Source organism: Phyllobates terribilis, unplaced genomic scaffold (assembly GCF_046119375.1).
Source record: "Phyllobates terribilis strain yellow unplaced genomic scaffold, ASM4611937v1 Scaffold_4__5_contigs__length_816908805, whole genome shotgun sequence".
NCBI classification, from domain to species: domain Eukaryota; kingdom Metazoa; phylum Chordata; class Amphibia; order Anura; family Dendrobatidae; genus Phyllobates; species Phyllobates terribilis.
Genome location: NW_027362764.1, coordinates 65120128 through 65264306, shown reverse-complemented (window position 1 = coordinate 65264306; position 144179 = coordinate 65120128). Strand labels below are relative to the sequence as shown.

Genomic DNA, 144179 nt, shown 5'->3' with positions numbered 1-144179 from the left:
ATCAAAACTACAGCAAGCAGCCCAGTAATTGACACATCGCTGGAATCAGGGTCTCTGTCTCTACATCATGCTTTTGTATAAGGTGGCAAAATCCTTTTGACAGATTCCCTATAAATGCTCGCATATACCTAGCGGTGCCAATGCTGTCCTTTGCCAACATAATTTTCCTAAGCTTCACGTCATTCCAGACACATATCGTCTTGCTGTTTCCCTCGGGCACTTTGGATGACGTTCCTCTGTTAATAAACATCAATGTTCTGGATTTGCACATAATAATGAGACCAGATGACATGGGTGTAGCTTGGGAAAGGTCACAGGAAGTGCCCCGGGTGTTAAATTCAATGGGGGTGCAAAATTTCACTTCCCCTTCCCCATCCCACACTGTCAAATGATCCCGGCCTACACAGCACTGAGCAGTGTCTTCTTGGATCGGCACTCCGGCGCAGCGAGTACACCATAAAGCTCTCAGTATAATGACGTGAGTTTTGTCATCTCATTTGCTGCCTATGCAGAAAGCAGCCGCTGATGACAAACATATCTCACCTCCTGCACTCTGCATAGGCAGAAACAGTATTAGATCACTTACACTGCAGATGTGCAGCATAGTGCTCTCCTTTATCTCTCTGCCTCTCTTTTCACTTGTAATTCTGCAAGAGAAAAGACAAAGACCTGTATAAAGAAAAAAAAAACATTTAATTACAATAATTTTTTACAAACTTTTTCTTACAATAGCAACTGTTAGGGTAAGGGCTAGGCCTAAGGTTAGAGCTAGGGCAAAAGGCAATAGAGATAATTTACATACAAAATGTAACTATAAAAAGTAAAAATATTAAAAAACAAATATATTTGATGAATCACAAAGTCACTACCTGAGAAGTATTTGAAAGCGAATGACTAGATGCCACGGCGGAGGCACCAGGTGAAAACAACAATTCATTTCTTGGATTAACAATATGAAATGGAAGCAGTGATACTGAAATTGACAAATCACTAAAGGACAATATATACAGAATATTTGACATGCAATTGTACAGTATAATAGGGGTATATGGGTTAGTATACAATAAGGAACTCCGGAATCAGCTCCGAGTCTACAGTCCAACCTATTTCTAATGAAAGAGGGGAGAGTATGTGGTGGGAACAGTCTCTAGAAGTTTCTCCAGCTTTCTGGACCTTGGCGAGGGCTGCTCCGTCTCACTAGTTTCACGTATTCCTTACAAAGTCTATCAACACTCTCTGGGGTGCTCTAGCGTCAGCCGGACCACAACTGGTCTGCAGTCCTCCCCCTGCCCACGCCTGGTACCAAAAGTCCATACTGGAAGTGACGACCCATCTCACACATCTCCTTCTATCACTGGCCCAGACTGGAGTCTCTGGCCGAGTGTCCTCAGTGCCTCTTCAGTGCTTGACCGACGTTGAGCGTCTCCTTGGTCTGTATCGGTGGGGGCTAGACCTAGACTGTTGACCGGCGTAGTTGAGGTCTTTGGTGCTGGACCGTAGACAAGTGCAGTCTGGGCCTTGACCTGCGCAGTTCTCTTCTTCGGTGCTTGACCGTCGTCTAGGTCCGGGCCTGACTGGTACCCGTGGTTGCGGTCTACTATCTCAGCTGCTGGAGCTGCAGCCTCCTGTTTTGGACCTTTTATATCGAAAGCTGGTTTCTTCACTGTCACTAGATCTGGGGTACTGTCTAATTCTGTCCCCTCTGCAACTCTTCTCCTTGATTTTTGCAGGGTTTTGTTCAAGTCTGGAGGCCGCACGGCTTTGCAACACTTTGTCTCCTATGCGCCGTTCTCCTACATATTCTCGCCCCTCTCAAAAAATGGTGGAAATGCAATGAAGAATTTGTCCCAATATTTTTTAAGTTTAAATAAGACTTTTTGAATTTGTCTAAAATTCTTACAATTTTGCTTTCATTTTTTTTTTCCTTTGTGTTTTTTATAGAATATGAATTTACAGCTGAACAATAACAACTGTGATCCTGATAACCTTGAAGAATCAGATTATTATGATGTTTTTGACTGGGACCCTGTCAACCTCGCCCACAAAAAAATGGAACTTTTTCCGAAATGGCGACTTCCGGCCACAGTAGCATTTTCCTTGTCGCTGCTCTTCTTTATATACACATTTCTCAGGGAGGTTCTGCACCCATTTCTGATACATAAGAGAAATGAATTCTACCGGATTCCAATTCTGGTGGTTAATAAAGTTTTGCCGGATGTTGCCATCACACTTCTGACTTTGGCATATATGCCAGGAGTATTAGCTACAATTCTCCAACTTCACCGTGGCACAAAGTACCAAAGATTTCCACAATGGCTGAACACATGGATGCTTAGAAGGAAACAGTTTGGACTATTGGGCTTCTTCTCGGGCACAATGCATGCTGTCTACAGCCTGTCTTACCCTATGAGAAGGTCCTATAGATATAAACTGCTCAACTGGGCGTATGAACAGGTATTTCCTACTATTATCCTACGAATTGGTCATCGACATGACAGTCCCAGACAACCCCTTTATCTCTGAATTTCCTAATAGAGTATTTGAAAATTGTTTTTTTTAAACCGGACACTTCCTAAAATATTAATTTCATTATTCATTTTTACTGGTACAGGTTCAACAACAACGAGAAAACAGTTGGATTGAGCATGACGTGTGGAGGATGGAGATTTACGTGTGTCTGGGAATTATAGCACTGGCTATATTAGGTATATTGGCTGTGGCATCAATCCCTTCCATTGGAAACTCTTTGTCATGGCGAGAATATACCTTCATCCAGGTACGGAAAATAGAAGATTTCATGATGCGATCACTGAATCATCTGAAGATGTAGTTTACTTTGGACAACCCTTTTCCATTATAGAAAGAACCTGGTTCATTATGCTGACAAAATGAGTGACCATCAATGTAGTAGATGTAGGCTAGCAGTCAGTGTCTGACCCTGTCACCATGAACTCTCACATCTACTACCATAGCCTTCTCACTCCATGAAGAGACGCTTTCGCCTTAGTGTTCTATCTCTTCTTTTTCCATGTAATGTCTCTTCTCCCCTTTCTTGATGCATCTTGTCTCTGCTACCTCACTTTTTTGTCTCTCTCTTTCTCTCATGCTATGAAACTTCCCTATCACTGTCCCTTCTTTCTCCTGTCTTTCACCTTGGCTATACAGTATCTGCTCCTGATCTGCACTTTCCCTATTTTCTCCCTGTCCCACCTGTACTCCCTCCCTGCTCTAGCACTGTGTTCCTTCTCTGTTATTTCCCTGGCATTGTTGCCGCTTGTTCTTTTCTCTGTTCCTTCTTTTTCTGTCTCTGCTTTCGTTCCTTATCTGGTCTACCCTTCTCTTCTTATCATGTCCTTTCTCCTCTGCATCTATATCCCTTCTCTTATTCCCCCATTTTTATTCCCCTTTGACCCAAAGGCCCTTCTCTTCTCCCTCTGTCTGGTCCCTTCTCCCTCTATGTCTGGTCCCTTCTCCCTCTATGTCTGGTCCCTTCTCCCTCTATGTCTGGTCCCTTCTCCCTCTATGTCTGGTCCCTTCTCCCTCTATGTCTGGTCCCTTCTCCCTCTATGTCTGGTCCCTTCTCCCTCTATGTCTGGTCCCTTCTCCCTCTATGTCTGGTCCCTTCTCCCTCTATGTCTGGTCTCTTCTCCCTCTATGTCTGGTCTCTTCTCACTCTATGTCTGTCACGCAAGGTGTAGGAAAGACTTAGGGCAACACAAAGGGAAGAGGGAAAGGAAGCCCAGACTCTAGGGAAAGGGGGAAGTGGAGACCTCCTGGCTGATAGAATATCACCCTGTCTCCCCTAACGTCCCTATATTGGCTCTTCACCAATCGTCGCATGCGCTCCTCGCTCTGTCTTTTCCTGGATTTTGGCTAAGGCTAGGGAAGGAAAGAGATGAGCACTAGTCAATCCCCACTGAACACTAAAGACAACAAGGAAGGACAAACAGGGGAAAATTGCTTAACTCTAGACGACTCCAGACAAATGGGCACACGTCCTCAAGCTCCAGAGAGAAAGTAGTACTGCTCTTGCTAAGCCTTCACAAGGAGTAATGAATATCGCCGGCACCTCCTTCTGATACACAACAGGTATATATACACCCCTGCCAGGGTGTTAATTAGCCAGAGGAAGGTAGCTGCTGGGTCCTAGAGACAGCTTCTAAGAAGAAGATGTCTGCAATGCCAAACTTAGAGATCTCCTGCAACCAACTGCAGAGCGACTGTCTTGTTACTTCTGACACATCCGTGACAATGTCTGGTCTGTTATCCTTCTACGTGTGGTATCTTCTCCTTCTATATCTGGTCTCTTCTCCTTCTATATCTGGTCTCTTCTCCCTCTATGTCTGGTCTGTTGTGCCTCTATGTCTGGCCTGTTATACCTCTATATCTGGTCTCTTCTCCCTCTATGTCTGGTCTCTTATCACTCTATGTCTGGTCTGTTATCCTTCTATGTGTGGTCTCTTCTCCTTCTATGTGTGGTCTCTTCTCCTTCTATATCTGGTCTCTTCTCCCTCTATGTCTGGTCTCTTCTCCCTCTATGTCTGGTCGGTTATGCCTCTATGTCTGGTCTCTTCTCCCTCTATGTCTGGTCTCTTCTCCCTCTATGTCTGGTCTGTTATGCCTCTATGTCTGGTCTCTTCTCCTTCTTTATCTGGTCTCTTCTCACTCTGTCTGGTCTGTTATCCTTCTATGTGTGGTCTCTTCTCCTTCTATATTTGGTCTCTTCTCCCTCTATGTCTGGTCTCTTCTCCTTCTATATCTGGTCTCTTCTCACTCTGTCTGGTCTCTTGTCTCTCTATATCTGGTCTGTTATGCCTCTATGTCTGGTCTCTTCTCCTTCTATATCTGGTCTCTTCTCCCTCTATGTCTGGTCTCTTGTCTCTCTATGTCTGGTCTGTTATGCCTCTATGTCTGGTCTCTTCTCCTTCTATATCTGGTCTCTTGTCTCTCTATGTCTGGTCTCTTGTCTCTCTATGTCTGGTCTCTTGTCTCTCTATGTCTGGTCTCTTGTCTCTCTATATCTGGTCTCTTCTCCCTCTATGTCTGGTCTCTTCTCCCTCTATGTCTGGTCTCTTCTCCCTCTATGTCTGGTCTCTTCTCCCTCTATGTCTGGTCTCTTCTCCCTCTATGTCTGGTCTCTTCTCCCTCTATGTCTGGTCTCTTCTCCCTCTATGTCTGGTCTCTTCTCCCTCTATGTCTGGTCTCTTGTCTCTCTATGTCTGGTCTGTTATGCCTCTATGTCTGGTCTCTTCTCCTTCTATATCTGGTCTCTTCTCACTCTATGTCTGGTCTCTTCTCACTCTATGTCTGGTCTGTTATCCTTCTATGTGTGGTCTCTTCTCCTTCTATATCTGGTCTCTTCTCCCTCTATGTCTGGTCTCCTCTCCCTCTATGTCTGGTCTCTTCTCACTCTATGTCTGGTCTGTTATCCTTCTATGTGTGGTTTCTTCTTCTATATCTGGTCTCTTCTTCTATATCTGGTCTCTTCTCCCTCTATGTCTGGTCTCTTCTCCCTCTATGTCTGGTCTCTTCTCCCTCTATGTCTGGTCTCTTCTCCCTCTATGTCTGGTCTCTTCTCCTTCTATATCTGGTCTCTTCTCTCTCTATGTTTGGTCTCTTCTCACTCTATCTGATCTCTTCTAACTCTGTGTCCTGTCTCTTCTCTTTCCAAGTCTCGTCTTTTCTTCTATCTCTATTTACAGTCTCTCCTTCTTTCATGTCCATTCGGCCCATGTCTTTCCTTCTAGGTTGTGTCTCTTCTTACTCCATGTCCCTTCTCTTCACTTTCAATGTCATCTATTTTTCCTTCATGTCCCTTTCTCTTCTTTTCATGTCCTATCTTTCCTCTCTCCAAACTAACTCTTCTCTGTCCTATCTCCTTTTCCACTATGCCCTGTCTCCTCTCTGCCTATGTAATTTCTCTTCTCCTCTGTTCTTGACTCTTCTCTCTTTTATCTGTCTCTGTTTCTTCTTCATGCTGTCTATACAACTTCGCTGTCCCTTCTATCTTCTCTCTACCTGCCTTTAGCTACCTTCCTGCCCTATCATTGTGTTCTTTCTTTGACATTGTTGCCTCTCATTCATGTCTCTTTTCTGTCTCTGTTTTTATTCTCTATTTCCCTTTCTTTTGGTCCATCCATCGCATTTATCTTATAAAACATTTGTAGCTGAACCTGTAAGCAAAGGCTTTAGCAAAGTTATATAGTATATTCCCTGCAGTTATCTGGTAGACTGCACAGCTGTAGACATTCAGCCGCAGAATGGTAATGTCAGCTGTCTAGGGAGACCGTGTCACTGAATTGTATCTACACATACAAAGCCAGACAGTTTTATACAGGCTGAGCCAAAAAGTTGTAAAGCTGTTGAAAATCCCATGTGACGACGGCTGGATCTGTCTCACTAATCCAGTGACTCGGTAATGAAACTATGTAATAAAAAATGCCCCTAAAACAGCAGGAAAAAAATATCTCTACGTGATATCATGTAACATAATAATCATTTACAAATGAAGAATAATAAACTATAAATCATGAGATGAGACGCCATTTATAAGCTTAAAGAGCGATTCAAAGAATCATTGAGAGAACTTAACCTTGGGGAGTTTTTCTTTTTCTGAAAAGGTTTTGGAAGAGTTTTTTTTTTAACCTGAAGCTTTTTTTGCAGCATTTTGATTGGACATTGCCTAGTTCAGAGAGGTTATCCTCAGGGACCACTTCAGAGTAGTGACATGAACTTTTTTTCACCAGGCATTTTTCAAAACTTCTTCAGGGGAAAAAAAAAGCTCAGAAAAATCCTCATATGAACAGCAAAGTGGACTTCCCATGGAAATACATTGGAAAGGTTTTCCAAGTGTTTTGAAGAGGATCAGCTTAAAAAAAACTCCATGTGAACATAGCCTAAGAGAACCATTTAGTGACTTATATTTACTGTTTTTCTACATCTTTAGGCCTTCTTCACATGTCCGTGTTTCTAGTACGTGTGGCATCCGTGTTTTTTTTTTTCGCAGATACTACATGTCCTCATTATAACCTATGCTGCTGTGCACGTCAGTTTTTTTCTGCAGCAAGGATGACAAGGGACAATACAAGTCTATGGGTCCGTCAAAAATAGATGGGTCCGTGATGGCATCCGTGTGCTGTACGTGTTTAACACTGCAGTGTATTGCAATGGAGAAGCTTTGTAATTTAATTCTTCTTTTACCCATACCGGAAAAACACTGATGACACAATGATGGTAAAAACGGACACACTGATCACACACTGACACACGGATGACACACTGATGACATACTGATGGCACAAGTACCAGTTTTTCACGTACACGTGAAGGAGGCCTTAGTGAAATATTCAAGTTCAATGGTTTTACGTCTTGGTGACTTATCCTTCTCACACCTCACTGTTTGGCAGTATTAGGGTGTGGTAGAAGTGAAGCCATGTAGATGGATTCTTTTAGTTTTATATAATGATGAAATACTATCCTTGAAGTTCTGTGATCAGACATTTCCACATAGAGACTTTCAGGCTTCAGAGCCTTGTAAATTCCAGTTATTACCTTCAAAGTTGGAGGCAACGTTATTGTCACACTTCACTGCCTCCGCTCTAATCCCTGCACTCTGTATACGCTGTAGAAAGTGAATAAATGAGAAAAACAATTATTCTGATATAAAGTGAAGACGTAGTATACTTTGTGGGGTTTTTTGTTTGTTTGGCGCCCCAACTACAGTATGTAGCCAGAAGGTACGATGTTAAGCACTGATGCCACCTACAATTGTAGAGCCACATATTGCCAGTGTTTAAGATGTATTATCCTTTATTACTGCAAAACATGACACATATAAATGCAAATTATATTTTTATTACTCATGTATACAGCACAATGAATTCAACAGCGCTTTACAGACATTATCATCACTGTCCCCATTGGGGCTCACAATCCCAAATATCGCGAGAATGAATGTTAGCCCTATACAGTGCTCTAATCAACCCAGACAGGGCAAGACATTACTTAAAAGTGGCTGACATCACATGTCTAAATATAATATCACCCTGTAGGGCTCAAAAAACACCGCCATAGACCACTTCATACAGTATTCACATTGTTCTTATAATTGGATGGTTTTTCCACCAATTTAAGTTATAAATTTGGTCATTATGACTAAAACGGAGCATATTTACATACTGTAGGCCTCATATCAAAACTGTGTTTGTTGCCCATAGCAACAAATCACAAGGCAGCTTTCAATGTAGCAGAGCAATTTTAAAAATGAAAGCTGAGCTCTGATAGGTTGCCATGAGCAACAAAGACAGATTCTGCTTTTAGATAGTTTTGATACTTGAGGCCTGATGTTTACATGCTGTATACACACACCTATCCATCTATATGAACCCATGTTCTTCTATTAAAGCTAATTTATACTAAATCTTTCCTATATTGCTTTTATCTTCACAGAGTAAGCTGGGCCATATCGCCTTATTCCTCTCCACAGTCCATACGCTGGTATTTGCCTGGAATAAATGGGCGGATACGAAGCAGTATATTTGGTACACTCCCCCCACATTCATGCTGGTGGTCTTCCTTCCTTCGTTTGTTCTTCTCTGTAAAACTGTATTAATATTACCCTGCTTCAATAAGAGACTCCAGAAGATCCGGTGTGGATGGGAGTCCAGAAAAGGAATGGCCCAAAAATGTGTCCTTAGCCACATGTAGTATTTATTATTTCCAATAAACTATTTGTACAATGGCGTCTAATTGTCATGTTGTATTAGTCGCCATATTACACATGCACAGAAAACCGAACCTTCCGCAGAACCGGGGATTTGTGAATGCAGCAGCAGGTCATCGCCATTCAAGGCTCTGACGCGGACGATCGGGTATCTTCAATGTCATGAACTTGAATGGAGAACAGAGAAATGCAAGTGGTCCCTGCATTGGGACCCACATTGATGCAGTGACTAGATGATAACTTATTTAGGTGGGGTTACCCCTTTAGATTTCTTGCCAAATTTTATTATGGGACGTGGTCCTAAATACTCCACATCTTACCGAGTCTGTCAGAGACAAGTCTTAAAAATAATTGAGGAAATTTACTAAGATAAGTCGTTCATACGTCAGTCTTTAAAAGCGTTTTATAAGCACAAAGTGACTGTCCAAACCAAGCACAGGTGCTCGGTGCACCCTTGGTGTGGCCGAACATTTCACGGCACCTTCCCACCTACTTGTTTTCCATCCATCACTGCCCTCCTTTTTCCTTGATTGGCAGCTCTGACTTTACCAGAGACGGAGGAGGACAGAGAAAGATGGAAAACAAGAAGGTGGGAGGTGCTCTGAAATTTTTGGCCATGTCTAGAGTGCACCGAGTGCCTTTGCTTGGTTTGAACAGTCATCGTGTGCTGATATTCTCCTTTAAAATACTGATCTTACTACATTTCCCCCATTATTTAGAATACTTGTAATGGCCGTAGGTCCGAGAGAGATCCAGTGAGTCACAAACTGAGACAGAGACAGAAATAAACAACACTTTCTTTACTAAAACAGGGATTAGACTAAAACTCAGTATTGCATGAATCCGTCTCAGGTTCTGCCTGGGACACTGTCTCTACTAAATACACACAATCAGCAAAAGCTGAAATCAATGTGCCAATCTCAAGGTTTCCAGCTTATGTGAATTATTCTAAAGATCTGGAACAATTTTACCTAAACACAGTGTCAGTCTAGTGAGGGTGTTCCATAGGGACCCCCTGAGATGGCACACTGAATACAATCCTACCACTATTAACAATAACAATGCATGAAACTATACCAATTGCTCTTATACCCCTATTATAAGGATACACGGGTATCTTAAAGTTACGGTACCGTTAACCTCAGATGTGGCCTATCACAGGCCTGTGAATCGCGGTGGCTGCAGCTAGTCCCGGAAAACTTTGGCGCCAAAACAAAAGCAACGTTCAAAAAAACAGCAAAGGTTCCTTGTCTTGTCGGCCGATGCCGAGCCCACACGCCGGGGACTTTAGTCCTGTAGCCTCAGGTTAAGGTCTGGGAAGATCTCTTTACAAGGCTTGTCAGTATCCTCTCAATGTGGATGGCACCGGACCCCTTCTCTCCTCTCGCAGTCACTCACTCTTTTCCAGACCACCGACCATGTGCTCCGTCACAAAGATGGATTCCTCAGTCTCTTTCCCTCTCACACGACACTTGGCTCCTTCAGCACAAAGTCTCTAGTCCACTCAGCATGGACTTCCACAAAACTCCAAAGAGCCACACAGCTTTCCCCAGCTCAGCACTTGTTCTTAAGCAGGGACACAGCTTCACCAGGGACAGGGGTTAACAATCTCCACAGGGAAGCTTGTAGAGACAGTGTCTTGTTGCCGCTCAGTTCACACAGACTTCCTGTCTAGCCTCTCACACAGCAGACACCCTCAGAACACACTCAGCCAGGCAAAAGTCACAGGGTCCTAATGCTCTCCTGCTGCTATCACAATTCACACTCTCACATGCCACCCCACTAGACGTTGGCATCCTCGACACACCTCCCCACTCAAAGTCATCTTGTGCATAGCGCTGTGGAGGTATACCTGCCGTAGCTCGAGTAGTTCTCCTGGGACCCACCCCAACAGGCTCGGCTCCCGAGGGGGCAGAAGTCTCTTTAACGGGAGCCAATGAGGCTGCTCCCTCCTGAGGTGTGGCGCCCTGTGCCACATCATACGGGTCAGGTAACTGACCTGATTCCCCGTTCTCTGAAGGACATACCACATTCTCAATACTCTCTCCACACGGGGACAGATTGATCGCAGGGGGCAAGTAAGCAGGCGTGGAGGCAGACCCACCATCAAATTCAAGAGCATTAGGGATGCCCACCCCTCGGGACACGGCCTGTGGTTCCGTGGAAACGGGGACGGCATCTTTAAACCAGCACCGTTGTAGCATGTTACGATGAAGATTACGGGATGGTCCCCCTGTCCCCACTGGCTCGACCCGTTTTTTTTACCAGGTACGGAGTCGCCTCCCACCGTTCACTCAGCTTTCCGAACCGTCGTTTGATTCTCACCAACACTCTATCCCCCGGGGCTCAGTTTGCACGGGACGCGTGTCCCTATGGGTCACCTGACTGAGTCGATCACCCACTACCTGATACACCACCCTCAATCGCCGCCGATGTTCCCGAACCCATTCTGATGCGGTCCGAGGGGGATTGGAGGAGGGATCTGGCATGCTCAAATCCTCAATGCCCTGCCCTGGCCTCCCGAACATCAACATGTGTGGTGAGTAGCCAGTAGTTCTGTGTACTCTATTATTGTAGGCCCACATCAATTCAGGGAGATACTCAGGCCAGCGTACCTGTTGTTTAGCCTCTAACGTCCTCAACATCTGCAACAGAGTCCGATTAAAGCGCTCACAAGCTCCGTTACCTTGGGGATGGTAAGGTGTCGTTCTCGACTGTGCGACACCATACAAGCTGGTACAGCTCCTTCATCAATGCCCCCTGAAAACATGCCCCCTGATCCGAGTGTATTCTTTGCGGACACCCAAACACCTGGATGTAATGTCGACACACGGCTTCAGCCGCCGACTCCGCCATCTGATCTCTTGTCGGCACTGCTACAGCATACTTGGTGAAGTGGTCTGTCATTACCAAGCAATAGGAATACCCAGACGTTGAGTATCCTATCAAGACATAGCCAATCATGAGCAGCTCTAAAGGAGCGGAAGTCTTAATAGATTGCGTGGGCGCCCGCTGCTCAGGGCTCTTACTGAGCCCACAGACCCGACACTGCCGACACGCCTCTGTCACCATCCCCCCCAATTCAGGACAATAGAGGACTCGCTGTAGCCACTGGAGTGTCTTTTCATTCACAAAGTGGGCCCCCTTCTCATGCGCCTCGCGAGCGACCACCGGACCCATCCCCATAGAGATTACTAGCTGGTACCGGTGCTGCAGCTCAGATGGCAGGTACACCTTACAGTACAAGAGGCCCTGTTCCACACACAACTTATCCCACTGTCGCAGTAGTTTCATTCCTTCCACGGACAGCTGGGCCTTTTCCTCTGCACGCGGCCAGACCCCTTTTTGTACCCAATTGCGCACTAGTGCAATGTCAGGGCAATCGTTCTGGTCCTTCGCCCAATCCGAGGGTGTTTTTCCCAGAACACACGGCATCCCTGACGCCACCCCACTTGAATGTACCATACTTCGGAAGATAGGTACCTGCCCCAAGTCAGGGGTTTCAGTGTCCTCAAGCTGGTCATCAACATTTTCCCCCGAGGACCCAAGGGGCACCCTTGAGAGTGCATCCGCATTTCCGTTTTCCCGCCCAGAGCGAAACTTAATTCGATAGTTAAACTTAGCAAGGCGAGCGACCCACCGCTGCTCCAACGCTCCCAGCTTTGCGTTTTCTAGGTGAGCCAGAGGGTTATTATCAGTCATGACTAGCACCTCAGCTCCTGTTAAATACTCGGCAAAGCATTCTGTCATTGCCCACACCAGGGCCAGTAGCTCTAGGCGAAACGAGCTGTAGTTAGCTGGGTTGCGTTCAGTGTCTCTTAAAGACCTGCTGCCATAAGCGATGACTCGCTCCTGACCATCCTGCACTTGTGCTAGTACCACCCCCAGCCCATGCAGACTGCCATCGGTGTATAACAGGAAAGGGGAATCAAACCGGGCATACGCTAACAACGGAGCACTCGTTAGGGCGGCCTTCACCTCCTCAAATGCCTTTTGCTGCTGGGGTCCCCATGGGATGGGGCGATTTTGGGGGCCTTGTGCCGTCCCTCTTAAGAGCTCATTCAGGGGACTCACTACTTGTGAAAACTTAGGTACAAATCGCCGATAGTACCCCGCTAAACCTAAGAAGGCCCGAACCTCTCGCAGGGTACGGGGGGGTGGCCACTCCTGCACAACCATGACCTTACTGGTCGCGGGCAGAACCCCGTCCGGAGTCACCACGTGACCTAAATACTCAATCTGACTCGGTAACAGTTGGCACTTCTTTGGTTTTATTTTTAGGCCATAACAACTGAGCCGCCGGAGAACTTGACGTAACTTCTCAAGATGGTCTTCAAATGAGGTCCCGAACACCACAATGTCATCTAGGTATATCAGGACTGATTCAAAATTCAGATCGCCTAAGCAATGTTCCATCAGGCGTTGAAAAGTTCCCGGGGCGTTAGTGGGCCCAAAGGGCATCCGGTTGAATTCATAGAGCTCCATTGGTAGGACAAACGCCGTCTTGGCCCGATCTTTTTCGGCCATTGGTACCTGCCAATAGCCACTTGCTAAATCCAACGTTGACCCAATGCCGACAGAGACTCTTCTATGTGAGGTAATGGATATGCGTCCCTCACCGTGTGAGCATTCAATTTGCGATAGTCCACACAAAACCGAAGGGTCCCATCCTTGTTCCGTACCAAGACCACAGGGGCCGCCCAGGGGCTCTTGCTCTCTTGGATCACTTGGTTGTCAAGGATACTGGCCACCATGCGCTTCACCTCTTGATAGAGCGTTGGGCGGATTTGACGATAACGTTCCCTAATAGGAGGAGTATCCCCTGTGGGAATCTCATGCTCAATCGTCCGGGAACAACCGAAATTCTCCGTATGTCGCGAAAAGGTCTCTTGATGTTCCCACAAGACCTTCTCCAGCTGCTCCAATTGCACGGGGGTCAGTTCCTCCCGATCCAATCCCATCTGGTCCATGATCACATGACCATTCCATTCTTCGGTAGGAGGTTCGGTCCGGCCTACTTCGACCGCGAATGTCCAGGAAGACTGTTCATCTGGGTGAAGTTCGAACACTTGTCAGGCACCTTCCCTGCTGGCACGAACAGTTCAGCCAGAATGGTCCCAGCAGGAATTGTAACAGCCTCATCTAAAACGTTGATACATCTGACTGGCACCCGTCCATTCTTCACAATCGCCAGAGACCGGGCCACATGCGCCTTGGCGAACGAGGACTTCTCTGGGGCTGGCTCGATGAGTACTTCAAGCCCATTCAGTCTCTGCGCCGCCCCCACCGGTAGCATTAAGAGTTCTTCATGTCGGGGCGCTAGCGAGATCGTGGTCCGCGATGGCACTCGGACCAGGCCCACCCGACCCCCGGGGACCGCACTCTTCATGAGATCGCAACTCAGCACTAGACAGTGTAACATTCTCTGGGTGGGTCGATGGTGGGTAGCATGCGCCCAGTATCGGGGTCCCTCACTGGCATACATCTGATGATTTAAATCTCGCAGAACGTTCATTCCGAGCGTCACTTCCATCCCTCTTCTAGGAGGGTGGTCCACCAGCACTATCCCTTTCTGACCCAGCTCTTGACCAAACATTTTCAGTTGCATCCACACGATCCCCTTCACCGTCAGTTGGCCATTGTTAGCGGCTGTAAGTGACGCACCCCTGGGCCTGTGTCGCGCTGCGTTGCGCACGCGGGAGCTTACCCGGAGCCGGATCTCTTGAGGGTTGTAGTCTCGTGGCGGTGATCCGGTCCGTGCCCAGGGAGTCAGACTAAGTGGCGCTGTATTAGCGGTAGATGTTGGACGACTACGCCACCCGTTGAGTACAGCTAAGGAGCTGCTGCTGCAGGGCAGACCGCTGAGGCCGGTGGTAGGATTGTGCAGCGTGATAGTATAACCCCCAACGGGAGGGGTATGGCCTCAGGGCAGCCGACGTGGATGATGGGGGTAGCAGTAACCACTCGGAGACGGTACGGTGTAGTTCAGGGTCTTTACTGGTGACAACGATAGACCCTCCCGGAGTACTGGCTAGCGATTGGGGCCTGGTCAGTCCTTGAGCAGATGGGATCTCCCCTGGCCAGGCGGAGTTGTAGGCCTCCCAAACTAACGATACTCTTCTGGCTACCTTGCTAGAAGCGGGTATAAGTAGCCCACGTCCCTGAGTGTACCGTGTGGTGCTCACCCGTATGGCCGGTGACTCGGGGCCTTCTAGTAGCTTCCGCTCCACGACGGCGGTGCTGGTCCCACGCGTGTGACCGTGCCTTCGGGTTTCTGGGCCAGAGGACCTGCAATCCCCTGCCGGTCGGTTTCTGCTGCTGGATAGGAGTTAGTCCCCACAGCCTCGGACTCCGGGTCCGGTGATAACTTTTCAGTCAGGGCGAGCTCTGCAGCTGCCAGCCCCTGACTCCTTGTAGTACTGCTCCCACAGAGCTCCTGATGTTCTTTTCCTATATCTGCTTCTCTGTCTCTACTTCTTCTCTACTCACTAACCCTGCCTCAGCCCTAGGTTTATATAGGGGAAGTTCTTCCCCTCCAAGGACTGGGCAGGAGGTGTGGCATGCATAGGATCCCTGACCAAGAGACCTCCCACCTGCTCTCAGACATAACATTGCCGTTACTGTGGAAACCAGACACCTGGGGTGCCACATTCCCCCCTAGTGAAATTTAGTACTCCGGGACTAAACATATTTTTAGAAAAACATAACAAGGTATAAACAATAATAATACAATAAGAAAAACACATAAAGATGGTTACGGCGTGTCCGCAACCGGGTGCAGTCTTTGAAGAAAAGCAAGGTGTCCATTTCACCAAAACAGGGAGACATAACCAGGTAGGGGTCTGTCCTGCCCCGAGTCCTTAACAGTCTTTAGTCCGTCCTGGGTTACGCTCCAACTATACACAAAGGATTCCCGGTAAATCCACCAAGGACTCCTATAAATAACTAGAAACACATAATTATACACAAGCAACAAGAAAAACAGGTAACCACAAATAAAACAATTTATACACTTCAAATCCTCCAACGTGCGGGTAACTGGCCTCTAGTGGCCCTAGTGGACCTACGGAGCTGACTGTCTAGCCCTGAACTACAGGGTGTAGGAGCTGTCAAGGGTAAACTGGGCAGCTGTCTACCGGCTCTTTGGCTCACTAGGGGTACGGCAGGCTCACTATAAGCAGAGGGTTGATCCTCCTGTTCTGCTTGTGTGGAGTCTTCTGCCTCCTGGACCGGCTGCTCTTCCAGCTCTACCTGTTGCTCCGTAGGCACTTGGGATGCTGGTTGGAGGAACGTGAGGACGGGTACCACAACTGCACCATTGACTTGAGTCCAGGACCGAGGGAAGTCTCCGAGCACAGTACTAACCATATCCTCCCTTTCCTCTACGGGTCGATGGTCTTCTTGTTCCTCTTCAGGGTTCCGTAGCTGTTCAGGACACTTCTTCAGGTGATCCCGGGATACAATGGCTATGGTCTCCCCTCCGTCTTTACTGATGGTACAGACTTTCGGGTTCTCGTGGCTTGAGGGCAGCACGGTGTACGGGTCCTTCTCCCACTGGTCGTCCAACTTGTGGAGCCGTCTTTTCCTCTTCAAGACCTGCTCTCCGGGTACCAGGGGAACAGCGGGAGCATACTGGTTATAAGTTTTCTCTTGTCTTTCCCTAGCCTGACAGAGACTTCGCTCCACGCTCTCCTGTACTTTCCGGTACTGCTGCTGCCTCTCTGTGTCCCAGTCTGCTTCTGGTGAAGTGTCCTCGGGTGTCAGGACTCCCATTTCCAGGTCAACAGGTAACTTACCAGGTCTCGCCCTCATTAGGTAAGCCGGGGTACAGTTGGTGGAACCTACCGGGATGTGGTTGTATAGGTCCACCAGATCGGGCAGCTTCTCAGGCCACAGACTGCGTTCTTCCAGGGGCAACGTTTTCAGGAGATCCATTACCACCTGGTTCATTTTCTCACAAAGTCCATTAGTTTGCGGATGATAGGGTGTCGTCCTTATCTTCCGGCAGCCATACAGATTGCAGAATTCCTGGAAGACCTCCGCTTCAAAGGCAGGTCCCTGGTCCGTCAGCACTTGGTCCGGGTACCCGTGTGGACGGCAGAAGTGCTGCTGGAAGGCTCTAGCTGCTGTTTGAGCCGTTAAGTCCTTGACGGGGACGACAACCAAGAACCGGGAGTAATGATCCACAATGGTTAACGCGTAGACGTAGCCACTTCTGCTTGGGGTCAGTTTTACATGATCCAAGGCTACCAGTTCCAATGGCTGCCGGGTGACGATGGACTGCAGGGGAGTCTTCTGGCTGGCACGGTCCTTCCTTCTTAGGTTGCACGGGCCACAGTCTCTGCACCACCTCTCGATGGTTCCCCTCATGCCTACCCAGTGGAACCGCCCACGCAGCAGGAACTCCAGCTTCTTCCATCCGAAGTGTCCAGCCCCGTCGTGGTATGCCTCCATCACCATGGCTGCGTCTCTCCGTGGCACCACTACTTGCCAGATTAGTTCATGCGTCCGGGAGTTAACCATTCTGCGGCACAACTTCCCCTTGTAAAGGAACAGTCGACTCTTCTCAGCCCACAGTTGCTTGGCTTCCTCCGGAGCGTCTGGGTCAAGGCGAGCCTCTGGCCGAGTCAGCATCTCTTTTACCAGCCGGACGGCAGGGTCACTGTCTTGCGTTTCCTCCCAGTCGTAGTGAGGCAAGGGGTTAAACGTAGCGGCTTGCTTACTCCTTACCCGATGGGAATACTGGATAGTCCCATGACGGTGGAACGCGGGGAGTTCGACTTCTTCCAGTCCCTCTGGATCTTCTCCTACGTCCGGTAGGTTTGGCATCCTGGACAGGGCGTCCGCGTTGGTATTGGAGCGTCCTGCCCGGTATTTGATTGTGAACTCGTAGTTGGACAGACGGGCCATCCATCTCTGCTCTAGGGCACCGAGTCTTGCCGTGTCCAGGTGTGTCAACGGGTTGTTATCCGTGTACACGGTGAACCGGGAAGAAGCGAGGTAGTGCTTAAAGCGTTCGGTGACTGCCCACACCACTGCCAGGAACTCTAGCTTAAATGAGCTGTAATTCTCAGGGTTTCTTTCGGTGGGTCGCAGTTTTCGGCTAGCGTAAGCGATTACTCGTTCTTTCCCCTGCTGGATCTGGGACAGTACGGCTCCTAGCCCGATGTTACTTGCGTCGGTGTAGAGGATAAAGGGCTGGCTGTAATCAGGGTACGCCAGGATTTCATCCCCCGTGAGGGCCATCTTCAGCTGGCGGAAGGACTCTTCTTCTAACTTCTCCCATTTGAAGGGCGGCTTCTGGTTCTTGGCCTTCCGGGACTGGCCTATCAGGAGGTCCTGCATAGGAGCTGCCTTTTTGGTGAAACCGGGGATGAATCTGCGGTAATAGCCTACCAACTCGAGGAACTGCCGCACTTCCTTTACACTGGAGGGACTTGGCCATTCCTTAATTGCGGTGATCTTATCAGGGTCGGGAGCCACTCCATCAGCGCTCACCACGTGTCCCAGGTACTGCACCTTTGGTTTCAGGAGGTGACACTTGGAGGGTTTCACCTTTAGGCCGTAGCTTGCCAGAGCTTCGAACACTTCCGCCAGGTGTTTCAGGTGGTCCTCATACGTCTTGGAATATACGATGACATCGTCCAGGTACAGCAGGACTGTCTCGAAGTTTCTGTGGCCCAGACAGCACTCCATTAATCGTTGGAAGGTTCCTGGTGCGTTGCAGAGTCCGAACGGCATGCAGGTAAACTCGCTAAGTCCCATCGGGGTGGTGAATGCGGTCTTCTCCCGGTCCGCCTCTGCTACAGGAACCTGCCAGTACCCACTAGTGAGATCCAAGGTAGAGAAGAAGTTAGCAGATCTTAAAGCAGCCAAAGACTCCTCTATCCTTGGTAAGGGGTACGCATCCTTGTGTGTGATACGGTTGATTTTCCGGTAATCTACACACATCCTCATGGTGTTGTCTTTCTTTTTGACTAAGACTAGTGGAGCTGCCCAGGGGCTACAGCTATCCCTGATCACCCCAGCCTCCTTCATGTCTCTAAGCATCCCCTTGGCGTGTTGGTAGTGTGCAGGGGGTACGGGTCGATACCTCTCTTTTATGGGAGGATGGTCTCCCGTGGGGATGTGGTGTTCTACCCCCTTGACTCGCCCGAAGTCTAACGGGTGTTTACTAAACACTCTCTCGTACTCTTGAACCACCCGATAGACTCCCTGTTTCTGGTGTGAGGGAGTGGAGTCAGTACCCAAATGTAGTTGCTGACACCAGTCCTCCAATGTTTTCTGAGAGCCGTTACCTTCCTCCGGGGAAGATGGAGGCAAGGGTTCTACGGACTGTATGGAATCTTGATTGATGGTATACAATTTGGCTAGCGTGGCATACCGGGGCAGGTACACTTCCCTCTTCCCGATATTTATTATGCGAACGGGCACCCTCCCATGGCGTACATTGACCACCCCCCGTGCTGTCAAAATGGTGGGCCTACTGTCTGAGTAAACTGGTTCTACCATTGCCTGGTAATCTCTACCTCTCAGACCAATAGCTGCCCGGCACCAAATCATCATTTCACTTTTCGGGGGCATGGCAATAGGGAAAGGGTCACACATTCGCACGCTACCAATCTAACCACCGGAGAGTTCTAGCTGTTGCCGTCGCATCAGTGCCCGGATCTCTTTCTGGAGCACTCGCTGCTGGCCGGAGCTGGCGTTCTTGGCAACCTGCTGTAAAAGGAAAATCACCTCTGCAAGACAATTTTCAATTACATTAGTTCCTAGAGTTATCTTTGGGTGACTCTCGTGTTTGTCAATGTCTACAATGATCAGTCCCTGTGCTGCCAGTTCGACTCTACCGATTTTAATGGTCACCTCTTTAAATCCAATCTGTGCCACGGGCTGACCATTGCTGGCGATGATACTCAAGTCGTCGTCAGGGTAGCGGGTGATATCCGAGTCATTCCAGTACTGCTTGAAGAGCACGTACGGGATGGTGGTGACCTGTGACCCGGTGTCCAGTAGGGCACTCATAGGAATGCCATCCAGTACCACGGGTAAGACTGGACGTCCTCCCACATATTTGTCGCGCCAGTTCGATGGGCCTGGTGATCTTTTTCCTGGGGGTTGGCCCTCTACCCCAGGTTGTGCCAGTTTAAAGGACAGTACCTTGCCATATGTCCGGGTTGATTGCAGCGGCAGAAGATGGGTTGTCCGTCCTCGTTGTATCGGTCGCTGGGTCTTCCTCTGGCCGGTGGGGTCCTCCTTGGTCGACGCCACGGGATGTCCTCCGGTCCGGATGCCAGCTGGATCTTCCCTGGAGTGGAAACCTGTAAAGACTGCACAGTTCGGGTTAGCGCAGCAACGCTTTTAGCTAGCTCTTGGACCTGATGGTGCAGGTCTGGAGCCGGGTCATTGTTCAAAGCCTGCGCATCAGCCCCCACAGGCCCTGCCGACAAGGGCGCCGCCTCCTGGTGGTAAGTGGCAGTGGGGCGTCTGGGGGTCACAACGCCACCTGGTGCCGGTTCTCGAAGCACCCGGGTGGCTCTGTCCTTGAACTGTGCAAATCCCAGATGAGGGTCCTGTAAGGCCATTGCCCGCAACTGGGTTCGGTGGGCATTGCAATATAAACCCTCTATAAATTGTTCAGTCAACAGCCTGTCCTCGTCTCCCACGCCGTCAGGGTCGGTCTGCTTAATGGCTCTCAGGGCCTCTTGTAGGTTCAGGGCATAGTCCCTTATACTCTCATGTGCCCGCTGTTTGCACCCGTAGAATCTAAGCTTGATCTCGGCTGAGGTGCGGGAATCAAAGGTGTCCCTCAGCCGGGTTAGTATCCCTGCGACAGTCCTCCCCCCAGGTGGCCAGGACTTTACCTCCCTTTGGGCTGCCCCGGTTAATTGGGCCACCAGGATGCTCACTTTTTGCTCCTCTGTGAGGGGGTACACCTGGAAGAGGCTATCCAGCTTTTCTCTAAAGTCATGCAGGGTATGTGACTCCCCTGAGTACTGGGGTAGCCAGGCTGCCCCCGGGATATAGGGCATGGTGAAAGGCATGACCGCAACGGCGGTGGCGCTGGCGGGGGTTGAAGCGGTGAAGCTCTCCTCCGTATCCGACATCCTTCTCCCCCCTAGTGGACCGTGGCCTACCTTGCGATGATCCTCTTCCGTAGGCCGCGGCTCCGCAGTGGATCGTCAGGGTTGAGGACCTTCCGTCGCGCTCCTGTGACGTCGGCGTCTGCTGGGCTCCTTCCAGGACCTTACGCAACGTCCGGACGTGAGGCGGGGCTTCAGTTCTCGCGCGCTTTCGGAGTCCACGCCCCTCTTCTTCCCGCGCGGCGTCTTCAAGATGGCGTCCAACGGCGGGAAAACTCCACGGAAGGCGGGAAGAAGGCTGAAAATGGCGCCGGATGGCGGGAATCTTCACCGATGGTAAGTTTAAAAGTCTCTTTTTTCAGGCACGCAGTACCCGGTGGTTGCAGGCACGGAATCCTGCCGACTACGCCAAAAGTTGACGCACCCCTGGGCCTGTGTCGCGCTGCGTTGCGCACGCGGGAGCTTACCCGGAGCCGGATCTCTTGAGGGTTGTAGTCTCGTGGCGGTGATCCGGTCCGTGCCCAGGGAGTCAGACTAAGTGGCGCTGTATTAGCGGTAGATGTTGGACGACTACGCCACCCGTTGAGTACAGCTAAGGAGCTGCTGCTGCAGGGCAGACCGCTGAGGCCGGTGGTAGGATTGTGCAGCGTGATAGTATAACCCCCAACGGGAGGGGTATGGCCTCAGGGCAGCCGACGTGGATGATGGGGGTAGCAGGAACCACTCGGAGACGGTACGGTGTAGTTCAGGGTCTTTACTGGTGACAACGATAGACCCTCCCGGAGTACTGGCTAGCAATTGGGGCCTGGTCAGTCCTTGAGCAGATGGGATCTCCCCTGGCCAGGCGGAGTTGTAGGCCTCCCAAACTAACGATACTCTTCTGGCTACCTTGCTAGAAGCGGGTATAAGTAGCCCACGTCCCTGAGTGTACCGTGTGGTGCTCACCCGTATGGCCGGTGACTCGGGGCCTTCTAGTAGCTTCCGCTCCACGACGGCGGTGCTGGTCCCACGCGTGTGACCGTGCCTTCGGGTTTCTGGGCCAGAGGACCTGCAATCCCCTGCCGGTCGGTTTCTGCTGCTGGATAGGAGTTAGTCCCCACAGCCTCGGACTCCGGGTCCGGTGATAACTTTTCAGTCAGGGCGAGCTCTGCAGCTGCCAGCCCCTGACTCCTTGTAGTACTGCTCCCACAGAGCTCCTGATGTTCTTTTCCTATATCTGCTTCTCTGTCTCTACTTCTTCTCTACTCACTAACCCTGCCTCAGCCCTAGGTTTATATAGGGGAAGTTCTTCCCCTCCCAGGACTGGGCAGGAGGTGTGGCATGCATAGGATCCCTGACCAAGAGACCTCCCACCTGCTCTCAGACATAACATTGCCGTTACTGTGGAAACCAGACACCTGGGGTGCCACATTAGCCTTATCACTCGGCCGTCCTTGGGAACCACGAGTTGACTGAAGTGCCTTTCGTACACCTCTAAGGGCATTATGGTACATTCGGATCCTGTGTCAACCAAGCATCTCATCTTCTGCCCTTCAAACTCTACTTCCAGCACTGGACTGCATGTGAACAAATCTTGTTCTTCCCATCGAGGGCTTTGTGGGGGGTGGGGCGCTGCTGCTCGCCCTCTCAAGGCAGCGGCTGGGAGTTTAACGCCGGCGAAGAGGCTCCGGGGCTGCAGACATCCGGCAGTACCGGGAGATGTGTCCCCGACGCCCACACCTCCAGCAGGTGACTGCTCCTCGTGGACGAGAACTTGGATCATTCGAGGAGGGCGACCTAGCAGACTGTGGAACCACCATTCCAGAGGATGGGGCGGGTGGCCCTTCCGTAGGAGTAGGGACCGGCCCAGCTCTGAGTTTAGACACCTCCAGCTTTAGCTCCTTCAGTTCGGCACGCAGAGCCTGTACAACGTTTACCAGTCCTCCCCCTCCTGAAACTGGCGCTGGACCTCCCTCCAGCTGTGCTGTGCACTGTCAACTACCCCCTCGGCCACCAGCTCCAAGATTTTCTCTAACGTGCTCCTCTCTGACTCTGGACGTACCATCACCATCCGCCTAGCGTCGCCCTCTAGTGCATTTAATGCCAACTCTGCTCGTAATGCGGGGGCCAGATTACACATCCGCAGAACACTCCGGACCCTCTCAGCCCAATCCTGCAACGGCATGTTACGCCCTTCGTATTTCGGCATGTGCTGGAGTAAAGCTCCTACCGGCACATATCCTCCCAAAGTAGCCGCGGCTGCCAAGGGTTCTGCTACTAGCGGGGGGGCTGCTGGTGCGGCAGAGTCATTTCTTCCCTCGCCTCCGTCCATGACAAGCACTGGATCCTGCCGACTACGCCAAAAATGTAATTGTGGCACCCCAGGGGTCCGGTTGCCACAGTGGCATTGCCTCCCTCAAAAGAGGTAATGCCATGCCAGGAAGCAAGCAGGGGTCCCCTAGTCAGGTTTACTAAGCATGCAACACTTTCCTGGCTCCAAACCAGCAAGGGAAGCACCTCCCCTTGGCAACTGGGAACTGGGGGCAGGGTTAGTTAGTCTTAGTGTGAGGAGTTGAAGAGAGGACGTCGAGGAGAGAGGAGCTGGGGACTGGAGCTGCGCGGCAGCTCACCCCAGAAGTACCGCACAGAAGAACCGGACACCGGAGTCTGAGACTGTGGGGCACCGAAAGGCCCAGCAGTAGAAACCGGAGGGCAGGAGATTGCAGGTCTTCTGGCCCCATCAGACGCCCGGAGGCTCAGCAGCACCGCAGGGTCCAGCACCGCCACGAGGGAGCGACGCAACAGCAAGGCCCGAGCTGCCTGCCATACGGGTGAGCACAGACACGCCGCACTCAGGGACGAGGGCCACCGCACAGCTACAAGCAGCAGGGCCAAAGTGTTTAGTGGAAATGGAAGGCCTCCAACTTCACCTGGCAAGGAGGATTCTTTACTTGCTTCCAGGCTGCCCAGACTTCCACTTCTAGCCAGTACCCTAGTCCCGGCTTGTCTAATCAGCACCAGTAAAGACCCTGGGACTGCACTTCATTGTCTCTGTGATTCTTGCTGCACCATCAACCCCTGCACTACAATGCCCAGCACAACCTGCAACATCTTCTACACTGCACTGCCCTGGAGCTAGCTCTTCCTGTGGAGAGCCACACCATCCCTGCTGCAGTAACATCAGCTTCAGAGGACTGCTCCACAGCGGCGGCTCCCTTTAGTCGCATTCCACATGTGGCGTCACGAACTCTATAAACATTATAAATCCCCTATCCATAACCCCTTTTATTGACCGCCCTGGGTCACGGACCGGGTCACCGCCACTGTGACATTCCCCAGCAACCACTGGCCCGGTACTGGGTACCCCACGGCCCAGGGGGCGCGTCATAATGACCAGAGGTCCGAGAGAGATCCAGCGAGTCACAAACTGAGACAGAGACAGAAATAAACAACACTTTCTTTACTAAAACGGGGATTAGACTAAAACTCAGTATTGCATGAATCAGTCTCCGGTTCTGCCTGGGACACTGTCTCTACTAAATACACACAATCAGCAAAAGCTGAAATCAATGTGCCAATCTCAAGGTTTCCAGCTTATGTGAATTATTCTAAAGATCTGGAAAATTTTTACCTAAACACAGTGTCAGTCTAGTGAGGGCGGTCTATAGGGACCCCCTGAGATGGCACACTGAGTACAATCCTACCACTATTAACAATAACAATGCATGAAACTATACCAATTGCTCTTATACCCCTATTATAAGGATACCCGGGTATCTTAAAGTTACGGTACCGTTAACCTCAGATGTGGTCTATCACAGGCCTGTGAATCGCGGTGGCTGCAGCTAGTCCCGGAAAACTTTGGCGCCAAAACAAAAGCAACGTTCAAAAAAACAGCAAAGGTTCCTTGTCTTGTCGGCCGATGCCGAGCCCACACGCCGGGGACTTTAGTCCTGTAGCCTCAGGTTAAGGTCTGGGAAGATCTCTTCACAAGGCTTGTCAGTATCCTCTCAATGTGAATGGCACCGGACCCGGTCTCTCCTCTCACAGTCACTCACTCTTTTCCAGACCACCGACCATGTGCTCCGTCACAGAGATGGATTCCTCAGTCTCTTTCCCTCTCACTCGACACTTGGCTCCTTCAGCACAAAGTCTCTAGTCCACTCAGCATGGACTTCCACAAAACTCCAAAGAGCCACACAGCTTTCCCCAGCTCAGCACTGGTTCTTAAGCAGGGACACTGCTTCACCAGGGATAGGGGTTAACAATCTCCACAGGGAAGCTTGTAGAGACAGCGTCTTGTTGCAGCTCACTTCTCACAGACTTCCTGTCTCGCCTCTCACACAGCAGACACCCTCAGAACACACAGGCTCTCCAGCTCTGCCCCTGCTCTGAGCTCAGCCAGGCAAAAGTCACAGGGTCCTAATGCTCTCCTACTGCTATTACAGTTCAATAATCCACATCTTACCGAGTCTGTCAGAGACGAGTCTTAAAAATAATTGAGGAAATTTATTAAGATAAGTCGTTCGTACGTCAGTCCTTAAAGCATTTTATCAGCACAAAGTGACTGTCCAAACCAAACACAGGTGCTCAATGCACCCTTAGTGTGGCCGAACATTTCACTGCACCTTCCCACCTACTTGTTTTCCATCCATCACTGCCCTCCTTTTTCCTTGATTGGCAGCTCTGACTTTACCAGAGGCAGAGGAGGACAGAGAAAGATGGAAAACAAGAAGGTGGGAGGTGCTCTGAAATTTTTGGCCATGTCTAGAGTGCACCGAGTGCCTTTGCTTGGTTTGAACAGTCATCGTGTGCTGATATTCTCCTTTAAAATACTGATCTTACTACATTTCCCCCATTATTTAGAAGACTCATCAAAAAAGAAATAGACCCCTGTGCTAACAGGAGTTGGACCTTTGCAGTCGGGGGCCCACAGGAGAATTGTAGCACCCCGAGGACTCGGCTGCTACAGGGGTATTGCACCTCGAACCAGAGGTGTGGTATTCCACTCCCGGGTAAGGATGGAGTGTGGACCAGGGCTCAGTAGGCTGCATGCACCACATACACCCCATTTCCGAGGAACAGACCAACGGTGCTCCCACTAGACAGAGTGCAGGCACGACAGCTTCTGTTCCTGGCTGGAGTGGGGAGGGGGAGGAAAACCCAGTGGTGTAGGAGCAGATAGGGGTGGGTTTCTGGGCATAGGTAGGAGCCCATTGGTTGCTAGTCACCTGGGCTCGGGTGTCAGAAGGAGCTATTAAAGGTGGGCACCATCTTAGGTCAGTGGTCAGTTCAGAGAGGAGCTCAGCCAGAGAGGGCTGACAGGGAGCTGTGGCTCAGTCTGGGCCCAGCTCCAGAGCCAGGCCTGGAGTAGAGGCCTGAGACAGCAGAGAGGGAGAGAAGAGAAGGAACAGCAAGGAGAGTAAGAAAGGAACTGAAACAGAGGAGAAAGGAGGCGAGGAACACAGAGAAAGGCCCAGAGACACGAAGGCAGAAGGAACCCCATATTCACAGAAGAGATACTGGGTGAAGGGTTGGCAGAGCAGGGTACCGGAACCCGAATTGGTGGAGGCGACTAATCCTCAGCCAAAACCGGAGGTTGTCACCACATCTTGGTGCGACCCCTCACTACATCCACCAGAAAAGCATACCGCATAGGGTCAGGGAAACCGGAGAGAGGTTTCACCAACAGAAGGCCCGAGGAAGCTGGACAAAGGTGGGTCACTGGTGAGGACGGCCAGTAGAAAGGAAGAGAGGGGAGCTCTGAACCGCACTCTGGAATTGCCTGGGAGTTGACCGAGTCCCTCACCTGGTGGACGCAGCACGGCTCGGGCGGTCACTGCTGGCCGAAGTGATCTGAACAACAACAGTGAGTAAAGCTTTGGAAACTGCACCACAAGTCTCTGTGTTTCATCGCCCCACCAGCACCATCAGTACTGGGACACTCGCACCATCACTCCCATCATTATCCACACTAGCTGCCCTGAGGCAATACTCCTCCCGTGGGGAGTCATCCCATACTCAGCTGCACAAACAACATCAGCCTCAGCGGTCTGCAGTGCAGCGGCGGTCCCCACTGACCACAATCCACGGGTGGCGTAGTCGGACACTTATTACAATACAAATAGACTGCCACTGGTTTGACCACCCTGGGCACGGACCGGGTCACCGCCACGGAGAACTACAACCCCCAGCGATCCGGATCCGGGTATTCCCCCTGCACAGCAGCAGCAGCACAGGCCCAGGGGGCGCGTCAGAATCCTCTGATACTGATGTGCCAGTCTGACCCCAATCTAACAGTAAAAGCATGGGACTAGACATGACCTTAAGGCTACGTTCCCATGATGAGCTTTTGGTGAGTTTTTGACGCTGCGTATTTTTGCTGTGTCAAAAACGCAGCATCTTACAGTTCCCTCAAAGTGGATGGGATTTACAGAAATCTCCTGCCCACTGTAATTTTTGTTACGGAGCGTAAACTGACCTGCGGTGCATGTTTCAAATCTGCGGCATGTCACTTTCTCTTACGGGTACGCTAAGTTTTCAGTGCGGATTTTCCCCATAGACTTGCATTAGATGTGGAGAATCTGCAGGTAAAAAAAGAACATGCGTTTTTAGTGCATTTCTGCTCCGGAAACACATAAAAGAATGCATGTACTCAACATCTAATTATATCATCAAAGTTTTGTCAAAGCCAAATATCAGGAAGTATCAAAAACAAACGTAACTCCATTCATTCTCTATGGGACTGCTGGAGATCCTGTAGCTTTACACTGTGATTTTTCTGAAGAGTCCATTCTTGGGATCACAACGGCTCGGGACACCCAGTCATTTAAAAGTTGGATAGGGGATAACTTTTAAATAGTGGCACAAAACCTTTCATCATTGTATTCTATTCTATTGCTGAAGTTTTTACTCATTGACCTCACTGGAAAACAAAATGAAAAAGCAAACACATATACTGTATTTATCATATACAGCGACCCTTATGGTTGTTCCAGAAATAGTCGTGAAGACATTTTCCATATTGGAAAGGTGATGTATATAGAGCTTTTTGCTCAATGGGTTGATTCACATGGTGGAATTTTCTTTCTTCTATGTGTGTGTAGAATACATTTAGCAAAAATGCAACATGCTCTATTAGTGGAAATACTCTCCACATTGAATATAAAGATACAGATCTGTATTTTACAGGGTGCAGACAGGAATTAGAGGGGGTCTATCATTGATCCACTTTCACTTTTTGCCAAAAATTATACAATTTCGGCAACCAGAAGCCACCACTAGTGGGAGCTCACAGTTATGCTGCTATACATCAATATGTATGAAGTTATATTTTGTAGCGGTGGCTCAGAAATGTTTGTTAAGTCACAAAAAACAAGCACCCCTATACAGATAACCTTACTTTAGCTCTTGGCTCAACATATCCTGAGACTAGTGGAGTAAAATTAAATGCTTTGGGGAAAAAAATCTGATTTTGCAATATACTGTGGGGAGGTGTTTATTCTATGTGTGACGTCCCAGTGGTGGTGATATGGATCGCAGCCTGTGGAAGGTTTTGCTAGCATGTACAATGAATCGTCAAGCAGCATTGGATCTTTTCATGCTGTGGTTAGCCAAAGTAAGAAAAACAGACCTTCATAGAACTTATACGTCCATGCTCCTTTAATTAATAATGCCATGATGCAAAATTAATCTAATACTGCCATATATCATATAGTGCAAAAGAAAACAGAAAACACATTGGACTTTTTCAATATTCCATTTATTAAAAATCAATTTTAATTTCCAAAATTTTCCATGGAAGTAATTATATATTGTAATCAATCACCATATTCATCACAGTTAGAAAGATCCAAAAAATCAGTTTTAAACAATCCATACACTCCAAGGAGCAAGGGCCAAGGCAGAGATGCTGCTTGACGATTAAAAGGTGCACCTATGGTGACCTTTTGGGGATCCCTTTAGAGTGTATGGATTGTCTACACTTTTTTTTATCTTTCTCACCATGGTGAATATTGTGATTGATTACGATCTATAATTACTTCCATGGAAAATGTTGGAAATGAAAATTGTTTTTTATAAATAAATGGAACATTGAAAAAACCCAAAGTATTTTATGGTGTTTTTTTACATCATGCTGTGGTTTGCATCATATAGACTGGAGGTGGTGAGCAAATCTCACATGGGCACAGATAGTAAGCCATAATTACCAACTTTTCAAAACTGTCTTCTGTCAGATTGTTGCATTCAAGAGCAGCTGCTGTGATTTGTGTACATAACCATATCATAGAGAAAAAATAAAATCCATAAGACATTTCCAGAGAGGGAACATATCATCATCACATTGAACATATGGGATTAATTATAGCTGGGGAAGAGAGAAACTAATTATAACTAGGGAAGTGACAGAGAGCTAACAATTCACCCTCCATTGAAGTAGGGACCTTGTGCAATGACCAGGTAATTACAGCATGATCTGCTCTGCGATCCAGATACTAAGATTGGGATCTGATTACGCAGAGGTGGGCAAGTATGCTTCCCAGGGATATAGCTTCCTCTGATCAAAGCACAGTGGTCAGTTATAAATATTGAGGTTTGCATCAATCCAACATTTATGGGAGATACAGTACAGACCAAAAGTTTGGACACACCTTCTCATTTAAAGATTTTTCTGTATTTTCATGACTTTGAAAATTGTGCATTCACACTGAAGGCATCAAAACTATGAATTAACACATGTGGAATTATATACTTAACCAAAAAGTGTGAAACAACTGAAAATATGTCTTATATTCTAGGTTCTTCAAAGTAGCCACCTTTTGCTTTGATGACTGCTTTGTACACTCTTGGCATTCTCTTGATGAGCTTCAAGAGGTAGTCACCGGAAATGGTTTTCACTTCACAGGTGTGCCCTGTCAGGTTTAATAAGTGGGATTTCTTGCCTTATAAATGGGGTTGGGACCATCAGTTGTGCTGTGCAGAAGTCTGGTGGATACACAGCTGATAGTCCTACTGAATAGACTGTTAGAATTTGTATTATGGCAAGAAAAAAGCAGCTAAGTAAAGAAAAACGAGTGGCCATCATTACTTTAAGAAATGAAGGTCAGTCAGTCTGAAAAATTGGGAAAACTTTGAAAGTGTCCCCAAGTGCAGTTGCAAAAACCATCAAGCGCTACAAAGAAACTGGTTCACATGAGGACTGCCCCAGGAAAGGAAGACCAAGAGTCACCTCTGCTTCTGAGGATAAGTTTATCCGAGTCACCAGCCTCAGAAATCGCAGGTTAACAGCAGCTCAGATTAGAGACCAGGTCAATGCCACACAGAGTTCTAGCAGCAGACACATCTCTTCAACAACTGTTAAGAGGAGACTTTGTGCAGCAGGCCTTCATGGTAAAATAGCTGCTAGGAAACCACTGCTAAGGACAGGCAACAAGCAGAAGAGACTTGTTTGGGCTAAAGAACACAAGGAATGGACATTAGACCAGTGGAAATCTGTGCTTTGGTCTGATGAGTCCAAATTTGAGATCTTTGGCTCCAACCACCGTGTCTTTGTGCGACACAGAAAAGGTGAACAGATGGACTCTGCATGCCTGGTTCCCACCGTGAAGCATGGAGGAGGAGGTGTGATGGTGTGGGGGTGCTTTGCTGGTGACACTGTTGGGGATTTATTCAAAATTGAAGGCATACTGAACCAGCATGGCTACCACAGCATCTTGCAGCGGCATGCTATTCGATCCGGTTTGCGTTTAGTTGGACCATCATTTATTTTTCAACAGGACAATGACCCCAAACACACCTCCAGGCTATGTAAGGGTTATTTGACCAAGAAGGAGAGTGATGGGGTGCTACGCCAGATGACCTGGCCTCCACAGTCACCAGACCTGAACCCAATCGAGATGGTTTGGGGTGAGCTGGACGGCAGAGTGAAGGCAAAAGGGCCAACAAGTGCTAAGCATCTCTGGGAACTCCTTCAAGATTGTTGGAAGACCATTTCCGGTGACTACCTCTTGAAGCTCATCAAGAGAATGCCAAGAGTGTGCAAAGCAGTCATCAAAGCAAAAGGTGGCTACTTTGAAGAACCTAGAATATAAGACATATTTTCAGTTGTTTCACACTTTTTTGTTAAGTATATAATTCCACATGTGTTAGTTCATAGTTTTGATGCCTTCAGTGTGAATGTACAATTTTCAAAGTCATGAAAATACAGAAAAATCTTTAAATGAGAAGGTGTGTCCAAACTTTTGGTCTGTACTGTATATTATCATAGCAAACGGACGAACATAATGCACTCATTCACATCACCGTAAGGCCAGCAGAACCCCTATAACTTAATATTGGTCCAATGGATGGTGCTATCCATGCATGTTTCATTTCTATAGACAGGTAAAATCGCAATAAGAAACATGACAACAACATCTACTGCCTGGGAGCTCCAGGGGCGAAGATATCCTGTAAGTTAGGGATCTCATAAAATTCTAACAGACCTAGCACATCCCACAACCAGCCCCCACATAAGTTCACCAAGGGGAGGTATGTGGGCGTAACCTTGATCTAATAAAAAGCAGAATTTGGGTTTGGTCATTTGTCAGTCCTGGAAGGTGCAGCTTGCTGTGGGTCCTGTCTATTCTCGTATCTCCCTCCGCTAAGCTCTGAGCCATTTTCGTGACATCAAGTTTAGTCATTTTCTTTTGTTATCCCTTTTATTTTATATAATTGTATATACTGTATTGTTTTGTTCCCATTTTGTATCATCTTTGTATATTCTTTATAAATACTGCCTACCGGATTAAATAAATAAAATTTAATAGCTCTGTTCCTCTTGCTCTGTAAACCGCACCGCTGAAGCCATACACTACCTGTAATACCCTGTAACGGGGTATATATACAGTGGGGAAAACAAGTATTTGATACACTGCCAATTTTGCTAGTTTTCCCACCTACAAAGAATGGAGAGGTCTGTAATTTTTATCGTAGGTACACTTCAACTGTGCGAGACAGAATCTTAAAAAAAATTCCAGAAAATCACATTGTATGATTTTTAAATAATTAAATTGCATTTTATTGAATGAAATAAGTATTTGACACACACCTGTCTATATAAGACCTCACAGCTCACAGTGCATGTTAGACCAAATGAGAATCATGAGCTCAAATGAACTGCCCAAGGAGCTCAGAGACAGAATTGTGGCAAGGTACAGATCTGGCCAAGGTTACAAAAGAATTTATGCATTACTCTGGTCTGATGAGACTGATGAGACAAAGATAGAACTTTTTGGTGATAATTCTAAGCGGTATGTGTGGAGAAAACCAGGCACTGCTCATCACCTGCCCAATACAATCCCAACAGTGAAACATGGTGGTGGCAGCATCATGCTATGGGGATGTTTTTCAGCTGCAGGGACACCACATGGAGTAAAGATGATCCTGAGAAAGATCAGGAATCATCCCAGAACTACACGGGAGGACCTAGTCAATGACCTGAAGAGAGCTGGAACCACAGTTTCAAACATTACCATTAGTAACACACTACGCCGTCATGGAATAAAATCCTGCAGGGCACGCAAGGTCCCCCTGCTAATGCCAACACATGTACAGGCCCATTTGAAGTTCGCCAATGACCATCTGGATGATCCAGAGGAGGCATGTTTGAAGGTCATGTGGTCAGATGAGACCAAAATAGAATTTTTGGTATTAATTCCACTCGCCATGTTTGGAGAAAGAAGAAGGATGAGTAGAACCCCAAGAACACCATACCAACTGTGAAGCATGGTGGGAGACATCATACTTTGGGGGTGATTTTCTGCAAAGGGGACATGACGACTGCACCATATCTAAGGGAGGAAGGATGGGGTCATGTATCGTGAGATTTTAGACAACAAGCATGACAATGACCTGAAACACACAGCCAGGGCAACTAAGGAGTGGGTCCGTAAGAAGCATTTCAAGATCCTGGAGTGGCCTAGCTAGTCTTCAGACCTGAACCCAATAGAAAATCTTTGGAGGTAGCTGAAACCAGGGCTGTGGAGTCGATAAGCCAAACCTCCGACTCCTCAATTTCCATGACTCCGACTCCAGGACTCCGACTCCCTCATTCATGGCTCATGTTTAAGTGATAAATTTACTGTAGCACAGATTCATCTCAGCTAAAAGTCTAGACCTTTAGATCAGGAATAGGACAGACATTTATATGACATTTCATAACTTTCCCAAATTCTTAGGAAAAAATATTCCCCACAAACTGCATTGAACTACTGTACCCAATTTATTATATATTTTAGGAGTCAGAGTCGGTCCATTTTATACAGACTCTGACTCCACCAAAATGGGCTCTGACTCTGACTCCACAACTCCACAGCCCTAGCTGAAACTTAATGTTGCCCAGTGACAGCCTTGAAACCTGAAAGATCTGAAGATCTGTATGGAGGAGTGGGCCAAAATCCCTGATGCGGTGTGGGCAAACCTGGTCAAGAACTACAGGAAACGTCTGACCTCTGTAATTGCAAACAAAGGTTTCTGTACCAAATATTAAGTTCTGTTTTTCTATTGTATCAAATACTTATTTCATGCAATATAATGCAAATTAATTATTTAAAAATCACACAATGTGATTTTCTGTATTTTTTTTTAGATTCTCTCACAGTTGAAGTGTACCTACGATAAAAATTACAGACCTCTCTATTCTTTGTAGGTGGGAAAACCTGCAAAATCGACAGTGTATCAAATACTTATTTTCCCCATTGTATATTTCATGCGTTGGAATTGGAGGTGTATATACCATACGCTCACTGTGAGTTCCCCAATAACCGGCGTAGTAATGGAAGTAGCCACAGCCTCGTCCATCACTCGTCAGTCAATTGCGTAATTATCCTGACGATTGGAGGCAGCAGAGTTGAGTTCCCCTGACAAACTGGTGGCAGAGGTGGGATCTGTGTAACCCCTCCGGCTGCTATCCTTGACACCTTGCCTCTTCTGCGCCAACCTTGCACTACTCCTACCACTTCCTCTGGATGACACAGCAAAGAAAAAAGTTTTGTGTGCGCTTTTTTCCAAGAGGTTCTAGGTTGCTTCCAGAAAATTTGCCTCCATTTCCAGGAGCTTCCTAAAAGTTCTAGGAGAGTGGGCAAAGTATGAAATAAAGGGCTAATTGCCACCTTCAAAGCTACTTTTTAGTGTTTTTTTAGATAAAATATACCAGACTGATTTAAAAAAAGTCAAGGCTGAGAGTTTTTTGTGGATTGTAAGAAAGACACCGATCTCCTATATAAAGACCAAATTATACGGGAAGGTGCACAGTACCGTATACCTGGTCTACACAGTAGTTGTGCCTTGTACTTTCCTCCTCACTAAGCACATAAATCCTTCCTCTATAAATCAAGAACAAGTGACATTAACCAGGAAGATTTCATTTACTGGGAAAAATATTTACCTAAACACAGAGCAGTCATCAGGAAATGCCTCATAGTAAGCAGATGTCATGGACATCTTCACAAAACTAGTGACCCGTTTTCCAAAACTTGCACTTTGCAGAGCACAGCTTCTTCCACTTGTTTGTTCTGTCATAGTTACCGTAATTGATTATCCATCGTGGTTGTTATTTAAAGGGACTCATTAATTATTAATAGGTATCAATGAACAGTGCAGTATGTAGTTGGAATAACAACGGCAGCAGCACATTATAGGAAAGGATGCTCCAGAATTATTACAATTGTTCAGTAAAACATACATCTCCTTCTATCTACCATTTATAATACTGTGTCTTATCTGACCAGAGGCGCTATTTTCTGGACCACACTTTTAGAAACAGTGCCACCTTTGGCCATAGGCAGCAGGTGGTATTGCATCTCAGCTATAGCAAAAATCACTGACTGAGGTGGAATAGCAATAGTTAAAAAACAATACTTTATTATAAATCTTAAAATCCCATAAACAAAACCACCGTACTGTATGCAGTCTATCCTGTATGCCCAACTATTTCGTCACAAGGGTCATACTCAGGATACTAATATTCCCTGCAGTGTGTGCAAACTTGGTCAAGAACTACAGGAAATGTCTGACCTCTGTAATTGCAAACAAAGGTTTCTGTACCAAATATTAAGTTCTGTTTTTCTATTGTATCAAATACTTATTTCATGCAATAAAATGCAAATTAATTATTTAAAAATCATACAATGTGATTTTCTGGATTTTCTTTTTAGATTTTGTCTCTCACAGTAGAAGTGTACCTACGATAAATATTACAGACCTCCCCATTCTTTGTAGGTGGGAAAACTTGCAAAATAGGCAGTGGATCAAATACTTATCATTCCCACTGTATATTTCATGCGTTGGAATTGGACGTGTATATACCATACGCTCACTGTGAGTTCCCCAATAACCGGCCTAGTAATGGAAGTAGCCACGGCCTGGTCCATCACTCGTCAGTCAATTGCGTAATTATCCTGACGATTGGAGGCAGCAGAGTTGAGTTCCCCTGACAAACTGGTGGCAGAGGTGGGATCTTTGTGACCCCTCCGGCTGCTATCCTTGACACCTTGCCTCTTCTGCGCCGACCTTGCACTACTCCTACTGCTTCAATGTGCCTCTGGATGACACAGCAAAGAAAAAAGTTTTGTATGCGCTTCTTTCCATGAAGTTCTGGGTTGCTTCCAGAAAATGTGCCTCCATTTCCACCGTCACAAGGGTCATACTCAGGATATTAATATTCCCTAAAACCAATCACCCAATATGTCATACCCGGTGCTTAGATACTACTCTTAATACATCTGTATCCTCAATTACCAACTCTTGAGCAGATATAAATTATTCCCACAGAAGGAGCATATAATTATTATTGCACTTTGCCCTCTGTAAAATATCAGACTATGGACCCCTTTTAATATACAGTCGGAGCTATAAAAAAAAGAAAGATCCCCCCACCTCCTTTTCTATAAACTCCAGTCCACTACTAGGGGATACAGATAGCACAGTACTACCTATGTTATACTCCTATCCAATCTTAAAGCAATTGGTATGTGATATAAATTTACTGCCTGTTAATTCCTGCTGAATCACAGATGGCTCAATGGCAGCGCTTCATCTACATAGGACACAGCTCTTATTGTATCACGTACAGGCCCAATAAATCGTCTGTCATTACGCTGTTCCTTTAAAAATTGCTGCCCCTTTATTTATAACTCAGGATATCAGAGCAGCATCTTGGCATGTGCATCCCTATATCAATATACATGCCCAAAACATACATATACGCAGGGGTGGATTAAGAGTAGCAAGGGCCCCGGGCAGTTTAGAAGGCGCGGGCCCCCCACCCCACACACCTGATGTATTACGTGACATGTCACATGATCCCCTGTGATAGATCATGTGATAGTTCACGTGAAATTAATTTTGCACAATATTAATTATAATAATTTTTTTTAGGTTGTGTGCCCACTACGCGTTTTTTAAGCGTTTCCGCAGCGGCAATTCCGCTGCAGAAACGCTTAAAAAACGCTTGGTAGAAGGCCTGCCATGTTCCCCAATGATAATCCGCATGTGCTGTGCACATGCTGCGAAAGTTTCCGCTGCAGATTATCATTGCGGAAAAATCCGCAGCACTAACAATTATTTTGCGGAAGCGCTGTGTTTTCGCCGCCATTGACTTGCATTGGAACGCATGTAATCCGCATCACTGCATCTGTACATGCAGAATCCATGCGTTTCAATGTGCGGATGGTACCCGGGTTTGGAGTAGAGGAGACTCTCCTCCGGACCCAGGTACCATAGAACCTGTAAAAAAAAGAATAAAATAAAAAATAAATATTATACTTACCTTCTGATGGCCCCCGGTGTCTTTATCCGATGCGTCCTGGCTTGCCGGCAGCTCGCGATGGTCTGAAAAGGACCTGCCGTGACGTCATTTAGTCATGTGATGGGTCACGCGACCGCTGACGTCGGCAGGCCATCAGAAGGTAAGTTTATATTTATTTTTTACCATTCTTTTACGGTCACACTATATAAATCCATGCCGGTTGCATGGATTTATATAGTGTGACCAAGTTGTCAAGCACTTTCCAAGTGATGCTAAAATCGCTTGGAAAGCGCTTGTCAACCCGCATGCGGAAATGCATGTGAAGAACGCTTCACATCCGCATGTCCCTGGCAGGAAAAACGCATGTAAAATCCGCATGTACAATCCGCATGCGTTTTTTCTGCCAGGGAGATGCAGAAACGCTCAACAAAAAATCCGGAGCATTTCTGCATCGTGGGCACATAGCCTTACATTAATTGTATGACTCAATATTGAGCACACGTAGCCATCTATACACAGCAGGAGGCCGCACGTAGCCATCTATACACAGCAGGAGGCCGCACGTAGCCATCTATACACGGCAGGAGGCCGCACGAAGCCATCTATACACGTCAGGAGGCCGCACGTAGCCATCTATACACGGCAGGAGGCCGCACGTAGCCATCTATACACGGCAGGAGGCCGCACGTAGCCATATATACACGGCAGGAGGCCGCACGTAGCCATCTATACACGACAGGAGGCCGCACGTAGCCATCTATACACGGCAGGAGGCCGCACGGAGCCATCTATACAAAGCGGGAGGCTGCATGGAGCCATCTATACACAGCGGGAGGCCGCACGTAGCCATCTATACACAGCGGGAGGCCGCACGTAGCCATCTATACACAGCGGGAGGCCGCACGTAGCCATCTATACACAGCGGGAGGCCGCACGGCGCCATCTATACACAGCGGGAGGCCGCACGTAGCCATCTGTACACAGCGGGAGGCCGCACGGAGCCATCTATACACAGCGGGAGGCCGCACGGCGCCATCTATACACAGCAGGAGGCCGCATGGCGCCATCTATACACAGCGGGAGGCCGCACGGAGCCATCTATACACAGCGGGAGGCCGCACGGAGCCATCTATACACAGCGGGAGGCCGCACGGAGCCATCTATACACAGTGGGAGGCGGCACGGAGCCATCTATACACAGCGGGAGGCCGCACGGAGACATCTATACACAGCAGGGAGCCGCATGGTGCCATCTATACACAGCGGGAGGCCGCATGGCGCCCCCCCCAGAGACAGCGAGAGGCCGCCCGTAGCCATCTATACACAGCAGGGAGCCGCACGATGCCATCTATACACAGCGGGAGGCCGCACGGAGCCATCTATACACAGCGGGAGGCCGCACGGAGCCATCTATACACAGCAGGAGGCCGCACAGAGCCATCTATACACAGCAGGAGGCCGCACGGAGCCATCTATACACAGCGGGAGGCCGCACGGCGCCATCTATACACAGCAGGAGGCCGCACGCAGTCACGAACACAAACATATACAGACATATACATACACGCATAAACACATTTGAAACACAAAAATACATATAAACAGACATCACACAATGATATCTGCCTGCACACACATACATACATACACATACACACACACACTCACTCTCACACATACACACTTTCTCACACACACACACACATTCACCATCCCCCGGCTCGGCGTAAGTAGCAGTGCAGGCCGGGCGCGCACTGCGTGACGTCACAGCTAGGAGACACGGCCGCGCACAGGGCCGTGTCTCCTAGCAGTGACGCGGCCGGGCCAGCACACAGGGAAGTTAACTGCTGCAGTGCTGGCCCGGCCTAAGAAGAAGCAGCGGCCGTGCACCGCTGCTGGGGGAGTGGTCCGGGGGCCCCCCCCCGCCACTGTCTGCCGGTATGTGCCGCGGGGCCACACATATAATGAGGGCAATCCAGCCATAGCCCCCCCGGAGCCCCGGGCCACCTGGAGACCCGAGGCCCCGGGCGGTAGCCCGGATTGCCCTCATTATAATCCGCCTATGCATATACGGCTCTACGCGTTTCACCCATATGATATTTTTATGGGCACATCAGGAGGCTAAAGCGCTATGTTTTATATTTATAATAAAGTATTGTTTTTTAGCTATTGCTATTCCACCTCAGTCAGTGATTTTTGCTTATTTTGGTGGTTTAAATACATTTTTGAGTTGTTGGTCCTCAGTCAGTGAATATCTCAGCTATAGCCCATGGACAAGAGTTAGCCTATTACTTTACTATGCTCTTTTAAATAGCTTCTTCTTTGAGAAGAGATGATTAAAGTAGTATTCTGGCAATCATCGACAGCTTTTCCATGACATTATTTATTAACTCTAATGGAAGGTGCCATGCAAGGATGACTTTCCCCGGATTCTCCTTCCAGGTTGTTCCAATATCAAAGGTTAAACAAAAGAAACAGTTCTACACTGTGTTCCAAATTATTATGCAAATAATATTTTCTCAAATTTTCCCAAATTACCTATATGAATTGCAGTCATTGTAATTTTCCAGTCAAATAACTATTAGAGTACAATTGAAAGGTTTTTGTACAAACTGCCTATGATAACAGTATATTTTTTAAAAAATAAAAAACTCAAACTGCACTCAAAATGCATGTTCCAAATTATTATGCACAGCAGAGTTTTCAACCTTTTCATTTTAATAAAGATCAAAAAAATTGTCATTTTTGAAATTATAAGCATTAGCAGGTTATTACAAACTGAAATCAAACAGTTTTCAACTCAAAACTTTATTCTAGGTGATGTTACATTTGCACATAGGACCCCTTGTTCGAAAGGAGCTTCTGAACTCTCTCGTCCATTGAATTTGTCAGGTTTTGGATGGTTTTTGCTTCAATTGTTTTGCATGAGGACAGAATACCCTCCCAGAGCTGTTGCTTAGATGTGAACTGCCTCCCGCCATCATAGACACTCCTTTTGATGATGCTCCAGAGGTTCTCAATGGGGTTGAGGTCAGGGGAGCATGGGTGCCACACCATAAGTTTGTCCCCTTTTATGCCCATAGCAGCCAGAGATGCAGATGTGTTATGTGCAGCATGAGACAGGGCATTATCATGCATGAAAATGATTTGGCTGCGGAATGCACGGTTCTTCTTCTTGAACCATGGAAGGAAGTGCTGTTTGAGAAACTCAACATACATTATGGAGTTCATCTTTACCCCTTCAGGGATCCTAAAAGGGCCGATAATCTCTCTCCCCATGATTCCAGCACAAAACATTACTCCACTTCCTCCTTGTTAGCGCCGTAGCCGTGTTTGCATGGGGTGTCCATCAACCAGCCATCCTCCACTCCATCCATCTGGACCATTGAGATCATTTCATGCATGATAATGCCCCGTCTCATGCTGCACATAACACATCTGCATCTCTGGCTGCTGTGGGCATAAAAGGGGACAAACTTATGGTGTGGCACCCATGCTCCTCTGACCTCAACCCCATTGAGAACCTCTGGAGCATCATCAAAAGGAGTGTCTATGATGGCGGGAGGCAGTTCACATCTAAGCAACAGCTCTGGGAGGGTATTCTGTCCTCATGCAAAACAATTAAAGCAGAAACCATCCAAAACCTGACAAATTCAATGGACGAGAAAGTTCAGAAGCTCCTTTCGAAACAAGCGGTCCTATGTGCAAATGTAACATCACCTAGAATAAAGTTTTGAGGTGAAAACTGTTTGATTTCAGTTTGTAATAACCTGCTAATGCTTATCATTTCAAAAATGACAATTTTTTTGTTCTTTATTAAAATGAAAAGGTTGAAAACTCTGCTGTGCATAATAATTTGGAACATGCATTTTGAGTGCAGTTTGAGTTTTTTATTTTTAAAAAAATATCCTGTTATCATAGGCAGTTTGTACAAAACCCTTTCAATTGTACTCTAATAGTTATTTGACTGGAAAATTACAATGACTGCAATTCATATAGGTAATTTGGGAAAATCTGAGAAAATATTATTTGCATAATAATTTGGAACACAGTGTAGTTTCTCAAAATTGGGAAGGACCAATAGATTAAAGAATTGTAATGTAAGCAATTGCCTAATATCCATCAACTATATCACTTTATTAATCAACTTGAATATATTAAGTTATTCTCATATGAATTAAATCATTTATGCAGAAGAGCTTTTTCCATCCGTGGTCTAGAAGCAGCGGCCACATGAATAGGATCATACACTTGCTGGATGAACCACATTTGCAGACAGTGTATCTACTGGCTAACAAGGTATTACAAAGGGCAGAGCTATAAAACATCATATAATACAGCAATGCAATGCCCAATATTACCTCTATACAACCTTCTCAAATAGCGCCACACAGTGCTCATACACTACAGTAATTCCATGCCAGAATAGTACTGCCATACAGCACCAGAATACTATGTGAGCTGCTATTCCTGATCATGGGCACGCAGTACAGGTGAGCTGCTATTCCTGATCGTCGGCACGCAGCGCAGGTGAGCAGCTATTCCTGATCGTGGGCACGCAGCGCAGGTGAGCAGCTATTCCTGATCGTGGGCACGCAGCGCAGGTGAGCTGCTATTCCTGATCGTGGGCACACAGCGCAGGCGAGTTGCTATTCCTGATCGTGGGCACGCAGCGCAGGTGAGCTGCTATTCCTGATCATGGGCACGCAGCGCAGGTGAGCTGCTATTCCTAATCGTGGGCACGCAGCACAGGTGAGCTGCTATTCCTGATCGTGGGCACGCAGCACAGGTGAGCTGCTATTCCTGATCGTGGGCACGCAGCACAGGTGAGCTGCTATTCCTGATCGCGGGCACGCAGCGCAGGTGAGTTGCTATTCCTGAACGTAGGTACGCAGCGCAGGTGAGCTGCTATTCCTGATCGTGGGCACGCAGCGCAGGTGAGCTGGTATTCCTGATCGTGGGCACGCAGCGCAGGTAAGCTGCTATGCCTGATCGTGGGCACACAGCTCAGGTGAGCTGCTATTCCTGATCGTGGGCACGCAGCGCAGGTGAGCTGCTATTCCTGATCGTGGGCACGCAGCGCAGGTGAGCTGCTATTCCTAATCGTTGGCACGCAGCGCAGGTGAGCTGCTATTCCTGATCGTGGGCACGCAGCACAGGTGAGCTGCTATTCCTCATCGTAGGTACGCAGCGCAGGTGAGCTGCTATTCCTGTTCGCAGGCACGCAGCGCAGGTGAGCTGCTATTCCTGATCGTGGGCACGCAGCGCAGGTGAGCTGCTATTCCTGATTGTAGGTACGCAGCGCAGGTGAGCCGCTATTCCTGATCGTGGGCACGCAGCGCAGGTGAGCTGCTATTCCTGATCGCAGGTACGCAGCGCAGGTGAGCTGCTATTCCTAATCGTTGGCACGCAGCGCAGGTGAGCTGCTATTCCTGATCGCAGGTACGCAGCGCAGGTGAGCTGCTATTCCTAATCGTGGGCATGCAGCACAGGTGAGCTGCTATTCCTAATCGTAGGTATGCAGCGCAGGTGAGCTGCTATTCCTGATTGCAGGTACGCAGCGCAGGTGAGCTGCTATTCCTAATCGTGGGCACGCAGCACAGGTGAAAGGCTATTCCTAATCGTGGGCACGCAGCACAGGTGAGCTGCTATTCCTGATCGTAGGTACGCAGCCTTATAAGTGCAGATAATCCGCCCCAGATGTGCAGAATTGGAGACAGGCAGCGATTTGTCTTGATTTTTACAAACTCAGCAAAAATTATGATTTTTTTTTCTTCAATTTCGAAAAATTTGCAGCAAAAAACGCAAGGCGAAGTAAGTCTATAAATGCCATCATCCCTTTCTGGACAGACTGCTGGGACCTGTAGTTCCTACATTTAGGAATATGAGCTAGAATATGCCCCAGTTTGGGACAATAAGGTGCAAGACACAGCAATAAGGAAGAAGCAGCTTCCAGCCCCGGTGCCTCCTCCGGTCGGTGCTTCCCTCCTCCCTTCTCCTTCTCAGCGGCGATGTCAGCCAATCACCGGGCGCCTCTCATGCTCCGGGTCTCCGCTAGAGCCGACCACGAATTAGCTGCGGCCGCCGCTGCTGGAGAGCCTGGGACACCGGCTCCGGTCCTGAGAGGAGGTCACCATGTCCCCGCACCGCCCCGGGAGCCTGCGGCCGCGCTGACCGCATCCGTCCAGGTGAGCTGACAGCTAGTGCGGCGCCGGCGGCCAGTGACGTCATCACTGGTGACATCATCACTGGCGGTGGGAAATTACACTCACCCTGCAATGTGATAAATAGCAGGAGAGGGGGAAAACCGCGCAGTGACCGGTGATTACCGGAGACGTGATTGGTGACAGCTCCGGGGATGATGAGGGGCTTCTACAGCGGCTCCGGAGGGTGAGACTGAGTGCTGGCTCAGCAGTGTGATGTAGTGAGTGCAGTATATATATATGTGTGTGTGTGCACAAGCTGTATATACCCCATATTGTCTGTAGATCTATGGTTCTATCTAGGAAAAAGAAAACCACCCGGCAGCAGCAATAATCCAGCAATACAGGTGCAGATCCACTGACAGATCCCAGAATACAAGGAGCAAAAATGGAGGCAGCAGCAGATCCTGCTACACAATTTACAGCCTGATGTATTCCTTACACCCAAAGTGTGAACGACGCAGCTCTGACACCGAAACATCCCACAGCCGGGCTGCTAAATATAATTTATTGAAGGATGTGTGGCCTCCATTGTTACTATCTGTCCCTCTATCTGTCCCTCTATCTGTCCCTCTATCTGTCCCTCTATCTGTCCCTCTATCTGTCCCTCTATCTGTCCCTCTATCTGTCCCTCTATCTGTCCCTCTATCTGTCCCTCTATCTGTCCCTCTATCTATCATCACTAGCCAGGGATTTAGTACAGGTATATCCCCCATCTTCCCCTTCTCTGAGTACCTGTAGGTCTCCTAACACATGCATGTCAAACTTTGGCTTGTTGGACAAATCTAGCCCACAGGGTGGTTTTATTTGGCCCTCGACACCAGAACCACAACCCCCATGTGGGGCCATTATTCTGTATTGTATGGAGGACTATGTGGGGCTATTATACTGTATGGGGGACTATGTGGGGCCCTTTATTCTGTAGGGGGACTGTGTGGGGTCATTATACTGTATGGAGGACTATGTGGGGTCATTATACTGTATGGAGGACTATGTGGGGTCAGTATACCGTATGGAGGACTATGTGGGGTCAGTATACTGAATGGAGGACTATGTGGGGCCATTATTCTGTATTGTATGGAGGACTATGTGGGGCTATTATACTGTATGGGGGGACTACAGTACAGACCAAAAGTTTGGACACACCTCATTTAATGATTTTTCTGTATTTTCATGACTATGAAAATTGTACATTCACACTGAAGGCATCAACACTATGAATTAACACATGTGGAATTATATACTTAACAAAAAAGTGTGAAACAACTGAAAATATGTCTTATATTCTAGGTTCTTCAAAGTAGCCACCTTTTGCTTTGATGACTGCTTTGCACACTCTTGGCATTCTCTTGATGAGCTTCAAGAGGTAGTTACCGGAAATGGTTTTCACTTCACAGGTGTGCCCTGTCAGGTTTAATAAGTGGGATTTCTTGCTTTATAAATGGGGTTGGGACCATCAGTTGTGTTGTGCAGAAGTCAGGTGGATACACAGCTGATAGTCCTACTGAATAGACTGTTAGAATTTGTATTATGGCAAGAAAAAAGCAGCTAAGTAAAGAAAAACGAGTGCCCATCATTACTTTAAGAAATGAAGGTCAGTCAGTGTGAAAAATTGGGAAAACTTTGAAAGTGCAGTTGCAAAAACCATCAAGCGCTACAAAGAAACTGGCTCACATGAGGACCGCCCTAGGAAAGGAAGACAAAGAGTCACCTCTGCTTCTGAGGATAAGTTTATCCGAGTCACCAGCCTCAGAAATCGCAGGTTAACAGCAGCTCAGATTAGAGACCAGGTCAATGCCACACAGAGTTCTAGCAACAGACACATCTCTACAACAACTGTTAAGAGGAGACTTTGTGCAGCAGGCCTTCATGGTAAAATAGCTGCTAGGAAACCATTGCTAAGGACAGGCAACAAGCAGAAGAGACTTGTTTGGGCTAAAGAACACAAGAAATGGACATTAGACCAGTGGAAATCTGTGCTTTGGTCTGATGAGTCCAAATTTAAGATCTTTGGTTCCAACCACCGTGCCTTTGTGCGACGCAGAAAAGGTGAACGGATGGACTCTACATGCCTGGTTCCCACCGTGAAGCTTGGAGGAGGAGGTGTGATGGTTTGGGGGTGATTTGCTGTTGACACTATTGGGGATTTATTCAAAATTTAAGGCATACTGAACCAGCATGGCTACCACAGCATCTTGCAGCGGCATGCTATTCCATCCGGTTTGCGTTTAGTTGGACCATCATTTATTTTTCAACAGGACAATGACCCCAAACACACCTCCAGGCTATGTAAGGGCTATTTGACCAAGACGGAGAGTGATGGGGTGCTACGCCAGATGACCTGGCCTCCACAGTCACCAGACCTGAACCCAATCGAGATGGTTTGGGGTGAGCTGGACCGCAGAGTGAAGGCAAAAGGGCCAACAAGTGCTAAGCATCTCTGGGAACTCCTTCAAGATTGTTGGAAGACAATTTCCGGTGACTACCTCTTGAAGCACATCAAGAGAATGCCAAGAGTGCGCAAAGCAGTCATCAAAGCAAAAGGTGGCTACTTTGAAGAACCTAGAATATAAGACATATTTTCAGTTGTTTCACACTTTTTTGTTAAGTATATAATTCCACATGTGTTAATTCATAGTTTTGATGCCTTCAGTGTGAATGTACAATTTTCATAGTCATGAAAATACAGAAAAATCTTTAAATGAGAAGGTGTGTCCAAACTTTTGGTCTGTACTGTATGTGGGGCCCATTATACTGTATGGAGGACTGTGTGTGGCCCATTATACTGTATGGAGGACTGTGTGGGGCCCATTATTCTGTATGGGGCCCATAATATTGTATGGAGGACTGTGTGGGGCCCATTATACTGTATGGAGGACTGTGTGGGGCCCATTATCCTGTATGGGGGACTGTGGGGCCCATTATTCTGTATGGAGGACTTTGTGGGGCCCATTATACTGTATACTGGTTGGCCCTCGACTTTGAAGATTTTCATTTTGGCCCTCGGTGATGTCATTTGTATTACACCCGTCATGTCACCTCGCTGTGTCTCCTAGTCTGTGTACTGTACAGTATGGCTCGTAGGCCCTTTAATTGGACAGTGTATGGAGTTTCTGGTCCATACTCTGTTAAAGAAATTGTCCTCTACTTTCACATTGATGCCCTATCCTTAGGATAGGGCATCAATATATGATCGGCCGGGGTCCAGCACTTAGCACCCCCATGATCAGCTGTTACCAGCGGTGGCCGCAGCCAGGAAATCCTTACCTGCGGTGCTTGCCCGTCCATCTGTAATGGCCGCCTCGGGGTACTGCACATCCGCCTGCCATTTAATTGAATGGGAAATGGATGTGCAGTAACAAGCGCCAGCCACTACAACTTGACGGCCAAGCACCGCAGGTAAGGACTTCCGGCTGGCGACCACCGCTGCCGGCACCGATAACGGCTGATCGGTGGGAGTGGCATGGTCAGCCGGGGAACAGTCTGGATGTTTTCCTGTCGCTGTAAGCCCCTCCGGGGAGGTGTGGCACAGAAATACCAGAATAACGGATCGCAACTATGCCATGTGTAGTCTCTACGGAAAGGTAAATTCATAATAAAAAATACTGTATCACTTTTGGGCTTCTGCAATCAACCAGTGAGGAGTTATCAAAGAAGTTAGAGTTTTTAATAAAAACATGAAGGGTGGAGCCCAGCCCACATGATGTCAGCACAAGGAGCATGTGAGTAGGTCCCCTCTTCAGCATAAAAGATCCAGCTGAAGATTGATCCATATTCATTGCCAGGGGGGTATAGAGACTATAAGCAACGGATCCTGTTCGATAACAGTCAAGTCAATAAGTGGGGTGCCCCCTCCAGCTAAACGGAATAGTCTCTGAGATCTGTCTAGTACGTAAGTCTGCTTTAATCCTGTTTATTTTGTGTAACTATATATTCTGTACTGTATTGTCCCCTTTTTCTAAAATCTTGTATATTTTTCATAAGACTACCTCCCTTTTGGATTAAATATAAAATGTAATAGTCTTGTTTCTTTTGCTCTGTAAACGTTCCCTCCCCGAAGCCATATACGCTTACCAGAACGCAGGCGTCCGACCAGGCCTGTATTATAGTTCAAACTCGGCCGGTGGTGGCAGCGAATAATATTAATTGGGCTATCGTGAAGCTGACAGTGACCGTTCGGAGGCATATACACATATTCCATGCGTTGGAACCTGGAGGTGTGACGCCATACGCTCACTGGTCGCTTGCCGATACTTACATAGTAAGTAGTCGGGATCGTGTGCTCGTGAATCCCTGACGAAATCCTGACAGAGTGACGGCAACGGTGAGATATTGTGTGATTTCCCCGGTGTCGCCTCTGTGAAACCCCTGACACCCTATCCGATGGATAGGGCATCAATGTGAAAGTAGTGGATAACCCCTTTAATTTCCAGCGGTCGTGGTACCAGATGATCTGCAGAAGTTTGTTTTTTCATCAAAGGATCATTCCAATCTTTTCAAATGTAAAAGCAGATGAGTCAGATCTCCCATACTACCCTTCCTGAGAGCAGTACAGGGTAAGGTGGCAGACCCAGAATCTCAGGCGGTTTACTTTTCTGTAATATGATTCAGTATATTGAGTCCTGCTTCCCCCACCTACTGATAGAGAAAGCCTGTGAGCCCCGCTTCCCCACCCACTGACAGAAGAAGCCTGTGAGCCCCGCTTCCCCACCCACTGACAGAAGAAGCCTGTGAGCCCCGCTTCCCCACCCACTGACAGAAGAAGCCTGTGAGCCCCGCTTCCCCACCCACTGACAGAAGAAGCCTGTGAGCCCCGCTTCCCCACCCACTGACAGAGGAAGCCTGTGAGCCCCGCTTCCCCACCCACTGACAGAAGAAGCCTGTGAGCCCCGCTTCCCCACCCACTGACAGAGCCCTGTTTCCTTCTCCCACTGACAGAGGAAGCCTGTGAGCCCTGTTTCCTTCACCCACTGACAGGAAGCCTGTGAGACCTGCTTCCCCATCCTCTGACAGAAGAAGCCTGTGAGCCCCGCTTCCCCACCCACTGACAGAAGAAGCCTGTGAGCCCCGCTTCCCCACCCACTGACAGAAGAAGCCTGTGAGCCCCGCTTCCCCACCCACTGACAGAAGAAGCCTGTGAGCCCCGCTTCCCCACCCACTGACAGAGGAAGCCTGTGAGCCCCGCTTCCCCACCCACTGACAGAAGAAGCCTGTGAGCCCCGCTTCCCCACCCACTGACAGAGCCCTGTTTCCTTCTCCCACTGACAGAGGAAGCCTGTGAGCCCTGTTTCCTTCACCCACTGACAGGAAGCCTGTGAGACCTGCTTCCCCATCCTCTGACAGAAGAAGCCAGTGAGCCCCGCTTCCCCACCCACTGACAGAAGAAGCCTGTGAGCCCCGCTTCCCCACCCTCTGACAGAGGAAGCCTGTGAGCCCCTCTTCCCCACCCTCTGACAGAGGAAGCCTGTGAGTCCCGCTTCCCCACCCTCTGACAGAGGAAGCCTGTGAGTCCCGCTTCCCCACCCTCTGACAGAGGAAGCCTGTGAGCCCCGCTTCCCCACCCTCTGACAGAGGAAGCCTGTGAGCCCTGTTTCCTTCACCCTCTGACAGAGGAAGCCTGTGAGCCCTGTTTCCTTCACCCACTGACAGAGGAAGCCTGTGAGCCCCGCTTCCCCACCCCCTGACAGAGGAAGCCTGTGAGCCCCGCTTCCCCACCTACTGATAGAGAAAGCCTGTGATCCCAGCTTCCCCATCCTCTGACAGAAGAAGCCTGTGAGCCCCGCTTCCCCACCCACTGACAGAAGAAGCCTGTGAGCCCCGCTTCCCCACCCACTGACAGAGGAAGCCTGTGAGCCCCGCTTCCCCACCCTCTGACAGAGGAAGCCTGTGAGCCCCCGCTTCCCCACCCTCTGACAGAGGAAGCCTGTGAGCCCCCGCTTCCCCACCCTCTGACAGAGGAAGCCTGTGAGCCCCCGCTTCCCCACCCTCTGACAGAGGAAGCCTGTGAGCCCTGTTTCCTTCACCCACTGACAGAGGAAGCCTGTGAGCCCTGTTTCCTTCACCCACTGACAGAGGAAGCCTGTGAGCCCTGTTTCCTTCACCCACTGACAGAGGAAGCCTGTGAGCCCCCGCTTCCCCACCCTCTGACAGAGGAAGCCTGTGAGCCCCCGCTTCCCCACCCTCTGACAGAGGAAGCCTGTGAGCCCCCGCTTCCCCACCCTCTGACAGAGGAAGCCTGTGAGCCCCCGCTTCCCCACCCTCTGACAGAGGAAGCCTGTGAGCCCCCGCTTCCCCACCCTCTGACAGAGGAAGCCTGTGAGCCCCCGCTTCCCCACCCTCTGACAGAGGAAGCCTGTGAGCCCCCGCTTCCCCACCCTCTGACAGAGGAAGCCTGTGAGCCCCCGCTTCCCCACCCTCTGACAGAGGAAGCCTGTGAGCCCTGTTTCCTTCACCCACTGACAGAAGAAGCCTGTGAGCCCCGCTTCCCCACCCACTGACAGAGGAAGCCTGTGAGCCCTGTTTCCTTCACCCACTGACAGGAAGCCTGTGAGACCTGCTTCCCCATCCTCTGACAGAAGAAGCCAGTGAGCCCCGCTTCCCCACCCACTGACAGAAGAAGCCTGTGAGCCCCGCTTCCCCACCCTCTGACAGAGGAAGCCTGTGAGCCCCGCTTCCCCACCCTCTGACAGAGGAAGCCTGTGAGTCCCGCTTCCCCACCCTCTGACAGAGGAAGCCTGTGAGTCCCGCTTCCCCACCCTCTGACAGAGGAAGCCTGTGAGTCCCGCTTCCCCACCCTCTGACAGAGGAAGCCTGTGAGTCCCGCTTCCCCACCCTCTGACAGAGGAAGCCTGTGAGCCCCGCTTCCCCACCCTCTGACAGAGGAAGCCTGTGAGCCCTGTTTCCTTCACCCTCTGACAGAGGAAGCCTGTGAGCCCTGTTTCCTTCACCCACTGACAGAAGAAGCCTGTGAGCCCCGCTTCCCCACCCCCTGACAGAGGAAGCCTGTGAGCCCCGCTTCCCCACCTACTGATAGAGAAAGCCTGTGATCCCAGCTTCCCCATCCTCTGACAGAAGAAGCCTGTGAGCCCCGCTTCCCCACCCACTGACAGAAGAAGCCTGTGAGCCCCGCTTCCCCACCCACTGACAGAGGAAGCCTGTGAGCCCCCGCTTCCCCACCCTCTGACAGAGGAAGCCTGTGAGCCCCCGCTTCCCCACCCTCTGACAGAGGAAGCCTGTGAGCCCCCGCTTCCCCACCCTCTGACAGAGGAAGCCTGTGAGCCCTGTTTCCTTCACCCACTGACAGAGGAAGCCTGTGAGCCCCCGCTTCCCCACCCTCTGACAGAGGAAGCCTGTGAGTCCCCGCTTCCCCACCCTCTGACAGAGGAAGCCTGTGAGCCCCCGCTTCCCCACCCTCTGACAGAGGTAGCCTGTGAGCCCCCGCTTCCCCACCCTCTGACAGAGGAAGCCTGTGAGCCCCCGCTTCCCCACCCTCTGACAGAGGAAGCCTGTGAGCCCCCGCTTCCCCACCCTCTGACAGAGGAAGCCTGTGAGCCACCGCTTCCCCACCCTCTGACAGAGGAAGCCTGTGAGCCCCCGCTTCCCCACCCTCTGACAGAGGAAGCCTGTGAGCCCCGCTTCCCCACCCTCTGACAGAGGAAGCCTGTGAGCCCCGCTTCCCCACCCTCTGACAGAGGAAGCCTGTGAGCCCCCGCTTCCCCACCCTCTGACAGAGGAAGCCTGTGAGCCCCCGCTTCCCCACCCTCTGACAGAGGAAGCCTGTGAGCCCTGTTTCCTTCACCCACTGACAGAGGAAGCCTGTGAGCCCCCGCTTCCCCACCCTCTGACAGAGGAAGCCTGTGAGTCCCCGCTTCCCCACCCTCTGACAGAGGAAGCCTGTGAGCCCCCGCTTCCCCACCCTCTGACAGAGGTAGCCTGTGAGCCCCCGCTTCCCCACCCTCTGACAGAGGAAGCCTGTGAGCCCCCGCTTCCCCACCCTCTGACAGAGGAAGCCTGTGAGCCCCCGCTTCCCCACCCTCTGACAGAGGAAGCCTGTGAGCCCCCGCTTCCCCACCCTCTGACAGAGGAAGCCTGTGAGCCCCCGCTTCCCCACCCTCTGACAGAGGAAGCCTGTGAGCCCCCGCTTCCCCACCCTCTGACAGAGGAAGCCTGTGAGCCCCGCTTCCCCACCCTCTGACAGAGGAAGCCTGTGAGCCCTGTTTCCTTCACCCACTGACAGAAGAAGCCTGTGAGCCCCGCTTCCCCACCCACTGACAGAGGAAGCCTGTGAGCCCCGCTTCCCCACCCACTGACCGAGGAAGCCTGTGAGCCCCCGTTTCCTTCACCCACTGACAGAGGAAGCCTGTGAGCCCCCGCTTCCTTCACCCACTGACAGAGGAAGCCTGTGAGCCCCGCTTCCCCACCCCCTGACAGAGGAAGCCTGTGAGCCCCGCTTCCCCACCTACTGATAGAGGAAGCCTGTGAGCCCCGCTTCCCCACCTACTGATAGAGAAAGCCTGTGATCCCAGCTTCCCCATCCTCTGACAGAAGAAACCTGTGAGCCCCGCTTCCCCACCCTCTGACAGAGGAAGCCTGTGAGCCCTGTTTCCTTCACCCACTGACAGAAGAAGCCTGTGAGCCCCGCTTCCCCACCCACTGACAGAGGAAGCCTGTGAGCCCCGCTTCCCCACCCACTGACAGAGGAAGCCTGTGAGCCCCCGTTTCCTTCACCCACTGACAGAGGAAGCCTGTGAGCCCCCGTTTCCTTCACCCACTGACAGAGGAAGCCTGTGAGCCCCCGCTTCCCCACCCTCTGACAGAGGAAGCCTGTGAGCCCCCGCTTCCCCACCCTCTGACAGAGGAAGCCTGTGAGCCCCCGCTTCCCCACCCACTGACAGAGGAAGCCTGTGAGCCCCGCTTCCCCACCCTCTGACAGAGGAAGCCTGTGAGCCCCGCTTCCTTCACCCACTGACAGAGGAAGCCTGTGAGCCCTGTTTCCTTCACCCACTGACAGAGGAAGCCTGTGAGCCCTGTTTCCTTCACCCACTGACAGAGGAAGCCTGTGAGCCCTGTTTCCTTCACCCACTGACAGAGGAAGCCTGTGAGCCCTGTTTCCTTCACCCACTGACAGAGGAAGCCTGTGAGCCCTGTTTCCTTCACCCACTCATAGAAAAAAATAGTTTTGTTAGATTTTGTATTTCAGACATATTTTTGCTTTTTCAGTTGTGAACACATACGAGACATTTTCTGAATAATGGAATCCATCACCATGATGGGAAGTCCTAAGAACATGAACGAGTCCTTCTTACCAAATGGTACAAACTGCATAAAAGAAGACAAAACCACCATAGGGATCCTGGGAAGCGGAGACTTTGCTAAATCACTGACCATACGACTTATAAGATGCGGCTATCATGTGGTGATCGGAAGCCGAGAACCCAAGTGCGCTGCTGACTTCTTCCCACACGTGGTGGATGTGACTCACCATGAAGATGCCATTCTGAAAGCAAACATTATATTCGTAGCAATACACAGAGAACATTATCCTTCCTTGTGGGACCTGAAACATTTGCTCACTGGAAAGATCTTGGTGGACGTCAGCAATAACATGAGAGCAGATCAGTACCCGGAATCCAATGCCGAGTATTTATCATCGCTCTTCCCAGACTGCTATGTGGTCAAAGGATTCAACGTGCTCTCGGCCTGGGCATTGCAGCTAGGACCGAAAGATGCCAGCAGCCAAGTAAGTTCTACGTTTGCTTCTTTCGATGCCAGGTCAGATCCACGGCTGGTGAAAGGCTTTGTTGAAGTTTTCATAGTTGTGATGACATCATTACCCATGTCATCGAAATGCTGATGTCATCCATATAAAGATCAGCAAAGGCCTCCAACCGTCAGGGTCCACGACAACAGCACTTACTGATTTCTTTTTATTAAATTTTTTTTTTTTTTTATAATTCATTTATTTTTTATTTGTTTGTTTTTTATTTATTATGTTTTATTTATTTGTTTCTACTATTCTTTTTTGTTTGATATTATTATTGAGGAATGAACATTCACAAAAACTGTTAGGCTATGTTCACACGTTGCGTTTTTTGCTGTGTTTTTTTTTTCATGCAAATTTGAAACTGCGTTTTACAGTACCAGCAAAAGCCATGTGATCTCAGAAATTTCATGCACACGCTTGTTTTTTTTTTTTTCCTGACTGAATTGGCAAAATGCTGTGTTTTGGCAGCGGTTTTTCACCCATAGAAAGCAATGAGTAAGTGCAAAAACGCAGCAAAAAATTCAGGTATAAGGTTTTGCTGTTTTTTTGGTGCAGAAAACTCAGGAAGTTGCATCATGTTTTTTTGGCAGGGCCCTAAACTTTATCATCAGCATGCACAAGAGACCAATGTACCTGACAAAAACGCAGAAAAAAAATGCAGCAAAACCTGCTTTTTGTAAGCTGCTTCTTTACTGCCAAGAGAGCAGGTTTTGCCTGTAGAGAAAAACACACTCTTAGGCGATGTTCACACATTGTGTTTTTGCTATGTTCACATGTTAGGTTTTTGCAATATTTTTCCGCTTTTTTCCTTGTAAAAATGTAGTGTTTTACAATACCAGCAAAGCGAATGAGATTTCTGAAATCTCATGGACACCTTGTGTATGTTTTTTCCTTGCAGATTTGAAGCAGTCTCACATCTGTAGCATGCCAATTCTTTCAGCGTTTTTACAGCGTTTTTCACCCATTCAAATAAATGGGGGGGGGAAACGCATTAGAAACATGCGCAAAAATGTGTATTTTATGTAACGTTTTTCCTACCAATACTCCGTGTGCACAAACCCTTAGTGAAAACCAGATCACAACGCTGCTGTCAGAGATTAACAGTGGCATCTACAGTATAAGGGTTGTCCAGTTGATTTATCCACAGAACGGGTGATAATTTGCTGATCAGTGGGGGTCCGACCACTTGGAATCACTCCGATCGTCAGAAAAGGGAATTTCTTTCCCCCCTTACAATAGCGCGATATTGTGCATTCTCGACCTTAAGTCCATCATTCTCTATGGAGCTGTCTGAAAAAGCTGTTAATGGGTTTTTTAAATTATTTTTTCAATGTTTTTAAAACTTTGTTTTACTTTTTATTTTTAGTTTCCTTTTGGGGGACTCTAACCTGCGATCATCTGATTGCTTGTTCTATATACGACCATAAAATCATAGACTCCTATACCAACATGGCAGCCATAGAGAACTTCAGCCGGCCAACTATTGGCGACCTCCAATCATGGATGGACAATGATTTTTTTTTTTTCTTGCTTTCCTCGCAGGTCTACATCTGCAGCAATAATGTTCAGGCTCGGCATCACGTCATCGAACTCGCCCGCCAGATGAATTTCATTCCGATCGACATGGGGACACTATCGTCATCCAGAGAGATCGAGAACCTGCCTCTGCGCCTCTTCACTCCCTGGAAGGGCCCCGTGGTGATCGCCATCAGCCTGGCCACTTTCTTCTTCGTATATTCTTTCATTCGAGACATTATCCATCCGTACTTTAAAAATCAGCAGAGCGATTTCTACAAGATCCCCATCGAGATCGTCAACAAGACTTTGCCCGTCGTCGCCATCACTTTGCTGTCCTTAGTGTACTTGGCCGGACTCCTGGCAGCCGCTCACCAGCTGTATTACGGCACAAAGTATCGACGGTTTCCCATCTGGCTGGAAAACTGGCTCCAGTGTAGGAAACAGCTGGGTCTCCTCAGCTTCTTCTTCGCAGTCGTTCATGTTGTATACAGCATGTGTTTGCCCATGAGGAGGTCGGAGCGCTACTCGTTTCTCAATGCTGCTTATCAGCAGGTAAGGTGGCGACGCCAGGCATCTTCACTCATGCCAAGGCAAGATATTGGTTAAATGGAAATTGGAATGGATCCCAGCAGGAGGTAGAAGGAACGTCGTCCCTTAGGTTTTCCTTCCTTCTCCTGCTGGGACCTATTCCAATATCAGGTACAAAAACACAAAAGGGAACATAGATCCAACCCTGAGGTTTATATAGACACCTAAAATGGATTTCTGACTTGAGTATATCATTAAGACAATGTTATTGGAGTTCAGCCACTCGGACTCCTTTCCATCATGATGTGCAAGTGTCCACAGCGTTTACAAACTTTTTTTTGTACATGAGGAGAAGTTCAGCTCCTTTCATATTAGAACTAGCTATTGAACCCGTTCTACGCCCGGGTGGCGTGCATTTTTATTGGTATATGGTCTCCCATGCTGGTATGTGCTGCCCCCCTCCTGGTATTTGTGCTGCCACCATCCTGTCCCCACCATCCTATACTGGTATGCGTGGTACCCCTCACCCCAATCCTGGTATGTGTGGTACCCCTCACCCCAATCCCGGTATGTGTGGCACACCTCATCCCCCCCCCCCCCAATCCCGTTATGCGTTGCACCCCTCATCCCCCCCCCAATCCCGGTATGCGTCGCACACCTCACCCCCCCCCCAATCCCGGTATGCGTGGTACCCCATACCTCATCCCTATCCTGGTATGGATGGTACCCCATCCCTATCCTGGTATGTATGGTATTCCTCACTCTGGTATGCATGGCCCCCCTCATCTGAATCCCGGTGTGCGTGGGCCCCCCTCATCTGAATCCCGGTATGCGTGGCACCCCTCATCCCCCCCCCCAATCCTGGTATGTGTGGTACCCCTCATCCCAATCCTGGTATGTGTAGCCCCTGCATCCCTTTCAGGCTGTACACACATCTAAAAAAAATAAACACTTATACTCACCTTTCTTCCCTGTGCTCCAGCGCTGCTGCGTCCTGTTCTGCCAGAGGCCGGGGAGCAGCGCTGCGCCAGAGAACTGCGCTGTCCGGCGCCATTTTGCTGAAGACACTGCAAATGTGTCTTCAGTAAAATGGCGCCGGATAGCGCTATGCGCATGCGCCGATCCGACGCCTCACTCCTGCCCCGGTCTCCGGCGAAGAGAGAGGCGCCGCGGCAACGCTGCTCCCGGTCAGGTAAGTATGTAAGTATGGCGCCGGAGATCGCGGTATGCGTTCAGTGTCTACACATACCACGATCTCCGGTGCCAAACACTCCTCTTACCTGTAACGGCTCCAAGCGTTCCTCTGTCTGGAGCCAGACTGTGTGTCACGCATGCGCAGTCTATAAAGGCTTCAGACAGAGGGACGCTTGCAGCGTTCTATTATAGATAATGGTGTCCATCAATGACTGCCATGCTGGAAGAAGCTGTTAACCCGTTGATAACCACATGCTGATAAGGTCAGAGCATGTGCACAAACAACATATATAGACTGTAAGGTGGCTAATGGTCGCATAGTCGATGGGAGGTATGTGTCACAGAGATGGCTGTCCTCTGTGATGTAACCCGGAGTGTTGCTCTAGTGCATGTAAGCACTAAGAGGACTGATTGGTGCACATGGGACCGGGTTACGGGTAGTTTGGAGAGTTGGGCTGGTCCAGCTACCCACATAAGTCACCTCTGGGTGTGGTTAACAACCTATAAAATGGAGGCCGTTTGTTTGCCACATGGTCTGTGGTGTTTGGAGGGAGAAGGCCTCCTGTGTGTTGTTGTCTCCAGACCGAGCCAGGATACTGGATGCTACCCAGCCTGTGTGCCTACAGGACTGGCTAAGCAGAGAATTGTATAAAGGACACTTTACTTTGTTTGCCTTAACTAAAGGTTTTTTTTTGGGTTTATGAAGTAATAAACCAACATGGACTTTTAAAGGAACATGCTTCCTGTTTGCCTCCCATCTCACCCAAGTGAGTAAAACCCCTACAAGACTTATAAATCAGCTGCATTTTACAGTTACCAGCATCGTGGGGGAGATTTTACAAAATCTAATTTTCACGCTGAGGATGAAATGTGCAGCGGAAACTGTGCGGAGCTGCGGATTTGAAGTCCAAACTATATAAGTTTTTACTGTTGATTTTGACCTCGGGTTAAACTTGACACGGACGTGTGAATGGAGCCTTTAGCAATTCACATATCCGTTTTTTTTCTCAGATAGCGCACAGATCTATAGAGTTTCATTGATCCATAGACACATCACTTATAAAAATGGATCCGTGTCTCCGGTCTGTGAGGCTCGGAGCAGGTCCTATTCTCATCTGTCTTGCGGATCAGACTCCGTTATTAAAGTCTATGGGGATCCGTATAAAACAGATGACACTCAGAATATGGACTTCGTACTTCTGTTTTCTCTCTGTGTTTCATCCGGTTTTCAGTGATTAATTATTAAGAGAAGATGGATAAATAAAAGCTCAAACACTATCTGATTCAGTTTTGAAAAACGGATGATATAAAAAAAAAAGAATGCGAAATAGGAGCAAAACTGATACTACAAGAAGTAAAAAATGGATAATTTCTCACATATATATAAGTGCTCATGTAGACATCTGTACAGCACTGTCTGTCAAGTACGGACTGGCCACGGGTCTCCTGACCTGGGAATGTCAGGTCCATGCATGGCGGTCCGTTCTCTGATCGTGTTGCATGGAGTTTTGCATGAGCCCTAAAACTTTACAACGAGGTGAGAATGTAGCTTTACCTTTAGCAATGCAGAAGCTGAAACCTGGAGGTAAATATTTTGCAAAAGAAAATCTGGTGTGGATTTTGCAACAGAATTTTTGCTATGGAAAGTCCAGACCAGTCCTGTATAGACACTGTTCCATCTAAGCTGTGCGCTCTGAAAATGAAAAAGCACCTGTCACGCAAGGTGTGGGAAAGACTAAGTGCAACACGAAGGAAGAGGAGGAGGAAGCCCAAACCCTAGTGAAAGGGGGAATGGAGACCCCTAGGCAGATTTAGTAACACCCTGCCTACCCTACCGTCCCTATATAGGTTCCGCACCTATCGCCGAGCAGGAACCTAAACCCTGTATGTCCCTTGAGCTTTGCCCTAGATAGGGAGGAGGAGGGGTGAGCACTGGTCAGGCCCCACTGCAAACTAAAGACAACCAGGTAGACAAACAAAAGGGATAACTTGGCTTGAGCAGACACCAGTGGAGTAACGCCAACTGTCCTCCAAGGGCACCAGAGAAGAAGCCATCCAACAGTTAGTTCTCCAAGCATGCACAAAGGTACATAGATGTATCACCAGCAATTGCCAAGAGTAAACTGAGGGTTTTTAACTCCGATGCAAGGGTGTGTCAATTAGCAGCAGGAGGGAGGTCGCCGCTGGGTCTTAAAGGAAGAAGGATTAAGAAGGTGTCTGCAATGCTATGCGCAGTGACCTTCTACAGCCAGATCTCGAGCGACTGTCTATTACATCTGACACACCCATGACAGCACCACACTCTGCAGACTGTTTTATCTATGGTTGGGGCGTGATAGCCTCATTAATATTTTATTTTAAGGCTGTAATCACACACCAAAAATCGCAGCAGCGTGACATTGCTTTACACGGCTGCTCCCATTCAAAATCTCTTAATTTTGCAGGAAAACAGTTGATTCATCCTGCATGTGAACGCAACCATAGACCTTATTCACATATCAACATTTTTCAAAAATGGTGCCGGTGTCATCAGTGTTCTGGATCAGCGTTTCATCTGTGCTTTATTTTTTTATCTGTGTGTCCATTTTTACCATAATACAATACATTCCTATAAATTATTTTTCTTTCATAATCGTGTGTTTCTGCCCCCCTGTTCCTAGGTGCACGGTAATGTAGGGAACTCCTGGAATGAAGAAGAAGTGTGGAGAGTGGAAATGTACATCTCCTTTGGTATAATGAGCCTCGGACTCCTCTCCTTGCTGGCAGTCACTTCTATCCCATCGGTCAATAGTGCCTTAAACTGGCGGGAATTCAGCTTCATTCAGGTACTAAAATAAATGTGGAGCAAGCCGCCGACCCTATAGGTCATGAGATATCCAGCATATGGCTTCTATAGATTTTTTTAAGGATTTGCAAAAGGTGAAATCCACAGCGAAAATCTGCAGCGTAAATTGACATTGTACAAGTTTAAAATCAGGATTGTAGGTCAATTTCACTGCAGATTTTCTACCTGTATCTCCCAACGAAAAATTTGTTGTGCGCGAACATACCCAGTATGGACCATCGTGTGCGTCCAGTCCTTACATAAATGAGACTTCCGATTCCCTACGGTCTAAAATAACAAGTGACCCCCAACCTCTCACAATCATGGCACATCCAGGTATTATTTTAATGATGGTACCTTTTTAATATTTAGCCTAAAATATCTCGGTGGTAATGTCCCTTTAATATCAATGATGTTTATTAACCCCTTCATGACCGGAGCATTTTCCGTTTTTGAGTTTTCGTTTTTTGCTCCCCTTCTTCCCAGAGCCATAGCCTTTTTATTTTTTCTGTCAATATGGCCATGTGAGGGCTTATTTTTTGCGGGACGAGTTGTACTTTTAAACGCCATCACTGGTTTTACCATATTGTGTACTGGAAAACGGGGGGAAAAATTCCAAGTGCCGTGAAATTGCAAAAAAAAAATGCAATTCCACAATTTTTTTTTTTCTTTCCACATTCAATGAATGCTAAAACTGACCTGCCATTCTTATTCTCCAGGTCATTACGAGTTCATAGACACCAAACATGTATAGGTTCTTTTTTATTTAAGTGGTGAAAAAAAATTCCGAAGTTTGCTAAACAAAAAAAAATAAAAAATTTCCGAGACCTGTAGTGTCTCCATTTTTCGGGATCTGGGGCCGGGTGAGGGCTCATTTTTTGCGCGCCGAGCTGACGCTTTTATTGATAGTATTTTTGAGGTAGATCCGATGTTATTGCATTTTATTGCAGTGTTGCGGCGACCAAAAAAAACGTAATTCTGGCATTTTTTTCTCATTACGCTGTTTGCCAATTAGATTAATTCTTTTTTTTATATTGATAGATCGGGCGATTCTGAACGCGACGATACCAAATATGTGTATGTGTGTGGGTTTTTTATTATCTTATTTTGAATGGGGCAAAAGGGGGTGATTTAAACTTTCATATTTTTTTTTTTATATTTTTAAAAACATATATATATATTTTTACACTTTTTGCTTGCTTCTATAGTCTCCATAGGAGACTAAAAGCAGCACTTGTCTGATCGCCTCTGCTACATAGAGGTGATGAGCAGATCACCTCTATGTAGCAGAAATGCTCCTGTGCTATGAGCGCCGACCACTAGGTGGCGCTCATAGCAATCAGTACATGACAACCACTGGGGTCTGCTGGAGACCCCGGGTTACCATGCCCACCCATCAGTGACCCGCGATCACGTGACGGGTCACCGATGGGCGGGGTAAGGGACGCGCTTCCAGCGCGGCTCTGTTAAATGCCGCTGTCAGATCGCAATGCCACCCGTGGCTGTTGTGGGCACGTGTCAGCTGTAAGAATCAGCTGACATGTGCCCGGTTCAGTGCGGGCTCAGCGCCGGAGCCCGCGCTGAACCGGCCTTTCTGATGTGGTGCGTACTATTACTGATCTCGTCGGAAAAGGGTTTTAACTATTTCCCACTACATGACTTACTAAAGAAATATAAAAAATATAATTAAAAAGTATAATTGGTATGGCCTCGTCTTTTAAAAGTCTGATCTTTCAAAATATAAAGTTCTTTAACACATAAGATAAACGCCATAAAAAAAAAAAAAAATCAACGTTCCCGGAAATGACATTTTTCAGGCGTCGCACCTCCCGCCAAAAATTAAATAAAAAGCAGTTGAAATGTCCTATGTACAGTTATATGAAAAAGTTTGGGCACCCCTATTAATCTTAAGCTTAATGTTTTATAAAAATTGGTGTTTTTGCAGCAGCTATTTCAGTTTGATATATGTAATAACTGTTAGACACAGTAATGTTTCTGCCATGAAATGAGGTTTATTGTACTAACAGAAAATGTGCAATCTGCATTCAAACAAAATTTGACAGGTGCATAAGTATGGGCACCTCACCAGAAAAGTGACATTAATATTTAGTAGGTCCGCCTTTTGCAAAAATAACAGCCTCTAGTCGCTTCCTGTAGATTTTAATGAGTTCCTGGATCCTGGATGAAGGTATTTTTGACCATTCCTCTTTACAAAACAATTCCAGTTCAGCTAAGTTTGATGGTCGCCGAGCATGGACAGCCCTCTTCAAATGATCCCACAGATGTTCAATGATATTCAGGTCTGGGGACTGGGATGGCCATTCCAGAACATTGTATAATTGTTCCTCTGCATGAATGCCTGAGTAGATTTGAAGCGGTGTTTTGGATCATTGTCTTGCTGAAAGATCCATCCCCTGCGTAACTTCAACTTTATCACTGATTCTTGAACATTATTGTCAAGAATCTGCTGATACTGAGTGGAATCCATGCGTCCCTCAACTTTAACAAGATTCCCGGTGCCGGCATTGGCCACACAGCCCCAAAGCATGATGGAACCTCCACCAAATTTTACTGTGGTTAGCAAGTGTTTTTCTTGGAATGCTGTGTTTTTTTGCCGCCATGCATAACGCCTTTTTGTATGACCAAACAACTCAATCTTGGTTTCATCAGTCCACAGGACCTTCTTCCAAAAAGAAATTGGCTTCTCCAAATGTGCTTTTGCATACCTCAGCCGACTGTTTGTGGCGTGCTTACAGAAACGGCTTCTTTCGCATCACTCTCCCATACAGCTTCTCCTTGAGCAAAAAGTGCATTGTATAGTTGACCGATGCACAGTGACACCATCTGCAGCAAGTTGATGCTGCAGCTCTCTGGAGGTGGTCTGAGGATTGTCCTTGACTGATCTCACCATTCTTCTTCTCTGCCTTTCTGATGTTTTTCTTGGCCTGCCACTTCTGGCCTTAAGAAGAACTGTCCCTGTGTTCTTCCATTTCCTTACTATGTTCCTCACAGTGGAAACTGACAGGTTAAATCTCTGAGACAGCTTTTTGTATCCTTCCCCTGAACAACTATGTTGAATAATCTTTGTTTTCAGATCATTTGACAGTTGTTTTGAGGAGCCCATGATGCCACTCTTCAGAGGAGATTCAAACAGGAGAACAACTTGCAAGTGGCCACTTTAAGTAGCTTTTCTCATGATTGCATACACCTGGCTATGAAGTTCAAAGCTCAATGAGGTTACAAAACCAAAAAAAGTGTTTTAGTAAGTCAGTAAAAAGTAGATAGGAGTATTTAAAACAAGAAAATGATAAGGGTGCCCATACTTATGCACCTGTCAAATTTTGTTTGAATGCAGATTGCACATTTTCTGTTAGTACAATAAACCTCATTTCAAGGCAGAAACATTACTGTGTCCAACAGTTATTACATATATCAAACTGAAATAGCTGTTGCAAAAACACCAATTTTTATAAAACATTAAGCTTCAGATTAATAGGGGTGCCCAAACTTTTTCATATAACTGTATCACCAAATGGTCTCAACAAAAACTACAGCTTAAAAGGCAAAAAAAAAGCTCCAAAGACAGAAAAAAAGAAAATAGTTATGGTCTCGGAAAATAGCGACACAATTTTTTTTTTTTTTACTAAGTTCAGAATATTTTAAAGTCATTAAAGTATTAAAAAATGATACTTGTTTGGTATCACCGTAATCGTACCGACTTGGAAAATCATGATACCTGGTCATTTTTACCGCACAATGAACAATGTAAAAAAGGAAACCCAGAAAACAATGGAAGAATTGCAGTTTATTTTTTTACCATTTCATCCCACTTGGAATTTTTTTCCAATTTTTTTTTCAGTATAGGGTAAAATGAATGAAAACTACAACACAATGGCTCTTGGAAGAGGAGAAGGGAAAATTGACTGCATCCAAACACAATGTTAGTTAATTTAAAGGTGTTTTCTGGACCTTTACATTGATGACCTGTTCCTAGGATGGGTCATCAATATCAGATCGGTGTATAGCAAATTGTCCCGCTGCTCACTAGAACTATGTGTAGTGGCCATAAATTACCCTGCAGCTCTCTCCCATTCACAAATGCTTGCAGTACCATTTATGGCCACTACATGATGTACGGCACTCTGACACTTCTGCTGCACCACCGTCCTGTCAATCAGCTGATCGGCGATGGGGTGCTGAGAGTCTGACTCCCGCCATTCTTATATTGATGATGTATCTTAACCCCTTCACTACGCGGCCAATTTCCGTTTTTTCCTCCCCTTCTTCCCATAGCCATAACTCGTTTATTTTTCTATCCACATAGACATACGAGGGCTTGTTTTTTTGCAGGACGAGTTGTACTTTTGAATCACACCATTCATTTTACCAGATAGTGTACTGGAAAAAGGGAAAAAAAAATCCAAGGGCGGTGAAATTGTGAAAAAAAAAAAAAAAACAACAACCACAATTCGGACATTTTTTGGGGGGGATTTGATTTTACGGAGTACATTTTGTGGTAAAAATTACCCAGTAATATGATTCTCCTCATCAGTCCAATTACAGCGATACCAAACATGTCCAGTTTTTTTATTATTTTAGCAGTGAAAAAAAATCAGACGTTTCCCCAAAAAATTTTGTAGTTGTGTCGCCATTTCCGAGACCCGTAACATTTTTATTTTTCGTCTGATGGGGCTGTGTGAGTGCCTATTTTTTGCAGGGCGAGACGATTTTTTTATTAGTACTATTTTGGGATAGATGTGAGTTTTTGATCGCTTGTTACCGCATTTTTTGTGGCACTTCGGCGACCAAAAATCATAATTTTAGGGTTCTTGAATTTTTTTCCGTTTACGGGGTTTACAGATCGGGTTAATTGTTTTTATATTTTGATAGATTGGATGGACTTTTCTGAACTCGGCGATAATACATATGTGTATTTTTTTTATTACATTTATTTTCAATGGGGTGAAAAGTGGTGGTGATTTTAACTTTTATTTATCTTTTTTTTTTCATATTTTTTTAAAACCTTCTTTTTTTTTTCTTTTTTTTTTTACTTTTTTCCTGTTCTTGTTGGCCCCCTTAGGGGTCTTGAAGATGCGATCGTCCGAGCGCTTATGCTATGTGCAGCATATAGCAGAAATCACGGTCTCCTTTTAAACCCGGCAACAGGCGGATGTCGTATACAGCGAATGTCGTGAAGGGGTTCTCCACCTTTGGGGACTATTTTTTTTTTTTTTTCTTATTTAAATGCATGCAATTGGGACAAAAATAATTTTTGCAATTGGGTTTCATTAAAACTTTTGCACCGTTTGCCTTCTATAGCCGCTGTATTATGCTATTGCTGACTTTTTTTGCAAAATGATTTTTAGTCCCAATAGTATGCATTTAAGTGACAAAAAAAAACAAATTGTCCCCAAAGGTGAACAACCTCTGTAAAGATATTAAAGTACCGGGAAATCCCTTTAATCCACATTTCCTATCAGTTTTCGGAATAAATCAGTGTATTTCTCAACCCTTGGCTTTGTAAATCCTTAGATCAACACGTCACGTTCCCTTGGCACGACATTTATTTACTGTAAGGTTTGCATTTCATTTCTCGGTTTCCTCCTAAATTCCCAGTTTAGCAAATAAAGCATAAGTATTATGGTCTTTACAAGGGGGTGTGGCTTACATAATTCAGAGCAGCCTAAAGACACGCCCCAGAGAATCCTGTGAGCCGCGCCCCTTTGTAAAGACCATAAAAATTAGCATATTGTCAGCATAAAAAAAAAAAGGCCCACGTTACTGGATTTATAAAAAAAAAAAATAAAAAAAAATACTCGGGAGCAGCGGGAATAAAATAAGAGCAAAAACTGGTCCATTTTGCCCTGGTAACGGGTGCACTTTAAGACGTTAAACAGCAGTGACTGGAGCTGGCTGTTGGCTGCGAGTTCTGGCTGCATAACACAACTTGCGCCCACCATTATGTTTGCTTCATACACCCATAGGATGTATTAATATGTTGTAACGATACTGGTGTAGCACTTTTGGAAACCAGTGGCTGAAGGAGCACGAGCAGAACAGCAAGCGGTAGTAGAAGTTCTTGTAGTTAGCAAAAGGAGTTGTAGGAAACAATCCGTAGATAGGTGAGAACAAACAAGGTAAGAATGTTCAGGAGCTTGGAGACTGGAAACTAGGCTAACAGCTAGACAGAATACTCAAGCAATGAGTGAGAGATCCATGCAGCTTTAAGTAGGCCCAAACAGGAAACAAGATGGATCCCACAGGTTCAGAATCTGCCTTCTTAGTAAAGGGCAATTGCAGAACGCAACAGCAGTCTCCGGTGGTAAGGAGTGGCATTGCAGCACAAATAAGGTGAGCAATAGCGGCCACTAGTGGTCAAACTGTAGAAGGACAACTGGAATTCTGACATATCTCTTATGTAGGGAAGGGGATAAGCCATAAAATAGCCGCTCATGTGATGTGTTCAGTTCTTCCAGCACATCCGTAATGCACACTTCTGCCAGGACACACGATCTGGACCTCTCTACAATACATCATTCATTTCCTCCGATGTTTGCAGCGTGCCAGAGAAACTGGAGAGGACGGACGTAAAGCCTTTCTGTAGTTAAGACCCACAGAGAATGTGGAGCAGGAAAATGGCACTAGTGATAAAGAGCGATAAACCTGCAATCCGAGCTGCCGGGATAATTGACTGACACCTGCGGAAAGCTACTACTCACAGCTTCTTAACCCCTTTACGCACCTTGACGTGCACTTATGGGCAGGTGGGAGAGCGCATGACACCCGGGATGGGAGATAATTCTGAACCTGGACATTTAAAGGGAGCCTGTGACCCTCCTCCCCGAAAAAAAAATAACAGTAACCCACTTGTATAGGTATGTAAGGGTCTTAGCCCCTATAAAAATCATCCCTGTAGTACAGATTTTAGTGGTTTAGCTGCAATGAAAAGTTATTTATTTTGCTTGGAAATGAGGGGGGACTTCTGTGCCCCCTTTGGCTAAAGCCATATCTTGATTGACAGCTGAGCTCACATAGTGCCATTGCCGGCTGTCATCGCTGGCTCCTGTCTGCAGTACAGTACTGAGCGGGAGCTGCAGACAGGAGCTACAGTCATTTATATCACAAGCACATAGGGTTGTCATAGGGGTTTAGAAGGTGCACTTACTATCCACTCCATGTAATAACATTTTGTATTAGAAATTTAAAAAAAAAGACCATAAAAAAGCAAAGTTGCGTTAGGTAGAGGCATCATAATGACTACATGACCAAAATAATACATAATGAGGCCAAAGTGCCGCCAAGTTATATATGCAAAATAACTTGCATATAAGTTGGCGGCACTTTGACCTCATTATGTATTATTTAACTTTTTGGTCATGTAGTCATTATGATGCTTCTACCTAGTGAATTCCTTTAAGCAATCTTGATTTTTATTGTCTGTTTTTTAATATTTCTAATAATAAAAAAGGTTTTTACATGGAGCGGATAGTAATTGCACCTTCTAAACCGCTATGACAACCGTCTATGGTTTTTTTTGTGCTTGTATCGTAGTGAGTGTATTCCCATACTGTATCTATAGGTCAATCTAAGGATTGTAATAAGCAGTGTTTTACATCAGTATTTATAAGCCAAAACTAGAGGTGGGTGAAAAATACAGAAACCAGAGGTGGGTGAAAAATACAGAAGTGGTGACGTGTTTCTATTGACATTGATAGACGCAGTCCAAAAATATTGCAGCATATTGGACTAGTGATCCCCCTAGTGGTCATTTTATATATATATATATATATAATGACCACTAGGGGGATCACTAGTCCAATAAAAATTTATGGCTCTCATAATAGGGTGGTACCAAAGAAAACAATTGATTTTTTTAAAGTGATTTTATTGTACCTGCTTATACAGAACAATAGTTTAACATTCTAAATTGTTTTATTGTTCCAACTTTGCAAATAGTTTTTGGTAAAAATATTTTTTCTGCCGATATGTATCCACAGCGTTTCTACAAATGATGTGTCTCCTTGGTCACAGACAACAAATAAATGTGTGTAGTCGGATACTGCGGTCAAATTCTTCTTCCCAACACATGGCGGGAATATCAGCAGGAAGTGTGGGTCCACAGGGTTTTGGGGTCCACAGGGTTTTGGTGCCCACTGACAATGATGTCCGGCAGAGCACAATGTGACTCTTTCTGCATCATCCATGCGTCATTGCATATGTCTGAATAACGATTTTCAGGGCTTCATTCAGACGCATAACGACTATAGGAAATGGAAAGAATTTTGAAATATACCCAAAACCCTTTAAAGTTGGCTGATTGCGTCACCAGAACAGCCAATCAACAAGCCCTAAAACAGGCCCTACATCAGCATCATGGTGACATCATCATGATTATGATGACCTCATCAATTTCTACCAGTAACCACCATAAAGAGTAGGGTTAGCTCAGAGCGCTACCGTTACGTCGTCTTATACCTGTACGATCCTTCGTGATTTACATTTCTGACCTTCTTACTTTTTTTTTTGTTTCCTCCAAGTCCACCCTTGGATATGTCGCCCTCCTGATCAGCACCTTCCACGTCTTGATATACGGCTGGAAAAGGGCCTTCGAAGAAGAGTATTACCGGTTCTACACCCCTCCAAACTTTGTCTTAGCGCTGATCCTGCCCACCATAGTAATCCTCGGAAAGATCGTGCTGCTCTGCCCGTGCGTCAGCAAAAAGCTACGGCGGATCAAAAGAGGCTGGGAGAAGAGTCACTTCAAGGAAAATCCGAGCAGCACCGCCGCACACGTTTCTCCGGAGAGAGTCACCGTGATGTGACCAGTCCCATCCTTCTCATTCTGTACTTCATTTAGCTGCCTTGCCAGCAGGGGGCATCAAAAGCTCATGTGGCAGCAAGATAGTAGTAAATAGTATGGCGAATAGTGCCACCGCTCCCTCATCATCCAGACAAGCTACAATTAAGGAGTGCCTGTCGCCCGTGTACAATGAAGGCAGCGATTTTATGGGATGCTTAAAGGGATTGTTCAGAATGGGTTAAAAAACTAGAGAAGCAAAAATCATTGACAGCCCACTGCTGCTGATCCAAATCTACAGGGTCACCGCCGGTCTATCAGCACATCCGAAATCTCTGCTCAGAGCAGACTCTACATCCTGCTCTCTCCTAACACACAGGAAGTCACCTCAGCCAATCACTGGCCCCAACTCTGACCCGCCCCAACCAGTGATTGGCTGAGAGATCATTTCCTGTGTTTTGGGAGGGACCAGGAAATTGAGACCGGTGAGAATACAGAAGTGTTTAAAATGGGAGCAAAAGGTGATTGCCAAGAAATATTACTTTTTTTAAACTATCGTAAAACCTTTGTATAACATTTTTTGTTCTTATTCTTTATTTTACATGCAATGTTATTGCAATACCATTTTTATGGTTTCTTTTTTAATGATGCCACTATAGTGCCGTCAGAGCTCCCATTGCTTATCAGGGGTGCATAGAGGAAGACAGTCTAGGGCCCATTGTGAGTGGGGACCCATTACTGAACTTTCTTTCCTTCTTTTCCTGCAGACACCACTAGAGGGAGCTCAATGTATAGAGATTTCTACATCTAGTTCAACGCTATCAATTCAAATCCATGTCTTGTGAGCTCCCCCTAGTGGTGACTGCAGGCGGACAGAGTTTTATCATATCACATTATAGGGTGATTTATACTATGGGATTTTTTATTTTTAATGGTAATATGCCAAGGATTACACACGACCCACAGAGTGGCTGCCCCCATTGTATGCCAGTAACAGATAAATCTTTATTAACACTTAAATATCTGGAAATATTTAGTACATTCCAACATCTATATGCACAAGAATTTCTGTAATGATAATTCTGGAGAATTTATTAAGATTTTCATATATTGAATTGAAAAACTGGATAACCAGAAACAATGTGCAAACTAAAGTGGAGCCCTCTAGTGCCAGGGCTGATACTGTGTATCAATGTGCAATGCACAGCAGTGCCCTCTCGTGGCGACGCTCATAGTGCACATCATGTACAAAGCACCCGAGAGCCCTCTAGTACCATAGCTGATACCATAGAACAATATACAATGCACAGTGGTGCCTTCCATTGACAGGGTTGATACTTTACATCAATCTTCAATGCATTAGAGAGCCCTCTTGTGGTAGAGCTGATACTGTATAACAATATACACTGCATAGTGGTGCCCTCTAATAGCAGGGATGATACTGTACATTAATGTGCAGTGCACAGCGGTGCCCTCTGATGGCAGAACTGATACTGTACATTAATGTGCAGTGCACAGCGGTGCCCTCTGGTGGCAGGGATGATACTACACATCATGTACAATACCCTGAAGAGCCCACTAGTGCCAGGGCTGATACTATACAACAATGCACAGTGGTGCCCTCTGGTGGCAAGACTGATACTGTACATTAATATGCAGTGCACAGTGGTGCCCTCTGGTGGCAGGGCTGGTATTATGCATTGCACAGGGCTGATACTGTACATCTGAATCTGCAGATCTAAAGCCAAGATGTGTTACACCGATCCTGTGTAGTATAGACATTCTATAACCACGTCATCATGTGGCAATAACATATTAACCTATTTCCTCCTAAAATTGAAAATTCACCACTAAATGTTCCTCACTGTCAGACAGAACATCACTTCAGCCCCTAGTTATATCTGGTAGTGCATAGAGTGAACACTAATATATTTTGTGACCACGCCCCTTTTCATACCGCACCCATTAAGTTGGCCCCTTAACCGCCTCCCCTCTACTTGGACATCAGTGCTCTGTCTTATGTAGAAGCATCCCAGCGTTGTGCACAAAGCGTCATGGACACCTTCAAGGAGTCTCCATTTTTCCAGGAGCCTCCTCAACTTTCCAGGAGGGTTGGCAAGTATGTAGTGTACAGATATCTGCCCTTGCACGTTGTGCCTAACTGCCCCTGCGTGTGGGCTGTCATGTGGGCATTCCTTTCAGAGGCAACTCTTGAGCCGTTACTTGGAGAAGGTTCAGCCCACATTGACCAAATCTAAGTTCTGGCTCCTGCTTGGACCCACGATGTGTATCCAAAACTGGAAGACCGCGGCATGAGCCCCAATGTAAAATCTCAATCAGGGCCCCGATTATACAGGTCTTTAGTAGTATTGTTCTTATATGGGCCAAAAGGGACCTCTTCGGACCCCCTATGTTACATTAGAAGTTCATCCATTCATTGGAATGGGCACCATGTCAAACTACATTTCCCCTGCCAGGCAGGTCCTACAGCATTGGGTTTTTGGAGAGTTTATTGATGGATTTCTTGTATAGAAATGGTTGGGGGGGGGGAGGGGAGCACCAAGACCTCCTGCCCCAGATGGTCATGGGTCCCGTAGCCCCAGAATGGAAACCCATTTCAGTGTTGGTTATGGAAGAGCCCACCTCTGTTCATGTTTGTGCCAGTCGTCAGTAGCCCTGGAGGACCCACCACTGTATTTATGGGTGGGTTTTTTATATATATTTCGGGGGTAATGCCCATTCAGGGTGATCGCACTTCTCTGTGTCTTTCTTTGTGCAGTGTTAAACCTCTTCTATGGTGTTACAGGGATTTCGATATCATGGTGGACAGTGTTTTGTATTTGCAGTAATTCATCGGCACATCGGCTTTCTAGTGACGTTGGGTTTTTCTTTTTTTTTTTTTTTAGAAGAGATTCGTATATTTGATTCTCAATAGGGACGTCATGTGAAATGCAGATCATGAGCAAAAATAAAATGTTGTGAAAGGGGTTTTGCTACCATAGACATTGATCTGTAGCCACAGGATTAGCCAAAAATATCAGATAGGTTGTATTGGAGTCCGAACTCTGGGAGAGCCATCTGGTAGGTTGTGGTTGCATCGGGACTACGAACCAGGGGGTGGTACAGGAGTCATCAGACCCCCAAATCTCAAAATATGTCAGGGTCCCAGAAGTGAGACCCTCACTTATCAGAAACAGTATGCTAGAAATGTCTAAGGTGTTAACCCCTTGTATTCTCTCACTCCATCACATACTCATCGTGCATTTGTGCCAACAGTTTCTATTGATGTAGAGAAATCAATGCAATCTGACTTTTAGAGATGTGGAAATCAGGCGTCGGCCGACCTCCTATTTGTATTGGTTTCTATAATAAAATAATTTGTGATTTCTTCATTTATTGTGTTTTCTGCATGCTGCTTAGGGGCTTGGGACTGGTTCACCTTAACAGACAGGAATGGAGAGATGCCATGCCTGCTCCCTCCACTCACCTCTACGGTATCATAATTCTGAAAAGTGCAATTCCCATGCAAATTATATGCATGACCACTGATCCACTGACAGGGCCCGATTCAAGCTGCACTCTATGGGCAAAAGTATGTGCCCCCCACCTACAGGAGCTTTTATGACCTCCCATTGTACAGTTATAGACATTAATATGGAGTGGATCCCTTTGCAGCTATTCAACTTTTTCCTAAAAGGTTTTCTACAAGATCTTGGAGGTATCTGTGGGAAATTTGCCCCTTCATCCAGAAGAGCATTTGTGAGGTCAGACCCTGATGTTGGAGGAGAGGTCGGGCTCACAGTCTCCGGTCTACTTCATCCCAAAAGCGTTGGACGGGGCTGAGGTCTGGGCTCTGTGCGGCCGCTCATGTTCTTCCACCCCAAACTCCCCCAACCATTTCTGTATGGACCTTATGCACTGGGCACAGTCATGGGGAACAGAAAAGAGACTTCTCCAATCTGTTCCCATAAAGTTGGAAGCTACAATTATCCAAAGCGTCTTGGTATGATGAAGTATAAAAGGGGGTATAATAAAAAATAAAAGGGGTATGATGAATAAAAGGGGGGGGGGGTAAAAAAATGGGTATGAATATAAGGGGCATATAAAAGGTATGATGAAGAATTAAAGGGGTATGATGAATAAAGAGGGCATCAAGGGTATGATGAAGAATAAAAGGGGCATATAAAAGGAGTATGATGAAGAATAAAAGGGGGATAAAAATGGGTATAATGAATAAAATGGGGTATAAAAGGGGTATGATGAAGAATAAAAGGGGTTTACCACTTTCAGCATTTCGCATACCATCAGCTTTTCCTAGACCACTGCTCTAGTCATTGCTTACCAGCTGCAGTGGTGACATCTTGTCTGACCCGAACCTCTGCACCCACTGATTGGCCACAGTGTGGTAGATGTGAAATCACCGCTGCAACCAGTATACGATCAAAGTGCTGAAACTGGAGGGGAGTACTGTCTGATTTTATTTTTTTTAATACAGGCACACCAATGACATGCAAAATTCTGAAAGATTATTTAAGACTAAGAGGTGTGGTCCAATCCTTAAAAAACATCCCCATAGAATTATCCCTCTTCCATTAAACTTTACAGTTGGTCCAGACTAATTAATCAGACGCCAGATAGAGCATAGTGATCCGTCACTGCACAGAACACGTCTCCCCCAGAGACCAGTGGTGGCGGCTTTACACCACTCCATCCGACGCTCAGCATTGTGCTTGGTGATGTACGGCTGCTCGGCCATAAAGCTCCTAGTGCACAGTTTTTATGCTCATGTTAATAACTGCAAAGTCCACATTTCCTCTAGCATTTGCGTAGCTTGCTTTGCTATGCGGTTTTAGTATCACCCATTCATTTCAATGGGAGTTACCCAAAGAGTGTGGGGCAGCTGAGCTCTGCTGCTTTCATAACCTCGCCTTTAGTAGCCGCCAGCATCTAAAAGCCGTCACTATTCCCATCTTGGCCATGGAGGAGATGGGAATAAGTCTTTAAGCTCATCTATATATCCTGCTGAAATGTCAGGTCCTGACATCTTTTTTGTGTATTGTCAGCGTTAGAGCTAAGACTGTGGTCACAGCTGATATTTTTTCTGTTAATAAGCCGGATACCATCACGGAAACCCAACTGACCCTATTACCAACAATAGGGTTTATTGGGTGCCGTTGGTGTCAGTCAGATGAATCCGGCACTGCTTCTGTATGGTCAAAGTATTATTTATTCCCTTTATCCCTCTCCTTTTTTTTTTTTCCTAGTTCCTCCCCTAATAAATATCCCTTTAACCCCATTCCTAAATTTTTCTCCCCCCCGTTCCTTACTCATGTATATATGGTTATAAAGAAAAATACAAAATTGTTCAAAACAATATTATTTATTATGCATTGCTAATATAGCACCATTAATTCTGCAGCGCTTTACATACATTATCGGCATTGTCCCCATTGGGGCTCACAATCTACATTCCCTATCAGGATGTCTTTGGAGTGTGGGAGGGAATAAGAAAATAATGCCACCCAGCGCATGACGTAAAAAATAATAATTAAAAAAAACGCCAAAAATGTCGCTTTTTCATCATACTGAATGAAAGTGAATAAAAAGCGATCAAAAAGTCATATGTAAAAAAAAAAATGGTGTAAATGAAAACTCCAAACCATCCCGCAAAAGGCAAACCCTAATATGGCTCATTCGGCAAAAAAATAAAAAAGTTACAGCTCTCAGAATATGACGATGCAAAAACAAATTCATTTTTGTACAATATTGTTTTTAGTCTGTAAAAATAGCAAAACCTAAAAAAGCAATATAAATCTGGTAACCCTGTAATCGTACTGACCCGACGGAAAAATTGGACTTTTACCGCACAGTGAACGGTGCAAAAAATAAAAACAATAACTGAATTACTGTTTTTTGTTCATTCTGTGTCTGAAAAATCTGAATGAAAAGCAATCAAAAAATATTATGCGCCCCAAAATAGCACCAAAAAAATCTGCAACTTGTTCCGCAAAAAATAAGCCCTCATACCGCTCTGTTCGTCAAAAAATAAAAGTTACAGCTCTCAGAATATGGCGATGGAAAAAAAAAACTTTTTTATGAAAAAGCATTTTTACTCCAGCAAAGCCTAAAAAAAAAACAAATACTGTAAATCTGGTATCACTTTAATCGCACTGACCCAAAGAATAAATCCGCCTTATCACTTGTACCGCACGGAAAACAGCGCAAAAATAAAAATAAGAACTATTCTGGTACTCCTTTCCATATCCTTCTATTCTACCTCCCAAAAATCGGAATAAGACTCGGCTCACATTTATCCTCCGCTGAGCGCTTACGTCGGGGTTTCGGTGTAAATTCCCTAAAACAGTGCATCAGACAAAACCCCAGATGGAAACACTCACTTATGAGGCAGATGGAGTCACTTTGGACTGGTCTCCAGCGGTGTCCCATCATTTTAGACATTTTTTTAGCACTCAAGTGTGGACGACCACAGATCTGTGTGTGCCTAAAAAGATGGATACCACCGAAGTAGACATCAAACGGACTCCAAAGTGTCTCAATTTGCCTCATTATGGTGGGTGGTTCCGTCGGGGGTTTCGTCTGAATCGCATTTTTGTGGAATTTACACGGAAACCCCAACGTAAGTGCTTAGCGTAGAACACACGAAGGTGATCCAGCCTTATCCTGGAAGCGATCGAAAAATATGTCCCCAAAATGTTACCAATAAAAACCCCTAATTTATCCCCACAAAACCTGCCCCCACTCGGGTTCGTCATCGGCCACTAAAACTATAGGGGGTTTCACGCTACTGGTAGAACAAAGACTCTGGAATAGTGACATGACTCTCGCCCCCTCAAATAAAATCCAGTGAATTGGGCCCCCAAATTCAAATGCCCCCCTCCTTCTGAGCCTCACTGTGCCTAAACCACAGTAAGCGGCCACATGTTTGGCATTATTGTAGCGGGGAGAGGTCACTTAACAATTTACGGGTTGAGTAGCGCCAGAAGCACAAGCTGGGTACAATGTATAGGGGCGCTACAATATATGGGGACACAATGTATGGGCACTAAACTGGCATATTTGCAATTCACCAGAATAAAGCCTCACATTGATGTTACAAAATTGTCAATGCAGCCGTAGATGAATTCATTGAGAGATGCAATTTCTACAGTGGGGTCACTTTTGTGGGTTTTCTGCTGTTCTGGCACCTTCGGGGCTCCGCAAATGTCGCCTGCAAACTATTCTACCAAAATATGTGCTCCAAAAGCCAAATAGCGCTCCTTCCTTCCCAGCCTTGACGAGTGGTAAACAGTAATTTCTGATTACATATGGGGCATCACCGCATTCGGGAGAAATTGCGCAATAAATGATGGGATCCAGTTTCATCTATTACCCTTGTGTACCTGAAAAATTTGCAGTAAATACAAAAATTACATTTTTGCCACTAAAACAGTATTTTTGTGAAAAACTTTTATTTTTTATTCTCACATCTAAATGTTTCAAAGTTCCGTGAATCACCTGTAGGTTAAAAATGTTCAGTACACTCCTAGGTGAATTTCTTGATGGGTCTAGGTTCCAAAATGGGATCGCTTGTGGGGGATTTCTGCTGTTTTTGCATGTCAGGAGTATCCAAATGCGACTTGGCATTCACAATCTATTCCAAATAGCTCTCTTTCCTTTCCTAGCCGTGACATGTGCCCAAACCGAAGTTTTGGACCACATATGGGGTATCATCGCATTCGGGAGAAATTGCGTAACAAATTATGGGGTCCATTTTCACCTGTTATCCATTGTGAAAATTACAAATTTGGGGCTAAAACAACATTTTTGTGAAAAAAATTAAAAATTTCCATATGACGACCTAATGTTATCAAATTCTCTATAGTACCTGTGGGTTCAAAATGCTCACTATACACCTAAATAAAATCCTTGAGGGATATAGTTTCCAAAATTGGGTCAATTGTGGGGGGTTTCCACTGTTTAGGCACATCAGGGGCTCTACAAACACGACATGGCGTCCGCTCTCAATTTCAGCCATTTCTGCGTTCAAAAAGTCAAATGGTACTCCTTCCCTTCCGAACCCTGCAGAGCGCCCAAACAGTAGTTTTCTCAAACATATGGAGTATCAGTGTACTCAGGAGAAATTGCACCACAAATTTTAGGGTCCATTTTCTCCTGCTACCCTTTGTGAAAATAAAAAACGTGGGGCTAAAAGTAAATTTTTGTTGGAAAAATTTGATTCTTATTTTCACGGCTCTACGTTATAAATTTCTGTGAAGCACCTGGGGGTTCAAGGTGCTCACCACACATTTAGATACATTTCTTGAGGGTGGTTTCCACTGTTTAGGCACATCAGAGGCTCTCCAAACCCGACATGGCATCTGCTCTCAATTCCAGACAATTTTGCGTTCAAAGAGTCAAAAGGTGCACCTTCCCTTCCGAGTTCTGCCGTGTGCCCAAACAGTGGTTTTCCCCAACATATGGGGTATCGGCGTACTCAGGAGAAATTGCACAACAAATTTGGTGGTCCATTTTCTCTTGTTACCCTTGTAAAAATAAAAAAAAATTGGGTCTGAAGTACAATTTTTGCGAAAAAAAAGTTAAATGTTCATTTTTTCCTTCCATGTTGCTTCAGTTCCTGTGACGCTTGTGAAGGGTTAATAAACTTCTTGAATGTGGTTTTGAGCACCTTGGGGGGTGCAGTTTTTAGAATGGTGTCACTTTTGGGTATTTTCTGTCATATAGACCCTTCAAAGTCACTTCAAATGTGATGTGGTCCCTATAAAAAAAATGTTTTTGTAAATGTTGGAAAAATGAGAAATCGCTGATCAACTTTTATTCCTTATAACTTCCTAACAAAAAAAAGTTTTGTTTAAAAAATTGTGCTGATGTAAAGTAGACATGTGGGAAATGTTATTTATTAACTATTTTATATGACATATCTCTCTGATTTAAGGGCATAAGAATTCAAAGTTTGAAAACTGCAACATTTTCAAAATTTTTGCCAAATTTCCATATTTTTTTTTACAAATAAATGCAAGTTATAGCGAATAAATTTTACCACTATCATGAAGTACAGTATGTCACGAAAAAACAATCTCAGAATCAGTGGGATCCACTGAAGCGTTCCAGAGTTATTACCACATAAAGTGACGCTGGTCAGAACTGTAAAATTTGGCTTGGTCATTAAGGTCAAAATTGGCTCCATCACCAAGAGGCTAAAGGGGGTGAATATTAACTCTAGCAAGGTGGGGGGCCCAGGTCCAAAGTTTGCTCTGAGGCCCATAGGACTCTGGTGAACCCTATGCATGGGATAGGATTGGGCAAGTAATGATTTCATGCTTAGTGCATAGTGTTTCTTACTTTGTTACTATGCTCTGATCAGAATATATTGTTTCCAAATCAGCTCCATTGCACAAAACTGGGATTATTTTACACTAATATTGCACCATTTTCCAGTAACTTCTACTCCAAGAGGATATTGCACATCTGGAAGCCAAATAAAAGGCTGACATATCTATGGGGCCATACATTACTGGAAACAAATACCCACGATGACCTTCAGCCTCAGGGTTATACATCCGGTTCCACTCCATTATGCAGATGGTCTATTTTTGGTCTAGTTTTCACGTAAATGGCTGGTGACAGTCCTCTGAACTCTACTTAAGCTTATCTATTGGCAAATATCCTTGGCACAGATAAGCCGAGTCAGCTTGGTTGGCCAAAGTTTAATGCACTCCCTGCAAATAGAAAAAGGGGCTTCACATGTCAACATTTACTGATCAGCAACCGCAGAGAAAATCTGATGACTGCAGAGCAAAACTCATAGCCCAAATTATCCTTTTATATAGATTCTTTACTTATGTATTTATTTTGCAAAAGAAGAGTGGTCCAAAATTCCAGTTCAGAGATGTAAGAAGCTTGTTGATGGTTATAGGAAGCAACTGATTGCAGTTATTTATTATTATAGCACCATTTATTCCATGGTGCTTTACATGTGAAAAAGGGGGTATACATACAAGAACAATTACAATAATCTTAACAAAACGAGTCGGCGACTGGTACAGGAGGAGAGAGGACCTTGCCCGCGAGGGCTCACAGTCTACAAGGGATGGGTGAGGATACAGTAGGTGGGGGTAGAGTTGGTCGTGCAGCGGTATGGTGGAGTGGTGGTTACTGCAGGTTGTAGGCTTGTCGGAAGAGGTGGGTCTTAAGGTTCCTTTTGAAGGTTTCCACGGTAGGCGAGAGTCTGATGTGTTGGGTTAGAGAGTTCCAGAGTAGGGGGGATGCACGGGAGAAATCTTGTATACGATTGTGGGAAGAGGAGATGAGAGGGGAGTAGAGCAGGAGATCTTGTGAGGATCGGAGGTTGCGTGCAGGTATGTAGCGGGAGACTAGGTCACAGAAGTATGGGAGAGACAGGTTGTGGATGGCTTTGTATGGCAGGGTTAGGGTTTTGAACTGGAGTCTTTAACAAAATGTGTAATTGCAATCATTTTCTGGGACAAATACTTCATTTTCTGAAAAAATGTCAAGGGTGCCAACACATTTGGCCATGACTGTAGAACAAGTGATCAAAAAGCAGGCACAGATTCTCCAAAGGGAATGAAAAAGAAACGTTTTTAAAACTATAAAAGAAAATAAAAACATGAAAGTTTGAATCCCCTCTCTTCCCCCATAAAAAAAATACTTAGAAAAATAAGCATATTTGATATTGTCGTGTCCATAAAAGTCTGACCTACAAAAATATAAAATAAATTAACACAGACAGCAAACGCCTAAAGAGAAATAAAAAAAAAACAATTCTGATGTCATCAGTGTTTTTCACAAATGGATAAATAAAATACATAAAATACAAACTTCTCCTATTCTTTTTGCAATGTTAAGTACAGACAGCACACAGATGCCATTTGTGTGCTGTACAGGTTTTTCATGGACCCATAGACTTATATTGGCCCTTTTTATCAGAGCTGCCGAAAAAAAATGGAACTTGTCTCTGTTTTACACAAGCACATGGTACGTGAAAATACACAGACATGTGAACAGCCCTATAGACTATATTGGGTATGTGCTGTATCCATTAAAAACAGTTCAGGAGTCATAAAGTCTATTTCACGGATGTGTGTTTCTTCCAAATTATTGTTTTTTCCAAAAATGATGCAACTAGTATGAACCATCTTATGCAGTCTTTTATGCCACAAAAACCCCTATAAAAAAGAAAAAAAGATGGGTGCTTACAATAACAAATCAGACTCTGTAACACAACCTTTTCTTCACCAGGGTCCAGCGTCTTCCAGGGCCCCTTCCCCCATAGGGATCATTCCTGCAGCTCTGTCTGCCACTCGGCTACTTCATCAGACCACCCTGTCCCATCCAGATAATTTTCCAGCCTCACAAGATCGTCCTTGCAAGGATGGGGCGCCCTATACTGAGCACTACAGGGGGCCGCTCATCAATAGCTGTTCCCAGAGTTTATCCATTTCCCATTGTTCTTCTCAGGTCACTTCTGCTAGAAGAGTCAAATCCTTTCTGTCCTGACGCCACAAATGTCATCCGCATGTTCTCCCATCGATCTGTCGGTCTGTTTTTGAAATTCTTTTTTACATATCAACAATTAAAAAAATATTACAAAGCGAAAAACATTCTTATGTTATTAATAGCAATGGATCTGTCTGTATGCGCTATAAGTTTAAAGGGAACCTATGATATAATTAATGCAGCATGAATGGTAGCCTGGCAGCACGATCATAGTGAGGTATATTTTTCATTGAAAAAATAGTTTTTAAGGATCTGGCCGGGGACCATAGCTGGAGACAAGAATAGTCTATTGGTTTCCCTGGCTGGCTCTTCCCAGTGATGCCCCTGGCAGGCTCTTCCCAGTACAGCTCCCAGCCAGCTCTTTCCAGTGCAGCCCCTGGCCGGCTCTTCCCAGTACAGCTCCCAGCCGGCTCTTCCCAGTGCTGCCCCTGGCCGGCTCTTCCCATTACAGCTCCCAGCCGGCTCTTCCCACTGCTGCCCCTGGCCGGCTCTTCCCAGTGCAGCCCCTGGCCAGCTCTTCCCAATTCAGCCCCTGGCTGGCTCTTCCCAATGCAGCCCCTGGCCCCCTCTTCCCAGTGCAGCCCCTGGCCCCCTCTTCCCAGTGCAGCCCCTGGCCGGCTCTTCCCAGTGCAGCCCCTGGCCGGCTCTTTCCAGTGCAGCCCCTGGCCGGCTCTTTCCAGTGCAGCCCCTGGCCGGCTCTTTCCAGTGCAGCCCCTGGCCGGCTCTTTCCAGTGCAGCCCCTGGCCGGCTCTTTCCAGTGCAGCCCCTGGCCGGCTCTTCCCAGTGCAGCCCCTGGCCGGCTCTTCCCAGTGCAGCCCCTGGCTGGCTCTTCCCAGTGCAGCACCTGGCTGGCTCTTCCCAGTGCAGCACCTGGCTGGCTCTTCCCAGTGCAGCCCCTGGCCGGCTCTTCCCAAAGCAGCCCCTGGTCGGCTCTTCCCAATGCAACCGTTGGCCCCTTTTCCAGTGCAGCCCCTGGCTGGCTCTTTTCAGTGCTGTCCCTGGCTGACTCTTCCCAGTGCAGCACCTGGCTGGCTCTTCCCAATGCAGCACCTGGCCGGCTCTTCCCAGTGCAGCACCTGGCCGGCTCTTCCTGGTGCTGCCCCTGGCCCGCTCTTCCCGGTGCTGTCCCTGGAACCTTCTTCCCAGTGCAGCCCCTGGCCGGCTCTTCCCAGTGCCGTCCCTGGCCCGCTCTTCCCTGTGCCGTCCCTGGCCCGCTCTTCCCAATGCCGTCGTAGCCGGCTCGTCCCAATGCCGTCGTAGCCGACTCTTCCCAGTACCATTCCCGGCCCGCTCTGCCCGATGCCGTCCCTGGCCGACCTCTTCCCTGGGCCGCCCCCTGGCTGGCATCTTCCCAGTACTGCTTGTGGTAATTGACCAGTCTATCCCATATCAAGAGACCTATCAATCACCTGCAGTGGCGCTGGGGGGCTGTGGACTAGTCTTGTCTCCGGCTTTGGCCCTCGCCCGGATCTTTAGAGTATATATATACTTGGCGGCAGTCGTACAGCCAGGCTGCAATTAACGCCTCCACATTAATGCTGCCTGTGGTTTGTGCAGCATGAATCAGGTGACAGGTTCCCTTTATTTGCCGCGTCTGATCTGAAATACGGATCAAAGTAGTGCACGCTGCCAATTTTTACAAACGGACCATCAGTCCGCGTGCGACAATCGTTTATCTGAGCCGGCCAACTTGGCCAAGACACTTGCATTGGTCCTGGCGCGGTCTGTTTGACACACATCGAAATTTCATCCATCCATCTTTCATGCCAAGGTCCAAAATTTCACCTTTCACGGCTTGAGTGACTACCATAATAAGTTTGTTGCGTTCGGGGCCTCATTCCTTGCGCCAATTTTTTATGACGCTGAGGAATAAGTGTATAGCGCCCCCCAGCAAGCGAAAATCCTGGAGGGGGGTGACAGCTGTATAGGACAGCTGACGCCCAACAGCATCGGGACCCACTTAAATGCTGCTGACAATCTCAACAATGGTATCTAAGGGGTTAAACCTCCCCCTTTAACGCTATCGGCTCTCCCGCCATCGCCATGGCAGGTGCCACTAGTCGCCATCGCACCCCGAAGACCAAAATAATTGAGTATCAAGCAGACTATTAGGGTTTCTCCAAAGTTAGCTGCATCTATAACATCCAAATATTCTTTACACAATAATGAAGCATTAAAAATAAATAATAATTCCCTTTTTCTCTCCCTCATTTCGTCCATGATGGCACAATGACGTCACAGCCCGGGAAAGCCCGGAGCTAATGTAGGTCTATGAGGAGCCGCCGCTCTCTGCAGACACGGCCTGTCGCCATGGCAACCGTTGTTGTTTGTGTTACCGAGCAGGGAGAGAGCCGCGCTGTCCTCACTCCACAGCCCGCCATGCCGGCAGCTCAGGAGGTGGCCCGGTACAAGCCAACAACATGGCCCTGACACAAGCACCGAAGTCAGGAAACAACAAACCAAACGGGCGGCCGGTGGTGAGACTGCTGGTGACGGATACGGACCTGGTGCAGAGAGAGGTAAGTGTCCTGACACCTCCCAGCCGAGGGCGGCGCTGTGAGATTACACACAACTTCTATGCTCCTAATAATGCTGTGTACAGACCATACAACCGCTACGCTGTAACCGTAGAAACCGCCGCCAATTTTCTTTCTTTGTGCTTTCGTTTATTCCTCTCCTTCTTCCAAGCGCTTGTTGTTTTTTTGTGTCGCCATTCGCTTTACTTTAAAGCGAGGAAAAAATTCCAAGCGGGGTGAAATGGTAAAAAAAAAAAAATCGCATTTCCGCCATTTTTTTTTTCTTTTTACGGCGTTCGTGTGGTACAAATGACCGGGTAACGTGATTCCCCAGGTCGGTACTTGTATCGTTTTTATTTTTTCTCATGTAAACGGTTAAAAAAAAAATCCGAAATATGTAAAAAAAAAATGAAAAAAAGTTTTTTTGTCTCCATTTTTGGGACCCGTAACCTGGTTTGTGTGTTTTTTTTTTTTGTGTGACGATCTGACTTTTTATTATTGATGGCGTTTTGGTCGCTTTTTATGGCATTTTTTCGGGAAGATGAAATGAAAAACGGCAACTTGCAGATATCAAAGATGTTTATTTTCTTTTATTTCTTTTAAAAAGGGGGGAGGGGAGTTGTTTGATTTTTTTTAATTTTAAATATATTTATTTATTTAATGGGACTATCTATTTTTTTAGTCCCCTTAGGGGACTCAATTCTGCGATGTTTTGATCACTTGTTCTATATACAGTGAAAATTAGGTTCTGCTATGAAACCCCAGGCAGCTGCAGACCAAGGATGGCGGCAACAGGTTCCTTCACAAGGTCCTTGGCAGCAGTAGCAACCCAATGGCGCCTCCCGATTGTGTGGTGGGGGGGATCGATGAGAACAGGGGCACATACGCATCAGCAACTGAGCCATGTAAACGACTGACCGCTGCATAGAAATGGTTAAACAGCGATGATCGAAGCTTGTTCCCGATCGCTATTGTTGCAGGCATATGCCGGCTGTATAACACAGCCGACATCTGCCTTGTATGGAGCAGGCTCAGGTCTAGACAATCACACCTGACGCCACTTTTTCCCCTATATGATCATACAGTGAGGAGGAGGGATTGATTCATGCACACCCCTGAAGTGCTGCTAGGTTTATCTGGCTTTCAGTTGTAGCGCCACCAACAGGTGGTTTCTCCTCCAGCATTAACAAACATGTGGCCCCCTCTCTCCCATGCCAGAAATAGGTGGACTGATGCTGCGGACACCACCTGGAGTGTTTTCTCCACTTCTGTGACTGACGGCATCCCTAAATGTTTTCCACTGTATCTTTCCACCCATTAATTTAGGGATGAATGTGATGTCCACTTAATTACCAGATTGTTCACACATTTCCCTCATTAATGTAGGGATGGCAGGGTATCCTGATCCACGCAAAGCCGCACCGGCTTCAGGTTTATGTGAGCCATTGGGCCACAGAGTCCCGGAGTTTGTATACAGGTGCTTCTCACAAAATTAGAATTATGAAAAAGTTAATTTATTTCAGTTCTTCAATACAAAAAGTGAAATTCATATATTATATAGAGTCATTACACACAGAGTGATCTATTTCAAGTGTTTATTTCTGTTAATGTTGATGATTATGGCTTACAGCCAATGAAAACACAAAAGTCATTATCTCAGTAAATTAGAATACAAGCTTGAAAAATGTATTTAAAATCCGAAATGTTTTCCTACTGAAATGTATGTTCAGTAAATGCACTCAATACTTGTAGGGGTTTGTACTTTGTATTTTTTTGTATTACTGTGTAATAAAAATGTATTTAATAAGAAAAAAATCATCCTCCTGACTGCATTTGGGTTTTAGTCACGGGGGTGGTGCCGGCGCTGGTTCAGTCACCGGTCTGTCTATAGAGAGTGGCGTCTGTAACCGTGCCCCCAGCACTGACTGACAGCCGGCCCTACTGCTGAGCTGCGGACAGTCAGTATTCTGGGTCTGGCAGTGGAAACCAACAGCAATAAAAGCTAGCACTCCATAGGAATTGTAGTGGTACGCTGAAAGTGAAAGTATTCAGTTACATGAGTGACCATATAATACATGATCATGCTGAGACCACCAGGGCAGGAGCCCTTACTGCAGAGTGTCCCCCTTTAACGAGTTTTTAACCTTAATTTAGTTGGTGGATGTACCCAAACATACAAGACTTAAATCTCACGTGCCTCAAATGATATGTAGGGGCAGTATAGTACCTGTGTACAGGCGAGTAGGGGCAGCATAGCACCTGTGTACAGGTGAGTAGGAGCGGTATAGCACATGTGTACAGGCGAGTAGGGGCGGTATAGCACCTCTGTACAGGCGAGTAGGGGCGGTATAGCACCTCTGTACAGGTGATTAGGGGCGGTATAGCACCTCTGTACAGGTGATTAGTGGCGGTATAGCACCTCTGTACAGGAGAGTAGGGGCGGTATAGCACCTGTGTACAGGCGAGTAGGGGCGGTATAGCACCTCTGTACAGGTGAGTAGGGGCGGTATAGCACCTCTGTAGAGGTGAGTAGGGGCGGTATAGCACCTCTGTACAGGCGAGTAGGGGCGGTATAGCACCTCTGTACAGGTGATCAGGGGCGGTATAGCACCTCTGTACAGGTGATTAGTGGCGGTATATTACCTCTGTACAGGTGAGTAGGGGCGGTATAGCACCTCTGTACAGGTGAGTAGGGGCGGTATAGCACCTCTGTACAGGAGAGTAGGGGCGGTATAGCACCTGTGTACAGGCGAGTAGGGGCGGTATAGCACCTCTGTACAGGTGAGTAGGGGCGGTATAGCACCTCTGTACAGGTGAGTAGGGGCGGTATAGCACCTCTGTACAGGTGAGTAGGGGCGGTATAGCACCTCTGTACAGGTGAGTAGGGGCAGTATAGCACCTCTGTACAGGTGAGTAGGGGCGGTATAGCACCTCTGTACAGGTGAGTAGGGGCGGTATAGTACCTGTGCACAGGCGACTAGGGGCGGTATAGCACCTCTGTACAGGTGAGTAGGAGCGGTATAGTACCTGTGTACAGGCGACTAGGGGCAGTATAGCACCAGTGTACAGGTGAGTAGGGGCGGTATAGTACCTGTGTACAGGCGACTAGGGGCAGTATAGCACCAGTGTACAGGTGAGTAGGGGCGGTATAGTACCTGTGTACAGGCGAGTAGGGGCGGTATAGCACAAGTGTACAGGTGAGTAGGGGCGGTATATCACCTGTGTACAGGTGAGTAGGAGCGGTATAGCACCAGTGTACAGGCGAGTAGGGGCGGTATAGCACCTGTGTACAGGCGAGTAGGGGCGGTATAGCACCTCTGTACAGGCGAGTAGGGGCGGTATAGCACCTCTGTACAGGTGAGTAGGGGCGGTATAGCACCTGTGTACAGGTGAGTAGGGGCGGTATAGTACCTGTGTACAGGCGAGTAGGGGCGGTATAGCACAAGTGTACAGGTGAGTAGGGGCGGTATATCACCTCTGTACAGGTGAGTAGGGGCGGTATAGCACCTCTGTACAGGTGAGTAGGGGCGGTATAGTACCTCTGTACAGGCGAATAGGGGCAGTATAGCACCTGTGTACAGACGAGTAGGTTGTCGAATGTTTCTAATACCTCTGGAGCTTATTGGTGGTTTTAAGGTTCAACTCAATATCTTTGGTGAAGGACATAGGCTGTCATTCTGATGCATTTTTTCATAATAAGAATAATTTATTTGCAAGTTTTTACATAAGGAAGTAGTAGTATGGCTGTGTTGGGTCGTTGTCCGCCCAATGTAAAGGATACCATTTTTGTGGGGATCCAATGTGCCAGTCATGAGAAGTAAGGTGTAAAAGCCATATGCAAATTAGGACAGAAGTGCACTAAAGGCGTGTCAATGCACATGGACTGTTTTTTCCTAGCACACTGACACGCCCTCAATGCACTTACCGTGTCTTCAACACTAGATCGCTCATGTGTGGGACATCGGATCGCTAGTAAAAAAAAAAAATAATAATTTTTATAAGAGGACAAGCCCATACCCAGTCATACCGCTACTTCCATATGCAATAAGCTGCTGACAGGTTCCCTTCAGAGGGAACCTGTCATCTGATTTATGCTTCCAAAACTGAGCAGAACAGCTGAGAAGATTAATTTCTATAGTTTTGTGGTAAAAGAGTCAGTAAAACTTGTATTTTACTAATTGAAATCTCTGCCCTTTCTCTGTTCAGAAGTCCAGGGGGCGGGCCTTCTTCACTAAGAGACCACCCCCTGGACTCCTAAGCGTAATAACATGCAGCTCTATACCATGCTGCCAGCAGATCAGACACCATATTCAATGTGATACCTTCCCTTAAAATTGAAAAAATAAGTTTTTGTTTTTTTTTTGTTTCTATGTTTGATTGTTGTTCCTTTCTTTCTTTTTTTACAGGCCATTCAGTTTAAACCCATGGATCTAGATCGCGTGGTTAAATTGTTTGAAGGTCCATTCTCCGTAAGTCACAGGGTGATTGTACTTTCTTTCTTCTTTCTTTCTGCACCACTTCTTCCTACACCTACAAATAGTGAGCGAACTTCAGAGTCACGCCAAATCCAGCTTCGTTTAATTAAAGGGGCCGTAGCGGTGGTCGGTCTCCAAGGCAACAATCTGTAAACAAAAGAAACTGTTAATATCAGCTGAAAATTTTAATTAGTAGTAAATTGCATAAAGTGCTTATTTTTACAATCTCCATCCGACAACATCCATCTATGAGGATAATAGTATTATCTCGGTTGACATTTCTTCAGATACATACAGTATGTCAGCGGGATTGGTCTTTGTCCAGGCATATTAAATAGTAAATCACTATTCTTCTTCTTGTTTTTGCAGAAAGATTTACTTGAGAGACATATGAAGGCTTTAAAGAAAATCGGCAAGCATTACTACAACGGCATTGTATCTTTTTAATTCAGTATTAAAAAAACTAAAATAAATAAACAAAGAAAATGCTCAAAAATAAAATAATACCCTATCAATCCCTCCATAAATGTCCTTCTATTTTATCTTATATTGCAGTTAAAACTGAGAAATATATAAAGAAATCTTCACTGTGTCTCAGGAGATCATCAATGATCCCCTCCTCTTCCTCACTGTCCTGTCTGGCTGCAAGACAACTGTCTGCAGCAGGAGCCTCCCCCATCTGCCCTGTCTGTTATACGCCTGTGACCTATCTCCGTTTCCATCATACAATCTCCAGTTGAAAATTGAACAGATCAGCTAGAGATGAACCCCCTGTATTCTCTGCAAGACTTCTTTGATTTTTTTTTTGCTGTTTCAAGAACAAATATATAACATCCTGTAGATGTAATAGAATAGTGGGGACAGGAGAAATCCTCAGTTTATTTTAATTGCAGGTCATTGAAAATGTAAATTCATTGACACCTTTATATCTTTTATCTGTTGCTGCACTCCCAAATAATCAGCATTTTAATTTATATGTAAATGAGGCTTTTAGTGCTCTGGGTGTGACCTAGCACTTCCCAAAGCCTCAGCCTCCCCAGGTTGTTTTTTCGGTCTAGGACCAGCCTCTTTAGAGTGATTGATTGCTCACTATCTGGAAATCAGATGGCGAGTTGTCCATCAAGCTAAAAAAGATGGTGCTGGGTGTGGAAACAATCACGGGAGGCAGAGAATTGAGAAGTGCTCTGTCACACTCCGAGCACTAAGGCTAAGTGCCCACGATGCAGAAATGCTGCATATTTTTTCCGCTTCTCCCTGGCAGGAAAAACGCATGCGGATTTTACATGCGTTTATCCCGCCAGGTAGAAGCGTTTGTCAAGCGTTTTTGCATGCATTTCCGCATGCGGATTATCAAGCGCTTTTCCAAGCGATTTTAGCATCACTTGGAAAGTGCTTGACAACTTGGTCACACAATATAAATCCATGCAACCGGCATATATAGTGTGACCAAGTAATAGTTAAAAAAAAAGAATAAGAATGGTTAAAAATAAAAAAATAAAGATTATACTCACCTTCTGATGGCCCCCGGCATTTTCTCCGCTCCGTCTGGTCTGTTGCGGTGGTGTGAAGGACCTGCGATGACGTCATTGAGTCATGTGACAGGTCACGCGATTGCTGACGTCGGCGGTCGCGTGACCTGTCACTTCTAAATGACGTCATGGCTGGTCCTTCACACCACCGCGACCCATACAACAGACCGGACGCATCGCTGAGGAGGCCAGGGGCCATCAGAAGGTGAGTATAATCTTTATTTTTTATTTTAAATTCTTTTTTTTACAGGTTCTATGGTACCCGGGTCTGGATGAGAATCTCCTCTTCTCCAAACCCGGGTACCATCCACACACTGAATCGCTTAATATCCGCATGTGCACATGTAGTGATGCGGATATTATGCGATTCAATGCAAGTCAATGGCAGCAATTACGCTGCGTGTCTGTAAAATGAATGGACATGCTGCGTTTTTTTCCGCAATGATAATCCGCAGCGGAAATTTCTGCAGCACGTGCACAGCACATGCGGATTATCATTGGGGACCATGGGCACGTATTACCAAGCGTTTTTTTAAGCGTTTTCGCTGCGGAAATTCCGCAGCAAAAATGCTTGAAAAGCGCATAGTGGGCACACAGCCTTAGCGCTTTATTTGTTTATGAATTAAAACAATGATTTCTTAGAAATGCAGCAACAGATAGGAGATATAAAATGTTAATGGATTTAGCTTTTTGTTTTGGGGAGGATTAATCTTACTGACTGGTTCTCTTTAATAAGGAACATCCCCGTAGTGCACCTGGTGCTGTTTTTTTTCAAAATGTTATTGTGAGAATTTTTTTATTAAAATCAATAAAGAGAGAATTTGAAACGATTTTGTTATGTGGATTTTGGAGCAGAATCAGCTACAAATCATACCCTTATTAATATGCGTTATCACTTTAACCCCTTCACGACCTTGGGATTTTCCATTTTTGCATTTTCGTTTTTTGCTCCCCTTCTTCCCAGAGCGATAACTTTTTTATTTTTCCATCAATATGGCCGTATGAGGGCATATTCTTTACGGCACGAGTTCTAATTTTGAACGACACTGGAAACGGGGAAAAAATTCAAAGTGCAAAAAAAGTGCAATTCCACAGTTGTTTTTATTTTTTTACCACATTCACTAAATGCTAAAACTGACCTGCCATTATGATTCTCCAGGTCATTACGAGTTCATAGATATCAAACATGTATAGGTTCTTTTTTACTTTAGTGGTGAAAAAAAATGGCGCCATTTTCCGAGACCCGTAGCGTCTCCATTTTTCGGGATCTGGGGCTGGGTGAGGGCTTATTTTTTTTGCACCGAGAAGACATTTTTATTGATACCATTTTGGGGTAACCACGGATACCTAAGCTACTGCAGTGGGGTAAGCAACATAGCTTATCATAAGAACTATACTACATTTGTAATTGGAGGTATTAGCTAATATTATTATTATTACACCTACCACATATTGGAATAGGATCTTAGAGATGGGAATACTCCTTTAATGTTATCATAGTCATTTGGATTTTCCTTAACTTAAAAGAATAAAAGGTCCTAAAAGATTTACCCCAAATCATGAAATTATTAAACATTTCTGCGACAAAGATAGAAGACCATAAAGATTTCATAGATCCAGTGTGCGACGTTGTCAAGCTGTTCGGGTAAGTGCTCTGTCTACTTTGACATTTCGGAGTAGTGATTCTTTCCATAAAATACATTCCCCATTAATCACCAAAGTGTTTTTCACCAGATTTATGGCATGAAACACTTTTTTTGAAAAGTTGCAACTTTTTTTGCACCACCCAAAATTGTGCAACTTTTGTCTTTTTCCTGCCAGATCCACCAAACTGGGCGCAGCATGGACGGGACAGGATGTGGCGATGCTCCCTCCACAAATTCTCCAAAAGTTACCCCACTAGCGTAACACTCTCGGCGAGGCGCACCCCTGTGTCAGGATGCAATCAATTACACGCATCTTACTCCACCTCACCCCTTCATTCAGACGAGCATGTACAACACCAACATTAATAAATTGACCCCATTGTCTTCTATGGGGATGTCCAGTGTAACAAAAAGTTACGATATATCATTTCTTTGCTAGAAACAGCGCCACTCCTGTCCATGGGCTGTGTTTGGTATTGCAGCTGAACTCCATTTAATAATGGAAACCAAAGACATACTTGGTAACTTTTTGGAGGGATGTTCAAAAACAGGATAAAAAGCCCCCGCCGCCTCTTCTCATGATTTATTTCAAGACTTTCCTCTACAGTACACAACCCTTATCCAGGGGAACACGAGACTTGATTTTATTGAATAGATTTCCAAAAATCAGAAGAATGCTGAGATTTCTATCGAGATTCAGAATGAGACGGTACACATGTCCAAACTGCTACACGTCACTCCCATTTTGGAGTCATGTATGCCTGCACCCAACTTTTAGGTTTTATTCACACATCAGTATTTTTGATCAGTATTTGTACACCAAAACCAGGAGTGTCTCCAAAACACAGAACAGGCGTCAATCTTTCAATAGTTTTTCTCTATAAGTTCCACTCCTTGTTTTGGCATACAAACACTGACGTGTGAATGAGGCCTTAGGGCTCATGCAGATGTCTATAGATCTCAGTCCGATCACAGACTGCAGTGCATGGACTGACCACGGGTCTCTTGACCCGAGCATGACAGCTTCCTGTATTTCTATGAGTCGAGAGAGCTGCGGCCAGTCCGTGCATTTTGGTCCATGCTCGGATCAATTTGCATGGACGTCTTTATGAGCCCTAATTCTTCTCTTTAATAATAATCTTTATTTTTATATAGTGCTAACATATTCTGCAGCACTTTACAGACATTATCATCACTGTCCCCATTGGGGCTCACAATCTAAATTTCCTATCAGTATGTCTTTGTAGAGTGGGAGGAAACCAGAGAACCCAGGGGAAACCCACACAAACACAGGGAGAACATACAAACTCCTTGCAGATGTTGTCCTTGGTGGGATTTGAACACAGGACCCCAGCGCTGCAAGGCTTCAGTGCTAACCACTGCGCCACCGTGCTGCCCACCATGCTTCATCTCTGATTCAACCGTTTCCCTTAGTTCTTTGCTAAAAATTAAAATAAAAAAAACTCAAGAAGAATGGTGTATCATCCTCTCTGTTGATTTAACAGCTCATGTTCTTAAAATTATTTTTGACCTTTGCTCTTTTAGAGTTCTATAAGGCTTCGTTCCCACGATGAGTTTTTGACTAAGTATTTTTGAAAAAATGAAAGTAACTTTTCTTATTTAATGGATGCAGAAAATCGTCAACATCAAAAACGGCCCTAAAAGCTCATCGTGAGAACGTAGCCTAATATAACAAGTTGAGCTCAATGCTATATACATAGTTGCCAATATTTCTGGGTCATTTAAATAAATGTTTGCATCAGCCCCATCTTTTTTCAGTGGAGGTCTCCTGGAAAAGTTAGCACCTTGTGGGGTGCTGTTTGCTCCTCTCTTTATGTGGTCCACCTTTTATTTAATAAACATTTTTTTTTTTTTTTTTTTTAAAGGAATTGTTGCTAAATTTCTTGGAACATTTGGGTGGTTTATTGAAAAGTGGAGACATCTCGGAAGAATCATTGTATTGATGTCATTTATAAAGAGATGGCAGAATCCCTTTACATCCTCTTCTGACATGTCTCCTTTGAAGGGAATCCGTCAGCAGGATTTTGCTATGTAATCTGAGGACAGCAGGAGATAGGAGCTGAGACACTGATTTCAGCGATTTGTCACTTATTAGGCTGTGTGCTGTTGTTTCCATACATTGAATGTTTTATCACCAGGACATTATCACTGCACAGACTAGCTGCCTTGTGCCAAGTGGTCCGACCACATCCTCTCCTCTGATAAGCAGCTCACTGTTAATAGACAATGAACACAGAAAGCTACGGTTTTCTAAACTCTGCTACATCTAAAAACTCTGATTGTGTATCAGCTGCTACACTCAATAAACTAAGTGACGCATCACTGTATTCAGGGTCTCTTTCTCTACATTATGATGGTCTCAGATGAGGTAGCAAAATTCTGCTGACAGATTCCCTTTAAAGCAGATCTGTCACTAAATTTCAAAATAAAATCTGCATACATTAATAAATAGATACATTAGACCAAATGAGGCTGGTGTACTTACTTTTGAAAATTCATGTTAAAAATCCTGATATTAGGATGAGCATTTTATGAGTCCAGTTAAGGAGTGAGAGAGCTCATGAGTCCTAGTGTATTCAGTCTCTGTCCACCCAGCCCAACTGACAGCCGCAGCTTGTACTGAGCAGTGTGAAATCTCAGCAGCAGGACACAAAGGAGCTGTCAATCAGGCTAGGTGTGTGAAGATTCAGCATCAGGGAGGAGGGTCACTGAGGAGATGTCAATAAGCCTAGGTGGGTGAAGATTTATCAGGCAATCAGGCTAGGTATGGAGGCTCAGCATCAGTGAGTAGGGACACTGAGGAGCTGACAATCAGGCTAGATATGGAGACTCAGTATCAGGGAGGAGGGACACTGAGGAACTGACAATCAGGCTAGATATGGAGACTCAGCATCAGTGAGTAGGGACACTGAGGAGCTGACAATCAGGCTAGGTATGGAGACTCAGCATGAGGAAGAAGGGACACTGAGGAGCTGACAATAAGTTTAGATGGGCAGCAGCAGTGAAGAGGGACACTGAGGAGCTGACAATCAGGCTAGGTATGGAGACTCAGCATCAGGGAGGAGGGACACTGAGGAGCTGACAATAAGTTTAGATGGGCAGCAGCAGTGAGGAGGGACACTGAGGAGCTGACAATCAGGCTAGGTATGGAGACTCAGCATGAGGAAGAAGGGACACTGAGGAGCTGACAATAAGTTTAGATGGGCAGCAGTAGTGAGGAGAGCCACTGAGGAACTGACAATCAGGTTAGGTATGGAGATTCAGCATCAGTGACGAGGGCCACTGAGGAGCTGACAGGCCAGGTGGGCAGAGATTCAGCAGCAGGGAGGAGAGACACTGAGGATATGTCAATCTGGCTAGGTGAACATAGATTGAATTGAACTTTGATAAAGGATTATACAGTCATTCAGACATGAATTATCACAGTAAGTACACCAGCCTAATCAGGTCTGTTTAATAATGTATGCAGTTGTGTATTGTGAAATCTGGTGACAAGTCTGCGGGTCTAGAACTATTTACTCACTAATAAGATTGTCATTGGATGTAAAGTTTCCGTCAGATTGAGATAACAGAATCTCCTGACTTGTCTTCTTGTCTCTTGTGTCTGGAGCCTGCCTTTCCTGAAAGAGAAGATGTCAGATGAAGTCTTGTATGCACAAACCGTCGTGGAGTCACTATCCCAGCTAGGTGAGCTGTACCAAATTGCCACATTGCTTATGTTTACATCTATGTTAAAGAGTTTATTCGTAATTTTACATCTGGTGCCCTAGCCCAAGGACAGGCCATCAAGCTTGTACCATATGTATCATATGACGTGGATGTCAGTAATGTTGTACGGCTGAAACCTAAAAGGATTCTGCTGTGATCAGAGTAAGCTCTGATCGCAGCAGTTTAACTCCTCAGATGCCAATTGTGACAGCAGTATTCTACCCTTCCTGTTGCAGCCAGGTATCATTCTTGAATTTTTGTTTTTTTCCTCCCCTTCTTCCAAAAGTCACATCTTTTATTATTTTTACACTCTCTGTGTGTGCTGTGTATGGGAGACATCATAGCAGCTAGTCTTCACCCACTAGCACAGAGACAACTGAAAATCAGGGAGAGAGCCTACAGAGTAGAAAACTAGTGAAAAAATGCAGGATATAAGTCACATAATGGTCAGATATAGCGTCATTTCTCATGTACACACAGATGACAACTTATTCTGAAAAATCTGCAGAAATGACAGGTACACTGGAAGATGTGTCATTCAAGAAAAATAAAACAATCCATGATATTATGAATGGTACAATCTCTCGGGCCTCTTCAGCTCATCCAGCACATAGTTTGGGGCGTGGAAGGGTTAAACAAACATATTATATTAATTCCACACTTAATTAATTTCATTAGCTGAATTACCGGTTTTAATCTGCACTTTCTTTTCTCCAGGTTGTCTGATGCGGGTGCCAAGTTCTCAAGTCAGAATACAGATTTGCAATTCAGTTGCCAATTTTTACAGCCCACAGTCTACAAAGCTGCCAACGGATGGTAAATTATTTGGCATTTGCTAATTAATATTTTTATTAAAATAAATTTTAAAAAAGTGCAATTTTCTTGAATGAAGTATGTTTTATGCAGATTTATATTTGTAGGATAACTATTTGGCGACCCCTCACTATGTGCCCCTTACTACAGTCCTGCTCATCGTTATTAGCACCCATGAAGTTTAAGTACATAATGTGAAATATCTCCCGAAAAAATGAATCAAGTGAACGTTTTTCTGTATAGAGACTCATGTTAAATACAAAAGAGCAAATGATTAACAATGATTTAAAACCAAAAACAATGGGAGGGGAAAACAGAAAAACCTAAAGCTTGCTGTGACACTGGTATTACCAGCCTTTACATTAATTTAGTGTGGAAACACATTTTGACTCACCTGTGGTAAATCACAAAAGAGATTCACCTGAGATTAATTGTCGGTGCCCATGTGACATGAATTAGCCCATGAATGATGACTTCAGTGTTTTAAAAAGCCACATGGCAGGCCCTGTTCCTTTGTCACAATGGCGAAGACAAAGGAGCTGTCTGAGGGCATCAGAGCTGATATTATTAGCAAACACAAGACTGCCAAAGGGTATAAGGCCATCTCCAAAACCTTGGTATCCCAGTTTCAACAGTGCACATTGTTATTAAGAAGTTTGCCAAGCATGCAACCATCAGGAACCTCCCTGGATGTGGGGAAAGAGGAAAATTGACAAGAGATGTCTTTGAAGGTTGGTGCGAATAGTGGAAAAAACACCATGTCAAACATTCAAAGACGTGAAGGCCAACCTAGAACAGTCTGGGGTCATGGTTTAAACAAGTACCATACACCACACACTAAACCAAGCAGAGCTGTATGGGCGAAGGCCAAGGAAGAAACCATTGCTGAAGAAAAGACATAAAAAGGAACGACTGATCTTTGCCAAAGAGTACCTTGACAAGCCACAATCCGTCTGGGAAAATGTTTTGTGAACAGATGAAACAAAAAAGTAGAGGTTTTTGGCAATGCAAAGCAACAGTCTGTTTACAGATGGCACAATGAAGTTTATAAGGAAAAGAACACCTTACCTACAGTTAAGCATGGTGGAGGATCCATAATGCTGTGGGGTTGCATCTGGTACTGGAGGCCAGGCCTTGACCTTATCACAGGAATCATGAAATCAGAGAATCATCAAGAGATTTTAGAGCGAAATGTCCTACCCAGTGTAAGAAAACTTGTTGTGAGTTGAAGATCATGGGTCCTCCAGGAAGACAATGACCCAAAACATGCATCCAAAAGTACAAAGGAATGGTTGAAAAAGAAAAATGGACTGTTTTAAAATAGCCAGCAATGAGTCCTGACCTCAATCTCATTGAAAATCTTTGGGCTGAGCTGAAATCTGTCATTGGGAAAAAGAACCTGCAAATATTCAAGAGCTTGAACAAACTGCAAAGGAAGAGCGGGAGAAAATTCAATCTGAGAAGTGCAAGAAGCTTATAGATGGCTACAAGAAACGTCTGGAGGCTGTCAGCAAAGGGTGTGCAACCGAGTATTAATTAGGGGTGCCTTTATTGTTGCACATGCTGTTTATTCTGTTTCTTCTTTGAAATTGCAACATGGAAGTTGAAAAACAATGTTTTATTGTTGTATTACTTTGGACCACTAATTAAAAAATCCTGAGGATATAACTTTGGTACATTTCCATTTATTTCTGAAGATATTGTACAGTCTATGAAAAAAATGAAGGGGTGCCAATAATGGTCAGCAAGACCGTTTATGGCCTGTTAGCCAAAATGGAGATTGAGAGATTTTGTATACCCTGTTTTTTTTTTTACTCCCCAATATCTGGATCCAATTACATAAATTCTCATCCACTATGCTGCTACTGTAATATAGAGCAGATTTCCAATCCAGGCACAAATATGAATAGGAAATCTGCTGCGTATCTAGCAAAACAAGAACTGATATCGCTAGAGTTAAGCAAAAAGATTTGCAGAATCCTGGTCCATCAGCCACATCAGTAGTCCATGACTGCCAAGCCAGAGGCTCCTTTACCTGCTGGCATCCCCAGCTCCTCTTTTGGTTATTGGCTCCTTTGTAACGTCATCATTATGGTGAGACGCACACTTGACGCCACGCCTTCTAATTAGAAGAGGCGCCGGGAATTCTCATATGTATGATGAGGTTCTCAGGGCTCTCTCTGGTCCTGGCTCCATGGACTACCGATGTTGCCGCTGGACCATGGTCCTGCGGATCAGTTTGCTCAACTAACTAGCAATTGATAAAATGGCCAGTTAATATAATATTAAATTATATAAATATGTAAAATTTCATAACAGGCCTTCGACCAACAAGTGTCACCTACAAGTTACAGATGGCTGAAGTGGGAGGATTGGCAGAAACCCTCGTTTTGTCTTTGGCTATAGTGGAGAACAACTTACAAGAGAAGCTGGCACTTCTGAAAGTACTCCAGCTCTTATCAAGCACCACCGGTACGTATGCTGCACCTATACACCTGCTGCATCACATCAGCTTTGTTAAATAGGTTATATTTGGTTTTAAAGGGGGTCTTCCAATAGGACATTAACCCCTTCACGACATTTGACGTACCTATACATCATGGTTGGATAGGGGTTCCCGACCGATGACGTATAAGTACGTCAGGGTGATCGTGGGTGGTAGATGAGCTGTGCCTGCACGATTGTCGCCCGGAGCTTGGCTTACATGATAGCCCAGACCCATCTCTCATAACCAGAAGTGGTGCCCGCACCGCCCCCGTCTGTTTAACTCCCTACATGTCGCCTTCAATATAGATTGCACCATTTAGGAGGCTGCAAGAGGGAGGGTGCTCTCTCTCGTCTAGTCGGCACTCCCGCGACGTTATTGCAAGAGCCTGATCATCATCATGACGACCTCCGGGTCTGCCAGCTGCGGCAAACCTGTTAGACCATGAGCAGAGCATGGTCTAAGAGGCTACTGTCAGTAGGTGCATTACAATGCATTATACCAGTGATCAGAGTGATAAATGTTAAAGTTCCAAAGAGGGACTAAATAAAAAAGTAATAAAAACTGTAGAAAAAGTCACAAAATAAAAAATCTATAATACCCATAAATATGTACAGTATTTTTCTGAAAAAAAAATATAAACAAAAAATAGTACACATATTTGGTAGCGCCGCATCCGGAAGACCTGACCGCTAAAAATTTCACACTAGTTAACCCCCTCAGTGAATACCATAAAAAAAACTATGCTTTTTCATCATACTGCCCAACAAAAAGTGGCATAAAACGCGATCAAAAAGATGAATGTAAATCAAAATGGTACAGCTGAAAACGCAATCTTGCCTCACAAAAAACAAGTCACCATACAGCTCTGTAGCGAAAAAAAAAGTTATAGCTCTCAGAATACTGCGTTGCAAAAACAATTCTTTTTCCAAAAAATAGTTTTTTATTGTGTAAAAGCTGCAAAACTTAAAAAAATATATATAAATGTCGAATCGCTGTAATCGTACTGACCCGAAGAATAAAGCTGTCATATCAATTTTTCGGCATTAAAAAAAAAATCCTGAATTGCTGGTTTTTGTTCATTCTGCCTCCCAACAATGATAACAGAAAACAATCAAAAAATGTTATGTGCCCGAAAATGGTACCAATGAAAACGTCAACTCGTCCCGCAAAAAACAAGCCCTCAAATGACTTGCAAAAAAAAATGCGTCTTTTAGGCTGTGTGCCCACGATGCGTTTTTTAATCGTTTCCGCAGCGGCAAAAACGCTGCAGAAATGCTTAAAAACGCATGGTAGAAGGCCTGCCATGTTCCCCAATGATAATCCGCATGCGCTGTGCACATGCTGCGGAAATTTCTGCTGCAGATTATCATTGCGGAAAAAAACGCAGCACTACCAATTATTTTTCGGAAGTGCTGCGTGTTCGCCGCCATTGACTTGCATTAGAACGCGCCAATTCCACAAGACTGCATCTGTACTTGCGTAATTGGTGCGTTCTAATGTGCGGATGGTACCCGGTTGTGGAGGACAGGAGATACTCCTCCACACCCAGGTACCATTAAAAGCTGTAAAAAAAGAATAAAATAAAAAATAAAGATTATATTCACCTTCCGACGGCCCCCGGACTCCTTCCCTGTGCTGGCTGCTGACAGATCGCACAGGACTGAAGGACCTGCGGTGACGTCACAGTCATGTGACGGCAGGTCTTTCAGTACAGCGTACCGCGATCTGCCGGCAGCCAGCACAGGAGCGGAGCAGGACTGCAGGGGCCATCAGAAGGTAAGTATAGGTTTATTTTTTTATTTTTAACCATTCTCTCGGGTCACACTATATAAATCCATGCTGTTTGCATGGATTTATATAGTGTGACCGAGTTGTCAAGCACTTTCCAAGTGATGCTAAAATCGCTTGGAAAGCGCTTGACACCCGCTTGCGGAAATGCCAGTGAAGAACACTTCATTTCCGCATGTCCCTGGCAGGAAAACGCATGTACAATCCGCATGCGTTTTTTTCTGCCAGGGAGATGCAGAAAAGCTCAGGAAAAAATCCTGAGCATTTCTGCATCGTGGGCACATAGCCTTAGTTTGTTACAGCAACCAAACAGAAAAAATCTATATAAATCTGGTATCGTTGTAATCGCACCGACCCGAAGAGTAAAGTCGTCTAATCACTTATACCGCATGAGGAAAGGCGTAAATAATAACTAAAACCAATTCTACTTCTTCACCTGCTGTTGATTTGTTCATTCTGCCTCCTAAAGATCGCAGTAAGGCTTGGCGCACATTTATCCTGCACTCTACGCTGGACGCTTACACCAGGGTTTCCGTGTAAATCTCTGAAATACGTGATTCAGACAGAACCCCCAGTGAAAGATTCCTTATAATGAGGCAGATGGAGGCACTGTGGACGCCGTCTGACCTGTGATCCGGCCGTGTCCATCTTTTTAGGCGTTCATAAAAGTGCCGTCGGTCACCGTTTTGTGCACCTCTGAAAAGAAGGACACCACTGAACAGAGGCCAAACGGAGTCCAGAGTAATTCTACTGCCTGGAATGGATCTCTCGGGGGTTTCGTCTGAATCATGTCACTCAGAGATTTATATGGAAACCCCGATGTAAGTGCTCAGCGTAAAGCTTATGTAAAATGTTCCCAAAAAGAGCTTCAACTCCACAAAAAAAGCAAGTCTCCACTCATGGCTTTCATCTCTCAATGGAAATATAGGGGCTCCCACGTTACTGGTAGCACAATGACTCTGAAAAAGTGTTGGGGCTCCTCGCCCCCCACAATGGGCCTAAACCGCAGTTAACGTCCACATGTTTGGCATTCCTGTAGCGATGAGAGCCCGCCTAATTTATGGGCACGAAGCACGAGCTTGGCATAACGTACTGGTCACTATAATGTACTGGTCACTACAACGGCAGATTTGCTATTTTCACTCAGCAACATCCACTGCTGTTTGTTTCTGGAAAACAACCATAAAGTCAAATCATCACTACACCTGTAGATAAATTGCCAAATGGGTATAATTTCCAAAATGGGGTCACTTGAGGAGGAATTCTGCTTTTCCAGCATGTAGAGTCTCTGTATATGGAGTCCACAAACCATTCATGGAAAATCTGCACTCCAGGAGGCAAATAGCTGTCTGTCCCTCCCGAGTCTCACCTTCGCTAAGCAGTACTGTACAGCCACATATGGGGTATTGCCACGTTCAGAAGAAATTGTGGGACAAATTTTGGTGCCATTTTTAACCATTTCCCCCTGTGACAATGTAAAGTCTGGGGCTAAAACAACATTTTTGTAGTAAAATTTTAATTATTTGTTTACCGCCCAATGGTGTCAAATTCTGTGAGGCATATGTGGTGTCAATATTTTCACTGCACCACCAGATGAATTCATTGAGAGGTGTAGTTTGTAAAATGACATCACTTATGGGAGATTCTGTTGTTCTGGTACCTCAGGGGCTCTGCCAATGTGACATGGCACCCTCAAACCATTCCAGCAACATCTGAACTCCAATATGGTGCTTCTTCTCTTCGGAGCTTTGCACTGTGCCTCAAAAGTAGTTTTTGACCACATATGGTGTATCGGTGTACTCAGGAGAAATTGCACAACAAATTGTACCATTCATTTCCTCCTATAATCCCTTTTTTAAATTAAAAACTTGGGACCAAAGCAACATTTTAGTGGAAAAAATTGTAGTTTTCCATTGATTCTGCCCAATGTTTTGCAATTCTGTGAATTGCCTGAAGGTTACAAATGCTAACTATACCCCTAGATGAATTCCTCAAGAGCTGTAGTTTCCAAAATGTGTCACTTGTGGGGGTTTCTGCTCTTTTGGCATGCAAGGGGCTCGTCAAATGTGACATGGCGTCCACAATCTATTCCAGCCAAAATTGCGTTCCAGAATTCAATTGGCGCTCCTTCCCTTCTGAGCCCTGCTGTGCACCCAAACAGTATTTTTCCCCCACATATGGGGTATCTGTGTACTCAGGAGAAAGTGCACGACAAATTGTATGGTCCATTTTCTCTTGTTACTCTTGTGAAAATGTAAAATTTGGGGCTAAAGCAGCATTTTTGCGGGAAAAGTACAATTTTCATTTCTTTCCTTCCACATTGCTTTAATTCCTGTGAGGTACATGGAGGGTTAATAAACTTCTTGAATGTGGTTTTGAGCACTTTGAGGGGTGCAGTTTTTAAAATGATGTCACTTTTGTGTATTTTCTGTCACATAAGCCTCTCAAAGTCACTTCAAACGTCATGCGGGCCCTAAAAAAATAGATTTTGGAAATTTTGTTGGAAAAATGAAAAATTGATGCTAAACTTTTAACCCTTCTAACTTCCTAACAAAAAAAAATGATGTTTCAAAATTGATGCTGATGTAAAGTAGACATGTGGGAAATGTTATTTATTATCTATTTTGTGAGATATACTGTAACTATCTGGTTTGAGGGCATTAGAATTAAAAAATTTCTCCACAATTCTGATATTTTCATAAATAAACACAAAAGATATCAACCTAAATTTACCACTAACATAGAGTACAATGTGTCATGAAAAAACAGAATCACTGGGATACGTTGAAGCGTTCCAGAGTTATTACTACATAAAGTGACGCTGGTCAGAATTGTAATATTTGGCCTAAAGGAGAAAACAGGCTCGGGGGTGAAGAGGTTGACATTGGTGGGCAATTCTTTGTTTGATTGGTCGGGTCATAAGTATTAATAAAATTGTTTATGATATTTGTAATATGCAGAGAACTGTAAGCTGATGGCCCGAGCTCATGCCGCCCGCAGAATATGCTCCCGTCTCAATGACGCAGATCCTTCAGGACAACTTCTCTTCCGTTCCTCTGAGATCTTGTGGAACCTACTGGAAAATGGGCCAAAGGAAGAAGTCATTGATCAGATCAGTAACATCGAATGTATCTAGTAAGTGCTGTTTATATCCAAAATTATAAAGTTTTAAAACTTTGACCTTGTCTTACCCAAAATCTGGAGTTTAGTTATTGTGTCATGGCATCTTCCATATCTAACTCAGAACATTTAAGGAGGTAGTCCGATCCTATAATATCTTGCTATACTACTGGGGTATGCGATCGCATTGTAATTTTTGGGGATGACAACATCCTGAAAGTAGTGGGATTTGGGTCTCTACTTTCCTCCTACACAGCAGATTTGCTGGCTATCCACGATAGAGGGAACTGCAAGTGAGCAGGGCAGCGGTGTAGTGTCCTCTATAGGAGGGGGTGAGGAAGTTCGCAGGGCAGGAGAAAAGCAGAAGGGGCCTTGGCTTGGCGGGTATCAATTACAAAGTTATCCTAGTGATCTAGGATACAGTTAGAAGATGGGAATACCCCTTTAAAGGGGACCTGTTAGCAGGTCAAAAGTGGGCCGTTTTTGCTCTTATTTTATTAACGCCTTCTTTACTGAGTTTTCCATTTTTTGTATTTTTTAAATCCCCCCATACTATTCTAGAGATATGGGCCTTTTTATTTACTGCTAATTTTTATGATCTTTACCAAGAAGGTGGCGCTCACAGGGTAATTATTCAGAGCATCCTGAAGACACGCCCCAGAGGAACCTGTCAGCCACGCCCCCAATAAAGAGCATAAAAATTAGTAAATAAAAAGGCCCATATTTCTACGACCGTATGGCGAATTAAAAAAAAATCAAAAAACAGATTAATCAGGGGAACAGCGGAAATAAAATAACACCAAGAACTGCCCACTTTTGACCTAGTGACAAATTGCCTTTAAATGTTTTTAAATGGTACTAGTTCAATAAATACAATATTTAAATGCAATTACTAAACTCCAGATTATTTCAAAGAGCTGCTGCACCAAATTAGCACTGCAGCTCATATATTCTGAGGATGAGCCCGGGGGATCCAGCAGTCAGAATGCCACCAACCAGGTAGCCACGGCATATTCTACCTCTACTCCATTAACAAAAAGCAAATTCCCTTCCAATACCTCTAGAATTCTATGATCACCATTGCGGCTTGATCACATGTATTTGAACCTTCTTCTAGTTCACTGAAGGATTCTTTTGTGCGTCTACTCACAAATGGCTGCAGACATCACGACCGACAGCTAAGAAATGATCTTCTGGTAATCGCCACGCTGATCGCAGAGAACAGTCGCCCTCCGATGATTGTAAGTAGAAGCTGCTGGGGAGGTTGCTCATCAACACTTCAGTAATTTCTCCATAATATGACATCCGATGGACCACAAATGCCTCATTGTACAAAACCAAAATGAAAAAAAACTCTTAATGGGAACCTGTCATGTGAAAAAAAACTCTATTAACCTGCAGATATGGGGTTAATCTGCAGACCAAAGGCGTTCTGATGTTCCGCACTGAAAGCCCCACTGCCGGGAGAAAATATACTTTATGCCGGCTTTCAGTCATAGTGGTGCGGCTTTAGTCATTGCTCAGAATATAGTGAGAGTCGGTTGTAACCATACCCCCGGCACTGACTGACAGCTGGCTCTGTATTGAGGCACTGCTTAGCCGACTGTCAGTCAGTGTCAGGGCGGCGCTCACTGTGCACTGAGCGGTGACTGAAGCTGCATCGGCTGCACATCTATGACTGAAAGCCGGCGGCTAAGTTCATATAGGACTTCAGCGAAGGAGATATTATCAGGGAGCTAGAAACGACTAGAATCCAGGACCAGACCATACCCCCGATTATGTAACGTGACGTCGCTTAGGGGAGGGGGAGCACCAAGGAGCAGCTCCAGCATCACACTGAATTGCAGGTACTGTAAGGATGGGAAACAACACTATTCATGCTGTCTTTATGATTTCTGAAGGGATTGACATTATAATAATTTTTGGTCTCCATGGAGTACCCCTTTAATTTGCTGATAATATACATAAACATACATAATAATTAAAGTTAGTTTTAATCGATTTGCACGACCCAGTCCATCGGACACAACAGTGGTCAGTGGCTGCTGGACAGGAGCTGGAGATCTACCTCTTACTTGATGTCATCCATGGCTCTTTTTTTGATTTACTGACCTGGCACAACGTCACAAGTGCGTCACAGGCCAGCTAATCAAAAGAAGAGCCATGGATATCTTCAGGGAAGAAGCATTTCTCCTGCCCCCTTACAGCAGTCGCAGACCACAGGCGTGGCTGATGGTCTAAGACAATCGCTCTAGCGCTAATAATAATAATAATAATAATAATAATGTGTCTTTTTATTGTGGGGTTTTTGTTTTTTCTTAGGAAAGTGGATTTGCGAAGCAGCTGATATTATTTGCAACATTCTCAGAAGGTGGGTAGTTTAATAATTCTAGCTCTTCTTATTAAGGGAAATGTATTATCAGAAAATTACCTATTGTTTCAATCAAGTTTTTATGATGTGTATATACAGTACAGACCAAAAGTTTGGACACACCTTCTCATTTAAAGATTTTTCTGTATTTTCATGACTATGAAAATTGTACATTCACACTGAAGGCATCAAAACTATGAGTTAACACATCTGGCGTAGCACCCCATCACTCTCCTTCTTGGTCAAATAGCCCTTACACAGCCTGGAGGTGTGTTTGGGGTCACTGTCCTATTGAAAAATAAGTGATGGTCCAACTAAACGCAAACCGGATGGAATAGCATGCCGCTGCAAGATGCTGTGGTAGCCATGCTGGTTCAGTATGCCTTCAATTTTGAATAAATCCCCAACAGTGTCACCAGCAAAGCCCCCCCACACCATCACACCTCCTCCTCCATGCTTCACGGTGGGAACCAGGCATGTAGAGTCCATACGTTCACCTTTTCTGCGTCACACAAAGACACGGTGGTTGGAACCAAAGATCTTAAATTTGGACTCATCAGACCAAAGCACAGAGAACACAAGGAATGGACATTAGACCAGTGGAAATCTGTGCTTTGGTCTGATGAGTCCAAATTTAAGATCTTTGGTTCCAACCACCGTGTCCTTGTGCGACGCAGAAAAGGTGAATGATTAAGAACTTATAGTTCAAAACGCGTTTGCTGTTCCTCTCCAAGGTGGACTTTTAATATTTTTTGCATGACCCAGTAAAATATGGATTTTAGAAGATTTGTTCAGCTCGATCTTCCTGGTTCCTCATTGTTCGTCTGGTAGCACTCCTGGCTCCGTGCTGTTGATCTTCTAGGTGGGTGAGCTGATTTTTCCCTTTCTTTTTCTGCTAAATGAGAAGGTGTGTCCAAACTTTTGGTCTGTACTGTATATATATCATAAAAACTTGATTGAAATAATAGGTTATTACTGATTTTATATATATATATATATATATATATATATATATATATATAATTTTCAAAATTTTTACTGTATTTATTATTTACATTTTTGATATTATTACAACTATTAAACAATTGCAGAATCTTGTCATTTTAATTTTAGACACTAAGCATAATATTAGGATGATCTTCCCTGCTCTGTCCCCCTTTGGCAAGCATTTCATTATCATCACAAGCAGAATTACAGCGAATGGTTTAATCTCTATATAGATAAATAAGATCCAACATTTACAATAGGTGATGGACGCAGCTCACCTCCTCATTCTCCCTGCACAGTGACCTCTGCATCGGTGATAGAGCATGCCCACAACACTTTTCCATACAAGTCAATGAGTCAGTTATTGTCAATTGCTGTCTATGTGCACACTATATACACAATATGTACATTTTTACCTAGATAAATGTTAAATAATGCCTCTAATATAAAGGGATTGTACAACATAGACGCCCCTTTTAAAGGGTTATTTCCATCTTCATAAATGGTTATTGTTGAATAGTGCTTGTAAATACAATCAATTTTGCAATTTACTGCTTATGAAAATTTTCAGGCATTCTTAAAATATTGACTTTTTTTTTGGTTTACAGCTAGTTTCCTAAGAGACCGACCACCTCTGCCAGACAGCAGAACGTGCACAATGCTTACAAGATCTTCTCTCTTGTGCTTGTAAGCACTGTTTTGAAGCTGGTTGGAGCTTGTTGTTCCCTCCAGCTTCAGCACAGTACTTACAAGCTAGACGACAGCGGTGGTCGGTTTCCTAAGCAACGAGGTGTAAGCAAAAGAATAGTGTTAATATCTGAAGAACGGCTGCAAATTTTAAAAAGCAGTAAATTGCAAAAGTGCTTGTTTTTGTGAACACTATTCAACAATATCTATCTATGAAGATGGGAATAACCCTTTAAGCAAATGCAAATGCCAGATCAGCCCTATAAGAATCTGAAGTTTCCAAATCTCAGTTTCACAGTTACATATAACTTTCTGATATTTGACATTTTTCTACTTCTTCTCCCGGGAACAATCGACACTTACACTTTTATTTTTCTGTCTCCAGTTAAAAGTCATAACCCGTTAGTGAAAAGTCTAAAACTTTTACACAACCATGAAGACTTCGAGATGAAGAAACTGCTCTTCAACATGTTGGTGGTGTTATCAAAGGATCTGTCAACAGTTCAGGTAAAGAATCCCTATTACAGTAAATTACTCCAATAGATTGTCTTTCATTGGATATTATTTAAAGGGGACCTGTCACTTGCCATAAATATGTATTTTTTTTACCTGGTGTAAATGCCGCTGTTCTCCTGAATCCGGCATTGTTTTTCTTTTGTTCCTGAGCCTCTCCGTTCCTGAGATATGGCCTCATTTTCCTGTTTATGAAACTAGTAATTTTTATCTAAGTGAGCATGGTCCTCAACTCTTCTCTGTGGGCGTGTTCATGAGGACCACACCCACTTGACTAACAAGACTAGATTTATATACACAGAAGAGAAGGCCATATCTCAGGAACGGAGAGGAGCAAGAACAAAAGAAAAACAATGCCGGATTCAGGAGAACAGCGGCATTTACAGTGGGTACGGAAAGTATTCAGACCACTCTTTGTTTCATTGCAGCCATTTGGTAAATTGTAAAAAGTTCATTTTTTTCTCATTAAAGTACACTCTGCACCCCATCTTGACTGAAAAAAAACAGAAATGTAGAAATTTTTGCAAATTTATTAAAAAAGAAAAACTGCAATGAAACAAACAGTGAAAAATTGAAAGGGGTCTGAATACTTTCCGTACCCACTGTACATCAGGTAATATATATATATATATATATATATATATATATATGTATATATATGTATATATATTTATGGCAAGTGACAGGTTGTTTTTAATTCATTAATCTGAATTTTTTATATATCTTTTTATGCATCCTGTGTAGCTGCTCTGTGATGGAAAAGTGGTCTTAGCCCTTTTTAACTATGTCAAAGCAAACGAAAAGCATGGAGTCCACGACTGGCCAGCTGCCCGTTATGAAGACTTACAGCTGCATGCCATCGCTACCTTGTCCTCTGTGGCGCCTCTGCTGGTGGAGGACTATATCACCTGTCAGGGAAACACGCGTATTCTTCTCTTCCTGGAGTGGTGCTGCAGCCAAGGTGAGCCTATCTTTTATGTCTTCAGAACTTTTTACTCTGTTTTTCCTTACAGGATATTTCAGATTTACCATAGCATGATGCCATTCTTTCTCTGCATTTTCATTGCAGATTTTACTGTTTCTATCGCATATGGTGAAATCCTTCCCAAAATCCACATGTAACCCATACGGATTTTGGTGCATATAGTTGTTCTCAAAAGTTTACATACCCCGGCAGAATTTTTGCTTTCTTGCCCTTGTTTCAGAGAATATGAATGATAACAAACAAACTTTTTCTCCACTCGTGGTTATTGGTTGGGTGAAGCCATTTATTGTCAAACTACTGTGTTTTCTCTTTTTAAATCTTAATGACAACCAAAAACATCCAGCTGACCCTGATCAAAAGTTCACATACCCTGGTGATTTTGGCCTGATAACATGCACAGAATTTGACACAAATGGGTTTGAATGGCTACTAAAGGTAACATCCTCACCTGTGAGATGTTTGCTTGTAATCAGTGTGTGTGTGCATAAAAGCTGAGTGAGTTTCTGGGATCCAGACAGACTCTTGCATCTTTCATCCAGCCACTGACGTTTCTGGATTGTGAGTCATGGGCAAAAGCAAAAGAATTGTCAACGGATCTATGGGAAAAGGTAGTTGAACTGTATAACACAGGAAAGGGATACAAAAAAATATCCAAGGAATTGATAATGCCAGTCAGCAGCGTTCAAACTGTGATTAACAAATGGAAAATCAGGGGCTCTGTAAAAACCAAACCACGGTCAGGTAGACTAACAAAAATTTTGGCCACAACTGCCAGGAAAATTGTTCAGGATGCAAAGAAAAACCCAGAATTAACATCAGCTGAAATTCAGGACTCTCTGAAAACTAGCGGTGTGGCTGTTTCACGATGCACAATAAGGAGGCACTTGAAGAAAAATGGGCGGCATGGTCGAGTCGCCAGAAGAAAGCCATTGCTGCGCAAATGCCGCAAAGTATCTCGCCTACAATATGCCAAACAGCAGAGAAACAAGCCTCAAAGCTTCTGGAACAAGGTAATTTGGAGTGATGAGACCAAAATTGAACTTTTTTGCCACAACCATAAACGTTACATTTGGAGAGAGGTCAACAAGGCCTGTGATGAAAGGAACACCATTCCTACAGTAAAGCACGGAGGTGGATCGCTGTTGTTTTGGGGATGTGTGAGCTACAAAGGCACAAGAAACTTGGTAAAACTTGAAGGAAAGATGAATGCAGCACGTTATCATCAAATACTGGAGGCAAATTTGCACTCATCAGCCTGGAAGCTGCGCATGGGACGTACCTGGACGTTCCAACATGACAACGATCCAAAACACAAGGCCAAGTCGACCTGTCATTGGCTACAGCAGAACCAAGTGGAGGTTCTGGAGTGGCCATCTCAGTCTCCTGACCTCAATATCATTGAGCCACTCTGGGGAGATCTCAAGCGCGCAGTTCATGCTAGACAGCCCAGGAATTTACAGGAACTGGAGGCTTTTTGCCAAGAAGAATGGGCAGCTTTACCATCTGAGAAAATAAAGAACCTCATCCACAACTACCACAAAAGACTTCAAGCTGTCATTGATGTTAGAGGGGGCAATACACGGTATTAAGGACTGGGGTATGTGAACTTTTGATCAGGGTCATTTGGATGTTTTTGGTCGTCATTAAGATTTATAAAAGAGAAAACACAGTAGTTTGACAATAAATGGCTTCACCCAACCAATAACCATGAGTGGAGAAAAAGTTTTTTGGTTATCATTCATATTCTCTGAAACAAGGCCAAGAAAGGAAAAATTCTGCCGGCGTATGTAAAAGTTTGAGCACAACTGTATATGCTGCAGCTTAATACAGCATCAGCTAGGTGAATTAGATTTTATCAAATCTCATCTACACGTTGCAGAAAAGTTACATTCGTTAAATCCACGGGATGTCAATTTTTTTGTGCAGCATTCGCAATGTAAAGGATATATAGTACATTGGCTATTAATGGTGTGTTCACACATTTTTTACATGAATTTGGAAGCGGATCCTACTCCAAAAACCATATAAAAAACACATAAAATAAGCTTATAAGCACGTTTTTCCATGTTTTTTTCAGCATTGAAAAAGAAGCAAAGATGTCGACACTTGAGGCTTTTCTGCTTGAAAAATGTTCCAAATTTGACTGCTGAATAAAAATGTAACAGAAAAAATGAGCCAAAAAACATTGTTTGATGCATTTAAGCATTTTTTTATGTGTTTTTTTTTTCTCAGCCTGATAAATCCACATTAAGGTATGGGCACACGCCATCTTTTTCAGGGGAAAACCGCTTGAAAAAGTGCCCCATAAAATGAACAAAGTGCACAGCAATGTAAAAATGACATTGCTGTGCACCCTGAGGTGTCTTACCTCACTTCTTTTTACCACCTCAGGGTTCGGAAACCGTGAAGCTGACATGATTCTCTATACTTAAAAATTTAGAGTAAATTGCAAGCAGATTGCTGGGGGTCGGATCCTAAGACCATCCCCATCCATCAATCAGACCCTAAACCCCCTCTCCTTCCATGTGAGGTGTGCAGTTCAGGAGACAAGAGTGCACAACCCCTGCTTGAGTACACACAGCAGAGTACGGATCTGTGCTTTTTAAGCGATCGGTGGGGTCTCAGTACACGGCCCCCCGCAGATCTGCTCCCAATTAAAAGGGTGCTTAAATATTTAAAAAAAGGTATTAAAGGTTTACTTACACTTTAAGTTTATTTAACAGTCATATAATAAAAAATCCAAATCCCGCGAGTGTCGCCGGCTGCTCTAAGTGGGGTTTCTCACTATACCAGAAACTGCAGTGCTGGGGTCCTGGGTTCAAATCCCACAAAGGACAGCATCTGCAAGGAGTTTGTATGTTCTCCCCATGTTTGCGTGGGTTTCCTCTGGGTTCTCTGGTTTCCTCCCACACTCCAAAGACATACTGATAGGGAATGTAGATTGTGAGCCCCAATGGGGACAGTGATAATATCTGTAAAGTGCTGTGGAATTAATGGCGCTATATAAGTGAGTAAAATAAATCAAAAAAAATAAATTCCACACCATGTAGAATAATTGCAATGATCTGATTAATTACAGATCTCATCTAGTCATTACCTTGCAATTAAACATGCTACAAACACTCTTCCTTTTCAGATGCCTTCTTCGGTCAGGGCAACAGCTTCCATGGCACCGGTGGTCGGGGGAACAAACATGCCCAGATGCGTTACAGCCTGAGACTCCTCCGGTCCGTGGTATCCGTAGGGGATGAGACTGTGAACCAAGACCTCTGTGACCAGGGAGCAATTAGTCAGCTTCTAGGTAATGAGGCTACACTTCTTTTATCCGCTGCTGCATCCTCACAATGTATTTATATGTTCTGTTCAATATCTATGAAGCAATAAGGAAATATCACAGCGTTCCAGTGACTTAATAGCTATGGTGGTGGAAGCCATACTATGCTTGTCAAAGAGGATTCCAGCAAAAACATGTCCAAAAAATAGTAAATCAAACATTCAAGCAGCACCCAACGTCCTCTACATAGTCTTTACTTCTACAATAGAGTCGTGAAGGCCATTTTTGCAAAAGTGCCAAAAAGAAGTGCAGACATATTGATTGGCTCATTTTAATTGGTTTCCCAGTAAATTACCACTTTGTTATTGATAGTCGGTGACAAAACGACTTTTTTGAGCTCCAACTCTGGAGCTCAAAAGGGGCAAAAGATCCCTTTTGCCCATGTAAGAAGTCCACTACTATTAAATACCTGTGATAGTTGGAGGGGGTCTTGGAGATTTTGCATTGTGGCCCACGAGCTTCAAATATTGGCACTGCATCCAATATGGCTTCAGTGTCTGTTCTTTCTTTTGCAAAAATGGCTACTGCGACAAAAACAGAAAATTGTCAATATTCAGGTAAGTAAATCAAACACATCTATCAGACTTTAGCAACTGCCTTGACTCTTTACTTACTACTATTCGTTTTACACATCTACATTTTTGTCAGGAATCCTTAAGACTTTAGCCGCGACAGACGTCAAGCGACTGAAGTTTGCTCAATGCTGTAGAATTGAATGAGAACGTGTTGCAACCCCTACACTACCGCGGTCGTAACAAGCATGACACAAAAAATCTGACTTGGTTGGAATATTTGTGACTTGTTTGGTGCGTTCGTGTAGATGTCGCAATATAACCCCATTCAATTTTATAGTTCTGCTATTTAGCAGCAGCACTGATCAAATCTGATTCTAATGACCTATCCCTAAGGCTCGTAGTCCAGGTGAACCCCTTTAATTTAATGTGTATTTGGACTTAAAGTCACACTATGACTGTTGAGATAAAAATTTTATTCAGCCGCTTCTGCAGGTGCACCGGAGGTGGTCCCTTACTCTGACGTGCTCTCTGGTAGCTCTTCACTGCCCCTCATTTCTGCTCTGGATTGATGGCTGTCGCGGGCTCCTGATTGGACTGTACACCTATCAATCAAATGTAGAGGGGAGAAGTTGAAGAGCACTCTCTACAGAGAGCGGAGGGCACATTAGGGTTAGGCAATTCCTCCGGTGCAACTGCTGGAGCAGCAAAATAAAATATCATTTTATAAGTCATGCTGCTCAGGTATTGGAGGGTCAAACCGCTGAATACTCTGTTTTTATGAAGCTGCACCATCACAAAGTGGGTGGATAAACACAACTTACCATAATAACACACGGAAGGAACTTCTGTATATTTTTCAACCCACCATAAAATTGCCGCAGTTTTGTAAAACTTTGCCAAAAATGCTGAGGTTTACATTAATCGCAACAGAAATACACCCCAAGACTGCCAGTTATACCGCGCCATTCCTCATCGCTACGTGGTAAAGCAATAATTGATCAATTCCTCAATGCTGATGTGGTTGTGCCTATTCAGGAACCCTGAAGAAAACAATCTCCAGCTCTGAAGCCGATAACGACGCCGTCCTGCTGGAAATCCAGTGTGATCTACTCTTCATTCTCTCAGCGATCTGTGACACTGATCTGCACCGAAAGGTTTGTGACATTCGCCCCCAAAAAATCACTCCAATAAATTGGAGATCACATGTGAGAAGTCCGAATAAGTGTTTGCAGTATTGTTAATCCATTTACAATCATATAATGTAAATATACGTCAGATGGTTACCTGAAAAGCCCTGGAAGCATATTGAAAGCCTTTGTCCACCATCTCTTATAAAGTCCAGCCATAGGCAAGGCTTCATAGAAGAGAGCAAGACTTACCATATGCTGCAATACTAAAGTATTGCAGTGCATCCTACTTGCAGTCAAGCAGAAGTCCCCTAAAACAAGTATAAAAAATAATTTTAAAAGTTTTTGGAAAAAAAATATATATAAAAAAATATGTAATAGTTTAAATCACCCACCTTCTCCCACTTGTTAACTAAAAAAATAAATAAACATAATGGGTATCATCACACTCGTAAAAGTCTGAACTAGTAAAACTTTACATTACTTTTCCTGCACAGTGAAATAAAAGTTTTTTTGGTCACTTTGCCGTCTATATAAAATGTGATAAAAAGTGATCAAAAAGACATGTGTACGTGTACCTCAAAATGGTACCACTAAAAACCACAGCTTACTCAGTCTTAACGCAGCTCCATTCCCAGAAAAAAAAACTATGGGTCCCCAAATATGACGACACAAACCACATTTATATTTCTGTAAAAAAATGTATTTTTATTGTAAAGTAAAAAATGCAAAAAAAAAACCCCCAAACCTAAATAAATTTGCTGCTTCTTTAACTGTACTGAATAGCATAACGGTATGTTCACATGAAGCGGGGTTTTTTTCTGTACCGAAAACCAGAGTGTTGACAGGAAAATCACTGTGTAAAATATAAACTTTTTTGCCACATTTTTGGTGTGTTTTTTTTTGCAGAGTTTTTACTTGCTTTGTTTTCCCCCTTCATTAGAATGAGTGAAAAATGCATAAAGAATTGACATAATAAAAATACAGCAAAAAAAATGCTGTAAAAATGTTGCGTGTGAACATGCACTAATTGTTTTGTCCTCATATGGATATGTAGATCGTTAAATAAAATATGCTAAAAGTCCTGAAACGATGGAGATGAAAAAAATGGAAGCAAAAAAAAATAAATAATAATTTGCCTGTTTCTGGTGGGTCAGGGTTGTTGGATTGTTAAATTTGCCATGGTTGGCACTAAATGTCCCACCGTGTAGGATGAAGCATCTTACCATCGATGAAGTGTTTTTCTTTTTGATTCTTTTGTGCCCACAGGAATTGTTTGGATCGGAGGGGGTGGACCTGGTCCTGAAACTTCTCAAAATGGACCCCACGAGGATTTACAGTGGGTTGGGTCACAACAAACTGATTTTTTGTACTCTGGATTGTGTTTGGTAAGTATTGTGTGACCCTACAGGAAGACTCAGAACCAATCAGGGCACATACATTGGCCTCCTCTAGGCCTCCGTTACTCACTGTCCGTTTATATTAGTATCTCCATATTGTCGTTTATTATGGCAACCAAGGTTGTAATAGATAAAACAGTATACAACATGGGGGCCCCAATCACAGGCCCCTGATGGTTGGGTCATAGCTGTCTGCTCAATCAAGTGCCATCAGCATCCACAGGGAGTATTGTTACTTTATAAGGGGGCACTTAGGGCTATTATTGCTTTATAAGGGGGCACTGGGGACATAAATTATCTATAGTGGGCACTCTTTGTTACTTTAAAAGGAACATTATTATTTTAATGGACTACTCATGGCATTATTACTTTGTAAGGGGGCACGTGAGGCATTATAACCTATACAGAGGGGCACACAGGGGGCTTCTAACATTTCTTTGCATAGAATGTGGCTCACGTCCATTTCTCTGAGCTGATTGTGACCTCTGATAAGTAAAGTTGGGGTAACCCCCAGGTATATAGTATAAGGGTCCGCTCACACTGGCGTACAACACAGCTGAGTGCTATGCGATGTTTTATCTGATAGCACTCAGACCAATGTTATACTATGGAGCAGTGCAGATCTGCAATGTTTTTTTGTCTGCATGAGAAAACAATTGCCGCATGCTGTGAGCGCATACAATAATAGGATCGATGGGTGCGTGTGAAACAGCAGGCTGCACTCGGATGTCAGCCTAGTGCAGTTCAATGTTCGCTCACAGAGACAATGGAGAAGATGGAAAAATTAAGTTCTCCATCTTCACACCTGTGCTGTGATTCTCTCAAGCTAGAGAATCGGATTACACTCAGATGAAACTCGGCTCAAACACTCGCATTAGAAAATATACGGCTGTGTGAGCGAGCCCTTACATGTAAACTCTACAGGATACCATTGCTTACATGTTCACGTGTGGAAACCCATCGGCACCCCTTGATCATGTCGCAGGGGGTCTGAATGGAGGCCCCACCATGTTTGCACTACCTAGATGCCGCTATCAGAGATTGACCGTGACATTCAATGGGTGAACTGCAGCGAGCTATCTCCAGTCACTGCTGATAGAGGCCGGTGTTGGCTGTATAATACAGCCAGCACCTGCCCTATGTGGAGGAGACTCAGGAGCATACATCCATACGTATCCCCTAAATACTTGAAACATTGGTTTTGAGCTGAAACTTCCTACATTTCTATATTGTTTGCATATTTTTCTTGAAGGTCCTGTATTGTGGGATGCTTTACCTCCGAGGACTACTTTCTTGAAAAGGAGGGAATGTTCATTATTCTAGATTTATTAGCAGTAAGTATATGACATTTTAGACAAATATTTTTAGAAATGCTCCACTCTACTCCGGATGCAGAACTGAGCAGAACCAGAATAAACCCTTCAAATCCTTCATAACTAATCGAGGACTTTCTGTAAGTTTTTATCTTGGGTCGTTACTGATGTAGCATCTAATACAGCTAAGAAAATAATCATACAGCAATTCAACACTTTGCAACTAATTAACTTATCTTTTGCCATCCTAAGACGATAATAACTAAAATTCTTAATGCACCAGGATAAGATAGAAGGCAGTACAGGTCTCAGTGGCATAATCACTGTTGAGAAGGTTGCATCCAAGCTATAGGACCTGTGGTGAGAAGGGGGCCCGGTTCTGAACCTCCAGCTTCAGCATTTTAGTGCAGCCACCACTAGAGGGAGACATTTTCACAGTTTCCAATAAATTTATTGTTAGCTGTAATACTGAGCTCTCCCTAGTGGTGACAGCAGGCACATAGATAATTATTTAATACTGTATTTAATCCCTTCCTTTTTATTTGTATTTTACGATTCATAAGGCTTTTTATTTCATTTTTTTGTGAGGCTGAATGAACAAAAAGAGCAATTCATATATTTTTTTAACAACATTCCGCACAGGATGAGTAAGTAATTCATGTTCTAATATAGTTCATTGTAGAAGAAGATATACTAAATTTGTTTCAATTTGGAAGGGATTTATTTTTTTATCATTATTAATATTAGTGAAACTGGAAGTTTTTGACACGTCTAAATATATATATTTTTTTACAATAGCTATTAGTCCAGCAGACTTTCTCACGCAATCCTTTGATCGTATAGATAATACACTGCACTACCTATATAGTGCAGTAGTGCAGTGCATTATCCAGCCTGTTATTGTTTTACTCACAGGCAGCCTAGTAGACCACACTGACAGCCGAATCTAACAGGCTGTAGTATGTAGTATAGACCCAAAGGCCATTGTTAGGCTTCAAGTTCCAATAGTAATCCATCGGCATGCTGTGATCTCATTGCAAGAGTGCAGGTGGGCTGACAGAGGGAGTGTTCAATGGGTGCAGATGGGCTGACAGAGGGAGCATTCCAGGGTGCAGATGGACTGACAGAGGGAGTGTTCAACGGTGCAGATGTGCTGACAGAGGGAGCGTTCCAGGGTGCAGATGTGCTGACAGAGGGAGTGTTCAATGGTGCAGATGTGCTGACAGAGGGAGTGTTCAAGGGTGCAGATGGACTGACAGAGGCAGTGTTCAAGGGTGCAGATGGACTGATGGAGGCAGTGTTCAAGGGTGCAGATGGACTGATGGAGGCAGTGTTCAAGGGTGCAGATGGGCTGACAGAGGGAGTGTTCAAGGGTGCAGATGGGCTGACAGAGGGAGTGTTCAAGGGTGCAGATGGGCTGACAGAGGGAGCGTTCCAGGGTGCAGATGGGCTGACAGAGGGAGTGTTCAAGGGTGCAGATGCCCTGACAGACGGAGCGTTCAAGTGTGCAGATGAGCTGACAGAGGGAGTGTTCAAGGGTGCAGATGCGCTGACAGAGGGAGCGTTCCAGGGTGCAGATGGACTGACAGGGGCAGTGTTCAAGGGTGCAGGTGGACTGACAGAGGGAGTGTTCAAGGGTGCAGATGGGTTGACAGAGGGAGTGTTCAAGGGTGCAGATGGACTGACAGAGGCAGTGTTCAAGGGTGCAGATGGGCTGACAGAGGGAGTGTTCAAGGGTGCAGATGCGCTGACAGAGGGAGCGTTCCAGGGTGCAGATGGACTGACAGGGGCAGTGTTCAAGGGTGCAGGTGGACTGACAGAGGGAGTGTTCAAGGGTGCAGATGGGTTGACAGAGGGAGTGTTCAAGGGTGCAGGTGGACTGACAGAGGGAGTGTTCAAGGGTGCAGATGGGTTGACAGAGGGAGTGTTCAAGGGTGAAGATGGACTGACAGAGGCAGTGTTCAAGGGTGCAGATGGGCTGACAGAGGGAGTGTTCAAGGGTGCAGATGGGCTGACAGAGCCAGTGGGTAGGCAGCGGGTAGTTAGTTATAGACGTTTGCCATGGTGGATGGCACGGGCACAAACCCAGAGGAGAGTCTGGAGCCCCCCATACATATTAGATGGTTCGCCGATCCAGTTGAAATTGGTGAGAATTCTAGATTTGTGCCTAATGTGTTTGGGGGCCTTACAATACAGGAGATATCACTTACCTTTACCCAATAAATAACTTTCTTTACTATTTTTTTTGCTCTTATAAAGCTGAATTTGAAGAGTATGAATAACCTCGTGCTGGGAATCCTGGTGGAATTCTGCGATAATCCAAAAACTATATCACATATCACAACTTGGCGAGGAAAAAATAACGAGGCTGCCCCGAAACTGCTAGTCCAGCTATGGAAGCAAGAGGAGGAGGATCTGGGTGTGAGAAGAGATAACTACGGCCGGATTATCGGTGTGTATAGCCTTCAGTAGTCAGCGACGTGAAAATAGCTTCAATTGAAGGGGTATTACGCTTTCAGCCAATAAATATTCTTTGTAGAAGGAAAGTAATACAATTTTCTAATATTCTTGCACCTTTCAAGAAGGAGGGATTGCCCAAAGCGGAGTAACGGCTACAGCCGTGATTATTGTTATGAAAACATTCAGCATTTCTTCACCTTTAAAATTAATAGATGCAAAGAAACCACTGGTTGGGCAGACGCAGGAAGATCAAGAGTTCACCCCCATGCCGGCCAGCAGCTTCAGCATTGCAATCATGGAGGTGGCTGAAAATATCCGAGCAAAGATTTACTCCATATTTTCAAAAATCGGTAAGTACGAGAGGCGACCATCCCACTATATACTGCACCTTATGGTTATAGGCTACAAACAAACCCGTCTGATCCTGGAGTCACATGTTAAGGTTTCTTTACACTCCTGTCCAATCAGACCAATATCAATCTAAGTTGGGATGTGTAAATTGGCTGGTTGATCTGACGGAAATCTGCTAGAGAATGTGCGTAAAAATCGGTGTGCCAATCACAATGATTGTAGAATGTCACCAGCATTGAAAATATATCTGAAAAGACATCTCAATTGTAGGGAATAGAAAAGTTTTAATTCAGGACGATTGTAACAGATGAAATTGGTTCCAACCAAAAGAAAATATCTTGGGGAGGGGGGGTGTAAACATATAGTAACTGTTGAACTATTTGTTACTTTGTATTGTTTTTATTGTCTGTACATGCCCCCCGCTTAAAAGTGCTGCAGAATATGTTGCAGCCTTGTGCCATATGTATTATAGCTAGCTAGTAGTGGGAGTGAGTAGTATTTGCTACATATGGTGCGCTACCCCAGGGCTAAGTAGGAAGCTGCAGGCGTGATTGTCTCACCGGGGACTCACCTGACTCCTGACCTAAGGGTAGATGTCAGGGTGGAGTATGATAGGCCAGGTGGATTTCAGCTGTCGGTCCTATTGTTCTAGTAGAGATAAGCCTGTACCTCAGGTGGATACAAAGAAGCGGCGGAGGATCGATAAATGAGTGTGTGCTGCTTATTATTTTTATTTCAGCCTCGTTCCATATGTATTATTACAGCTAGCTAGTAGTGGGGTGAGTAGCATTTGCTACATATGGTGCGCTACCCCAGGGCTAAGTAGGAAGCTGCAGGCGTGATTGTCTCACTGGGACCTCAACTGACTCCTGACCTAAGGGTAGATGTCAAGGTGGAGTAGTATAGGCCATTATTATTTTTATAGCAGCCTCATGCCATATGTAAATTAAAATAAAGGGGTGAAAACCCCTTTTATGACTGTTTTTTCCATTCTTTCAGGTTTTGAAAATTTACCTGGTTTATCTGCACTGGACTATGTCACCCTCAGCATAATAAGTAGATATCTAGATTTTAAGGTAACTATTTTTCTATTTGCATTTACATCATGTACTACATTTAGACACATTTTATGTAGAAAGATTTTCCTTTCCACGAGCAATGATGGCGCTTTACTGCTGATTGCATCAAGAGCCGCTGCATCCTGGAAGTGTTTTGGGGGCGTCTCCAGTGTATGGACCCTCCTCCATTGCACTTCCAGACTCATTTCATTTAGATTCTAAGCTTGATTTCTCAGCGCCAGCGATTCGGACTACTAGAAGACAGGTATAGTTTTTACCGTTGTTCTTAGGCCTACAGTATAGCGCCATCACATTAATTTGTTTAGCAAAATCATCCTGACAGGTTCCCCTTAAAACTTGCTTTAAAAAAGAGTATTATCTACGCTTTAAGGCCGGAGAAGTTTGGAGTGAAATAAGAGCCGAATTAAAAGCTGAAAATATCCGACCCGTGACCTCCGATCAAGAAGCTTTGGATGTTATCGAAAGAGCTGCAGAAAATATCAGCAAACTCGTCGCCACTCACCAAACGGAGATGATCGAAAATCATCAACAGATGGAGCTTCTGGAGGAACAGCAAAAATATGCTGAGGTGAGACTGCACTCCCTTATTCCAGCCAAAGCAAGCTGTCAGCTAACCGCTAGACCCCACCGATGGTCAGAGGAGGGGACTTGTGTCCCCCATCCTACCCGTGGCTTCAAGACCACAGATGTTGAGTGGAGTGAAAGGTTGTTCATGAGACCAATGGAGAACGGGGGACACTAGTGAGAATCCAAGTGGTAGGACCCACGATGATCTGACATCACCTATCCAGTGCTCAGACCGGAATACCCCTAAGGGCGCAGTCAGATGGCCATGTAAATCAGACTGGGATCGGACCGCAATGCACGGACTAGCTGGTGGCTCTTCCGACCCGTGTGTGACAGCTTCATATATTTCTATGCAGCAGTCACGTTCTGGTGGGGAGAACCGCCGGCCAGTCCGTGCATTGCGGTTCGATCGTGGTCTGATTTATACAGCCGTCTGACTGCGCCCTAATAATGCGTAACTCCACAATATATAACCTAAATGTTGCACATTCATAGGAAGGTAAACTGAGCGATAGTTACGGTCAGCATCACTAAGCTTTCTTCACACACATTGTTTTTAGCACTTTAAAAATAATACATGGAATTCTCAGTGTTTAAGGTGACTTACGGTACTTTTTTTATTCGGTATACACAGATGCGTTTTTTCAGGTGCAACAAGCATAAAAATCAGTGTTTGCCTTACGTTTCATCTCTAGCGAATTCCAGCAAACATCTGACCTCAGCAGTCTTTGGAGGAAATCTGTAGCAGTAAGCGCTGCGTTTTTCATAATAATGCTGTGTGTGCAGTCACTCTAAAGCCATGTTCACATAAACGAATAAAAAAATCATCTGAGATTCATCCAGAAAACTCAGACGATTTTTTTTCTCATTTGTCATCCATGTGCAATCCGTTTTTATACATCAGCTGTTATTAACAATTTACAATACTAAATAGGATTTCCTGTTAGTTGCAATATATCTGTAAAAGTTGGATGCTATACTGTGTCTCCGGAGGGAATACATTTTTTTTTTTTCCGCACTTGCATGGGTGAGTCTCATCCGACACACAAAAGAAACTAGCGCAGACTGCGATTTTTTAGTTTTTTTTCACGAGCATGATTCGGTCCATAAAAAAAATCACACTGCCCCATTAACCCTTTTGTGACGTTGGACGTACCTGCGTCCTGGGCCTTATGGACCAGGTACGTATTATTACGCCCCAGCGATCGGGCCCGTACACAGGCTGTGCGGGCCCGATCGCTGCCGGGTGTCAGCTGATTCTAACAGCTGACACCCGGTACTATGTGCCAGGAGCAGTCCCGCACCGCTCCCGACACATTAACCCCCGAAATGCTGCAATCAAAGTCGATCACAGCATTCCGGGAGCAAGGAGAGGAGAAACAGACCCTTTTATCTTGCATTGGAGACCCCGCGCTGTCAGTGCAGGGTCCCGATCGGTGCCATGGCAACCCGATGTCGGGTTACCAGGCATCAGGAAGTTAGGTAGATCTTACTCAGTGCATGATCTACCTAACTTGTGTCTGCAGGGCTGACAGCCTGCATAGCATGGAGATGCTGCTGCATCCCTATGCTATACAAGCGATCAGCCTTCAAAGCATAGAGATGCTGCTGCATCCCTATGCTATACAAGCGATCAGCCTGCAAAAAATGAAAGTCCCATAGTGGGACAAAGTGTAAAAATGAAAAAAAGTGTCAGAGTGAAACATTTTTTGAAAAAATTGTAAAAATATTTTTTAAAAAAATGAAAAAATAATCCAAAAAAATAAAAATATACTGTACCCATAAATAAATATTATTATGAAAAAAAAAAATTTAAGTACACATATTTGGTATCGCTGCGTCCGGAACAACCTGACCTATAAAATGGTCCCACTAGTTAACCCCTTTAGTGAACACGTTAAAAAGAATAAAAAAAAAATGAAGCAAAAAACAATGCTTTATCATCATACCGCCAAACAAAAAATGGAATAAAATGCAACCAAAAAGATGAATGTAAATAAAAATGGTACCACTGAAAACATCATCTTGTCCTGCAAAAAACAAGCTGCCATACAGCTCCATCAGCGGAAAAATAAAAAAGTTATAGCTCTCAGAATAAAGCGAGGCAAAAAAATTCTTTTTTCTATAAAATAGTTTTTATTGTGTAAAAAGTCCAAAACATAAAAAAAATTATATAATTGTGGTACCGCTGTAAACGTACTGACCCGAAGAATAAAGCTGCCTTATCAATTTCACCACACGCGGAACAACATAAAAAATTAAAAACAAATACCTGAATTGTTGGTTTTTATTTATTCTGGCTCGCAAAAATTAGAATAGAAAGCGATCAAAAAATGTCATTGGCCCGAAAATGGTACCAAGAAAAACGTCAACTTGTCCCGCAAGAAACAAGCCCTTACATGACTCTTGTCGGCCGAAATATGGAAAAATTATAGCTCTCAAAATATGGCGATGCAAAAACTAGTCTTTGCAAAAAAAAGTGTCTTTTAGTGTGTGACAATGATAAAAACCCGATATAGAGTTAGGGTTGTGCTAGGGATGGGATTAGGGTTGTGTTGGAGTTAGGATTGTTTCAAAAGTAAAAAAAAAAAGTTATGATGATATGGCGACTAGGGTTGAGTGCATGTGCTCGCTACTTCAGTTTGCATCGGGTGCTTGAGTGACATGCTCAAGTCTCCACCCCTTATGTTTCGCGGCTGTTATACAGCCAAAAACACCAAGCGGCAATTGCATGCATGCACGAGCGATCCCCGCATGTTTTTTTTTTTTGGGTGTCTAACAACCCTGAAACATGCGGGACGGGGACTCGAGCATGTCACTCTAGCACCCGCGATACTTGGTGCATCCCTGAGTAATTCTGAGTAAAATGTTCACTATACCCCTTGATAAAATCCTTGAGGGGTCTAGTTTCCAAAATGGAGTCACTTGTGGGGGGTTTCCACTGTTTAGGCACTTCAGGGACTCTCCAAATGCAACATGGCGTCCTCTTCCAATTCCAGCCAATCTTCCCTTCTGAATCCTGCCATGCGCCCAAACACTGTATTTTACCCACATATTGGGTTTCAGCGTACTCAGGAGAGATTGCACTACACTTTTTGGGGTCCATTTTCTCCTCTTACCTTCGTGAAAATAAAAAATTTGGGGCTAACAGATCATTTTTGTGGAAAAAGTTAGATTTTTTTTATTTTCACGGCTCTACGTTATAAACTTCTTTGAAGCACCTGGGGTTAAGGGTGCTCACCACACATCTAGAGAAGTTCCTTGAGGGGTCTAGTTTCCTAAATGGTGTCACTTGAGGGGGGTTTCCACTGTTTAGGCACATCAGGGGCTCTCCAAATGTGACATGGCGACCGCTAATTATTCAAGCTAATTTTACATTCAAAAAGTCAAATGGCGCTCCTTCCCTTCCAAACCCTGCCGTTCGCCCAAACAGTGGTTTTCTCCCACATATGGGGTATTGGCGCGCTCAGGAGAAATTGCACAACAAATTTTGGAGTCCATTTTTTCCTGTTACCCTTTGCAAAAATAAAAAAAAATGGGTCTAAAGTAACATTTTTTGAAAAATGTTGATTCCTGTGAAACACCTGAAGGGTTAATAAACTTCTTGAATGTGGTTTTGAGCACCTTGAGGGGTGCAGTTTTTAGAATGGTGTCACTTTTGGGTATTTTCTATCATAAAGGCCCCTCAAAGTCACTTCAAATGTGATGTGGTCCCTAAAACATGTTGTTTTTTTAAAATTTTGTTAGAAAAATGAGAAATCGCTGGTCAACTTTTAACCCTTATAACTTCCTAACAAAAAACAAAAATTGGTTCCAAAATTGTGCTGATGTAAAGTAGACATGTGGGAAATGTTATTTATTAACTATTTTGTGTGACATATCTCTCTGATTTAAGGGAATCAAAATTCCAAGTTTGAAAATTACAAAGTTTTTCCAAATTTTCACCAAATTTCTGATTTTTTCACAAAGTAACGCCAGTGATATCGAAGAAGTGTTATCACTATCATGAAGTACAATATGTCACGAAAAAACAATCTCAGAATCAGGGGGATCCGTTGAAGCTTTCCAGAGTAATTACCTCATAAAGTGACACTGGTCAGAATTGTAAAAATTGGCCCGGTCATTAACATGCAAACCACCCTGGGGGCTAAAGGGGTTAAATAACATTAGTCTGAATGTTGCTGGACAGTACTCTGGCTGAATATACTGTCAAGTGAACATTGCCTAACACAGAGATGAGCGAATTGAGGACAGTAGTCCAGATGTCAGGTCAGTATTTACATAGCCGGTGGATGGGAGCCCTGCAAACCGCCTACTATCTGCCGGCATCCTCAGGTCCTCTTTTGATCAGCCGGCTTAGCATGATGTCATCGTTGTAGCGTGATGTCATCGTTGTGGCGTGATGAACACACGATGTTGCGCCAAGCCGGCCAATCAAAAGAGGAGCCGCGGATACCGACAGATTGAAGGTGGTTCGCAAGTCTCCCATGCATCCGCCATGGAAAACTGACTTGGTTGCTTATTTGCTCACCTCTAAAATCTACATATGAGTAACTTTTTCTATGCTTTTCTTTACTTATCTTGGGTTACATGATGTTCTCTTCTCCGTCCCTGTCTATATTCAGAATTCTGTCCCTTTCACAATTTGTTTTAAGATATATGCAAATTGCCTCTTCAGAGAAAAAGAGGACTTGTACTCTATAGCGCCACCTATTGGAAGTAGCAATCCTACAAGTCACAATCAAGCCTTTAACGAGTCGTGCAATATGACTTAGGATAAAAGCCAAATCAGAATCTCAATTTGCAGAACCAATGTTTAAGATATAACAAGCTACAAAGTTTTGTACCTTCAAAAAGCGTCTTTAGGCTGAGTTCTGACCTTGCGGATCTGCAGGGCAGTTTCTGCACCACAGAAAGTCACCGTATGCTACAAACAGCAAAGCTTTTCAGAGCCCCATCTACATGGACTGGAAAAATTTTGCCTAAAAATCAATAAATGCTGCAGATTTCCACAATCTGTGCAAATCCAGTAGGTAACCAATTTTCTGCGGATTCGTGGCAAAATTAAATATGGAAATTATCTGCCCCATCTGGATCTCACATTAATCTCTGGATTTCATGATGACGTCACCTGTTTGTAATAAAATGAAATTATATTTCACTCACAGATAAAAGTAAACCACAAGCAGCGGGAAATAGTACTGAAATCCTGGGATAATTTCCTGGCAAGAACATCGAATTATGAAGCTTTAAAGGTAATGATATTTTGTTTGTTGTATGGTTACATAGTGAATTGGAGGCATCCCCGTGTAATAATGAAAACACACAAATGTCAGGACCAACACTAAAAAGTTGTCAATTGTTCTTTAGCGCTGAACTACAAGCTTAGAACCTAGGCTGGGGGACATAATTCGGTTATGTCAAGGTCCGCTTACCCTGCCTCATTTCACTAGCTATGCCATCCGGATAATCCTGAGACCAAGAAGGAGGCTGGCTTAGCTATTAAAATGAGCCAGTCAGACAGTCCCCATGTCACTAGTCACATGCCAGAATCCAAAAAAAAGGTGCCGAAACCCAGGACTGATGCTGATCATAGAATCATAGAATGGTAGAGTTGGAAGGGACCTCCTGGGTCATCTGGTCCAACCCCCTGCTCAAAGCAGGATTCACTAAATCATCTCAGACAGATGTCTGTCCAGCCTCTGTTTGAAGACGTCCATTGAAGGGGAACTCACCACCTCTCGTGGCAGCCTGTTCCACTCATTAATCACCCTAACTGTCAAAAAGTTTTTTCTAATATCTAATCTGTGTCTCCTCCCATTTAGTTTCATCCCATTGCTTCTAGTCTTTCCTTGTGCAAATGAGAATAAAGATGATCCTTCTACAATGTGACAGCCCTTGACATATTTGTAGACAGCTATTAAGTCTCCTCTCAGTCTTCTTTTTTGCAAGCTAAACATTCCCAAATCCTGCAACCGTTCCTCATAGGACATGGTTTGCAGACCAGTCACCATTCTGGTCGCTCTTCTCTGAACTTGCTCCAGTTTGTCTATGTCTTTTTTAAAATGTGGTGCCCAAAACTGTACACAGTATTCCAGATGAGGTCTGACGAAAGAGGAGTAAAGACCGATAATGACTTCACGTGATCTAGACTGTATGCTTCTGTTAATACATCCCAGAATTGTATTTGCCTTTTTTGCTGCTGCATCACACTGTTGACTCATGTTCAGTCTATGATCTATTAGTATACCTAAGTCTTTTTCACATGTACTGTTGCTTAGCTCTATTCCTCCCATTCTGTATATGCTTTTTTCATTTTTATTGCCCAGATGTAGTACTTTGCATTTTTCCCTGTTAAAAAACATTCTGTTGGTTGCTGCCCACTGCTCCAGTTTATTTAGGTCTTTTTGAATCCTCTCTCTCTCTTCTCTAGTATTAGCTATCCCTCCTAGCTTTGTGTCATCAGCAAATTTAATCAGTTTACCCTCAATTCCTTCATCTAAATCATTGATAAAGATGTTGAACAATACAGGTCCCAGGACGGAGCCCTGTGGTACCCCACTTGAGACATTCATCCAGCTGGATGTGAAGCCATTTACAACCACACTTTGAGTCCGATCACTAAGCCAGTTATGAATCCACCTAACAGTTGCCTGGTCCATTGCATACTTGGTCATTTTTTCAATAAGGATTGTGTGAGATACTTTGTCAAATGCTTTGCTGAAGTCAAGATATACTATATCTACAGCATTTCCCTGATCCACCCAGTCAGTGATTCTGTCATAGAAGGAAATTAAGTTAGTCTGACATGACTTGTTAGTTATAAACCCATGCTGATTCTGGTTAATCACTTCATTCTTATCCAGGTACTTACATACATGTTGTTTAATAATTTGTTCAAAGATCTTTCCTGGTATAGAAGTCAGACTCACCGGCCTATAGTTCGCTGGGTCCACCTTCTTCCCCTTTTTGAAGATAGGAACAACATTTGCTCTTCTCCAGTCTTCTGGGACTTCTCCTGTTCTCCAAGAATTTTCAAAGATTATGGAGAGTGGTTCTAAAATTTCTTCTACGATCTCCTTCAGTACTCTGGGGTGTAATTCATCTGGACCTGGAGACTTGACCTCATTTATGTTAGCTAAATATTCCCTCACAATCTTTCTGTTTACAGATAACTTGGATTCTTCTATTCCTTTAAAAGGACAGTGAAGATCAGTTGATGTTACATTTTCTTTCTGAGAGAAAACAGATGCAAAATAGGAATTAAAAAGTTTGGCCTTCTCAACATCCTCTCTTACCATTTCTCCATTTTCATCCTGTAAAAATCCTATAGCATCTTTGACTTTTCTTTTACTTTTGACATACCCCCAAAATCCTTTTTTTATTGCTTTTGACATCTCTTGCAAGCCTTAATTCATTGTCAGCTTTAGCTAACCTGATACATGCCCTACAGGATCTGCAGACTGCATTATAATCTTCTTTAGATATGCCTCCCTCTTTCCATTTAATAAACATTTCTTTCTTTCTTTTTAGCATGTGTTTAAGTTCTGTGTTCATCCATCCTGGTTTCCTTAAATGCTTCCCATTCTTCCTACTTTTCGGGATTGTTAACGATTGTGCTTTGAGAATCTCATTTTTAAAAATTTCCCATCCTTCCTGGACATTTTTGTCCTTAAGGACATCCAGCCATTGGATCCCTCCTATTCTCTTTCTGAGTCTCTTAAAATCTGCCTTTCTAAAATCTAACCTTGAAGTTTGAGTCTTCACATGTCTTCCTCCTCTAGTTATCCAAAATTCTATAATAGCATGATCGCTGCCTCCTAGGGTCCCAGCCACCTTTACCTCCTCAACCATTTCCTCCTTGTTTATAAGGATTAGATCCAAAGTAGCAGATCCCCTTGTTTTCTCCCCTACCTTTTGGAAGATAAAGTTGTCAGCAAGAGAGGATAAGAATTTGCTTGACCTGTTAGTTTTACTTGAGAGAGATTCCCAACAAATGTCTGGATAGTTGAAATCTCCCATGACCACTACGTCATATTTTTTTGAGAACTTGGTCATTTGATACATAAAGAGTTCATCCATATCTTCAGCTTGCCCAGGTGGCCTGTAGTAAATGCCTACAATGGTGTCCTTTCCGTTGTTCTCTCCTTGTATTCTTACCCAAACAGTTTCCACAGAACTCCCAGTCTCTGAAGCTTCAATCTCTGTGCAGATATATGCTTTTCTAACATACAATGCGACACCTCCTCCTCGTTTATCAAGTCTGTTTCTTGCAAATAAGTTGTATCCTTTTAGCCTTTTATTCCAATCATGTGTATCGTCCCACCAAGTTTCAGTGATTCCAATGACATCATATTTCTTTTCCTGCGTTAGTAGTTCTAATTCTCCTTGTTTGTTGCCCGTGCATTGTGCATTTGTATAAAAACATTTTAGTTTGTGATTGGTTTCTCTTCCTCCCATATTTTTATTATTTAAATTGTTTTGTCTTTGTTCTTCCTTTCCACTTCCAGTAGCAGAGATCTCAATAGTATTTGTCAGCTGTATGGCTTTTTCTGGCCTTTTGCTTCCCTTCCCACATTGTTCTAGTTTAAAGCTCTTCTGATGAGTGTAGCAAGGCGACTTCCAAATACATGTTTTCCAGTCTTCGTAAGGTGCACCCCATCTCTAGCAAGTAGTCCATCGTATAGGTAATTCATTCCGTGATCCAGAAATCCAAATCCTTGTTGACGGCACCATCGACGTAGCCAGTTGTTCACCTGTAGAACCTGTAGAATCTTATTCTATATCACGAGATCGGGGCCACCTTTCTTTTTTAAGTATGTTTGTAAGTTTTCCCCTTTATGTACAATTTGACAACTGTTTTTTTCAGCCCCCTCTAAATTAACCCCTAAACTCGTCCAGACTCTATTACTGACCCCTAACCTCATTTAGACCCCTAAAATGAATTTACAGACCACTGAAAGTAATCAAAGCCTAGACCAGCCTCCAAAATTAATTCAGACCCAAGAACAAACTCTTAAAATTATTCAGAACCCCAGGCCAGCCCCCTGAAATTAATTCAGACCCCAAACCCCTAAAATTAATCAGAACATCCCCTCAAACAAATTCAGACCACATTTCAAACCCCTAAAATTAATCAGACCCCAATTCATACTCTAAAAAAGGACTCCTAAATGGATCAGACCTCGTTAAAATTTATTTAAACCCTCATACATCTAAAATGGTTCCATAAACCAGATCAGAGAAGCAGAGAAGCCCCACATCTTCAGACCTTGTAACTGACACTTAAAATTACTCAAACCCTGGAATTTATTTACACCCCAAAGCCCTAAAATTACTCAGTCTCCACACCATCCCCTTAAGATTAACTCACACCCTAGATGACACCCCTGAACAAAGCCCTGAAACTCATTGAAATTAATTCAGACCCCAGTTCATAAAATAACTTCAGACCCTGGAGCAGGTCGCTAAAGATAAATCAGACTAGAGACCCCCAACACCAAGCAGCAAAGCAGGGGAGGCCAATGGAAGATCAGAGTCAACAAGAAGAGACAGTGACAGCCTAAAAGAGTTGGACTATAAGGAACATTTATCACCTATCCGTGGGATCAGTGATAAATGTATGATTGACCACTGTGAGCCCCATTCATGACAAAAACTTTGGACCCTTGTGCTCCACTACTATCATCCAATGCATCTTTATGGCCATATGGAGGGTCCACATCTGGTATCTGTGGTTGCGGTTTGGACCATGTTCTGGAGGACCCGTGACTTGCGCTATAGTTAATCAGTCTTACGGTCTTGCTGACAATCTATACAATTCCTACAGATTTGTTCTGGGTAGAAGGCTATAAATGTGATCGCTCATGATTATTACTATATATTTTGTTTTTTTTGCATTTATTTTCAGAAAGCAAAACGACTTCAGGAAAAGTCCATTGAATCCTCAAGACCTAAAGCAAGACCACAGAATACAACCGTCCACTCTACCCAGATCCCAAACCTTAATATTACGGTAACTGTTATTTTCGCAGCCAAAGAAGTACATTTTCAATGTATTTGTGTTACCGTTTTACTGAAAAATTAAGAAAAGTATTTTTGGGGTCATATTAATGTAGCAAAAAAAAACTGCAAAAAAGGCAGTGAAAACACCGTGGCTCTGATTCATCAGGACTGATGAAACACAAAAGTCTTGATGAAGAGGGCGGTGAAATAAGACGCTTCAAATTCATTCAGAGGTGTCATATCTTATTGAATTTGTTGTATCTGTCAGCGCCAAATTTTGTCACAATTTACACCACTTTTTTGGCATATATTGTGATGAATTCTTTTTCCTGCAGAGTTCTAGAAACTTTTAAAAACTTTCTCAGAGCTGGCCAGAACTGGTGTAAAAACGCTAAAAGTCACAAAAATTTTGCGCAACCACAAGATAGACATTGGTTTTATTTTCCCCTGTTGCACCTTTTCCCACCTATCCCTTTGTTATACAGGGTAACCACGACTAGTAAAAAATGTTAAAGTGCTGATACAGCTCCACTCACTTTGCGGTGACGTAAATGTAACATCTAATGATACCTGTCGGGGAAAATGTGCATGATTGGCCGCATATACCAATACCTGCTTTATGCCCAAGTAATACCCCTTCAAGGCAAAATCTTACATTTTTAATGTACGTATTCCCTTTTTTTCATCCTTCCTAAGTGATGCCCTAGACTACAGCCTACTTTTCTACCCTTCGTTCCACCCCTGATCTCTATAGAGTCTAAAGCCAGACAAAGTGAAGGTTTTAGGCCCTTTTCTAGGAGCCCAAAAATAGTTTATACAAAATAAATGAGTAGTAGAAATCCTCTCTTTGTTTATTTCTCTTCTCTTTGGCTAAAAAAAAATAATTGCATTATGAAGAGCGCCACTGTACATACTATAAATACTTTGCAGATGATCATTTGCTTGGTAAGTACTCAATGTTAAAAACCCACTTTTTGTTTTGTAGGTCGCCTGCGGCCCCATTGTGACTGTGGAGAGCACCCCATCTAGACTTATCGGGGGGCCGCTCGCTGATACAGAACTTGCCCTCAAGAGGGTTCCCATCCGGGGAGGAGCGCTGCAGAAGGCCAAAAGTGTGAAATTGATGGAATAAAGGAACAGATACATTCATTGTACTTCTTGGATCACATATTGGGAATATTCTTTACTCTCTTTTTTTTAGCAATGCTGTCATAAAGGGCTATTCCCATTTTGCAGATTGGTAGCATAGACACAATATTTATTATAACTGTTTAGTACATTCCAGTTCTTCCAACAGAAAGGGGACCCTGACGACTGTCGGCATTACTGCAGAGGTGGAATGCCTATCGATTTGTAAGGAATTTCTGACCACCTTTTCCACAATGGGGCTCTGTTCTCAAGATGAATGCAGGTTTCATTGGTGGGACACCCATCTACTATAATTTTATGGCATATTCTGAGGATTTGCCATAAATGTACGAGATGGGAAAACAACCCTTTAACACTCTGTAAAGCTACAACATTAAAGGAGCTGTACTGGCCACCCTTTTTCTTTACTTCGCCAAGGACCTGAGTGTGCATTAAAAATACATGCACTCATACTCACGGTGCTGCGTTACTAAATTCCCACTACCAATGATTAGCTGTATTAATCACTGGTGGATGAGACCAGAAGAGAAGGAAAGGAGACTGGTGTGGGACCTGGGCAAAGTTGTGTAGGTTCAGTAGCAGAGTATGTGCTTTTTATTATTTTTAGAACACACTCAGGCCCTTGGTAAAATAAAAATGGGGGTGAATAACCCCATTAAGAATATGTCCAAATGTGCAACCATATTTTATTTAATGCAAAGCTATGTGTCTCCATGGTAACAGACTACAAACAAGCCCTGTATAGTTTGTTCCTGCAGTCATACTTTGCCATTTTTTGCCCTTTTTTCAGATAACGTACAGTACATTCAGTAGCTTAAAACATAGTAGGGAAAGACCGAAGGAAATAGGATTTTCAGGATCAGACTACAATGTGTTTATTTGTAGTCTGTTACCATGGAGACACATAGATCTGCATAGGAGCTGTAAATAGAAAGTTTCAAAGACTAAATTGCAGAAGTTGCTTTGCAATAAAAATGATTGGTCGTGATAGTGTACGACATAAAGAGGTTGTCACGTTGGGCCAAAAAAAATGTTCCTTATGACCTGATGGGACAGATGGACCCAAACGAGGAATCCGCCTGCTTGGAAATCCCTTTAGACAAAACGGGTTGCTGCACCAGGTGCTCAATTAAAAGGGCTATCCCACAGACAACGTTTATCCTCTATCCACAGGATCATTGATAAACGTATGATTGGTGAGGGTCCGACCCCCGGGACCACCGCAATCCCCATGCCTCCTGTGTAAATGGAGCATGCGTAATTCTCCATTCATTGTCTATGGGAACAGGAGAACAGTGGTCACACACACCGTACTGCTCTATTCAGCCTCTTTATGACGTGTGGAGCTGTGTCCACACAGCGAATGGATAGCCTCAAGATGCAGAATACTGTTTTTTAACATGAGAGGTTCGTATGTCTGTAAATATTGGTTTATATAAGCCTGACTTATATTTCCAGTCTGTATACTTTCTCTAAATAAAAATGCAAGGCTTCTAGAAGTTTTTTTTGTTTGTTTTTTTATTCAGTTTTTATGCCATTGTGGGCAGGGTTTAGGCTTTCCAGATGCTTTCGTCTTATCCATTAATTGAAATTTTTCAAAAAGTTACAAAACTTTTTCTCAAATGTACTCCAGTCCCCCCGATTGATAATTATATGTACAGCAGAAAAAAATGTCACTGTTCCATGAAATTTTTGTGCTATGAAGTTGCAAAAAAAGTTAAGGACAAAAATAAAAATTATTTTTTTATTTTGTGCAAAATTCATGAATATTTTGAATAATACAGGCAATTAAAGTGATTGCCAAATTTGAAAAGCTTGTTCAAAGTTTACTTACTGTTAGAAAACAATCATTTTCTAATCTATCTTTATACTGCTCCGTTTCTACAATTATAGACCTCTGAATCCTCAGCATTTTCATAGATAATAAATGATAAAATTCTGATTGAATACAGCCACCACTAGGGGGAGCTGATTGTATTCTGTGTTATTATTGAGGTCAATGTATGCCAGACTGCAAAAAAAAAGCTCATAAGCTCCCCCTAGTGGTGGCTGTAGGTAGTCAGAATGTTGTATTTTTGAGAACTTGGAAAAACAACGCTGTCACCTCTGTATAGATATATTTACGAGCACAGAATTGCAAATAGAAAAATCAATAAATCACATAATTTTTTTGGATACCAAAAATATGTCAAATCTTTATTGAATTATATAAATAAATTCCATATTGATAAAAGACAGCATGCAGGTCACTTATCTTCACTCATGACAAACCCAGTATTTAATCTGGTAATTATACAAAAAAATGTCACATTCTGCTAAATTCACATTTTTCGTTTAAGATTCTTGGACGGTCATTTGGTTTTTCTGCGGGTGGGAATCCGTGGTCTACCTGAGAGATCGTCTTACGGCGGAACATATTTAATTGATGAAGAAGGCAACCTTGGTATAGAATAAAGACTCCGACATGACAACCTTCTCAGACTAACACTGAATTCAGCAAATACATTACACAATGCCTCCTAATATGACACGATTCCTCTTGTCACTTTACAACCAGGGTTTTATTAAAGGGATTCCTGTGAAGAAGAAGAAAAAAAAAAAAGTACATTTATTATTATATTACTTATAGTGAATCTCCACCGTTTATCATTTTGGGGTTCAAAATTAATTTTAGCATTTTGGAGTTCAAAATTCAGAGCAGATTAATTTTTTGATCATTATTACCATCAGAGCTTTGTTTTTCTGATACAGAGCTTCACATCCCCTGCTTAGTATTGAATAACTACGTTCTGGCTGCTCCCAGCAGCCAGCAAGGGGGAGCTGAATAGCTTTTAGCATACTGTATATTATTATGTAGTAATCTCCTCAGCGGCTTCTATTGGTGGTCGCAGGCAGAATTTCATCATTTAATTCTATATTTCTTAAAAGGAATCTGCCGGCATTTTTTTTGCTATGTAATCTGACAGCGGAATGATGTAGAGGCAGAGAGCCTGATTCCAGTGATGTATCACTTACTGGACTGCTTGGTGTCGTTTTGATAGAATCCCTGTTTTCTCTGCTGTATATGTGGCAGTGCTTAGAATGCTGAGCTGTGTATAACCCCGTCCACACCTCTGATTGGCTGCTTTTTGTGTACTGTACAATGTCAGCAAGCTGCCAATCAGGGGTGGGGGCGTGGGCACACAAATTAACCTGACTGGTGTGCATGTGAGACCTAGTCAGCCAGTGATAATCTCCTGCTGATAAAACACTGGTTGTATTGATGTGCACTGGATTAAAACTTCATTTACATTCATTCTGCTGCTAAAATAGTGACAACTGCTTATAGACTCTCTTTAATCTGCAAGTGTCCTTAAAGAATAACTAAACTAAACGGTTCAGGGGTTACTCCCAGGAGGTAAGTTTGAGGTATTCCCAGGAGGTACGGTTCAGTGGTATTCCCAGGAAGTACAGTTCAGGGATCACTCCCAGGAGGTACGGTTCAGGTGAACTCCCAGGAGGTACAGTTCAGGGGCACTCCCAGGAGGTACGGTTCAGGGGCATTCACAGGAGGTACGGTTCAGGGGCATTCACAGGAGGTACGGTTCAGGGGCACTCCCAGGAGGTACGGTTCAGGGGCATTCCCAGGAGGTAGGGTTCAGTGGTATTCCCAGGAGGTACAGTTCAGGTGAACTCCCAGGAGGTTCGGATCAGGGGCACTCCCAGGAGGTACAGTTCAGGGGCATTCACAGGAGGTACGTTCAGGGGCAATCCCAGGAGGTAAGGTTCAGTGGTATTCCCAGGAGGTACAGTTCAGGGGTCACTCCCAGGAGGTACGGTTCAGGTGAACTCCCAGGAGGTACGGTTCGGTGGTAATCTCAGGAGGTACGGTTCAGGGGGTATTCCCAAGAGGTACGGTTCAGGGGGTATTCCCAAGAGGTACGGTTCAGGGGGTTCTCCCATGAGGTACAGTTCAGGGGGTATTCCCAGGAGGTAAGGTTTAGGGGTCACTCCCAGGAGGTACGGTTCAGGTGAACGCCCAGGAGGTACAGTTCAGGGGTCACTCCCAGGAGGTACGGTTCAGGGGTATTCCCAGGAGGTACGGTTCAGGGGTATTCCCGGGAGGGCCTTAAATGTTTCCCCAGCACTAATGATGGTAAGTATGCACGCTCTGATTTCCAGGAAGGATCCAATGACTATTTGGTGACCATCTAAGATGTATTTGAAATGTATAATCCTTCAAAACTCAAGAATCCTTTATTTAATTTCACCATGTAGGTTTTTTTATGTTGGCCAATTGTTTTAGATTTAACCTTGTTTTATTCATGTCATCTCTAGAGAATGTTCACACTTTGCCGGAATTACCTTTTATAGGTTTTTGTAGATAAAGGGGCAGATTTGGAGATGACACTTGTCTTCTTCCCACCCCGTGAGACCTTGAGAGGACACAGTCTACATAAATGTCCCAGAAGTCCTGCGCCAAACCGTCAAAAAGCACATTATGTTTGGGATTGGTTGATTCTTTCAAGTAGATCATGAAGTCCCAGAGCCCCATGATAGTATCTGCCACTCTGAGCTTTTTCATCTCCACCAGCTTACGTGACGCCGCTTCCCAGCACTCGTGGTCAATCTCTCCAAGGTTCCCGGAGTGTAGGCGTTCGTGGGGTTCTTTATTATACACAGATCTGGCATAAATTGAGGTCACCATAAGTAAGTAGATCAGCTGAAAATACCAGCTACTCGGAGATTCCATAACTAGTCTAAAAAACAAGTAAAAATAAATGTAAAATGTGCATCTCTGTGGTTAGGGACTATACAAAGCATGCGTTACTCTAGTCCACATCATCCTTCTTGATGACCCACAGACAGAAGAAGAACTCATAACTGCAGGAGCCGACCACACAGGGTTGTAATCTGTAACCAGGAAGACACATAGGTCTGGTGTAGCGTAAACAGTCGTGGACCCGTCAGTCTTTTTTTAGGCATCACCTCCCCTTTATTGTTTACCAAGCACAGCACCATAAGTTTGAAGGTGGTTGTGCCTGGTATTTCAGCTCAGTTCCTTTCACTTTAGCCTACAGGACACCTGTGAGTTGGACCCACATCAATATATTTATGGAGTCTAAGGGGGAACGTTTCTCCTTATTAAAGACTTAAAGGCCATGCAATGCTCTTCTGGGAATTTAAATATGGAAACTCTGGTGCCACTGATTGGAAGCAGTAATCCTAAAAGTCAATATCAACCCTTTAACAAGCCTTGTCACAGAAGCAAAACTAGACACTATTTGCAGACACGTGTTTCAGGGTGTTTTCCCCTCATCAGTGCAAAGCAGGAGATCTTATTTGAGTTGGTGAGACCACCGACAGACGTACTAAGGGGTAACATCTCTCCTTATGGAGAATGCCAAGATGGCGTAAGATTTGTAGGCCATGCAAATGTCCTCTTCAGGGAAGAAGAGGACAAAAGTAGTAATCATAAAAGTCAATATTGACCCCATCTAGCTAAATCAGACCTCCTGCTTTGCACTGATGAGGGGCAAACACCCCAAAACAAGTCTGTGAATGGAGTTTCTGGTTTTGCTTTTATCCTAAGTCATGTGGCAAGGTTCATTAAAGGGTCGATTTTGACTTTTAGAATTTCTCCTCCAAGTCTTCTACCTCGCTGAAGAGGCAATTTTCATTTATTTTTTTTAAATTAACTACACATTTTTTAGAAGAGTAAAAGAGGAATGGCATAACACAGAGAAATAATGCACTGTAATTGTTCTTGTCTTAGAATATTTATATATATACTAAAACTGGGGCGGTCCTTCTAAACTATTAAGGTGGCTGTAACCTGTGGGGTTATGAGTTATACACATCAAAGGCTGGGGGCATCGGACCACCGCCCGCATTCCTTGCTGTGAACAGGTAATTGAAGCAGGTTATCTGATGAAGATCAGACATGGAGTGTGAACTCCAAATAACAGGAAGCTATCAATGTTGGATTACCTTTTTTTATTCAATCTAATCAGCCATCTCCCTCTTACCTCAGTGGAGGGAGGAGTGGGGGGTCTGGTAAGACCCCTTATAACATGTGATCTAACGAATATCCATGTCAGACCCGAGGAGAAGCAACGTGTATTGCAGAACTGTCCCTATTTCCTGCAGCGTTCTCCTCTGTCAGAAGCTCTCATGGATCCAACCTATTAGAAGTATCTGTATTTTCTCCTTTTTATTTTATACTTTTTATACTGTTTAGTTTCTATGTATTTTTTTTTTTATTATTTCACCTTTGCAACCTTTTTAAGCCCTGTACTTATTTTTGCATATTAAATCAAAAATTAAATATTTTTGTCACTCATTGCTCTAACATACCCACGATCTCAAGGAGTAAAAAATAGCTTGGTTGTGTTACCTTGTAGCCAGGGTGTAAGTAATGAAAAGTTCAGGAGCTTGGAAAAGCTGGGTGTGCGTGTGCAGCAGTGTGTTTCCCAGTGCAGGCTTCTAGCTAGTCTGGTAAAACGGCGAGTGGCGGCAGCATAAAGTGTAGCGTGGTTGTGAGGTGTGCTTAGCTCATTGTTGACCTATAGGTGAGTGAACGAGTGAGTGGGAAGCTGAGCCCCCCTTTATGGTCACTTCCAAGGCACGTGAGTTTTGAGTGAGCGGTGTCCATGACAGTGGCCATTAGCCGTAGTATCGAATACACAGCTGATTTTCTCGCCCTCATTTTCACTGCATATTACAGTAGCAGGATTATGGATGAGATTTTAAGAAATTTCATCCACATTCGGTAGAGAAAATCTGCAGTCTCAATCGACTTCCATGTTATTCTTGGCTGCAGATTTTCACCAAGTAATTTTGCACATTTTTTGCTGCAAAATTTCCGCTGCAGAAAATCAAGGACAGATTAGCCCCATGTGGACGTCTCCTAATAAAACTCCTAAAGCTCTTCCCGACTGCCCCACCCAAAGACAAGAAGCAACTAAAGTCCTGGGAGAAAAAAAAAAAAGGGTCAGGCATACTGAATTCTAACATGCCCGACCCTTTAAGGAAACTGACAGGTCCAAAGGATTGTTGTATGGTCTCCCTGACTCTGATTTGATATGTATTGCCGGTCATACAAAGCCGATATACCCCGCAGTCTATTAATTAGTTCACTGCCTGTAACTTGATTGTGCTGGTTATGAAGGTCTATTCTCATTGACCTTTCTCAATGTCGCCTCTTTCATGTCTTCACACTCTGCAGCCTTGTAAATGCCTTTCTGATGATTCTTCTAAAGCCGTCTACAGGGCGGATGACAACGCAGCTTAGTTGTTGTAAGTGCCCTTCATAAAGGGCTGCGAGCCGTAAGTGCTGACTATTTACCCTTTAATTCTTGCTGTGATTTCGTCTTGTCCTATCTATTGTTCAATCCTAACACACATTCTATGAAATAAAAGAAAGCCATTAAACGTACTAGTGTTTCCTCCATCCGACTGTTGGGGTCTGTATCGATTTAGGTTTATTACTACATTAAATTAGTTTATTAAAGTTTTGCACTTTTTATAAAAATCAAAAGTTGTACAAGTTAGTCCTTTACTTTGTGTTTCAATTCTGCACCATTTTCAAGATCTCTGCTTGCTGTAAATCAATGGAAAAATAATTTTTGACACCCATAAGTTGTAAAATCTTAAGGGGTAATTTCTGGGATCTAAAAGGGCAATGTTTCTCCTTGTGGAGAGTGACAAGCCAAGACTGGCATGTCAGGGTGTGGAGACTTATAGGCCATGCAATGCTCCTCTGCAAAATTAAATATGCAAATTGCCTCTTCAGAGAGGAACACTTGAATTATAGAGCAAGCTATTGGAAGTAGTGATCCTAAAAGTCAATATCGATCCTTTAACGAGCCTTGCCATATGACTTCGGATCAAAGCCAAATCAGAATCTCAATTTGCAGACACGGTGTTTTGGGGTGATTGCCTCTCATCAGTGCAAAGTATGAAACAACTGAACGTGTCAGGGAGCTAGTGATATCCACATAGGTGCGGGTCACACATCTATCAGACATTTATAGTATATACGTCCAAGATGGGAATACTCCTTTAACCCTTTTCCACAGCGGCAAATTTTTGTTTCTGCATTTTTGTTTTTCCCCTCCACCGTAACTTTTTTACTTTTCATCGTCATAGCCGTATGACAGCCTGTTTTTTTCCAAAAAGAGTTGATGCTTACAATTACATCACTAAATTTGCTATATAATGTACTGAAAAACGGGCAGAAAATTAAAATGGTGGGAAAAAAAGGAATTCTACCATTGTTTTTTTAGTGTTTTTTTTTTACAGCACTTATACAAATGACCAAGTGATATGATTCTACAGATCTGTGCAATTACAGTGCTACCAAACTCATTTTATTTTTTTATTTTATTGAAAATAAAAAATAAATTTGTTTCTGTAGCCATTTTTTCAGACTTGGGACTTTTTTATTTTTCTATTTTTTTATGTCAATTGAGCTGTGTGACGGCTTGTTTTTTGCATGATGAGCTGATGTTTGTATAGATGCCATTTTGGGGTACGTAGAATGTTTTGGTTGCCTTGTGTTGCACGTTTTGGATGAGGTGCGGTGACCAAAAAATAACAATTCTGACGATTTAATTTTTGTTTTATAGCATTTATCACGTGAGTAAATAATATTATATTTTGATAAATCAGAATTTTATGGACGCACGAATACCAAATACATTTATATTTTAATGTGTTTTATTTTTAAAGGGGATCTAAGGGGTAATGTTTCTCCTTGTGGAGAGTGACATGCCTGACATGTCAGTGTATGGAGACTTATAGGCCATGCAATGCTCCTCTGGGAAATTAAATATGCGAATTGCCTCTTCAGAGAGGAAGAGGACTAGAACTCTAGTGCCACCTACTAGAAGTAACAATCCTAAAAGTCAATATCGACCCTTTAACGAGCCTTGCCATTTGGCTTAGGATAAAAGCCGAACCAGACGGTCTCTTTGCAGACACAGTGTTTCAGGGTGTTACTTCTCATCAGTACAAAGCATGAGATCTAATCAGGCTGAATGCTGAATAAGAGGCTCGTGAATGGGATTTAAGGTCTAATGTTTCTCCTTGTTGAGAGGGACAAGCCTGGCATGCCAGTGTAAGGAGTTCCAGTCCTCTTCCTTTCTGAAGAGGCAATTTGCATATTTAGTTTCCCAGAGGATCATTGCATAGCTTATAAGCCTCCTTACACTGACATGCCAGGCAACAAGTGAGATCCCAGTCTTAAGCCTCTTATTCAGCCTAATCAGATCTCATGCTTTGCACTGACGAGGAGCAATACCCTGAAACATGTGTCTGCAAATTAAGATTCTGCTTTTATCCTAAGCCATATGGAAAGGCTCGATCTATATACTGCAATACAGTCATATTGCAGTATATAGCCTCCTGAGCCATCTCCATCTACCTGCACCCTATACATATACATCACATGTTGGGAAGGGGTTGAAGAATTAAGCTATTTCTCCCTACCTCATATACATGTGCATTTGGCTCAGCTGAGCATGCATGTGTCCTCAATGGGGAGAGGGGAGTAAGCCGCATCCAGACACCGCTGGCGGCAGCTTATCTCCCCTACAAACAAAAGAATTGGACATATTGAAAAATATCCCCGATCCATTCTTTCCCCCATACACATTAGATGGATGGATGCGGATTGTGCTACTGAAATCGCCAGGTTCAGTTGATTTTAGTCTGGTGTGTATGGCCTCCTTTACTTCTGCTCACCGTTTAGACACTGATATAATTGTAGCTTTTGTAACAGAAATCTCTACACTTTGCTAAAATCTTTCAGGCTGTAAACTGTTACCAAGTCGCACCCTGTTAGCTACTGTGACATTAGGGCAAATATCTGCCATAAAGCCTGGCACTATTTGCCTTGATACTGTCATTGCGGCATTTTGCACCTACCACTAGAGGGAGCTCACTGCATACAGATTTTCAGCTCCAGTAAAATCTGTATGCAGTGAGCTCCCCCTAGTGGTAGTTGAAGGTAAATGGCTATTGATCTGATTTCCGCTACACAGAAATTCCTTATTATAAAGCCAAAATGGATTAACCAAAAAGCAGAATTCAGGACATTTACTTCAAAGTTATAGTCGAGAAATATAGTTGCAAGTTGAGAACTCAACATCAGATTTGATGACGTAACTTCAGACAAAAAATTTGCACTGAAACTGGGAGCCATTGTTGGTATGATTTATATGACAAATCTATAACAATCCTTTAAATTAAAATGAAGCAGTAAATTGTTCCAAATTCTGCATCCAGCTCTGCTCCATCTACATAGAGCATCTAATAGTTCTTGCAATGAAGAGAAAACTTTTACTTTCTTAAAGGCAAAGCTCCATAGGAAAAAAAAAGGATGAAAATCAGCTCTCCACCAGAAGGAGAATCTCACATCTGCCAAAAACAGACACCAACCTGCCACTAATCTGCAGAGGGGCGCCTGGTTGGGTCACAGCCAATACAACAATCTTTAGCTTACATGATAGACACAATCATTTAGTAAGGTTTTACTTTTACTTACGTGCAGGGATTAAAATAATGCCTGAAAAAAAAATAAAGTAAAAAAAAATCAGTGTAAAAAAAATATGTGGACAGTATAAAGATAGATATAAAGAAATAACCTGAGTCATAGAAAATTTGTAGATAAATAAACTGATAAAAAAGATGATGGATAGATAGATAGATAGATAGATAGATAGATAGATAATAGATAGATATATATGGGATAGATAGATAGATAGATAGATAGATAGATAGATAGATGATAGATAGATAGATAGATAGATAATAGATAGATATATATGGGATAGATAGATAGATAGATAGATAGATAGATAGATAGATAGATGATAGATAGATAGATAGATTAATAGATGATAGATAGATAATAGAAAGATAATGATAGATAATAGATCGATAGATAGATGATAGATAATGGATAGATAATAAATAATAGATAGATAATAGATAGATGATAGATAATGGATAGATTATAAATAATAGATAGATAATAGATAGATAGATAGATAGATAATAGATAGATGATAGATAATGGATAGATAATAGATAGATAATAGATAGATAGATAGATATGGGATAGATAGATAGATAGATATGGGATAGATAATAGATAATGGATAGATTATAAATAATAGATAGATAATAGATAGATAGATGATAGATAATGGATAGATTATAAATAATAGATAAATAATAGATAGATAGATAATAGATAGATGATAGATAATGGATAGATAATAGATAGATAGATAATAGATAGATAGATAATAGATAATGGATAGATTATAAATAATAGATAGATAATAGATAGATAGATAATAGATAGATGATAGATAATGGATAGATAGATAGATAATAGATAGATAGATGATAGATAATGGATAGATAGATAGATAATAGATAGATGATAGATAATAGATAGATAATAGATAGATAATAGATAGATAATAGATAGATAGATGATAGATAATGGATAGATGATAGATAATGGATAGATGATAGATAATAATAGATAGGCTGTTCCAGACCTGAACTGTCTCCTGATGAGATGATGAGAAGTGAGGAGTGGGACTGCCAAGTGAATTTTTATATTGAAGACCCTCCTACGGTCCTGCGTCACATCAAGGGGGCCTGAGACTGTCTGAGTCAGTAGTTTTTCTCTCTCGTAGAACAATGTGTTATGTTGAGATCACTACTGTGATACATGCAGAGGAAGAAGTCACAGCACAGACATGATGCTCTCCTATCCGGCACTCCTTATACCAGGGGACCTGGACAGGAGGCCACGCGCCATAGTACATATCAAAGTAGATGGTGCGTAACCCAAAAATATATTGAGTTTGTTAGTTTTTTTTGTTGTTTTTTTTTTATCGCATTTGATGATGTTGGAACTGAACGACAAGTAAGTGACATATGTCTTGTCCTTCCGCTTTTTCTTCCAAGTGCCATAACTTTTGTATTTTTCCACCTCCATAGCCATATGAGGGCTTGTTTTTGACTACTACACATTGCAAAATCCATCATACAATAGATCCCAGCAGTACCTGATTAACATAATTAGGTCTACTGACAAAGGTCCTATGGGCCCCAGGGCAAAATTTTGACCGCCCACCAGCATAGTGATGTATGGGCACCAGTGACATTGCTAGAGTCTATAAAGACATACCAATAATATCATTACTACAATGGTATAATAATGCCGCCACACCATCACCATATATTACCATCACATAGAGTCTAAATATTATCGTCATCCTGTTACTGAACTAAATCCACTATGCCAAGACCAATATACCAATAATACCACACAAAAAGGGATAAATACCACCACAATATGACCATATATCACCAGCATATACAGTGGTGACCAAATAATACCACCATGCTGATCATTTACAAAAAAACACTGTAATAGCAATATTACCCCCATACAGTGACGATATAGTATATTCACCTGTGATGTCTCCAATTGAGGTCATTAATCTTCATTTTTCTTCTATATATGGCCTCCCTCTTTAGCCCCTAAATTGTATAATGTTCCCCTCTCTGGCCCCCATGTAGTATAATGACCCCCTCTCTGGCCCCCATGTAGTATAATATCCCCCTTTCTGGCCCCCATATAGTATAATATCCCCTCTCTAGCCACTATGTAATATAATGCCCTCCTCTCTAGCCCCATGTAGTATAAGGTCTCCCTCTTTGGCCCCCCTGTAGTGTAACGTCCCCCTCTCTGGCCCCCATGTAGTATAATGTCCCCCTCTCTGGCCCCCATGTAGTATAATACCCCCTCTGTAACCCCCATGTAGTATAATATTCCCCTCTCTGGTCCCCATGTAGTATAATGTCTCCCTCTCTGGCCCCCATATAGTATAATGCCCCCTTCTGTAGCCCCCATGTAGTATAATATTCCCCTCTCTGGCCCCCATGTAGTATAATATCCACCTCTCTGGCCCCTATGTAGTATAATGTCCCCCTCTGTAGCCCCCATGTAGTATAATATTCCCCTCTCTCGCCCGCATGTAGTATAATGTCCTCCTCTCTGGCCCCAATGGAGTATAATGTCCCCCTCTGTAGCCCCCATGTAGTATAATATTCCCCTCTCTGGCCCCTATGTAGTATAATATCCCCCTCTGCAGCCCCCATGTAGTATAATGTCCCCCTCTGGGTCCATGTAGTATTATGTCCCCCTCTCTGGCCCCCATTTTGTATATCTTATTTCAACCACAACTCATGTCTGTAGAATATAACACACAGATATATACAGTATATATATATATATATATATATATAGCTTATCACTTCTAAAACACCCTCCTCACTTTTTTCCCCACTTCTACACCAACTCCATAGTATTGCCCTAGTGTCCTACACAGTAGCAGTACCTCCTGATTGCTCACCCCCAGAGTATTAGTGTCCCCAAAAATAAAATATATTACAGTAGTGATGTTCCCTTTGTGACCCCCTCACATTAGAAATGTATCTCTCAGAAGCCACCATACAGTATTAACGCCTATTTCCACTTTTATGTTGCAGTGAAGTATCAATATCTTCTTTTTTTTTTTTTTCAAAATACTTCAGTGGCACCCATACAGTAGTAATGTACACATTTTCGGTCCACAATACAAAAATTGTGTCCACCTTTTATGCCCCATTACAGTTGTAATGTCCCTCATTGTGACCCCATACATTAACAAAGTCCCCCATTTTGGCCCCACTCAATAATATCCTCTACTCTGGCCCCAATACACATATAATGCTCCCATTCTGGCCCGCATAGTAGTCCGCTTCAGATAGCAATTCTGAAAGAAAATCATCATGCTTCTCACCGGTCCGCACCTCACATTGAGCAACTCCTTCTTCCTCCTCCATCATCCAACACATACATGGATACTATGGGTATTGCGAGACATGGAGCCAGTTCCCCCCCTACCTAGTGCTCTGTGCCCAGTCGCACCTTCTGATATCTTGATCGTTACTCCCCAGACTATTAAGACTTTATTTTGGTTACAGATCTGCTAACGAGTAAACAACTTTATCATATAGGAATTCCTCCCAATTGTGCTGGATCCAGAGTGGAGCTGTGGGGGACAGGTGGTGTCCCGGGAGGTCGGGGCTATGTCCTGTCCCAATTTCAGCTGTATCTGTGTCCTCAGGAGACAGATACAGTTGGGGCAAAGTATACAAAATGGAGAGCAGAGAAGGGGACAATATACAGTATTGGGGCAAGAGAGGGGGACATTATACAAAATGGGGACCAGAGAGGGGGACATTA

General features: G+C 44.4%; 4 protein-coding genes across 7 annotated transcripts in view; 3 read left to right on the top strand and 1 right to left on the bottom strand.

The window, feature by feature from the left end:
• The window catches only part of STEAP1 (STEAP family member 1), a 24680-nt gene extending 15944 nt beyond the window's left edge, over positions 1 to 8736 (top strand). For both annotated transcript variants that reach the window (XM_073676491.1, XM_073676490.1), the window contains exons 4-6: positions 1942 to 2454; positions 2612 to 2776; positions 8449 to 8736. In XM_073676491.1, coding sequence (XP_073532592.1) covers positions 1942 to 2454; positions 2612 to 2776; positions 8449 to 8706 — 936 coding nt within the window. In that variant the 3' untranslated portion in view covers positions 8707 to 8736. The remainder of the gene's footprint in view (positions 1 to 1941; positions 2455 to 2611; positions 2777 to 8448) is intronic.
• Positions 8737 to 42540: 33804 nt separating this feature from the next.
• On the top strand, positions 42541 to 67834 carry STEAP2 (STEAP2 metalloreductase). 2 transcript variants are annotated; one of them, XM_073677452.1, is made up of 5 exons: positions 42541 to 42759; positions 51994 to 52513; positions 54080 to 54607; positions 58438 to 58602; positions 67139 to 67834. In XM_073677452.1, the coding sequence occupies exons 2-5, from the start codon at positions 52025 to 52027 to the stop codon at positions 67421 to 67423; spliced, it is 1467 nt and encodes a 488-aa protein (XP_073533553.1). In that variant the 5' UTR covers positions 42541 to 42759; positions 51994 to 52024; the 3' UTR covers positions 67424 to 67834. The 2 variants fall into 2 exon arrangements, with proteins under 2 accessions (XP_073533553.1, XP_073533555.1); XM_073677454.1 differs by lacking the exon at positions 42541 to 42759 and adding an exon at positions 42787 to 42961.
• A 13395-nt stretch (positions 67835 to 81229) lies between these two features.
• Positions 81230 to 131805, top strand: CFAP69 (cilia and flagella associated protein 69). Of its 2 annotated transcripts, none has more exons than XM_073677450.1 (23): positions 81230 to 81452; positions 85856 to 85918; positions 86294 to 86359; positions 88989 to 89098; positions 92731 to 92807; positions 93546 to 93644; positions 95961 to 96113; positions 100878 to 101052; positions 102155 to 102278; positions 103360 to 103408; positions 105468 to 105589; positions 106340 to 106556; positions 109717 to 109881; positions 111465 to 111583; positions 112826 to 112944; positions 114209 to 114290; positions 116529 to 116721; positions 116942 to 117079; positions 118080 to 118156; positions 118482 to 118727; positions 123895 to 123981; positions 128637 to 128741; positions 129717 to 131805. In XM_073677450.1, exons 1-23 carry the CDS (start codon positions 81354 to 81356, stop codon positions 129861 to 129863), a joined length of 2832 nt encoding a protein of 943 aa, XP_073533551.1. In that variant the 5' UTR covers positions 81230 to 81353; the 3' UTR covers positions 129864 to 131805. The 2 variants fall into 2 exon arrangements, with proteins under 2 accessions (XP_073533551.1, XP_073533552.1); XM_073677451.1 differs by having other exon boundaries at positions 118530 to 118727; positions 129717 to 131800.
• Positions 131806 to 132127: 322 nt separating this feature from the next.
• FAM237B (family with sequence similarity 237 member B) lies at positions 132128 to 141463 on the bottom strand. The gene is made up of 4 exons (XM_073676489.1): positions 141436 to 141463; positions 140409 to 140429; positions 134225 to 134619; positions 132128 to 132456 (listed from the first exon to the last, which is right to left on the bottom strand). The coding sequence occupies exons 3-4, from the start codon at positions 134610 to 134612 to the stop codon at positions 132428 to 132430; spliced, it is 417 nt and encodes a 138-aa protein (XP_073532590.1). The 5' UTR covers positions 134613 to 134619; positions 140409 to 140429; positions 141436 to 141463; the 3' UTR covers positions 132128 to 132427.
• Between the last annotated feature and the right edge of the window lie 2716 nt (positions 141464 to 144179).

Excerpts from the sequence above, each read along its gene's own strand:
- CFAP69 (XM_073677450.1), top strand. The coding sequence starts at position 81,354 with ATGGCCCTGACACAAGCACCGAAGTCAGGAAACAACAAACCAAACGGG. Across the intron at positions 92,808-93,545 it reads GGAGTCACTATCCCAGCTAG|GTTGTCTGATGCGGGTGCCA; the intron begins GTGAGCTGTACC and ends TCTTTTCTCCAG. Across the intron at positions 103,409-105,467 it reads ATTTGCAACATTCTCAGAAG|TTAAAAGTCATAACCCGTTA; the intron begins GTGGGTAGTTTA and ends TTCTGTCTCCAG.
- FAM237B (XM_073676489.1), bottom strand. The coding sequence starts at position 134,612 with ATGGAATCTCCGAGTAGCTGGTATTTTCAGCTGATCTACTTACTTATG. Across the intron at positions 132,457-134,224 it reads TCTACAAAAACCTATAAAAG|GAATCCCTTTAATAAAACCC; the intron begins GTAATTCCGGCA and ends TCTTCTTCACAG.
- STEAP2 (XM_073677452.1), top strand. The coding sequence starts at position 52,025 with ATGGAATCCATCACCATGATGGGAAGTCCTAAGAACATGAACGAGTCC. Across the intron at positions 52,514-54,079 it reads CGAAAGATGCCAGCAGCCAA|GTCTACATCTGCAGCAATAA; the intron begins GTAAGTTCTACG and ends CTTTCCTCGCAG. Across the intron at positions 58,603-67,138 it reads GGGAATTCAGCTTCATTCAG|TCCACCCTTGGATATGTCGC; the intron begins GTACTAAAATAA and ends GTTTCCTCCAAG.